The 144,179-nt window shown below is 38.7% G+C and overlaps 3 long non-coding RNA genes across 4 annotated transcripts; 1 reads left to right on the top strand and 2 right to left on the bottom strand.

The window, feature by feature from the left end:
• Positions 1 to 24,033: 24,033 nt before the first annotated feature.
• Positions 24,034 to 27,439, bottom strand: LOC106016873 (uncharacterized). The gene is made up of 3 exons (XR_001189893.5): positions 27,201 to 27,439; positions 25,279 to 25,320; positions 24,034 to 24,596 (listed from the first exon to the last, which is right to left on the bottom strand). It is a non-coding gene; the product is annotated as an uncharacterized lncRNA (long non-coding RNA).
• A 40,282-nt stretch (positions 27,440 to 67,721) lies between these two features.
• LOC110352593 (uncharacterized) lies at positions 67,722 to 128,391 on the bottom strand. Its single transcript, XR_011807424.1, has 7 exons — positions 128,207 to 128,391; positions 112,992 to 113,099; positions 97,588 to 97,725; positions 88,479 to 88,578; positions 84,498 to 84,577; positions 80,750 to 80,919; positions 67,722 to 72,580 (listed from the first exon to the last, which is right to left on the bottom strand). It is a non-coding gene; the product is annotated as an uncharacterized lncRNA (long non-coding RNA).
• Positions 97,090 to 103,696, top strand: LOC119716073 (uncharacterized). Of its 2 annotated transcripts, none has more exons than XR_011807425.1 (3): positions 97,090 to 97,249; positions 97,607 to 97,681; positions 98,171 to 103,696. It is a non-coding gene; the product is annotated as an uncharacterized lncRNA (long non-coding RNA). The 2 variants fall into 2 exon arrangements; XR_005263750.2 differs by having other exon boundaries at positions 97,103 to 97,249; positions 98,174 to 103,696.
• Positions 128,392 to 144,179: the final 15,788 nt, after the last annotated feature.

Here is a 144,179-nt window from a genome sequence, read left to right as displayed (position 1 = left end):
AGGCAAAGAGGAAGAAAAACCGGGGACTTTATTTCTATGTCTAAAATAGAAAAGTTTATTATAATTATAATTTTTAATTATATTTTTTACTTGCTATTTAGCAATTTATTTCCTCTCATTATATAATTTCAGTTACACCATTAAAACATATAGCATTTAAAATATTTTTCTAAAAACAAAAGAATATAAGATATGTAAAAATGTTACTACGTTCATGTATAGTGACAAAGCCACAAGAAGTAGATGTAATACTGCATGGACTAAATCAGAGAACACATAGGCTTTCTATTACAAAGCAGGTTGAACTGGAGACTTAAACCATTTACTTCAGAAGACTGAAGTAGTCTGTCCCCTGAGAACCTTAGATACTTCTTTTGCCTTATGTACTAAATCTTGTTTTATATTCTGCAGATGCCAATCTTCTCTCTATGTCTGTTTACTGATGTTCAGCCCTGCGGGCAGGCTCCTTCATATATATATATATATATATATATTTTTTTTTTTTAACTGAGGTTTGGGAATGATATTCTAAAGTTCAGAAGTGTTGCTGTAACCTTGGCCACATATATGTCTGAATTAACTGTTTCAGTGCTGTTTTTCTAAACATGGACTTGTGCTAAATATTTTTAACCCAGATAACAGACTGTCAGTTGTTTGAAGTGGGTAATGCCTAACAGGATGAGGATCAGTAACACAAGAAAGCCTATAAAGAATGTGTTAACTTCATTAAGTTAATAGGCAACAAAACAGCATTATAAAAGTACCTAGTATCCATAAAATCAGTGTACAGGTACATGGGAAAAATAGGTTTGTTATAATTAAATAATAAAAGTTTATGAAATCATCAATGCTTAAAACAAACAAACAAAAACCAAACACCACTATTGTGGTCTATCTACTGTTACAAAGCTGCTCCAGTGAAACTTAATACTAGATTATTAGTGGGATAATACCTTCTAATAGACATTCTTTCAGTTAATGTCAATCCAGGTTTGACCACCTGGGTTAGTCAAGGTCAAGTGAGAGCAGACACACTGCATGTTCCATATCTGGTGTGTTGATGAACAGCCATGCTAGAATGTCTGGAAGAACGTGCCTCAAGGTTTGGGGATTTGGATATGGTGAACAGCTCTCTGATTCATTCTCAGTAAGATGGGGGAGGGCTTGATCCTTTTGTCAGGAAGGGCTTCTGTGGGGATGGCAATAAAGACTTATGGCACTCACATGGCTTGATATATATTCTTACTAAAGTTCACAATCTATTCACTCAGGATGGTCTCACCTGCAGCTGCAGGTGGCCATACTCCTGGGGATGAAATCAGTACTAAGCCTGCTTTCCAGCCCACTCCACCTCACATGACTCCCCAGAAGACCAAAAGCTGATCCACAGCCAACCAGAAATAAAGTCTCTACATGAGAGCACTCGTGCCTTCTGAATTCTAGACTAAACAATCTGACACCCAATTGCAGTGTGTGAGTGACAGAGTCAGGAAAATAAACCCAAGGAAAAAAATAAGGTCTTTGCCTCAAGCACGGAGATCTGTTAGAGGGGAAGATTATTGTCTCGCATCTACTGCCAAAGACACAAGAGACTATCTTATCTTTTAAATATTGTTTAGCAATTTCCCTCCTTTCCCTAAAAATCTGTCTGCTGGTTAATTTCATAGATACCAACTGAAATGTGGAGTTGCCAGCTCTGTGTAACCCACCCCAAATCTAACAGCTGTACTTGTGCACATGCAGCATCGAGCCATCTGTGCAATGTAGCACAAAGCACTTACTTGACTCAGTAAAGGACAAGAGAGAAAGGCTTTAGCAATGCTAAGGCGCCTTTCTTTCTTAGGAGTGTTTTGGCCAGATTATGCCTCACTTCCTGGGGGGCGTGCAGAAACGGGTGGCTTGGAAGAGCCGCGAGGAAGTCTGGCTGAGCGAAATCGCATCCCTTCTGCGGGCTCGCGGTGTGTGCACACCACTGTTGGTGGAACAAATGGCAGCCATATGCTTCCTCCTGCGAGCTAGCTAGGCATATGTGACCACTGCCCTCCTTATCCCAATTCCTCTGTGTTACCACTCAAAAATCCAGCACCCCAGGAAGGACCGATCTTGTTGATGTGATCTTTGCCAGAACTCATACCTAGGAGCAAAGAAGACATGGCAAAAGCATATTCCCCCTCCTTCAGTGGCTGACTTCAATCTGGTTAATTTGTCTTTGTAAGAGGAATGGGGGGTGGGGGTTGGGTGTTGTTCTTTTTCTTCTTTCCCAGTGTCTGGATTAGAGTGGTTACAGAGAAGGATTCAGCAATCACTGGGTGACAGTCAGGTTTGATGGTTATGTTAACACTTTATTTTATTTTTTATTTTTGAAAGAATTGATGTAGGTCAAACACCTAACTCTCCCAAAACATGCTGATTTTACTTTGATATGCTCTTCCCTCACACAAGTCTTGACTTCCCTGCAGTTAGTTATTGGTGGTGGTGCTGGAGCATGAGAATGGAACCCAGGCCATAGGGTCACTAAATGGGCCTGAGTATGAGAGGTGGCAGTTTATATTCTGTACAGATTTTACTTTAAAGAATGGCATCGTCTTTTTCAAGTAACTTAGGCAAAGGTTATGAAACAATGCAAAAAAATATATTGTCCCAAATACTTGGTCTCAAGTCTTGCTTCTTCCAGGGTTTTGAATGATGTGTTGTTCAGGTTAGGAAAGAAGACTGGATCTGGATCCAGATATTTTTTGATTCCTCATAAAGACAGAAATCTCTTGTACAAATGAAATATGGGCTATTTTTTAAACTATCTTTAAAAAGAACTAATATCTTTGAGAAGAGGAATATAGATCTAATATATAAGAGCCTGTGGCTCCACCCTTGTAAATAAATATTGAAGAAATACAACATTTTCAACCACATGACAGTGGAAAGAAAGCTTGCCTGATTTGATCAAACTGTTTTAGGGAAACTGGCAATGTATTTGTTAGCTACATGGAAGAAGTAAATCAATAAACCATATTCCAAACTGCACCTGAGACACACACAGATGTTCACTCTCACTCTCTCAGCTGGTATTCTTGTTGGTACAGAAAAAGGTTGATGGGATTAACAGAAAAATAAGTCATCTTTGTTGGGTCATATTAAAACAAGTTCAAGTAGATTTTTATAAGTAAATAAAACCTGTGGGTTTATTCTTCTTTATTTTCTTCTCTCTCACTGAAACTTGTAGAGTGAAAAGAAATAAAAAATTGCAGATAATTGCAATATTTTGCATATTTTATTTATCTTTTTTAAGCAAATTAACTAAAAAAAAATTAGTAGTGGCGGTTCAGTTGCAAGGAATTCTTGGCTTTAGCTTTGCTTTTCAGTGGAGTTTGCCCTAAAAGGCAGTTACTGTTTGGGTTGTTCTGAAAGTCACAGTCAGTAAACCATAAAGACAGGTATAAATTCATCAGTGAAATGTATAAACAAACTCTGAAATCAGATGCTGTTTGGATGTTGAGAGATTATTTCAATGGGAAGAAGAGTTTAATTTCTTTAATAATTGAAATTATGAGACCTTGTGTTTGATTGGCAAGTGTGTAGGTGGATCTGATGATTTAAAAAAAAAAAAAAGTAGAAACCCCTCTTGAACAGAAAGCAAAAAGGTGGGAAGTGATACTTCAAAACATTTTGGCATTAGAGACAGTGAGAGAATACTCTGCTGATATGGATAACTGGCAATTCTTCTGTGAAATTATGGGGCTGATTAAAAGTAGTCTTCTCAAATTCTATGCAATGTACAAAGTCCTTGGAACACTTTACTAAACTTTCAAATATGTAAAACAGGTATATCTGTGTTTCTTTTACACTGTTCCCAGGGGACTATCCAAGAAAGGGGGTTATGTTGTTCTTCACACAGTATAAATGAATAAAAAAAATACATGTTCCAGAGTGAGCATTCTCTTGGTCTATCTAAATGAGCAGATACATAGGATGGAGGAAAAGAAAAGGAAAAATATGCAGATCTGAAGACTTGGCAAAAATGCCTGTTCGCTTGCTATGTAGATACTACCAGCTGCAAGTGTTTTTACAGTGTATTAAGCTGGGAGGCATAACAGCAGTTAGTATTAAGGAGAGAGATCTGGAGGTGGCTGGAGCAGGACATATGTGTGAATACAGCTGGAAATAAAGATGGCTAAGATATGCTGCAAATTAGTATCCCCCCCATTCAAGTGAATCTGAAGCAGAGGTTTCACTGGTATTAACTTGCAGCTTGGAGTAATCTCTTGTCACATTAACCTTTGAATCTTCCAAAAGGCAGAAGGTACTTGGAAGCCAAAGACTCTAGACCACCCTTTTACTCAAGGGTGTCTGGAAAAAAAAATATTTCCTTGCTGGATGCTTGCCCTTGGCATTCTGTCCACCTCTGTCTCAACTTGGTATCATTGAATAATCCTCAGCCTCTGTTCCAATTGATTTTATCCTACTTCAGCTGAACTTAACTCTGCTGCTGTGAGACTGAAATGATTCACCAAGTCTCTGCCAACTTCATCCCAGTGAGAAAGAAGTCTTTGGGACCCTGAAAAGAGAGGGGTCGGACCCACAGCAATCATAAAAACATTTCCTAAACAAGAGGAGAGGGCCAAAAGGAAAGAAAGGGAGCAAAATGCTTCTGGACACCTGGATAGAAGGTTTATTCAATGGGAAGCAAGGACAGATCATGGGGACAGCTGCCTCCTGCCCGGTGGGCACAGAATAACAAAGATCTGATGCTCCACTGCCTCCCATCCGTCTGTGCTGCCTGTCATCAAACCAACATTGGGCCTAAGAGGAAAACAGTAGCAGTGTGCTACTTTAAAAGGAGTGAGAAAAAAGTGTTTATAAACAGCAGCACTAGAGCAATTCCACAGGCTGACACTTAATTTTGAACTAGCCTCATGTGAAATGTGTCAATGTTTTCAGAGGCAGGTGTTTTGATTTAGGTTGATTCAATATCCAATGAAGTATTCTCTAAATAGAAAAATTGGAATGCTTTGGTAAAACTGAAAATTTATTTAAGAAAGCATTCTTTTGAATATCTACTTTATACCAGAAAATAATTTAGGCAAAAAAAAAGCTCCTTTATATATCTTAATCTATTTTGCTATATCTGTATATTATTTTGTTAGGTAAATAGCCAGGCCTTGGTAAGTCTTGTCTTTTTATAAACTTTAAAGATACATTTTAACGGTGAAAGTTTGAAACTAAAGATCAAATATCTGTTCAGTACATTGAATTTCATATTCATTATATGTAGAAACTAATATATTCCCAGAATTTCCTCTCTTCTTTTCTCATCCTTTGGTAAGCTTCTGAAAAGACTTTTATCTGGAACCATATCTTCATGTCATTCTTAGGAAGAATAAGTGCTATAGCAAATGGATTGATCTTGAGAGCAAAGTTAGAAGATTAGGAAAACAGATAATAGACTTAGCTGACCCCTCTCTCTGCCTCAAGGAGCCACTTTACAGACCATTGCAAACTCACTCATAATCTATAAAACACAGATATCCATCACTTTTACTAGGTTGTGTCTGTAGCAGTAGGGGGGATAAGATGGGGAGGTTACGTGTTTGGTTGCTGATTTCTTAGTATAAGCCTACAGTCATAACAGCAGTTAGAGGAGCTCTGTGGGGTAAAACATTCACACACATACAGACCCATGAGACCTTATTAAGCTTAATAGTTCAGAAATGCTATGAGCAGTTATATAGAAAATTAGAGCCAGGCATTATGCACAGATGAACAGGCTTTTCTCTATTCTCTCAACTTCTCTCAGGGATCTGTATGGGCGTTGGGAGGTTTCTTGAATCTCCCTGCAGTTAGGAGAAAAAAAAGAGGAAAGATGAACTAATTTAAAATATACCCCAAGGGAAAGTTCTTGGCCCTGGTGGGTTTAAAGGGAATTTTTACAAAACCTCTTGCATAGACTTCTTCATACATTTACTTGACACACTCTATTCCTTGGGGGATTCAGGTGGATTCATTTCTGCCAATCCTAGTGCATACATTTAATTGTACAGATTATATAAATGGTATATCCTGTAAACTGAGTTTACTCATCTGTGAAGATGACAAACCCTTAAAAAACAAAACAAAAACATACAAACAAACAACATCAACAACAAAAACATTAACTCGGTCAATACCAAAGCTATGAGCTGAGAGAAAGTGATGATCTTGACCAAAAGTATTTATTTTCACCGTTAGCTGTAGCGTGTACTGAATTTCCAGCTAGTAGGATGCATGATTGCATTCGTCACAGTCTGCAGTGTTTTGAACACAGTGCTTGCTTTAGAAACCATAGTTTGGAAGAGCATCGCATCCTCGATGTGTAGATGAAGAAGTTGTATTATTTTCTCTTAATAAGAAGTTATGTTAACTGAACTACAGACAGTTACACAGAAGTATAAGAAGATTGATGCCACACAAAAGCATTTAGGTAGTTGTCTGGGAATCAGATGAGGGCTTTGACAGAACCAAAGACTCAGGGGAATCTTAGACCTTTCATTTTTGGCAAGGCAGAATGCACTTGATGTTTTAAGACACTCAAATCCTAAGGCCTATTTTCCTAAGAATGGTTTTATGTTGTAATGATTTTAATTTTATAGACTAGCTGGAAAAGTGATTTCCCATTTTATGGCTTCTATTTGTCTTCTCAATCATACGTTTTGCAGATTAAGATAAAAACAGGTGACTGATATTTGTGTAGGCAGTGAATATTGCAAGATTCTTCTTTACACAAATAGATTAGTGACAAATCTTAGAAGCCCAGGCAACTTCTCTAGCATTTTTAATTCTCTGCCCAATAGGTTATGATAAATACTTTTGAAAAATGATGAACTCTGATGTGTTTCTTTAGATGTCATCTGAGTGTTTCAGATTTTGGAGTTCTTAGTGTCAGATACTAAAGAGAGTCCATAAAACTACATTTATGAAACATGTGAAGCATGTGAATTCTTTGCTGGATAAAGTCATTGCAGCTTTGACATATGGAAAGTGAGATTTCTAGTAAGTGCTGTTTGGAGTGATGATCCTATTAGCAAGTCCATCACTTTATAACAAGTAAGTTGCATGGCACGAAAAGTCACACTTCACAAAATCAGGCAATCTGCACTTGTTTGCTTTTAATCACTTTTGTGAGAAGCCTGCAATCTCTGCATTAACTGTGTAAATTAGGGAATGTCAGAGCAATGCTTGGATAGTGGGTTCTCAGGATGCACCAAAGTGCATCTTTTCTCTCAGTAAATAATAAATAAGTGCACTTGCATTGTTCTACAAGAGATAATGCTACACAATGTGATACTTTTTTGATAAAATTAGACTTTTTTTTTTTTTTTAAAGATAAATTTTAACTAAAGATGCTGTGGAGCTTTACCAATGACTTTAAGAATCCGAAATAAAGTCCTGGCCAAATTCCAATTAGGATAATATATTTGCTTCTTAGTTAAAGTTAACGTGTCTTTATAATTAGATTCACTGGGATACTCCAGTAAAATAAATTTGAGGTAGTGGAATTATACTAATTTATACCAATGAGGATCTGGCTCTATATTTTCTTCATTTCTTGCACTAGGATCTCACTTGGGAGGCTATTAATAAAGTGGCAACATCACAAGGGAAAGGAAACAGGGAGAGAGGAAATCAGATAAATTTTTAAAAATAAATCAGGGCTAGAAACAGTGTCAGGAATGAATTTCTAGGCAAGCAGTTACTGCATATGGTCACCACAGGACAAAGTTCCCAATTTTTCTTAGTAACACTTTCTGTATTCATTTTTTCCATTTATTTTTAGTAGCTGATATATTAAGCATCACTCAGACCAATGCTTTCCTATTATTTCTTTGTATTTTTGTGTCTATCCATCTGGATTGACCTCCTGACATCAAGTTGGAACTCTTTGGGGTGGAAAGTTCCTATGCTTGTGTGACAATGGTTGCACATGGAATCAGACTGGGTGTGAGCACAAACACAACCTTAACAAGATTCATTGGTGCTGGATGCAGAACCTGCTTCATCAGGCTTGTTTCACTGCCTGCCTGGAGAGCCTGATAACTGTGATACCACCATGGGCCTTCCAGATCATATTTCTGGAGCAGGACAGAAGTGGACAGCAAGACATAATTGTGTTCTTCCCTATTTAGGGCTGGCTCACTGCTGTGGTTCTGATCATGCCTATGTGTGCATGCACAAACAAACACAAATTAAAATTGAATTCTATGAATTCTTTGACAAGACATTTAGATACAGTGGAACACGATTTCAGTTATCCAGTACTTGCTTATTAAAAGGTCACAGACCCCCAGCCAAACTTCGTGAAGGTTCATGAAGAAGAACTCTGGACTTGTTTCTCAGCTGTTTACAAATGTAAGCAAGTCTTTTCAGGAGGATATTTCAATGTTCATGCACATAGATGAAAAATTATTTTTGTTTCAGTCTGTCAATGACAAAGTCCAAATAAATAAAGAACAACTCTTTATTAATAAAGAACAAAAAATTACAGTAAAATTTAATAAATAACCATTTCTGTGTTCCCAGGTCAGCATAACATTCACATGAGTTAATTTAAGTGTATTTACTATATGATCGATTTTCAGTCAAAATATAATCTAGAAAGGAAAAGCACTGTATGGATTTCATTTTCATTTGCTTTATATTTGTTATATTTCATGATATCAGATTAAAAAAAAACACTGTGCATGTGTGCTGGTAAACGTTATTACTTTTCAAAAGTGGAACTCTTTACAGGAATGTATTTATACACAAAGTTATTGTAGCACATCTAGCAAAGCTATGGACACAGTAGTAATGCTTTGAGGATGACTTCTTTGTTTTTGCTAGAAATAATTTTTGTGTGTTGTGATCTGACTATGGACATGATGTTAATGACTGCACACTTTCCATTCAGCAAGCAATATTGTTAGATTTAGCCTGATTTATAAAACAACAACACAACAACACTAGTTAGGGCACTGTATTTTACTTGCCAGATGGTTAACTCCCATGGGTTAATGAGTATACCCAAATTCTAGATGATTTAAGATGTCCTGCGGATATTTCCTTAGGTACGAGGATTGCTGGTTGTTAATTTACATGTGTACTGTATTTTTTCCCCTCTCTCTATTGATCTCATGAGAATTCTGAATTTCTTTTTGTCCATAAAATGCTAATAGGCCATATTTAACACCTCCCCCTTTTGTTGTTCTGACCATCAAAACATTGTTTTCAGATTTCAAACACTTCAGACTGAATTAGTTCATCTCAAAGGCTAAGAACTGAAAGCCTACATATGAACATGCACAACATATATGAATACATATATATACAAATCCAAACACTTCTTGGGTTGTACACGCTATTTTATAAGCCTACTTTGCAGTATTTTCTCCAGAAATCAACATTAGAAAATATGTGAGCATATTAACACAATTTAACATACATTAAAAATCTAATATATATATTAATCTGGAATAAATCTAGGCTTTGCTTTATGCCAAAACAAAAATTTTAGTTTGTATCACAGAAGGATGTTTGTATTCTCGATAGCTAAACACAATTGAATTGATTCCTTGTTAATAATGATAATTTCTCAAGATCTCCCAGGCACTTTTACCTGTGACTGTGGCTAGCTGGTGCACATTCGCTTTGGAAAAGAGAATGTTTAGATACAACATGAGAAGCACTCACCTACAGGAAAAACAAAACAAAACAAAAGATTAGTTGAAATTTCAGGGCAGTATGCCAGATGATCAATGAAAATGGAGAAAAATGAAATGGAGATAGGGCAAGTTGATATTTCAAGATAGCTGGCTATCAGCCTTCTCCTAATTTCTATCCCACCTCCATTAGGTTTCCAAAGTTAAAAGAGGGAAAATCATAGCAGGGCTGTTGCCAAAGGAAAAGAGAAAGCAGGAAATAAGGAACAGTTCTGTATAGAAACATAGGTGTTGATATTGTGAAATAGCTCATGGTTGTGTTCCTTTTGACAGCAGTTGTTAGCATGAAGTTTTGTGAAAGATACTCAAATAGAAAGCTCTTTTCTGATTCTCTTTTACCCTTTTAATGGACATACATCTTCCATTTTACCTGTATAGAGACTTAATGTTCAATTCTAAAATCCTATTATACTCTTCACATAAACAAAATTGTGAAGCAATGAGCTCCATAAGGTCAGTGCACATTGCATAAATCATATCTTCTTGTTTTAGATTATATATTTCATCCCTAAAACTTCGTTAGCTCTTTCTTCTTTTTTGATAAGACAATATTTTAATTTACTTTTCAACTCACTCTTCAAAGCGTTTTACACGTCCTTTGTAATCCAGTCATTTTCTGTGCCTAGCTTATATCCCTTTTTGTACATGTCTACTCAGAACCAGGCACTTGTTCAATGCTGGACAAGCTCAGGGCTCTGGTGCATGATGGAAGCTCTTAAGCACCAGGGCTATGCACGTTACTATTGTTTCTACTGCTCACAGCAGCAACAAACCAACCCAGCATTTACAACAGTCTCTCCACTATCCAAGAGATATTCACTGGCCACCTCTGGGTCCTTCCTATCACTTCTAGTAAGAATGGTAAGAATTCAAAATGATTTAATCTGAAGGAAAGACACTGAAAGTGAAAAGAAAAGGGTTCTACTTTGCTGCATCTAACTCTCTCTCTCCCAGGGCTGTATCCAACCTAAAAGCTTCCCTTGAGCCATTCATTTAAACATTTGGATTTTTTTTTTTACTTGAGTCACCACAGTTAATTTCAAATCCATCAATCCAGCATTGCCCTCTGACTTCAAAACACGCGCTAAACTGATAGCTGTAGCTCCATGCTGGAAAACTCAAAGCCAGGGTGTTGCAACAAGGCCTGATGACATGGATTAAGGCTGAAGTCTCTAAGTACAACCACACAGTTGTGAGACAATTTCTGTCCTGGTTTTAGCTGGGATAAAGTTAATTTTCTTCCTAGTAGCTGGTGTGGTGCTATGTTTTGGATTTAGGATAGTTTTATGGATTCCCATACATGAGCTGATTCATCAACTGGAGAGCCAAGGAATGATCAGCAAGTCTCACTCACCCTTTAATAGACCTTTATGGCCAGTGTGAAAGTCTAATAGGGAGTGGAAACCAACTGTGGACTATCGTGGCCTGAATGAAGTCACGCCACTGCCGAGCACTATAGTGCTGGACATGCTAGAACTTCAATATGAACTGGAGTCAAAGGCAGCCAAGTGGTACGCCACAATTTATATTGCTAATGCATTTTTCTCCACCCCTTTGGCAGCAGCATGCAGGCCACAGTTTGTTTTTACTTGGAAAGGTGTCCAATACACCTGGAATTGATTGCCCCAGGGGTGAAAACACAGTCCCATTTGCCTGGCCTAATCCAGACTGCACTGGAACATGGGGAAGCTCCTGAACACCTGCAGTACATCAATGACATCATTGTGTGGGGCAACACAGCAGAAATTTTTGAGCAAGAGAAGAAAGTAGTTCTAATCCTTCTGAAGCCTGTTTTGCCATAAAACTAAGTAAGGTTAAAAGACCTGCACAGGAGATCCAGTTTTTAGGAATAAAATGACAAGATGGACATTGTCAGATCCCAATGGATGTGATAATAAAATAGCAGTTATGGCTCCTCCAACTAGCAGAAAGGAAACATAAGCTTAGGTCATTTTTATTTATTTAGTTAGTGTTTTTTCTTTTATTTATTTATTTAATTATTTTTGAGAATGTACATGTATATTTCAAATTACAGCCTGATTGTAAGCTCTCTCTATCAAGTGACCTGGAAGAACAATTTCAAGTGGGGGCCCTGAGCAATGACAAGACTTTGAAAAAATTAAACAGGAAATAGTTTATGCAATAGCCCTTGGACCAGTCCAAGCAGGACAAGATGTAAAGATTGTGCTCTGCACCACATCTGGGGAGAATGGCCCCACCTGGAACTTCTGGCAGAAAGATCCCAGGGAAACTTGAGGTCAACCCCTAGGATTTTGGAGTCAGGGTTACAGAATATCCAAGGCCTGCTACACTCCAACCAAAAAAGAGATTGACAGTGTATGGAGGGGTTTGAGCTACTTCAGAAGTGGTTGGTACTGACACACAGCTCCTCCTGGCACACTGATTGCCAGTGCTGGGCTGGATGTTCAAAGGGAGGGTCCCCTCTATACATGTTGCAACTGATGCTGCATGAAGTAAATGTGTTGCACTGATCACAGTCACACAGGAATCTTGGAAGTGACCATAGACTGGCCAGAAAGCAAAGATTTTATAATATGGCCAGAGGAGGATGTGACACGTGCTGAAGAGGCCACTACAAAATAAACTACCAGGAAATGAGAAACAATATGCCCTGTTCACTTATGTGTCCTTTTGTATTGTGGGAAAACATCAGAGCTGGAAGGCTGCTGCATAGAGTCCTATACAACAAGTTGCAGAAACTGCTGAAGGAGGAGAATTGAGCCAATTTGCAGAAATGAAGACCATCCATTTGGTTTTAGATATTACTGAATGAGAAAAGTGGCCAGTGTTGTGTCTCTACACCGATTCACAGATGGTGGCAAATGTCCTGTTGGTTGGTTACAGCAATGGAAACAGAACTACCAGCAGCACAGAAGGAAACCCATCCCTCTGCCACTTTGTGGCAAGACATTGGTGCCTGGGTAGAGAACCTACTTGTAAAAGTATGCCACATAGATGCTCACGTACCCAAAAATTGGGTCACTGAAGAACAGTTTCAAAACAACCAGCAAGTGGGTCAGGCTGCTAAGATTGAAGGGGCTGAGGTGGATCTGGATTGACAACATAGTGGCGAATCATTTATAGCTCGATGGGCCCATGACACCTCAGGACATCAGGGAACAGTTTCAACATATAGATGGGCTTGTGGATCAAGGGGTGGACCTGACTGTGGACACTATTGCACAGGTTATCCATGAATATAAAACATATGCTGCAATCAAGCAAGCCAAGTAGTTAAAGCCTCTTTGGTACAGAGGATGATGGATGAAATGTAAATACGGGGAGGCTTGGCAGAGTGATAATATCTCAGTCCCTCAAACCTACAATGGCAAGAGTCCTGTATTTACAATGGTGGAAGCAACCAACAGATGGCTGGAAACATATCCCATGCCACTTCCTGGAACACTATCCTGAGCCTTGAACAGCAATACTAATGGTGACACGACACACCAGAAAGAGTTGAGTCAGATAAAAAGACTCATTTCCATAACAACCTCATAGACACCTCGGCCAAAGAGCACAGCATTGAGTGGGTCTTATACATCCTCCATCATGAACTAGCCTCTGGGAAAATTAAATGATACAATGGACTACTAAAGACTATGCTGAGAGCAATAGATGCTGGGGATACGCATTGGGATACACATTTACCAAAGGCCACCTGGTTAGTCAACACTAGGGGATCTGCCAACCGAGCTGTCCCTACCCATTCAAAACTCGTATGTACTGTAGAAGGGGATAAAGTCCATGTAGCGTACATAAAGAACATTTTGGGGAAGACAGTCTGGGTTATTCATAACTTGAGCCACTGGAAATCCATCCATGGGATTGCTTTTGCTCAAGGACCTGGGTGTACTTCTTGCGTAATGCAGAAGGATGTGAAATTCCAATACGTACCTCAAGGGGATTTGATTTGGGGTGAGAATAGGCAATAATTTTAATTGTATATTAACCGTTATGTAATATTGTATATCATCACTACTGTTATCACTATATTACATATCAATGGTATTATAGTAAAAGTCAACCAGATGATGAATGAATTTTGATGGAATCAAGCAAAGCACAGTGATGATAGAAACAGGCAAATACAGTGGTGAGGGGACCTGGATTGGCTTCAGGGTGCAATAACCCAACATCAAACAGCATCTCTTCCGCCCTGACAGACTGTTATGATGGATGAAACCCAAAGTCACGGACTAAATGAACTCAATGAACATTCTACAGGGATGGCCAATAGACCAAGGGAATGATATCTGTGCATATATATCAAAATGCAAGAAAGGTGGTGATTAATTAGGATGTAAGTATGGATCCTGAGCATGACATAGATAGTATGGAATAAAAGATGGATATTGTCCTGGTTTTGGCTTTGATAGAGTTAATTTTCTTCCTTTTCTTTCTTCCATACCAGTATCTGGTATGTTGCTGTCATTTTGTATTTAGGATGAGAATAATGCTGATAACACACTGATGTTCCAGTTGTTGTAGAGCAGTACTTACACAGAGTCAAGGACTTTTCAGCCTCTTGAGCTGCCCTGCCACAGAGATACTGGGCAGGGCAGTATCTCTGCCCTGGGGGGCACACAAGGAGCTGGGAGGGGACAGAAACAGGACAGCTGACACAAACTGGCCAAAGTAATATCCCATACCATGTGGCAGCATGCTGAACAATAAACATGGGGGGAACTGGGGGGACAGAATGTTTGCCAGTGCTCAGGCAGTGGCTGGGCATTGGTCAGTGGGTGGATGGTGAGCAATTGCACTGTGCATTGTTTGCTTTGTATATTCTTTGTATATTATTTTTATTTTCCCTTCCTTTTCTGTCCTGGCTTTATCTCAACTTACGAGTTTTTACCTTTTTTTTTTCTTTTTTTTTTTTTCCTCTCCTCTTGATTCTCTCCCCCATCTCACTGGGGTGAAGTGGGAGTGAGCAAGCAGCTGTGTGGTGCTTAGCTGCTTGCCAGGTTAAACCACAACATCAAAACAGAAATACAGAGCTACATGGATGCTGAAAATTCTGCTGTAGTGAAAGCCCAGTAATGACAAACACTACCAGTGCTACTTTCACTTTGTTTACAACCCTGTACTTTCTCTCTCTGATTTTTAAATACCCACAAATGCTGCTTACCCAGGTCTAATCCCAGAGAATAAATACTTTCATATTTGTGGTAGGAGGAAAATGTGTCCATCACACCACAGAGACAGAAAAAGACAGAGATGGTGAAGCCTGCATTGCGCTGTAGAGGGTGTCAGTGACAGGTCCAGCTCCTTAACTCACTGACCTCTGTTGACCAGAAAGGACATGAAAGTGTAAATTGGATATATAGCCTATTTTCTGCTTTGTAAGCTTTGGAATTTAGTTTCATAATAGCAAAATTATATTAAAAATCATCAGAAGTTTCTGCACAAAAACATATTATTCTATTCTCATGCAAAATATGGGATGATTATATTGTTGAGAAACCTATAGTGTGATGGGCAAAGTAGCAAAGCAGCAAACAAGAAAAGTATAGACTAAGTGAGCCAATATATGGGAAGAGCCACCAGCTGAATGCCCGTCTATGGAAATCTAATCAGCCAGGGATGAATGCAGCTCTGCCACCCAAACACTGCATTATAGGATGCCAGCTGCATCTGCTTCCCCCTAGTTATTCCTATTTTTGAGCATAAACCAAGCTCTTGGGGAGTAACTTCTAATAGCATACCCAAATAAGCAGTGCTGGGAGAAGTGTTATAAACCTTTAAATTGCCATTAGCTAATCAGAATCATTGTTCAGTGACCATTATCTTTTATTAAATGACCACTGAATCATAATGTTCATACTGATTTTCAATTAAAATGTAGAATAGTCACCATGACTCAATAGCACCCATTAGCAGTACCAGGACCACTGAAACAGCCATTACCAGGAAGAAATTCAGCACTTAAGAAAGTAAGTTAATTTCTTCATGTAGATGCTTATTTCTAGCTGGGGATATTTCAGAGCAGGTTTCCCAAAAGGAACTGGAATTTAGTCACAAAAAAAGGCATGCCACTCCTCTTCTACCTTTTGCAATGTCCCATCATTTTTTTTTTTTTTTTTTTTTTTTTTTTTTTGAGGGGGAGTACCAGAGAGCAGCAAAAAGCATTTACATGGAAGGGCAAAACTTATGCCTACATGCATGAATGCTGCTAGAGCCATGGGGAAATATGACGGCTCCCACTCTGAGGTGTGGGAAGAGCTTCTGGCACAGGAGCACTTTAGGAAATAAAATACTTATTGAAAAGTTGAGCCATGATATCTATATCAGGCACTATATCATGCTAGTGATGTGAAAATGCCTTTCAACTTCTGTCATTAAAAATGCAATGATACCAAATGTTCTGGAGTTGTTATGGTAAGACCAGGGAGATATTTTTGTAATTTACAATCAAAACTTGGGTGAGGCTTTATATAAGGGTAAATCATATACTATGTGTATATGAACTCCTGCAAAGTAGTCTCTTCTCACTTACTTAGTGTATTGGTAAAACTAAAATAATAAATGGCCAGGTAGCAATGAGTTAATTCTCCCAAAGGAAACAGAAGCATGTAGTTAAATACTACATCACAAATTACCATTTTTATGTCACCACCTCACCATGACTTTAGCACTAACCCATCTCCATCTTCACACTCTCATTAGGATATAATGCATATTCATGGTCCTGATTATATAGCCACTTTCTTGACTTGTTTTAATTGTGCATAAAGACATTGTGACAGGAGACCTGACCTTTTCAAGATCATTTTCTCTCCATTACTTTTCACAAAGCTATTAACTTGTCGCCTTCCATAAGATTGCAATAATTTATTTCCCATTAATAAAAAATTCCTGGTGCCATGCAAATTAAAATTTATTCAGCAAATAGAATTCTTTGGATTATTTTCTAATGGCTTTATATACTTCCAGCTTAGGAAGAAAAATAATATTAATGGATACAGGCTGAGTGGATAATTGCATACATAGGAGAAAAATGAATATACAACTGATGCTGTGGCTTCCTGCACACCAATTACCCAGAAGAGTTCCTTTAGTTCCTTTTTCAAGAAATATATTAAATAATTTATTTCAGGGGATATCATTATAATCTTGAAATTATTCTCACTGTATAAAGAGCTTGGCAACCTGATGCACAAACAACAAATGTTCATATTAGAAAACCCACACTAAGTAAAAATACTTATAAGTGTAAATGAAACTAAGAGAAGGAATAACTTTGAGACAAAGTTGCTACAATACTGCAGTGGAATTAGAGGAGGATTACATGGTGAAGTTATAAAAGTAGTTTTTATTTAACAGTACTGTTTCAACATGAATGAATTATGTTGAAATTGCAAAACATGTTAATGATGAAAAGGCTTAGGCTTTCTGAGAACTTTTTTGTTTTGAAGACTTGATAAAAATATTGATATAATACAAAAAGCAGAATATCATAATTCAACAGTATTTATCTGTTTTTTACAATTTGAAGTATGATAGGTCCTTAGACTTGTTTACATTAGTTCCTGTTGGGAAAAATAGCTCACATGCATTTAAAGCCATGTATTAATGAAATATAGTAACTACTGCACAAACAGATATTTCAGTGTTTAGAAGTTGGCACAAAAACTGCAAACCATGTAATAGCAGCTATTTCAAACCCTTGACCATCTAAATGGGAGTGGTGGTGATAAACCCCAGTGATATGTTGTTGGACCATTTCAAGGCTGTAGAAAAAGTCATTAAACTTTCTACTTCAAAGTCACAAAAATATGAGCTGAAAGAGGAACTCTTGGCTACCTGTTCCCTCTCCCTAACAATTCAAAGCTGTTCTCACTCCACCCTGGTGTGTCTGTGAACACTTGCTTGGAAGACATAAAAATTGAAAATAATGTTGAGCAGTTTGATCATGTGTAGGGGGAAAAAAAAAAAAAAGCCACTGTTTAATTCATCAACAAGATGAGCTATAATAGAGAAATACAGACAGAAACATGAACAACAGCTTGATTTCTGATGTATGATGCAAAAAAGCCTCAGTGGAAAAGCAACATGAGATAGACGATTTCATAGTTCTATTATTGCATTAGGTCTGGGAAGACTGTATTGTTTTTTATCTCAGTGTTTTAACTTTGGGGTGGGCATTCTGCAGTAGCTGATTGGCATTATAGGATATATATATATATATATATATATTAATTTTGCACTTACCTCTGTAAGTTCACAGTAAAGAATGTGATTAAACTATGCAATATTCCTTTAAAAATATGGAACAAGTCTTCATGTAGCTGCCTTTTAAATGCTGCCTTAAAAAAAAAATCAACTTAGAATTCATTACAGAAAAAAAAAAAGCAAAAACAAACCAAAAAAAAAAAAACCCACAAAAAAAACAGGTTTACGTTTGTATTTTATTTGTATTTTATTTTCCTCAATGCAAGGAAAAATCAGAAAACTTTCTGTGTTCTAGTCGACTCGTACTTATTCAACCCCCACTTTTGCTATATTTATCCTGTCTTAACAGACCTAAATGAGTTTGTTACCCCAAGTCCATGGTTTATCCTAAAGGGTAGGTGCGCTGACACACTTAAATTTCACAGTCAAACCTAACTTGGCTGTTTTATACACTGTCAAATCTCTTTTGGAAACTTCCATAGTGTAACATGAATGACCAACATTCAGTAATAGAAAAAACATTCAAATGTATTGCAGCTATTCCTTCACTCACACAAATTACTTTCACAAGTTCAGAGTGGTCATTACTGATCCCTGAATACTTACCAACAGTAATCACACTGATGTGCATAAGCGCTGCAGAAAATTAATTACAGTTTGTCTTTCATAGGCTTGATGCCTCACTGCTATTAATAGGGTACCAGTACTTTTTTCCTTAGAAAGCTTTGATTCCCATTGGCAAGAAAGAATGGTTTGAATTTGCAAATTGGTACAAGTTGAGTAATAGGGAAAGGTCATTTTTAGTGAAAAAGTTATCATAACCTTCGATGTTAATAGGTCTTGCTAATAAGGACCAGATTTGTATGGATGCTCAAGATGTCTGGAAAGATTTGGCATTTCCTTGTGCAATTGTCTGCATGTAGGTACAAGACTTATCATAGAATAGTTACATTAGGCACTTGAGAAGAAGTTGGAATAATTCAACTGCCAATTTAGGCTGCATATGTATTTGAAAAAATACCAATTTAGGACTCAGGAAGAAAAAGATGGCCACAACATAATGTTTCCTCTCATGAAAAAAATGTGTGAACATTAATGCTCACTTCTGCAGAAACTTTGAGGGATTCTCAAAAATAAAAATTGTTTTGGTGAAAAAAAAAAATCTGAAATGTTTACACAGATTTTTTTTTCCCATTTCACTTTTATAGGGAAAAGCTATTTTTCAAAAACACTTGTTAGAGGGCTTTATATCACCTTGTCACAGTCCACTGACCCATGCTGCCCTTTCTCTGAGTACCAGCAGTTGCAGCAGCAAAACACATTGGACCAAGTTTGTACATGGGACAAATTTGCTGCAATGTTGAAATAAACAGAGATATGCTGGAGATTAATTGGATCTGGTTTGCCTACCAACATTTTAATTTTCCAACGGTCATCAGTATGCTATATTTACTACAAAAATACAGCTCTTACTAAGTCATTGCATCAGATGCATTCCCCCACACTGATGCTCAATCACACTGTGAAGAAAATCTTTATATCCTGGCCTAGTTAAATGGTCTAAGCAATCATGATGTACCTATTTCACAAGGCAATGCAATGTAAAGATGGGGCTCTTGCTCCCCTTTAGTTGTGCAGATGGGTATATTTTGCATGCCTCCCACACATCTCCATCCAAATGCACAATATGGATGTTTTATCTTTCACAACAGGAACCTTCTGTTCACAGATATGTCAACATTCCTGAGAATGTTAGTGAATTTTTCAGGATGCCATGCTACCTGAATACCAGACGGTTCATCCTGAACACCAAGACAGTTCAGAGAGGAAATTAGGCTATCACAAAACAAAACAAAAAAACAAACACAACTAACACATACCATTATCAAATTCAAGAAACTATGGAAGCATTTTGTCCTTATTAACACAATAATGGGTTTTAGTATTTACTTTAAGCCAAGATTTACTCAAAACTTAATTTAACAGCAAATCATTTCCAGCAAATTTTACATCTATCTACATGGGGAGATATAGAATCTTTCACATAAAGCTGACCCTATTTTGTCATTCTGTAAGAAATTGTAGCTTATTTCTGCAAATGATCATATGCCGCATTTGTTACTGCGTTTCTGTTAATTTTTGGAGGAAAATACAAATGTCCTTTTTTTATTTTTTTAATATGACACTGACAGGAAGATGGACATAGCTGCAGATCTGATGTAGACAATGATCTTGTATAATGTTCTGATGATGCCATATTAAAGGATTGTCATTAAAATCAAGCATACTATCAAGTGGGAAAGCAGACTTATATTGCAATTATTTTCCTATTAGCTGCTGCCCATTGCTCCTGACAGGTATAAATTAGATCTCGCTAGGTTGCCTACAGATTAATGAGTTCCAAAATTGGCATTTAATTGTTTGGGAGTAAGAGGCAGAAAAGGAAGGTATCTGCAAAAAAATCTTTATCCACCTGTGATTAGAAGATATTCTCCTTTCTTTCTGCTTTTCCTTTCTCCCCTGGCATCGCTTGGGTGATAACTGACACTTCTATCAGAGGATTCCTTTCGACGCAGCAGAAACTTGCAGCTGAGGCAAGGCCAGAATTAATAATCTGCGTGAGCAAACACACAGCTGCTGTTTGTGGAGAGAGATTCTATTAACGAACAGTGAATTCTCATAATTAGCTGAGCGGTTTCTGCAGCTGCCTGCCTGACCCCAGACTACACAAATTGTGGGTGGTGTTCGGCCTCTAAATCAATCTTACCTAATTACTATAAGCATGTTCCTCCAGTCCTAATGACTGGGGGGTGTGTGTGTGGGGGGAATAGACATTTCCTTACCCATTCAAATGTTCCTCTTATTAGATTCTCTTTTGTGCCTAAATTCATATTTTTTCTATTAGCATTTCTAAGGGTATACAGGTGTGGTTACAAATCAGAAGCACAGAAGTATAATTCATGTCCTACAACCATGTGCCAGTGTGTGTCTGCTTTGCAAACAGTAGCAAAATGTGTGCTTGTTGGAAGCATCTGCCTTGCTTCAATTCACAAAACATAATTTAAAGCACACATGTCTGTCTGGATTCAAAGCCTTTTCTCTGCCCTCCTCCTCCTCCATCCCCTTCCCCCCCCCCCAAATTAATATGATACAAAATGGAAAATCATGAATGGTTGTGGCTTCATCTGGTCTGAAGCAGGGTTACGTACTACTATCTCACCACGTGATGCTAGAGAAGACAAGCGTATTTGTCACTGGGGAATTTAAAAAAAAAAAAAAAAAAGAAAAAAAGATGACTTCCACTGACAGCCATTGCTCAGCAAGGTGCTTTGTGTTCCTGAGCTGGGCTGGGGCATGGAGCCAAAGGGCTAGCCTGCACGGCAGTGGGAAACTTTGGACACCTCCACCTACAGCCATGCATCAGGGAACACAGCTGCTCTGCTCGGCTGCCCACAACACACCTCAGTGCTGAAGCTGACACTGGCATGGCATTTGGGTGCTAGCAGTGCTCTCCTGCATCATTTATGTCAGCTGTGAGGAATGCCAGCTGAACATGTTCCCCAATAAATTAGATATGTGGGTTATGATTAATTTGCCCTGAAAAAGCAGTCTGCAGAACTAACTCCCATCCCCATCCTTTGTCTGTCATTGTATCCTCATAAGCAAAGACTGCCTTTGTCAGTCATCTGCAGTCACTGGGCTTACAGCAGCTCCTTCATGGTGGGAAAAAAAAAATACTGCTGATGTCTGCAGCCCTTCCCTCCATGGGAATCCCAGGCCTTCAGCTTCTCCTTTGGTGGCATCTTAGGGATATAACTTGTCAGCTTCTTCCAGCAGAACCAGCAGTACCCAGAAGATCCATGCCCTAGGACAGATCCATGATTTTTTTTTTCTTACTTTGGCTGTAAATTTGATCTGGAGCAAATCATTAAGGACCTGTGAGCAAGCTAGCTGAGCCTGATTCTACATTAACCTAGACAGTACATTGATTTAGTCAGTGTAAATTCACATGTTTTCTATAGTTTTGAGATTTAATTAGTTTAGGAACAGTGTGTGCAGACAGGAAGTTTGAATGAAGTTTTATGAACAGGCAGAAATATTTACTCTAAGGAGCATTATGTAGAGGTCCCAATTTTGCAGATGCAGAATTATTCTCTTATCATTTTTTAAGAGGTAAACATCTCCCAAGATCCTTATATATTTAAGATGGCATTTTTGTTATGATTATACATATTAGGGTTTGGATTATTAACTATCAGATTTTCATCTGCTGGTCAGGTTACTATCAAGGACACAGCTCCAACAGTGGTATTAGACCAAAGCAGAAAGCAGCATTGCAAAAAACAGCAGTGTTGGGGGAAGGAAAAAAACAATTTGTAGGGCATCCATTATATATATATGTATAAACAAGTCAAATATATATGTATAAGCACAATACATTTTCCACATCACTACCACTTGTGATCATTAAATGTTTGTATGCCAACTGAGAAAATCTCAAATGCATTCATTATTTATATTATTTATAGATTACTGTATGAATTATTCTTCCTTATAAACTGTTATAAACTCTGAGAACATCCAACACTTGAATTTTGAGCTCCAGTTTTAATTTGTCACTTTCAGAAGTTAAGTTTGTTTGTTTGTTTGCTTGCTTGTTAATTGATTTATCTTGGAACTGAAAGACTTTCAAACTTTTCAGACTTGGAACTGACAGATTTTCAAATTTTAAATGTTAAGACTAAGGACATAACCTGAAGTTAATTTAATGGTGGAATGATTAGAAGCTGTGGTTTATAATTTCATTTTCACAAGTTTATGTCATGGCTAGTAAAGCTCCTGAATGTTTATACAAAGTGGAATCTGTGGCATCACAAGAACATCAGATCATTTTCACAGAAAGATGTGTATTCCTAGAAATATTTTCTAAGGAAAAAAAGAGTTAAAATAATTTCCTGTGGTACCTAATGTAAAGAATTAAATTATGTCTCACCATTTCTTCTCCAGCTAGAGAGCATGAATTGAATTTTATATGCAGAATCTTTTCAGAATATGTGTGAAAATAAATAAATATATAAATAAAATCAGCTACCTTTTATTCATCTAGTTAACTGCAACACTTCAGGTTCTTCATATTCATGATATAAAATTTCATTTCACTTATATTAACAACTAGTTCTTTAATACTACCTGTACCAGGTAACGCTGCATCAGAAAATCAAAATCAAATAACCCTAAGACTTAAGTTAACAGGTTAACAATACAAAAAACACACCATATACTGCCCACCAGCAGCCCAGTTGGATTCGGCCCTCTAGATCATCTTATTCCATATTATAAATAATACTTAATAAATAAGGTATTATAAATAATACTTTTAGTCTTAGAAGCACTATGCCACATACAAAATTTGGTTGTAACAGTTTATTGGGACGTTATGAGGTAGCTTCAGCAGGTAAGCAGTAAAAAGAGACGTAATGCCTGTCACTGCATGTTGTCTGCTGCATGTTAGTAATACACAATAGATGTCATTTCTGTCTGTTTTTCTTATTTTAACATATAGGCTTCTTTTAATAGTAACCATAAAATACTGCCTGAAATATACTCTGAAGATGCACATTTGTTGCAATCTACTGCATATACAGAATGCAGCCTCCACAATAAATCTTTTTAAAATAGAATGTGTTGGTCCAAATAGGCAAGCAAGAGCCCAGCTTCTTGCAGGGAACAGGACAATCTTTTCCCATTAAATTTGTGTATTAAAGATATTGCATTTCCTGTGTCAGTCAGGAGCAAGTCACGAGGCATTTAGATCCCTGTCTCATAACATCAGAAAAAGGAATAAAACGGTCTTTCAGAACCCCCAAGACAATTTGTTTTCATAGACAAGGTACTGCAGGGCACTCTCATCACAAAGCCCTGCAAGTAAATAAGGATTTGTGGCAGTAATAAGGAACTTGTTTTGTATCTTAGTCAATAGACATATTGAATGTACAATATACAGACAAAGTATAAATAAAAGAAAAAATAAACAAACAAAAACCACCACAAAGCAAAATCCAAAATAATAACATAAAAAAAAAAAAAAAAAAAAAAACAGAGGAAAAAAAAAAAAAAAAAGAAGAAGAGGTAGACAATTAAATTATCAGTCTAGAGATATAGCACCTGAAAATTTTTCTTCTCTGATGAATTTGGTGTTTCAACTAGAACAAAGGCAATGAGAGAAAAAAAGGCTAATCTTTTCACCACTTTACCCACATCAACCAATTTAATATATAACAGAGCATACCAGAACAAGCATAGGTTCTACCTATGCCAAGAGAGCTGCTTTTATGCCAGTTGCATAGAGTTTGGTCCAGACTCGCCTTAAATAATCAGAAATATTTCCATTTGTCTCAAGTAAGGCCTACATGCTCATAGGTGTCCAAAGTATTTATTCTTTTATCCTTTTAAAACTTTCCTATTCATTTTTATCAGTACAGTAATCCGAGAATGGCAGAAGAGTCTGTGAGCAGAATTCCTCTCCTCCAGTAGGGAAAGTAGAACAGCAAAAAACAAGTATCACCTCTCTTCTCAACAGTTGTTCTTCTGCCAGGGTCCAAAAGGAAATGTGTCTGTGGCTGAAGTCTGTACACAAAGCAGAGTGATGCATGCACGTTTGTGCCCCCATCCCTAGAAATAACAAAATAACAGTCCTAACTCACCAAACAACCCAGCCCACTCTGGATGCTGCATTTTTTTTTTCTGTTTTCTTTTTAAGAATGGGAAAGTATTTTCTTACTTTGGCTGAAGACCCAGCTGCGTAAGGAAAGAGGATATACCAAGCTGTTGCAGCTTAGCTGATGGCAGGAGCCCAGCACAGGTTCGTGCCAAAGGGTTTTTCTGTTTTTCAAGCCCTGTTGACAATGAACTGATGGAGGGATCTCTAGTAATCCCAAGAAAAGTAGCCCAGGGAGCGGAGAGGCAGCCTTTATAGCAAGGTTGTATGGGGAGACTGGGCTTTGTGAAAAGTTAGGGACAAGCTAGAAGGGATAAGAAAGATCAAGAAAGCAACAGGTTGCCAGCACAATGTGGGTTTGTTTTTTTATTGCCATAAATGAGGGAAATGGTTAAATATAAGCATACCCTCTTGTCCTAAGGCAAACCACTTTGATCCATGCACATATTTGTTACCTTGGGAACAATACTACACAAAACATGAAGATCCATAGATCCTTAGATCCATAACCCTCTACAACCTGGTAGAGATTACATTATTAGTCTCTTATTGTATCAGAACTTGTGCTTAAGTTTTCATCTGCTCTACACCAAGAGTGTAGAAATCCAATTAAACAATAGACCTCAGTAAAATCACCTGGCAGGACAGATTGGATCTCCTCTCTGAAGGACCTACAGTCTGAAAATATGAAAAAATAATTAATTTTTGAATGTTATAATAGTATTCTATCTACACATTATGACTTATTAGGTTAATCTCATCTTCCTAGGAGGCTGAGAGTGGTGGTCACAGTCCTAGGAGTTTTCTAGCAAGCAGACGAGGACTCAGATAGCAGCAGATGTGCATTTTGTGACCTGGACCCCACTACTCAACCAGAAGTATACTAGTGTGTGAAGTGGACTTTGTTTTATCAAAGGATGAATGCTTTTCAATCAGTATGTCTGAAAACCAAAGCCAAATCCCCTCATCATAATGTCTACACTTTGAGAATATATGTACATCATGGATGTTGTTTTAAACGGAATGGTATGAAAGATATGTTTATGGGGCTAAAAATACACACAACATGAGGTTTTGGAGCATTACTTCAACATTTTAGCTATCAAGCTATTTTACTCGTTAGTGGTATCATATTTTGTTCTAATGCATAATTGAAACAGCACAAAAATTACATATTTTTCCTAGATGTCTAATTATAAATGCTTACTATTTAAAGTGTGCAATTTTAGAAGTTTTAACCTCAAAGAATTTTTAAATAAATACTCAACCATATACATCCTATACTTTATCCATCCAGCTGCGGGTGGATAACAAAGTTCATTATTGTCACTCGAACAAATAGCAGAAGGAAAATTTAAGTATTAGAATTCCACATAGAGGGTTGGTCCTCCTCTTGAAAAAATGTTTTTTGGAACATACTAGATAGAGGAGAAATTCTCTAATGTTTTGATCACACTTTCCTCTTTGTTGGCCATAGAAACATGGATGAAGGGAGGCTTGACACCAAGCCCTGAAGTCTTGAATCAGCCTTGAGGTGTTCTGTTCTTTTTTGCTCCAAGCCTCCACTGTCCTGTTCTCCATGGAGAGGCAGATTCACCCCCTTCAAAAGCACACACCTGAGCCTCTAGCAGTCACACTAAGGGCATAGCAGGGCATATATCAAAACAGATACAGGTCCACACATCAATATCCATGCCAATGATTTTAACAGGTAATTGAAATGCAGACAATTTGAGCTACATGGTTTGCAGTACCTTCTTTAGGTACATTCATACTCCTAGTAACCTGCCCCTAAACCTCAAGTGTAACAAGGTCTTTTTTTTTTTTTTTTTCCCTATAGAATTATTCACATACAATTGTTTTGTTTGTCTCGGCCTTCAGATCCTTGTCCTTTACAAAGCTGAATGTGTGACACACAGAGAATAAGACTCAGACACACCAGCTGAGACATTAAGCAAGCACTGGCTGGAAGGGACCTCAGAGTTTGCCCAGCCACTCACTCAGTCCCAGGGCAGGAACAGGTTGACATAGTGCACCCCTGGCAGGTGTTTAACTAACCTGCCCCCAAAACTTCTGCTTACAGGGTGTAAATAGTGTGAAGCAGACATCCTGCTCCAGTGCTTCACTGGTTTTAGCACTTCAAAATCCTTCCTTATGTCTGGTCTGAATTTTTTATATTGCAGTTTGAATTCCTGTCCTAGCTACCTCTACCCTGTACTTGATTACTAGAATTTCCCTCAATATCCCCCAGCAAAATTAACTCCAAGCTTTTCAGCCTTTCCTCACATGTAATGTTTTTGAAGCTTTTATCATTTTCATCACTCTCTAATGTATGCTCTCCAGTTGGAGTAAAGTCCTCCACCAAGGTGCCCAAAAGCAGTCACACTGCTCCAGCAGAGACTTTACCAGTAGCAAAGAGGACAAAAAGATCACTCTAGCTGTCTCTCCATATATATACTCCTATTTATAAAACTCTGTAAGATGTAAGACGTTTGCTTTTTTTTTTTTCTTTTTTCTTTTCTTTTTTTTCCCCCAGTAGTTTAACACTATTGACTCACGTTCTGTTTATAAACCAGTGCCATCCCCAGAGCATTTCCCGCAGAGCTACTGCAAATCAGCTGTTCCTGACAAATCCACACCAACTCTTTCTTGTGCTTCTGTCTTCTCCCTGGTCTATAGTAACAGTTAATTTGATTATTTGTTCCAGCACTGTGTAAAAAATGAACTTGAGATCATTGTCTACACTTAACAACAGCACCAGCTACACCATTTCATTGTTGTTTGAACAATGTTCCCTCTTTCTAAAATAACAAGCGGAGCTCATGTTTTTCCACCCATTTTTTAAAGTATCCTAGGGTGAAACCCATCAGACAGCTGATCTGAAAGCATCTGATGAGTAGTCTCATCAACTCCAATGAGATGCATGTGCTCAAAGTTAAGCCTGTACTCAAGTGCTTTGCTGGACCAGGGCCAGGAAGCTCAGCATTCTACAGAACGAAGCTGCTTTTGGTTTTCATGGTTAGCCATGGTAATACAGGAAATACAGGACTACCCAAATAAGATATGTCCACATCTTATGTGGCTTTGGAAAAATGTAAGGACATAAAAGTTACAAAATAGTTCATCAAATTTCCCTAAGGGAAAATGTGGAACATTTTTCAGGTCATGGGGAATGATCAGATATTTTAAATTTTAAAAAAGAAAAAAAAGTCTTACATGATCTATCATCTCAGAATTACTAGTGATATAGCAGTCTTTTTGTGCATCTTCACAATACAAGAACCCTGTTAAAAATGCTAGAAAATAAGCTGTTATAACAGCACTTTTGTGAAGCAGCAAATCTGGTAATAAGTGAAAGGATTGTGGTTTTGAAAGGGCTGCTGAACTGTTTGTGGGAAGTCCTTGGATTTCTGGGCCACTTAATTCAAGACCCATATCTGCCACAAAGGTAACAGAATCCAAGTGTAAATTTTAATAATTGCAGCAGTGATTACTTTTAGTTCTTGGCAGTTCATTACTGACTGCACAATTCCAGAGGCTCTCGTTAAATGGTCCATGGAATGAATCAGGCATGGAATTAACCTATTTTGAGTTCCCTGAAGCTTATGTCCCATGAAGGAGTATTCACATACCTCTCTAGGGGCCAATCCTGAAAGCCCTTCCTCATACGAGTAATCCTTACCCACACTAAACTGCTGTTGACTTCAGTGCCAGTGCTTGTGCTAGCAAAGACTGCACTTATGAGTAATCATTTGCAGAAATGGGTGCATGGTTTTCATGTTCCATTTGACAAAAGCAAATTACTTACAGGCACAGTCCCAAGTCTACATGAAAAATTACACTTACTTGTTTAAAAAGAAGCAGTATTTCTGTTACATTCTTGCTTCCTTTCTAATTGCAAGCATATTTGGGCTCTGTCCTAACTAAAGTAAATGCCAGCAAGATTGGGTGTAGTGGTTGTGAATCATTATTAACTGCACAGTGCTGTTCAGATGCCAGCTGTTGATGATCCGTGGTCTGTCTGCTTGAATTCCCCAGGGAACCAACATCTGGGAAAGGGTAAAGCTAAACAGAGGGCTAATAACTATCAAGAATCTCTCTCTCCCTCTCTGCATCCCTTTTCAAATGTTTTACTTAAAGAAAATCTGAGAGAAAATTGATTTTTTTCCCCATACTGTTTCTTTTAGTCTAAAGCCTGGAAGGATGAAGAGAAAATCCTGCTGGGATCCAGCTCTGTTCCTTTTGGGCCAAAATAAGTGAAAGTCTCAGAAGGCGTTGCTATACTGTCACCTGGGGTGGTCTTAGGGTCATTCATGATGTAGCACGGCATGTCATCCACAGGGCTGCTCATGACATTGCTCACAGGCAACCGAATATGGATGCTGGAAGCTGCACAATGGACACACTCTTCAGTGCAAAGAGCCTTAAGTCTGTGCTGGTGTAACTGAAAGCAAAACAGCCTGAAATTCACTATCTAAATGGGCTCCTCTACGTTGCTATGAATAATCTGTGTGTGTTTTCTCAGTGCTCTTAATGCATGGCCTTTTGAAACTGATTTTAAAATGTAACTGAAAGACTCTACAATAATATTATCTCTCAAGAGAACAAAGCCAGGGCATTAAAGTTAAGCTGCTCAGTTCATTTTTCTTCTATATCTGTTTTGGTCAGCACCTGATTAGGACCTGAAAAAAATTCTCTGATTTTTCTTATATGAATAATATAACCAAATCTCCCTCTATTTCTGTCAAAGAATTAGGTTAGCTGAAGACAATGAAAGTTTTGATTCATTTAAAGAAAGCAAGAATGGGTCTAAATTAATCCTTTTACTGCAGCAAAATCTATTCACACAGTGTAACCTTTTTCTCTCAATCTCTCTCTTTTTTTTTTTTTTTTTTTTCCTCCTATGGTGCGCAGACAGGTGTAGAGTTAAAACAGAAATGAGGTGTCATGTGAGCTGTTGTTATCCCAAGCCACTTCACATGGTTTTTCAGAGGTAACTGGTCTGGGCCAGTGGTGTTACCACTTTATCTCAGTGGAAACATCATATAGAGCCAGACACTATAATGATTTTTTCTGCTCTGGAAAAGTATGACTCAAATGAGAGTGAAAAATTCTTTTTCATCATTTAAATTTAGATCTCCAAAAGAGAAAGGTCAAGGACTAATCTTTCAAATCCCTACTCCATGTCTAGTCCTTAGCCCTGAGTTTAAGAAGCCTTTACTAAAAACCTGCAAGCCCAGTTATTTCACTGGGCTGTCTGAGGTGACCTTGGATTTTGAAGAACATAGTGACAAAAATGCAAAGTTGGTGAAAACCTTGCCTTGCCAATATCAAGGTAAAGCCTTTGCCTGACTTTTGGGACTGACCTGCTAGCACTGAAGATGTGCTATCAGGTAACTAGCTGTAAACACAGTAGAGAGGCTGCCTCATGTCTTTGTGTTAAACTTTGTCACATATTTTTTTTTGAACATTTGATTTTTGTAAAGCTTCTAAGATGTTTCAGTCATTTGAGGACTTTCACAGAACATTAAATATGAAAAAGGTGGTGTCACAATAGCAGAACAGCAGGGATAGTGCAAGAGTTTGGCATGTTTCCCTAAATGCATCGAACTAGAGGGTAAGAACCTACTGTTCATACGTCCAGTTTATGCTTTTTGGCCAAGGCATCATTAAAAACCCTTTCAAATTTCCAAGGTTCATCCTGGTGATGGTTAATTTTTTTCTCCTTCAGATCCAAACTGAAAAGCTGTCCCATACTTCACTGTTTTTACTAGCTGGAATTTATGCATATGCTCCTTCTTCCATGGCCATGTATATAGTGTTCATGTCATAAATAACTAGAAAGCAGAAGCAAAATCAATATGTGGAAAGCTAAGGCTTAAAATGTGGGATAATATTTTAATGATCCCACATTGGGCAATAAAGGACTCTGGCACTGAAGAGGGGACAAGGTAACCAGAAATGTAACTCTTCCAAAAAAGCAAGGCAGTCAAAATGACACTGAAGAGGAAGACAATCAGAAACAGATTGGGATTCACAGAGAGGCAGCGATAGATCCGTCAAGTCCAGTCATGCATGCAGCCAACCCAGTAAACAACCTCTAGGTATCATTTTTGCTGGAGTGCAGCCACCAGCTGCTCTGAGCCGACAGCGACCCCACTGCGAGGCTCTGCTGCTGACCTCCTATGCTTTAATTCCTCCACATGCATATTTTAACATTATTACAAAAGGTTTCATTTACAATTCACAGGCTGAGCAACAATGAGTACATTTCGTGGAGGTCAGCCTCAACTGTTCCTCCTAGTGATGGAATTATAGTTTAAACAGCTGGAGCATGGTCCCAGGAGGGACACTGGGATATGGTTCCTTTACAGCAGAATAAATCCATCAGGCATATTTCATGTGTCCGATAACATTAATAGATATCAGGGCTTTTTAATATTTAATGAACTCACTTGGAGGTTGTTTACTAGGGAAGGAGCAATCAGAAAGGGTGATTACAGCCTTTTGATCTGTAATGACAACAACAAAACCCGAATCCAAGCCAATGGGGCCAGTCTCTCTCCCTCCCTTCTCCCCTCACCCTCCCACTACTTCTCTGAACCCTATCAGATGAACCTGCCTAGTGCACAACCTGCTTTGGCTTCAGAACGTGCAAGGGTGTTTTCAGTTTTGTGGTTCAAAAGTTAATCATTTCCATGTTTCCCACAATTTAATAGAGATGCCAGAATCTGTCAAATAGCTTTCAGTTTAGTGATGGAGAAAACAGGAAAGGAAAGACAACTTGTAGAGGCATAAAGCAAACAGTATACCACTAACAGGAGCCAGAATGAGCCTGGGTGTGCTAATGAATGTTATGTCCATTAGCACAGAGATATCACTGAATGTGGGCTTTGGCAGTGTCTCTCTTTACTAATGGCCTTTGGTCTTAATATTGCCATCATATGTTTCCTCTTTAATTTTGCTATAATACCCAGTTTATTAGATACTAGAGGACTTCAGCTGAATAGCAACTTGCTTTTCTTTCTTTCCTCTATTTCATTTCCTTATTTTTTAACATAATTACCAAATTTGGTTTGACTGATGAACTAGGAGGTATTGTTTATAGAGGAGATGTGTGTTGTCATCTGCCTCTTATTCAGAGGTTTCAAACACCCCTTTAGTTGCAGAAGAATTCTGCAAGCCTTTAGGATGAATTTCTCTGTTATCAGAACAAGAGTGAAGTAGCAAGCTTTTGCCAGTGAAAGATTTATAATACACTTCTCAGTGGGATAGTCCCAACCAGTGTGAACAGAAGCACGAGACAGAAAGGTTATGTTCCCACCGAGTACAAAACTGAGACCATGGCCCAGCTTTTCTGGCATCACTGGGATTTGGGGGAAGCACACAAGTTTACATAAGATTGAATCAAGGAATCATAGAATCATTATTGAGATCATTGCAAGGTCTACTCCAGCACCCAGGAATCAAACTGTGGTCTATGTTTACATGAATGTGAGTGTTCTTTGTTGTCCCACTGATATCACTGGCCATGGCCAAAGCAGATATAAAGATCTTCTCATACCTGTTGTGCTCAGGAGACGTATGGAAACAGCAAGAAACTCCATATGAGGCATCAGTGAGATCCCACCTGTCATGTGTCCATCTGAACACCTGAATTCAGCTTGGAAAAGTGCAGAGAAAGGGAAATATTTGGGTGAGGGAAACATTAAGCCTATTGTCTGAGAGGAAACAAATTTCTTCTACTTCATTGTAATCCAACAAATTAAAAGCTCTGGGGAACAGGACTGCTTTCTACACTCCTGGAGACAGGAGATGGGCAGGACATGAAAGACATGGTTTCAGCTGGAGGATGGTTTTGAAAGCTGAATAGGATCATAGAATCACATCATGGTCATTGAACAGCTTGTGTTGGAAAGGACTTTAAATCATACAGCTCCAACTCCCCTGCCTTGGGCAGGGATGCCACCCACAAGATCAGGTGGTGAGTCAATAGAGTGCCCAGAAATAATAATGTTTGGAAATTAAAAGTAGATTAGAGCTTAGAAATGGATAAAGAAGTGAGGATCTAGAATAAAGAGTAATAATAGTGCTTTCAGCTGGACATTGATACATTTACACCACTAATACAAGTGGTTATCATGTGATTGCCTGTAAAAGGGACTGGATATTGTAGTCTTAGAGAAGCTTTTTGATCTTATGCTCTTGGATGAATGCAGATTTCAGGGCTGTGTCAATTTTTCCTTCATCTTGTGCTCAAAATCTTTATTAATAACTATTTGTGAGTTGCGAGCAAATTAGCCCAGGATGGTAGATTTAATTCATAATTATAGTACTTCATTTGTCAGCATTTGTAAGAGACAAGCTGCACCTCTGTGTGGAAAACTTTTAGCAGATTACCCAAGGTTACCAGTTTAGAAGAAAGTGTTGCTGTGAAAATTGGTGAACTATGCAGAGAAACACACTGCATGTGAAAGTCATTAGGATTGTTCACTTATGGCTTTTTTTTTTTTTTTTTTCCCTCTTCTTCTTGTTACTGTTTGGTTTTCAGATTTTCTGTTCCTTAAAAAGTGGAGAAGTAAGCAGATGGTGGATTTCCTGAGAGTCAGGGCTGCTCCACTGATGAAGTGCTGTCATTCTTAGTGAGAAAATCACCACCAGCCTTCACCTTTTAAAAGAAATCATTTTCAGGTAGAAGCACATTTAAAATAATTTCAATCAAAGCACTAAACCAGAAGCAGATGTTCAGATATGATTTAGGAATATTTAACTGCTTTGGCAATGAATGAGCACAGATCGTTTTTAACAGACACTGGGTATCTCTCCACTGCCACCCTCTTTTCTTTATTGCCTATCAGTGGCAAGGGGTTAAACAAGAGGCTCAGCTGCAGCCCTGCTAAATGACTGGTATAAGGAACAGGTAAAAATAACTGCTTGGTAAAAGGAGTAATTTAGCTCTGCATCAGGTTCTGATGTTAAATACTGATAGTTGAGAGGTACATGCAAAGGATCTTCCCCAGAAATATTGTATAGAAAACTAACGACAAGAAGGAAAGCAAGCTGTTCCTTTTTCTTCTTCCTCCTTCTTCTTTTGATTTGTCAAAGCTTTTTAATTAATAAACTTTGGAAATACAAAAAATAAAAAATAAAAAAAAAATCCTGGAGGACAAAAGACCAGAGACCTCCCTTTGGAAACAGAATCTGCTCTGGAACAAAAATTGAAAGCAATAAAAGCTGAAACTAATTTCCAGATGGAATAAATTGGTTCCAGGGTTTCTTGAGATTTTGGCCAGCACATTGCACAGCTGAAACAGAGCCTCAACTTGCTAATTTTACCAAGGGAAAATGTCTCTACAGGGACACAGTCCCCTTGAGAGCCTGTGTGCTACTCGGGTGGTTCTGCTCTGCCTATCTGTTGCTCCCATCTCCAAAAGCACAATGCATATCTCACTGAGACTGTCACCATCACCCTCTCAGGGTGACAGACTGGCAAGCCTCAACTCCCTGCATCACTTCAGAGTCACCTAAACAGTCCCTGAGCCCTGTCAGCCTCCCAACCTGTGCGGCCGGGTGAATTTTATCTGATTAGAGCAGGGTGGGTCTGGTTTATTTATTGTTTAATTAAGTGTAATATCCTTGACAAGGTGCCTTATTGACAATGCAGCAAATTAAAGACCTTATTATGCGACAAACACTGTCATCACTCAAGCAAAACTTAGTTCAGAGGGGAATTTTGCTGAAGAAAGGACTGCAGTGTTTGAATGCACTGGTTATCGGAATAATCTCTGCAGTGTATGGAAAACTGTTCCAGGGTGGAATCATAGAATCATAGAATATCCCAGGTTGGAAGAGACCCACAAGGATCATCAAGTCCAACTCCTGGGTCCCCAAAGGACCACCCAAAAAATCTGACCATGTGTCTGAGAGTGTTGTCCAAATGCTTCTTGAACTCTGGCAGGCTCAGTGCCATGACCCCTGCCCTGGGTAGCCTGTCCCAGTGCCCAGCCACCCTCTTGGTGGAAAACCTCATCCTGATATCCAGCTTGAATCGCCTCTGGAAGATGGGATTCCTCTCCATTCTGTGCTTTTTTCTCCTCTGTTGTTAAGATTGCCAACACTGACTGTCTATTTGACGTAGACACCTGTCCAGGAAAAAAACAACACCTTTTTTCTCCCAAGTCCAGGTGGCCAGCCTTAGTGGCATAAGGATGCATCTGCATTTGAACCTATGATACATAAAGGGAGGTGGAAGGTTCTGGCCATCTACTTTGCAGAGAACACTTATTTTTAAGAGAAAAAACCCTCATTAAAGTAGAGCAATATTTCCCTGCAATAAAATTACAGATCTTACTCCTTTCCAAGAAAAGAAGGGAAAAAATCCCTTCTTAAAGCTTTTAAAAACAATAAAAACTGTTTGTTTAATAAGTGCTCTTTTGCATGCTTGCCAACAGCACAAACCGTATTATCCAGAACAGTCATCTGTTTGGGGTTTCCAATGTTAAATAAAACCTCAACCAAGCACAAATTTGAGAATAGGCTGAAAACACTCCACTCACTGGCAGCATCTCCCCCAAATAAAGGGCTGGTGCTCAAGGACAGTTTTTCATACAACTGGGGTGGCTTTTATCAAACCTCACTAGCACTCCCCTCCTACCTAATGCAAGTTCCATGATTTGTACTCGTGATATAGTGGAAATCAAGGGGTAACTTCTACCCATGATATTCACTATTACCATATTCTTAATTCTGAGCTTTTGGATGGCTACTGCAGGCAGATCTTAGAGAAGAGTTGTGTTCAGCAGAGAGACAGTGCAGGTTTCCTAATTCTTCATGTGCCCATAGCGACACAAGTGGGTTGGCAAAGGTTGGCCTTTGCTGCAGAAAGCCTAAAGAGGGACAGAGTATTTCTTGGGAATTTTGCATGTTGTTCTAGGTGTACTATAATTATGAATTAAGTCTACCATCCTGGGCTAATTTGCTCGCAACTCACAAATAGTTATTAATAAAGATTTTGAGACTGACTGCTCATGTGCATCATTAAAAGGAGTGTGACCAGCAGGTCAAGGGAGGTGATCCTCCCCCTCTACTCTGCCCTGGTCAGGCCTCACCAGGAGTACTGTGTCCAGTTCTGGGCTCTCCAGTACAAAGAAGACAGGGATCTCCTGGAAAGAGTCCAGCGGAGGGCCACAAAGATGATACGGGGCCTGGAGCATCTTCCCTATGAAGAAAGGCTGAGAGACCTGGGTCTGTTCAGTCTGGAGAAAAGAAGACTGAGAGGAGATCTCCTCAATGTGTGGGAGGTGTGGGAGACAGAGGGATTTGGCCAACCTCTTTTCAGTGGTTTGCAGGGACAGGACAAGGAGTAATGGTCACAAGATAGAGCACAGGAAGTTCCGCACCAACATGTGAAAGAATTTCTTCACAGTAAGGGTGACAGAGCACTGGAGCAGGCTGCCCAGGGAGGTTGTGGAGTCTCCTCTGGAGATATTTAAAACCAGTCTGGATGCCTACAGACAGAGCACTGGAGCAGGCTGCCCAGGGAGGTGGTGGAGTCTTCTCTGGAGATATTTAAAACCCTTCTGGATTCCTACCTGGGCAGCCTGCTCTAAGGAACCTGCTTTGGCAGGGGGGTTGGACCCAATGATATTTCAAGGTCCCTTCCAACCCCTTCAATTCTGTGATTCTGTGATCTCCCACTACTTGATCAAAACTCTTCTGTTTTGCTTATTTGTGAAACTCAGTTTACAAATACTTTTTTTAATATCTTTATCACTGAGCAGTGGAAGTTATTTTAATTCACTCCTTGATAGCAATGAAAACCAGAGGTGGTATTCTTTTTATCCTGATGGACTAGTCCCTCTTCCATTGTAGCCATATCACCATGGCAGAGCAGCCCTCCAAAGGTGCAGAGAGGCTCTCACTACGCAGCACCGATGTGCCTGCTCATGCATTATTTCTTGCTGTGGTTGGAGGAGGATTTCTGTCTCCTGAGACACTTGTGCCTCTTCTAGTCCTACCTGGTAAGCTCCACTGCGGAGCAGGTACTGGGGAGAAGCATACCAGTCAGCTGGGGGAAGCATTACATGCTTTCCTTGTCCTCCTCCACCACCTCCTCCTCCTCCTCTTCACATCTCAAGCAAGGCACTGAAGGAGGGATTCTGCCTCTGACAGCAGCTGACAACCCTGATCAATAGTTGTTGTTTAAAAAATATACTAATTAAATTATTAGAGCTTTCTTGTGACAGCATTGTCTCCTCAAACCAGACCCTACAGAATAAGAAGCTCTCTGCAAGTCCCTTCCCCATTTAAAATGCAGCAAGAAGGGAGGTCCGGATGTTTTGTATTCTCAGAGGACCAAATATCACGCCACTATGGGATTAGTGGTAAAAGCCATGAGGTTTATTCACCTACAAAAAAACATTTTTGTCCAAGCAGAATGGCACACATTAGGACAGTGCACATCCCTGGGAAGCAACAAGTTTGTTTATCTTGCTGAATACAGAATTATTTCCAATTTAAAGCATTTGTGTTAAAATGTTACCCACTGTGTATTTTGGTACTCTCTCCCATCAACCAAATTACACACTGATTTTTTTTTTTTTTTTTAGTGGGGAGGGCAAAGGTGATGTAATGATCCACAATTTTCCCTCAAACATGCTATCCATATTTTATTAACCAAGTAAATTATTTAAACATGTTCACTTACACACATGCCTCCTCTTGTACACATGCTGCACATTCCTGCCAGTGCTGCCTACCTAGATGTAATGAGATGCTCTTCTCTGGATCTTTTTGCCCAATCAGACTGTAATTAAGCCTATGAAGATGCAGGTAAATGTGCAAGATGCCTGTTTAATTAAAAAAGAAAATGAGGATTTAAGTATCAATTTGTGTTCTATTCAATTATCTGCAAGATTCGTAAAGTAACTTTACCTTTCAGTACCTTTTAATTCAAAAAAAAAAAAAAAAAAAAAAGCTAAAAATCAAACCCAACCTTCCTTAAATTCATATTTCCATATGGCATGGTTACTTCCACATGTAGGAGAAATGTTGCTGTATTACAGAAAATCCCATGAAAAACAAGATGATTGCATCAATTCATGCAGGGAAAAAAAAAAAAAAAAGCGCTGTCAGAACACAGCAGACTGAGTCAATGTATAGCTTGCATATGGAAACAATGACATGATTGTTTACTCACTGGTTTAATGATATTCACTTTCTCCTAATGGCAATGTTGAAAATGTGAATGCCAGATGTTGAGCCTACAGCGCAGAAGCAACAAAAACTGGAAGGTCTATAGAAAGAAATTTATCCTGACATCAAAATATTCTAACTCTGCAGCTTATTAATACTTTTTTTATTATTATTATTATTTTTAGTTTATATATATAAAAATCAGTTTCATGTCTGCAGTTTGAATTTCCATATTTTATAACAGTTCAGCAACAAATTTACATATTTCCTGGAATCTGCAGATATAAAAGCGGTAAAACACTCCAGGCATTATTAGATAGTAGATTATAACCCATTACTATTGTTTCAATTAGCAATGTAAAAGTGACCTGCAGTGTTCAGATGACCCACTAATGGATTTAAATGCTTTCAAATATTAATGCAGGTTTTCTAAAGATGAATCCCAAACCCATTATTCCTGGAATAACCGTGAGCTGAAAAGCTGGCAATGATTGTGCATTATGTGGAAAGGCTCATGGTTAATTAAATGAATACCTAGCATTACACTGTTCACTTTAGTGCTACAAAATTATTTCTCATTGATTTTTACATTCTGAGCCTGTGATTCAATTTACTTCTGCAATTTGTGTTGTTGTGTCAATAAAACAGAACTGCTTGAAGATGGGAACATTAGAGAGGGATACATACATTAAGACCCAATGAAAACCATGGTTTTCCTATTTTTTTCCTATTGAAACATCATTTGTAAGCATCACTTTGTTATGTATTATTAATACATTTTTTTGTTTGTTTCCATCTGCTCTTTCTTCATTTTTATACTCAGGAACTGGAATGTTAGTGATTGCTTAAGGGTGAGTAGCTAATTTTTCAGTAACAAGTTCTCCCACTATCAAGAACAAAAACACCATCAACACAAGTCTGTTATTTCATGTTAAATGGACTAGAAGGACTCAATTCATCAAAGCAATCATGCTGGAGAGTCAACGAGTTTTTAATTTGGCAAATACATGAAGCTGAATTTATAAGTTATAAAAAAGAAGAATTCTGAGAAGAGAATGAAGAATCAGAATCAGCACAGCTTGACTTTTAGGAATTCCCATTCACTCTGGTTTAAAATACCACCCAGAAGAAGGGGAAGAAATGCTTTCCATAGAGAAGTTCACTGAAGAAAGCTGTGAGGAAGTGCTCTGGTAGGTTGTAATGCTTAACTCATTTTTTTAAGATACGTCTACTGTCTAAAAAGGGACTTGTGAGCTACTTCTGCACATTTTCCACCTTTCAGTTGATAATGCTCTCAAGGATCTTGGGTCTTGGACACCTGTGAGTGTTTGCAGATCACATGCATTTTATAGTATCTAAAAATATTTTACATCATTCGCATTTATCCCCGTGTTCTGCTATGCACAACATGAATGAAGTAACATTTGCCTCACCTTTCTCCCAGGACTTTAAATAAATTTGATCCCCGGGGTAAGAAAGAATTAAGGAAACTAAGTATCGCTTGTTGGACTAAGCCTTCTGCAACCCCAGTCAGAGAGGAATCAGCCTCCACAATGGGCTTGAATAATAGCAAGATCTTAACAGAAATGCACTTGTGGTTCTCCTCCTGCTGCATTGTATCTAAATGAATAATCTCACAGCCATTATTATTTTCAAGGTAAGTTTTTGAAATGGGTGCGTGAATCTCAATTTCTGTACACTGAGGAAAATCACGAGTAATTCCGTTAGAGTCGGTGGGACTGTAATGATGTAAAATCAGTGTAGGTGACAAGATAGTCGGGCCCATACTGTTCATTGTGTGGCACAGTCCTGTAATCACTTACTTGCATGAGTAGTGCTGTCTTCAGGAAGTTCACTGAGTTCAATCGGATTACTTGCATGAGTAAGCGTCCCCTCATGTGTGTGCACCCTATTTTCATATGTTTAATGCCTCCAAGAGGGAAACTAACAATAAGCCAACGTTGTGAAGAAACATAAGATATAAAGCCCTTTAATAAACATGTAAAGATTGAATCAAATTAGAAATATTACAAATATAGAAAAAGCAAAGGATATTAATTTGTTTTTGCCTCAGGGCACTTCCTTTCAAAAGCCAGAAGGTGTGGCAGAAAATCCTATTCAAAGTTAGGATCATTATAATCTCAGATAATTAAATGACTAGGGAGCTGTTTTGTGTTCACCATCTAGGACAATGCATTCAGAACTAAAATGCACTTATGTGTAACCTCACTCAGAGCATTAGCCATTACTTGAACCTTGACCATGAGCACTCAGTGTGACAGTAACCAGTTTCACATCTAGACCCAGCTAAATGAGGATACATGCCAGTGATATGGAGTAGAGACTTACTCTTTCTGCTGGCAGAATAAACAAACAAACAAACAACACAACAAACAACAAAACACAGAAGCTTTGCAACTGGCTTAACTGGAAAAGGATCTGTCTCTTATTATTAAAGGTAAGCAGCCCTGAATGTAATTAAAGATTTCCTGCAAAGTGGGAACACTGTGTCAAGATTCTTAAGATAGAAGAATTTCACACTATGTTATTATCTGTAGGTAAATACTACTTGTGTATTTTATATTTTTAGTGGATAGAAATGTCATTTATTCATTAAAATGTGAAAAAAAAAAAAAAAAAAAAAAAAATCTCCTAGCCACTATGTTCCTGCAATTAACTAATTAATTAATTCTCATTTTACCACTCTCTGGAATGCTGTTTCCTTTTCTTTCCCATTTCACAGAAAAACTATAAATATGATTATTCACCCCTTGTTGTGTTGTCCATTATGCTATAAGGGGAACAAAACTATTTTTGGTTGTAGAGAGTAGCTGAGTAGCTTCCTGGCCCCCAACTGAGGAAAAACAGCTGTGTTGTAGTTGCACATCGCAGTAGTTGTAAGAAGGTTGTAGTGGGTGGGAGATTCTGTTTCAGGAACTTCCAGGGCACTGATACTATCCATCCCCTGTAATGAAACCATCACAGGTAGGGTCATGTAGGCAAGGCTCCTGTTAATATTAGTGGTTGTTTTCTGTCAGTGAGAAGTACAGGACTGGATATGACAAATCATAGTCAAATGATCTGACTATAACTGATGAAAGTACCAAAACCTGGTTCTGAGAAAGGATTTAAACACCTTAATTGGTGTCAAGATAAAGTTTAGGCAATATATGAACAAGTCAAAATTTCCCATCTCCCAGGCTGCTGAAGCAAATACCTTTATGAAGGTAGACATTCTAGTCAATGAGTTTGACAGTCATGGTCTGTTTTCTCTGGTCCCTATTTTTTCTCAGGACAGTTTTCAGTCTTTCTATTTAATGGTTTAGCTTCAACAAGATAGAAGCTTCTGCAGTAGGGGTAGAAATAGCAAAAAGAGGACTTCAAGTCTAGGTAACTGCTTCTCAGGCTGTTCCACTGAGCATCAAGGTGCTCTTCTACAGTCCTTCTTTGGCAGTCGTTTCTACAAGCATACCTGTGCCCTTGATTGCTTTCAAAGAATAGCTGGAACACCATTTTCCTCTGTGTGTGTGTGTGTGTGTGTGTGTCTGGTTCATGAGTAGGAGTCTTATTCAGGTATACAAAATGGTACTGAAACAAAGTACCTGACTCAAAATAAAATAAAATAAAATAAAATAAAATAAAATAAAATAAAATAAAATAAAATAAAATAAAATAAAATAAAATAATAAAATAAAATAAAATAAAATAAAATAAAATAATAAAATAAAATAAAATAAAATAAAATAAAATAATAAAATAAAATAAAATAAAATAAAATAAAATAAAATAAAATAAAAAAATTATTGGGTTTCAGACACGCCTTTTTCTTTATAGCATTTTCTCCTGGTTGAAATGTTACCCTCCTTATGTATGTATGCATCTAATACTCCAATTGAAGCCACTGTGTGGACACTTTAGGCCAGCACACAAGAGCTTTGGTTTTGGTATTTATTGGTTACCAGAGACCAGCAGAGATCATGCACATCCATTCTTCTCTAGCTGAGATGAGAAACAGGGAATGAAGAGGATCACTGTACTGGCTGTGCACATAGTGAGGGTGCCTTCCAAGCCATTTTAGTTGATGTTGCTGTTAGCAGAGAAGGGCATGAACACCAAACCCCTGTACAGGTTAAATCACCAGGTGAATCTGTAGTCCCAGCTCACACTTGGTGAAATGAAGTTCAAGATGTATAAATTTCATCTCAATCAAGTCTCCATCTCCAAATTTCCCCAAATTAGAAAGATTTGTATAATTGTAACAATTTAGTATTGACCAATTGATTTTCCTTTTGTTTTAGAAATAAAGACTGCATATGATTGTTGTTCGCATAACCCTATATTTCCTACTCATTGTTTTAAAAAGAAGACTTTGCCAAGGTAAGGCAATGGAATTCAGTTCTTTTTAGATAAGTGTGTGCTGCAAGTACAAATATTCAAGATTAAATTACGTGAACAGAAAAACAAATATCCCGTGTAAAAGCTATTCTGTAAAAGCTATACAGTCTAATTAGAAAGACAGAAACAGAAATTATTATAGCAATAAAGAATTAGAACACAATAAAGAATATAGATTTTACAAATTTATTGTGGACTACCAACACTGTGTATGGATTATACAGCTGTGAAGAAGTCATTTGGAGAAATGTTTAGTTACAAAAGAGTATCCATTAAAATTCTGTATTTGTAATAAAAAATAAAAAGGAGTCAATTGATTAGACAAAGGACATAGGCAGTACCTACAAATTAGGAAAGCCAGACATCAATTACACATGCAAGATTTATTGCTAAATATCCTTTATGAGAAATTTAACTGAATTTAGAAGAAATTAAAAAAATAAAATAAAAAATTAAGGCACAGGATAAAAGCTTTTTTATAATAAGAAAAAAAAAATCTGAAACTGCATTTTATGCAAAGCTTGAAGTGGATTCAGATCCTTTGTTATGGTTCACATATTTTCAGCTTCCCACGTTTAATCATAACAGCCTCCTTGTGGTTTAATTATGATCAGAGTTCTGAAGATGATTCAACCACTTGCACTGAGAATTTGACTTGCATTGATCAGAAAAAAATAAAAAATATCTCCAAGTCTTAATTAACCATTTAACTGAAAAACATTCCTTTCTTGAGACTCTGCCTTATGCTATGATAAACTAAAGATGTGTAAACTGTGAATCATAACCTAGGAAAAACATATAATAGTTGCTTACAGACTGTAAATAAGATTGCAATTTAGTATGTTGGTAAGAGTTTAACTCGTTTGGTACACAAGCTTTTGCATAAATTTCATACCAGCATTAACCAGACCTGGGGAAGAAGCAGTAGATAGCTACTGCATACCTCAGATGTGCAATGTAGACCTCAGTTGTGGATATTTTCTATAAGGAGGTAGTCCCTACAAAAATAAGTGTGGGACTTTCAGGAATGTTCAGTATGGCTATGTCACCAGATGAATGCAGTAGGTCCAGAGGGAGATGAAGGCTTAATACTTATGAAAATCCTACCTGCAATGCATGAAACTCCTTGACTATAGCACCAATGGAGTGCAAGCCTTCTAAGTATTCTGTTCTTATTTGCCTTCAGTAATTCAGCCTAAAACAAAGCAAGTCTTTTAGATATGGCAAATTTTGCACACAACTATTAGGACAGAGCCTTAGAGTGTTTACACCTTTTCTATCTTGGTGACTAATTTTAGTGGCTTGATAGAAGCAAGTTCAGGTAAATTGGGGGTATGGAAATCAAAATTATTTTGCTTTGTTTTGTTTCGCTTATATAATATCAAAGAGAAGGAGTCTAAATGACTGAATATATTTCTAACATCATCTCCTACATTGAAAAACCTTGCCAAATAAATAGCTCAAACTGTGAAGGTACACTGCTGTAAAACTCAGCTAACAACTCAACCACACAACTCCTCCATTTGACAAAATCACTTGATAACTTAATCCTTACATCAAGAGAAACTATGAGATAATAAGCCACACACCTGCTTACTCAAACGAGGAAATTCAGCAAATAAAATCACATATTTTACATAAATATTAAGAGAGCATGCATGTGTTTTTCATGAGTTGACCTAACTTCAGATTAAATTGAACTGTAGTTGGAGGTACAATACAGAAGTATGAAATTCAAAAATCTGTTCTTATTTATATAGTATGAGAATGAGGTTTTAAGCAGAGATTCTTACTTCTGTTAGTACCTAAAGCTTAACAATACTGAAAAGGAATTCCTGTGTATGCTGAGGTCTGTTCTGTGTTAATGTTTGATTTCTTCAATTTCAGTCTTATTAGAAACTGTCCAACAGGACTAATACAGAGCATTTTGTACTCAGAAGGAGCTGTTGGACATTATAACAGATTCCCACCTCAGTGGAACTCTCGAGGTGTCAAGTTGTAATGACTTAATCAAGTGCAGAGCTTAAAAACTTAAATAATCACGCCTTTGAAACAAATTTTAAAATATATATGATGGAAGGAAATGTAAAATTTGACACTATTTCCTGAAAATATATGTATATTTTTAATTTAGAATAAAAGCTGAAAAATTGTATGGAAATTGGTGTGCAGAAACCTTGTTTCAGATAAGATAAAACTGCTACAATGCTGAAATTTGTTGTTGATAAGGAAGCTCAACTGTATTACACTATGCTGTATTTTGCCTCCCTTTCACTCAGAAAGTGTATTCATTATAATAAATTCACACTTTACTATGTAAAATTCATTCATATAGCCAGAAGCTTATAAAAAGAATATAGACTAAAGAGCAAGTTGCATAATGAGATCTAATCTATGTAAAATAAGTCCCAGAAGAAATGTCCTTTTCTTTGATCATATCCCTTGAAACAAGATCCCCTGCTGGAAACCACAATAAAATGAGAGCTTGGGAAAACTTGCCTGGCAAGCAAGTTAGGTTTTTAAAAACAAAAGCTTGCCAAGCCCACTGACCTCATGATCCTAGGGAAAACGTAATTAAGGCTAATAAAATCTTTCAGACTCCCTGAGGCTTAATGGGAGAATAAGGATTTGGGGGAGCTCTCTGGGTGCTCCTAAGCCCTCCTCTCTGCCTCTGTGTAGATAAAACAGGTATGCTGCCAGGTAGAGCAGAAAAGTCAATGTCCATTCAAATGGAGAAAACCATACAGGGATGCCCCCTCAGTGCACTTAGACATACAGATATGGACACATGGACAACCAGGAGTCTTAGAAGCTTTTCTCAGGTCCTGGAGTGTTTTGGTGCTGGCTGGTGTTTCTGAATTACAGGGACAATCTCAGAGTCACTCTTCACTGCAAGCATGGTGGGTAAATCATTGCTACTGGGAGATATAATGCCAAATTAATTTTTTAAGTGTTTTGCTGTTCCATGATGTTATGAAGGTGTTATGCAAATGTAAAATCTCCTTATTGTGAACTGTGAACTTTGAAGGAAGCATGGTAGTGGCCACTGGTTTTCACTGCTGGCAAATAGCATACCATGTCTGGAAAGAAAATCTGTTTCTCCATCAGTAGTACTTTCTTACTATTGTGCTTTAGTCTGTAATACCATGAAACATTTTAAGACATAAAACAAGATACATAAATGGTAGCTTATCAGGGAAGCACTGACATCTTAATAAAGACATGAAATAATTAATACAGAAATGTATTATTTCCTTCCTGGCATGGCAACCAGCCTGAGAGTGCTGTTGTACACCTGAGCACCCATCAGTGGAACACCCACCAAGACAGCCACTGATTCTGGGTGCTCAGCAAGGCAGCAGGCTGAAGGTCCTTCATGTGCTGGTATTTTTCTCAGGGTCCACGGTGGAGTTGCTGGTGCTATGTCAGACTTGCCACCACTACAGGCCCTGAGGATGCCAGGGCTCAGTCAGGAAGAAGAAGTCAGGAAGAAGAAGAAGGTAGAAAGCTTTGAAAGGCACCTTGGCTTGTCTCTCAAAGCTTTCATGATTCTCTATTTGCCCTTTGTTTTGGTTTAATTTGAGGCAGGTGCTTGCAGGTTAGCAGCTGGTCACCCACAGAAACTGCTTGAGCTGTCAGGAGGGGATGTGCAGGGTCAAGAGTAACCCAGTGGCTCCACCACCCCAATCCTGCACCAGTACAGTTCCCTGGCCTTCCAAAGAGACCTGTGAGACCCTCACAATCACATAAGCCGTTTTTCCCCGTCTTTCTATTGTCCCCTTGTTGTGGAGGAGGAGCTTTGCTCCCTTGATAACCATAAAGGAGAGAGGGGAGGCCTTTACACTCCCTCTGCCCCCTGCACAATGGGCAACACTGTCTGGTCATTTATATGATGAAATGATGAAAACTAGTAATTGTTTCAGTATTGCTCTAATAGCTTTTTTCCCATTTGGCTTCATTTCATATATACATAAACCAGTTTACAAATATTATTATCAAGGCTGAGTTATGAAAAGCTTATCTAATGTACGACTTGCTTTAAAGACTGTTAGAAGAATGACTTCTGCATAATAAAACCTCAGGAATACACAAGTGATCTTAACAAATACAGTATGACTGCTGTGTGGTTTCCCGTTGCCTTTGTAGTTTCTAAGACACTATAACATTATTTAATTAGCTAAAATTTCCTCTCTCTTGAGGATGGAAACTCAATGAAATGTCAACAATGCTGTCAGTCTGCTCCAGGCTAAACTCATTACACAAAGGCTCGCGATAAAAATAGTCCAAGACAGATTATTTTGTTGCAAAACATAGGCCCACACAACTTATGCCTCAGAAACCAGATGTGAAAACCATGCAAGTGCTGCATTTTGGGGGTAAATGGGACTGTTAAGTTCCACCAAGCAATTATAGATGTTATGTACTTTCAATGTTTTATGTATGGCCAACAAAAAGGGGAAAAAAAAAAAAAAAAAAAAAAGATTATTAAATCCTGACAATGATTTCTCATGGGGTGTTTACTGAGGGACATTCTTACACCAGGACATTCTTACACCAGTCAAATGCTGATATGAATTCTATATCTTTACTTTTAAAATTCACCTTTTCCCATCCTTGTTCACTTTGAACAGATATTGTATTTTTTTTTTGCTTATTGTATAAGCAAAATTTGGAGAGGACCAAAGAAAAAGAATGTTTCACTTCCTCTGAATTATAACTGATATTTCAGAATACACGTGCTCATTACTAAGCATAATAAAATTTGGCATTTTCTATTGTCAGAGGGTTTATAAAGGCTAAATTTCTTGATTTATTTAAATAGACAGATAGGAAAGAGCAAACTACAAAAACAAGTGCTATATACTGAAGGCATGTGAATTACCTCCTTCCCAAGGATAATGCAAATTAGAAGTATGTAAAGCTTTGTCTGCACCTGGGATCTTTAATGAGGATAAAGAAAAATCAGACAGAGATTCTCCTGGGAAAAGAGAGGATCGTTATTTGAATAACCTGCAGTGAATTCTAATCAATGCAACGTGACTTTGAAAATGAATGTGGTCTTTCAACCCGCTGTACATGAGCCATAATATTAATCATAACTTCATGGTACAGTAAAGCCTATGACAAATGGTTATTCAGTGGACTAACGAAAAGAGCATTCATAGTGGGAGGAAGGTAGGGACCTTATATCCAGCAATTTTTGGTTTTGTTGTTGTTGTTTGCAAAAACATCTGTATAGATATAGCTACATGTATGTGCATATATGTGAATGTGGGTGTACGTGTGAATGCATATGCGCTGTATGTGTGTGCCCCTGGTTTAGAACATACGCAGAAAACACATTCACTTTCCTTCAGCGGTGACATGAACAAGCAGTGTCTTATCCTGTTATGCTTCAGAGAATATTATCTAGTGTTACACTATTTAACACAGAGCTTGGGATCATTTTTCTGAAACAAGGTTTTCTGGATGCACTAGTCATATATCTACCAGTGTTTGAAGCCTCTACTGTGCCTCAAAAAGGCTGGAGGTAATTTGTGTATTTTCTCCACTACTAAGCTTTGTTCTCGTTCCTATATTTGTAGGAAGAGTTTAACATAAAGCATGGTTCACTGGCTGCAAAGTAGAAACACAATGCTGATTTATTTACCTAGAGCATAAAACAGAACTTTTATATATTTTTTTTTAGTTTCAAGAATTAAAATCAATAAGCTTTTTGACATTCTCACTATTAGCATGTTTACATCAGTGAAACAAGCTGTGTCCAAAATCAGAATTTCAAAGAAGCACATCTAAAGGAAATCAGATATATTTCACAATGTATTTTAAGGGGTGAGTGAATATTTTAGCCAGAGGGTTATTTATGTAAGATACAAAGAAGTAAATATATCTTGTTTTGTTGATGTGATGTGGTGAGGATGTTGATATATAAGCAGTAAAATGTGACAAGCTCTGTCATAAAATGCTATGCACCAACATGTAACATGAAATATTTTTTCCCTCCTGAAACTATCCCCCACTTGCGGGAGGCATTTGTCATCCTTGCCCATGAGTGACAAATGCACATCCTGGAGGTCTGGCCAGGCATGGAGCTCCAGTGTGGCAACCCAGCCAACACCATGGAGGGGTCAGTGTTGTGCTGTGTGAAAATGGCAACAGAATTTGTACAATGCTGGTGTATCCACATTAATAGATTCACATATATACTAAAGTACAAGTGCTGCCTGCAGCAGCCCTCAGGCAAAAGCTCAAGAAGAGCACAAGGGCCTTAAAGGTTAAGCTCAAGTTCTGTCAGTCTTGGGTACAAAGCACACCACAGAGTTAAAGGCCTTCCACTTGCAATGTCTTGCCATCTGACCCTGGACACCCAAATTCATAGCAGGAACCTATCATGTAATCATCAGTCATCTAGGAGAAGAGAGGTTGTCTTACTTATTGCTAAAATAGGTAAGCAGGCGAAAAATAGCAGGCAATCAGGCCCAGCCAGCATGGGTTTATGGAAGGCAGGTCCTGCTTGACGAACCTGATCTCCTTCTACGACAAAGTGACGCGCTGGGTGGATGAGGGAAAGGCTGTAGATGTGGTCTACCTTGACTTCAGCAAGGCTTTTGACACCGTCTCCCACAGCATTCTCCTCAGGAAACTGGCTGCTCTTGGCTTGGACTGGCGCACGCTTCGTTGGGTTAGAAACTGGCTGGGTAGCCGGGCCCAAAGAGTTGTGGTAAATGGAGCCAAGTCCAGTTGGAGGCCAGTCACTAGTGGCGTCCCCCAGGGCTCGGTGCTGGGGCCAGTCCTCTTTAACATCTTCATCAATGATCTGGATGACGGCATTGAGTGCACCCTCAGTAAGTTTGCAGATGACACCAAGCTAGGTGCGTGTGTCGATCTGCTCGAGGGTAGGAAGGCTCTGCAGGAGGATCTGGATAGGCTGCACCGATGGGCTGAGGTCAACTGTATGAAGTTCAACAAGGCCAAGTGCCGGGTCCTGCACCTGGGGCGCAATAACCCCAAGCAGAGCTACAGGCTGGGAGATGAGTGGTTGGAGAGCTGCCAGGCAGAGAAGGACCTGGGAGTGATGGTGGATAGTCGGCTGAATATGAGCCAGCAGTGTGCTCAGGTGGCCAAGAAGGCCAACGGCATCCTGGCTTGTATCAGAAACAGTGTGACCAGCAGGGCTAGGGAGGTGATCGTCCCCCTGTACTCGGCTCTGGTGAGGCCGCACCTCGAGTACTGTGTTCAGTTTTGGGCCCCTCGCTACAAGAAGGACATCGAGGTGCTTGAGCGAGTCCAGAGAAGGGCGACGAAGCTGGTGAGGGGCCTGGAGAACAAGTCCTATGAGGAGCGGCTGAAGGAGCTGGGCTTGTTCAGCCTAGAGAAGAGGAGGCTCAGGGGTGACCTTATTGCTCTGTATAAGTACATTAAAGGAGGCTGTAGCGAGGTGGGGGTTGGCCTGTTCTCCCATGTGCCTGGTGACAGGACGAGGGGGAATGGGCTAAAGTTACGCCAGGGGAGTTTTAGGTTGGATGTTAGGAAGAATTTCTTTACTGAAAGGGTTGTTAGGCACTGGAACGGGCTGCCCAGGGAGGTGGTGGAGTCACCATCCCTGGAAGTCTTCAAAAGACGTTTAGATGTAGAGCTTAGGGATATGATTTAGTGGGGACTGTTAGTGTTAGGTTAGAGGTTGGACTCGATGATCTTGAGGTCTCTTCCAACCTAGAAATTCTGTGATTCTGTGATTCTGTAAAAAAATCAGTAGAGTAAGAGAAAAATACAATCAGGCCTACAAAATTAAGGGGAGAGTCCAGTGGATAACTTGCTGAATATGTGCTTGAAAGAGCAAACCAAAATACCTCCCTGTAAATGCTATGTAAATACCTAGCAGACTTGGCATCACAAAGGTTTTTTTTTTTTTTTTTTTTTTTTTTGGAATGCTATTTCTTTTGTTATATCATGTCAGAAAGAGAAAGAAAGAGCCACTAGGTAATTAAGGTCTGCTGGAGGGAGGTGGTGGTTGCAAAGAAGCCCAGTCTGAAAGTCCAGTCTGAGTAGCTTTTTTAGTTGAAGGGTAGGGTGTGATCTATCAGTGTATAAGTATGTCTTTGAGCTGGAGATTACTTAAAGGAGTGTTTAATTTAAGGAATAAAGATCTAAGAGGACACATTTTTTAACAGCATGAATAATTATCCTTTGAAATAAGGCATCAAGAAATGAGTTAAATTTTCTGCAACTCCAAATTTTGAAGAGAATATTGGATAGCATTCTAGAGGAGACGCCTCTGCTCCTTTGGAATGTATGGGGTTGATGTAAGAATTGTCTGCTGATATGTTGTGTTATACGTTAATGAAAGAAGTCAAATAAGAATATAAAAACTAGGCAGTGGTTTTTTAGAGCCATTTCTGCCTTTCCTCATTAATACTGGCCAGCGTGATGCACATTAAATTTTATCAGGTACCATGGTGGCCTCATAGCCAAACAGTTCCCTCATTGAATCAGAGTAGATCCATCGACCCTTAAATCTATGAATTATACTATAAAACAGTGGATTAAATAACAGTAATACCATCCACACCAGTATCATAATGATTTTATCTTTCTTTCAGTAAAGTAAGTGCCCTCTTTAACTAGTCTTAAGGACACATGATACAGAACATATCTTCCTTTGAAAAACACTTAAAGCTTTAAAAGGTTAACAAAAACTCAAGCTTTCTTGAAGAACTTGAAGACGAAGAATGACAGTAAGCCATTCACTATTTGCAAAAAGGCACCATCACCAGAATTTCCTAGTAGTTTATTGCAAATACCCTTGGTCTTACCTGTTTTTAACCTGAAGTCAAGCTATTATGGCTTACTGAGGTACCTAGGAAGACCTAGTTTCAGTGTTGTACTGTGATTTATTTTACAAGCGTCCCTCAGCTGAATTGCATTTTGTATCATAAACTTTAACTCTTGGTCCTCTGTTTCCTTTTTTTTTTTTTTTTTTTTTTTTTTAATAACCTTTGGAAATTATTCTTTTTCCATAAGAGAATGAATAGCTATATTTAGAGAATATGCAGCAGAAAGTCAGCAGACTGTCTTCTTATCTCTTGTCTTAAGACAGAGACTTAAGCCATCAAATGGTCTTTGCACAGCTTTCATGCCAGATGATCAGTTATTCAGAGGAATAAAACTTGGTAGCCTTGACTGTTGAAGGACAAGAAAGGGATTTAAGTCCCCAGGGAACATTCAGGATTTCTTCTGTGCTTTTCTGGAGGACAACAAGTTCGAGTTAGATTTCAGGAACAGTGAACTGGATATATCACTTTCTTTTGGGTAAACCACTGAAGGAAAAAAATACACCTGAAACAAGAGAAGAAAAGGGAAAATATACTTTGGATTTTTCCCTAATGTCCCCATAGCTACAAAATACATTGGTTTTATTGAAAAAGAAATCAAAATATTAGAATTTAACCATGGATATTAGGTATATATCTTTCTCTGATTTTTAAAACAAGGCAGATTTTCACAAAATTTGCAGTATTCCTGGCTCGTAGAATCATAGAATGGCATGGGTTGGAAGGGACATTAAAGACCATATAGTTCCACTGCCTCTCCATGGTTAGAGATGCTGCCCACTAGGTAGTGGGTATCCTCAGGTTGCCCAGGACCCCATCCAACCTGGTATTGAACACCTCCAGGGATGGGGCATCCATACCTTCTCTGGGCAACTTCACCACCAGCGCCTCACCACCTTCACAGTGAAGAATTTCTTTGTAACATCTCATCTAAATATCCCCTCTTTTAGTTTAAAACCATTCCTCTTTGTCCTATCACTATCTGCCTGTGTAAAAAGTCATACTCGATCTCTTCTATAAGCCCTCATTAATTGTTGGAAAGCTGCAATGAGGTCATCCCAGAGATGAGGTCATCAGAGGTCATCCTCAGATCCTTCTTCAGGGTGAACAGCCCCAGTTCTCTCAACCTTTCTTCATAGGAGAACTGCTCCAGCTCTCTCATCAACTTTGTAGCCCTCCTCTGGACCTGCTTTAAAAGGTCCACAACCTTCTTGTACTGTAAGCCCCAAACCTGAATGCAACACTCCAAGTGCTCCAACTCATAAGGGCAGAACAGAGCGGGATAATCACCTCCCTTGGACTGCTGGCCACTCCTCTGTTGATGCAGTCCAGGATGCAGTTGGTCTTCTGTCTGCAAGCATGCACTGCTGGCTCATGTAAAGTTTTCATCCACAAGAACCTCCAAGTCCTTCTCCACAGGGCTGCTCTCAGTGAGTTCTCCCAGTCTGGGTTCATGAAATTTTCCCAAACCAGGGGAAGGTGCAGCACCCTGTACTTGGCCTTACTGAGCCTAATTAGATTCATGCACGCCCACTTTTCTAGCTTGTCCAGATCCCTTTGGATGGCATCCCTTCCTTCTGTTTTATCAACCGCACCACTCAGCTTGGTGCCATCTGCAAACTTGCTGAGGGTACACTTGATCTCACTGTCTGTGTCATTGATAAAGGTATTAAACAGTACCAGTCCCAAGACAGACCCCTGAGGGACACCACACAAAATGAATGAATTTAGATAGTCTGTAATAATGACCTCATTTTCTTCACGCCTCTCTTGTCCTTCAGTGTGGGTGATCTACAGCTTGCCTTTTTCAAGTATGTCTTTGTTTGCAAGCCGGTCTGGATCACCTTTTCTTGAGATATTTTTTGCTTCCTAGATACCATTGTGTTTTACTTTCCCTAAGCTAGCCAGATCTGAAACTTGAATTCACAAGGACAAAAATTTCACCAGCTGGGGCCCCAAATAACTGATACATCTTCTTTTTCCCTATCTCAGCAAGGAGAGTTTTGATATAATAACCAGGAAGAATAGTGCCAGTAGAATGACTTAAAAATGATTACGCTAGACTGCTCATGCAGTCAGCTTCTATCTAAACCCATTTAATTGGAAGATGGTTCTAATTTTTGTTCTTGTTGTTTTTTTTTACTACACCTTTGGATATTTATGGTACCTATAAAAAGTCTGATCTTTGGTTATATATGTCTTCAAATTCAAACTTTTTAAGATCTAAATTTGTCATGTTTCTTGTGGCTCTTTTCACTCAAGACATTCCATAAAAGTTAATAGGGAATTGGATTTTAGACAGAAAAAAAATACTTGATACTTACAAGAAATTATAGGAAGAGCTATGTATCTCTATCAATAATAAACTCTTTAGATGTAATTTCCAGTCTGTGCTACTGGATTCATCTCCTATAAGTTGCAGTACTTGTTTTAAGAATTTTATTTTAAACCACTTTTGCAGCATATCATTTTAGGAATGATCTCAGGGAGGGCTTCCTGCAAGCCTGTTTGTGGCTGTCCTATATGTAGGTATCAGCACTGAATGGAAAATTATTAATTCTTAATTAATTAAGAGTGAAAAATTGAGCCTCAGTGAAATTGACTAGTTTGACTGCTGAATTTAATGGAGTCAGCATCATCCATGAGTTTCTTACCATTTGAAAATCATTGAAGACGTTGGAGTTACAGAAGGAGAAGAAAGACCAAAAGTAATTCCACCTAACAGAGGGATCAGAGAGGAAAGACTTCAGCTCTGTTCATCAGAAAGGGAGAAATATTTTAAACTGCTTCTTCCATAACAGTTTGAAATACTTAAAGGTTTTTCAAATGCCCTTGAACAGGTGTCTAGATTCACCAGTATTTACATGTATACTAGATAATGACCTCCCTTGATTCAGAAAATAAACGAACAAACACACAAACAATAAATAAATAAATCCCACCAACCAACACCTGAACAACTCCAGTGTGCAGAGCTGAACTAATGTCTTTTCTCCTGTCCCTTCCCTGTTCTAACTTTCCCTTTTCCTTAGACTCCTTTTAGACATTGCTCTTTCCTCTACTGCCACTGCAACAGACCTGCAGCTCTTGTTTCTGGCACTTAGACTCATACCAGAAAAACAGAATATCAGTACAGTAGTAACAGCAGCCAAGATCCTTAGCCCTGCTCTAGTTTTAGCCCTGCAGCTGTTTTTCCTGTATCTCTTTAACTTTGTCCATTTTACACTGCAATACATTTTACATATATATATGTTTATATGTTATATGTTCATATATGTTTATATGTTTATGTATATATATTATATATGTTTTATATATGTTTATATATGTTTATATATATTTACATATATATAGGAGTTCCAAAAATACATTATAAAAGTGGAAGAAAAGTGTGATACGTATTTCCTCTTTCTTCTTCACTATGGTCTACTATCACTTGAGTCAGAGAAGTAAAAATAGAAGCAATTATGGGGAAGGGTTGTCACATGGATGTAGACTGATATTCTATATCCTGGTAAAATGATAGCTCCAAGGGTGTCCCCAGTTTCTCCGTCTATTAAAAGAAAAGGCCTCTTGCAAACATTGTTCAGATAGTTTGATAATTGCCAGCATCAAATGGAAAGCATACTTCTGTTGAGAAAAGAGATGTTCCTGCAAATGGCAGAGAAAAATGCCAGGATCAGACCCAAAAGAGACAGTAATACAAAGGTTGTATGTCTGATTTCAGTCATATAGAAGGATTATTGATTTATCCAACGGTTACTGAAATGAAGATCTGGTTCATGGTTCAGGTGAGGATGGGAGGAAAGTGATTACTGCTTTATTACAGGCCTTCCCTGTAGATATGAGGTGTGGAAATAATCAGGGCTGATCTTACAGGGAGTGCAGCAGATGCACAGCATCTGGTCTCTGGTCTCCAAGGCTACATCTATACTAGTAAACTAAACAGGCTTAGGACATGTCTAAGCACTGCTCTGTGAGATCCATATTGTTTAACCCTTGCCACCATCTCTGGAGTTCGGCCATTGCCAAGCAGCTCTGCCTGGGGAAAGCATAGGTCAGCAGGTGCTTCCCAAAAGCAGTGAGGACAAGTTCATCCTGACCTAGGAGAGAAAAGGGTTAGCTGTGAGCAGTGTGAGCAGAATTGTGCAGAGCCTCGAGGCCAGGGGGTGTGCCACCATTTATCATATTTGTTTGTACAGACATACACTGAAACAGTCCCCAGATGAGTGGTTTCCTAACATGCTTAACTCCATCCACCGTATAAAATTTTCTAGGGAAATAAAATACATAACCAAAGTATTTTTTCCCAAAGAAAGAAAGCTTAAATAATATTTAAGTAAGTCACCATTTGTTCACTGGAACACAAGACAAGGTGCTGGGCCAGTATGAGTTCCCCTCTGAAAGTGGTATTGATCTTTTACTCTGATTTCAGTGAGCAGGATCTCACCACTGGCCTCCTGGAATTCAAAACTATGGCCTAATGAGTGGTTTAAGCTTTTTGTTGTTTTTTCAGAGAATTTTGTAGTGTTATATTTCACCATAGTCTCAAGTCATCTCCCATGTACAGCAGATTGGTAAGAGGGAAGTCCCTGGTGGCTTTCCTGGATTCTTTGGCTCTTCTTCTTTTTGGGGTTAATTTAATCAAGATTTTTAAAGGGATAATTGGGTTTTTACAACTTTTTTTTTACGTAGGCAAAAATTTAAACCTATTTCTACACTGAAGAAATTTGGAAGGTACCCAAGATTTCCTTTCAAATTAACATCATCAAATAATATTCTCGTGTATCTGAGATTTAACATTTCAGATTCTTTCCTCTGCACCTTTTATTGTTCCTATTTACAGTGCACCTGAAACACATTGTGTAATTGGCAGAGAGCCCAGATTTTCCATTTAAGAACAGTTTGATGATTTCACTTTTTCTTTCTCTCTCTCTCTTTTTTTTTTTTTTGAAAACAGCAGGTGCTCTACATTGTAAACAATGCCAGTCGCCATAATATTATTAGCTTTTGCATTTTTATTACATTTTTGCCTCCCTCCATATTTTAAACTTCATTGCGAGGCATTTTTGGCACCAACTCAGAAAGCTTCTTATTTCATAAGGAAGATGGATACCAGTGAACACAGTGCTTTGTTGTCATTTATAATTAGAAAGCGTAAGATTTACTTAATCATTAAACCACCCAATATTTGCAGGTTTGTTTCTCATTTTCTGTGTGATACATCCACATCTGTCCCATGCAGTACATTAGTTCTCTTTTCTGTAATATGCATTTTTCAAATATTTAACCCTTCTCTTTTCATGGTTTCAAAATAATATTTTATAATATTGCTTTTCCCCTCCCTATCACCTTGCCTAAGATCCTGCAAACTGCATTTCAGATTTTTCACAGTTTGATGGGTCAATAGCCAGAAGTGACATAGCCCAGTGGTTCTGCAATTACTCTTATTGTGTACTGAGAGTTTATATTCCACTGGTTATTAAAAATGTGTGCAAACAAATGGAGTTGAAGAAAAACAAATCAAAAATTCATTTAAAAAGAAATCATGAAAAAAAAATCAACACAAGAAGGAGCAGATGAATACTCTAAAAATCCAAATAACACAAGGCAAGTATTGTCTTTATGTGCAGGTTTTTTTTGTGTGTGTGTGTGTGCGCGTTTTAATGTGTGTTTACATAATTTCTAGATAGAGGAGATATCATTTGTAAAAGAAAAAAAAAAAGAAAAAGATTCAGACTAATGTCATGTGCAATAAATATTTATTGTTAGAATTATTTGTGGTTTCAATGAGGTCTTCATTAGCAAACAAAGGAAAAAAAATCAAGCTATTTTCATGTTTATACAGCAAGGATGTCTTTTGCTAAACTGCATTTTGAGCTACATTTTTTTCCAGATCAATTCAATAAGTGAAAGCCCAACAGAGAACAGATGCAATATAAGAGCAATAAAGGGAAGTAAAAAAAATTAAAAATCCTTTGTTCTCCCTGCAGTACATCCGTAAATCTATTAGTGTTATTTTCCTTTCTTCTCTTTTTTGCATCCCAAGCCAGATCTCAAGTTCTCTGAAGCAATCCTTAATCAAGCTCCCCAAAGGCCTACGACTGCATGCAGCAATTTCTCCCCTGCTCTCAGCACAGATGTTTCGAGCACATTCCATTACACCTACATGCCATTACAGCTAATGGCTTATTCTGATGAAGAAAGCTGCTTTCTGCTCAGTGCAGCAAAGGGGAAAATAGCCTCCTGTACAGTTCGTACACTGCAACAATGAAATGTGGGGGCAGGTGGTACAACAGAACTCTCTAATGTTAATTACATACTGTATTACCCCCAAATTTGGCTGGTCATTAATTATGCTAATTTACCTTCCTGAAAATTAGCACCGTTCATGTGAACATTTGAGCAGTTTTTAGCAAAATGAACTATGGCACAGTGGTTTTGTAAACTTAAACCTTCTGAAGCACCCAAATACGGGATTGCAGTGGCTGCAAGATATGGCATGGAAGGGAAACCAGGCTAGCTTAAGGAACCCCACCAGGAACGGTGGCCCTGTCACATTCCTCCTGGGTGACCTTGAACAGGTTTCACTTTGCTGCTCCATGCCTCAGTTTCCATCTGCGGAAAATTACATCAATCTCACAAAGGCCAAATCTCCTCATGTTTGAAGAGCAGCACATGATTTCTGAGCACCTAAACAACTACGACTCTTTCTGCTGTGGGACATTGTGCTTCAGATTACTGGAAAAGCTGGAAATGTCAGATAAATGATCAAATTGTTTTGCAAAGAATATTTATGTTTTGCAAAGAATATGTTTCTGTCTTTACAGAAAAAAAAAAATAATAAAAATTGCCAGTCAAAATCTTCCTTTGGAATAAATTAAAAAGTTAAAGATTTCTGTGCTTTGTAGTGAACCTTAAAAGATTCCACAAGCAGCAAGTGAGGATGATGTGCAAAATACAAAGCCAGAGAGCAAATAGCTCTTCTAACTCCTTAAACCTGCCCAGGCAACTCTGCAATGATTTTTTTTTTTTTGTGTGTGTATATATTTAGATTACATTAGGTCTCTGCAAAGAGTGATGTAGTAGTTTCAAGCGTGCCTATAGGTATACATTGATTTTTTTATTTTTATTTAACTGTTCATAAAAAATTAATCTCTGTCTTCTTCCAACAAAAACTAAGATTTTTCCATATTGATTATAGGCCTAACAAAGTAAGGTATCAGATTTAGATTCAATTTGTTTTCCTATGAATTAAATACATTAAATCACATTTTACTTCTGTTGAAATTGATTGAGTTTCAGAGTTAAACAAAATATCTTCTCTATGTTGTGAACTGTCTCCATTTCTTCCTCAAGGCTGCTGTTTTCTTCTATCCATCTCCAAGAAGCCATCATCATATTAACATAGATGACAATCTGGCAAGGAGGTGCTGATCAAAGATAAATTTCACACTCGCACTTCGCATTTTCTAATTACACCATCTGTGTCAGACTCTTTCGTGGCAGTTCTGCCCAATCTGTCAAATGCTGCATGCCTATGGGAATGCAGAGGAGCTGAGAAAATCGCCTCCATTTCCCCCACCAGCCGATCCATCACCCCAATCGGAGCTGGGTGGATATATTAGTCTAATTGGTACTGGAATGAAGGTTCCAGACTGCATATAAGATGAGGTGTTTGGGGGATGCAAGACATGAGATTTACAATTTGAATCATATTACAAGGCTTGCCCCAGCTTGTTTCATAGCAAGCTGAGAGCAAGCCATGCATGCAATATCAGCATGTGGAGGGATAAAAAAAGGAAGAAAGAAATGAGGAATATTTAAAAACAAATCATGAATGAGAAGGTGTCTCCTTTCATTACTCTTGGCTTCTTCTAGACATGCTAAATGAAAATGATTACCAATAAGTGCAGATGAAAAGAATTCATCCTTGTATTGGAACATAAGCAAAATAAACATAAAGCATTATGTACCCTGACCTACCAGAGATGGTAGATGTATTCTAATCAAGTCTTGATCCATTAAATCCAGCAGCCCTATCAAAATTGGGTTGGATCCTTTCACACTAAAAGTGTATTGCCTCCTATCCATGATGCATGAGATTAAGTCGCAGAAGGTGAGAAGCTACAGCTTTTCTAGCAAGGCTGACATTTAAAATTATCTACTTTATGGGTCAACTTTTTCAGGGAAATTCATCTCAGCTTTGTACCTGTGCATAAAAAAATTGCAGACTGCTATTTCTGGGTGCAATCAAATCTGGAGTATCTCTGTGTCCCTACACAATCACATTTAAAAGTTAAAGAGATTTGCACTTCTGGGTGTGTGAAGAATGGTGTGCCTATTTACTTTTTATTTTTTTATTTTTTATTTACTATTTATTGTCTGCAAGCCCAAAAGGCAGTGCTAAAAAACTGGCGTGACAGAAGGAAAATGATTGTGCATTATTTCTGGCTAAATGTGGAAATTGTGAGCCATTTCTGAGAGACACGTTATTTCATGATATCTTAGTACATTTGCACACACATTATTGATTTAAAGCTTCACACTTTTATTCCAGACAAGAAACACACCATAGAGATATGCTTAAATTCATCTCATACATCTGTGAGAGGTTCTGGGTTTAAACTCAGGCACCCATCCTTTTTGGGTATTGCCCTCAGCCTAAAACTCTTTCACCCAAAGGTTCTTTAACATTAGCATATTTAATGAGACAGCATATTAAGTGAGACAGATAAAAACCATTTACAAATGGATTAAGTAACTCTATTTTCAAATCTGTATTTCTGAAAAACATAAGAAGCCAGGCTCAAGCAGATTATTTTGAGTTACAAACTTTGGCTTATTTAGTACAGAGCCAAAGCCATCACTGACTCAAGAATGTTGTTGGTCTGCAACATCCACAAAGTAAAGCTACCTGAGCACAATACTTTTAACACCCTTTTCTGCATTCAGAGTGAGCAAGGGAAAGAGCTGTTCAAATATTCATAAAGGACAGAAGACAAATATTTGGCAACTCCCAACATTTCAGTGCTAAATCATTTAGTAAACACAGGCTAACAGCATTAACACAAGATCAGACAAAACTGCCCAGCACCACTCAGGGCTAGGTCAGCTGAAAGTAACCTTAATGCTGTAAATCAGGCTTTTACTGCCACATATTTGACTGAACTTGTGTCTTTACTTGAACTTTTGAATTTTTCCCTTTCAAAGAAACATATAAGACAGCCTCAAGGTGGAATATGCCAGAATGACTCCACTTCAGAGGCACAATCAATGAACAGCAATTATCTCAGATATATTTGAGCTTTTTATAGACAAAGACCTTTGTCTGGGTGGGTGCTGCGCAACATAATGTGTCTGTATAGGCTACTTCTCTTTCCCCTGTGCATTTTAATTACACTGGCAATTTTTTTTCCTCCCCAAATAGCTATGAACAGAATTTCAATTACACTTATTCATGAGTGTGCAATGCTCATCCCTGCTTCTGTGAGCCTTGCATACAGGCTTTGAGGAGGAGGCTGGGAGCTGCTGGAAGGCAGGCTGATGTGTGTGCTGGGGATGGTGCAGGGACCCGCTGCTGCTCGAGGGTTAAGAGGGGGCTGCAGCCTCCCCAGGCACATTTGGCAAGAGATTTGGAATGGCTGAGGTGCACAACTGCCTGACGATGTGGTAGATACTGCAGGGACACCTCCATGCAGGTCTGTGTGGGGCTGAGTCCAGGCTGCAGAGCAGGGTGGGTTTCCCTGGGTGCCCACCCCAGGGACGTGTGTGCCAGCACTGGTGGGAGAGTAACTGCTGTGCTGAGCAGCAGATGTTCTCTGCAAGTCCTTCAGGTCATTCAGTGCACAAGTGACCACCTAATTAGCATTAGCAGAGGACCACCATATAGCAGGAGAAAAAAAAATAAATGTTTACCCAAATGTATAATGGCCAGAATTCAACCCCTCTCTCCCTGCATTGCAGTAGCCTCTTTGTATTCCCTAGAGGTCCCTGCACAACATTTATATTCCCATGTCTTCCCCCATGGCTGAAGACACCTATTCCACATGCTGTTTCCCACCCTCATCAGCCAGGGCACAGGCATGTGGCTTCAGAGCCAATGGCCAAAGCAGGACATACAAGCTGGGTTCGTCCTGTTTGTCCCTTTGTGCAGGGCTCCCACTCAAGTCTTGCTCCTTCTCCACCCACCAAGCTTCAGAAAATATTTGTGGGCTTCTTGCCTTTGAGACAGACATTCCTGTCTTGGGTTACGCTTGGCCAAGGAGTCCAAAAGTTATCAGCGGTGGGCAGGTGGGTGGCAGCAATGTGGTTGCGAAATGGTGGGGAAAGGGAGCCTACAGATAGAGAAAAATCAGAAAATCCTCTTTCTGGAGAACTGTGCAACAGTATTGATAAGGTAAGAGTATGTCAGAAAAATTGGTAAGAGTACAACCAGCATAAACAGCACCAGTTAAACACCGCAGGGTGAAGCTGCGCCAGTGTGCATACATAAAGAGCAACTGTTTGTGAAGTGGGAGAAGCTGTAACCGTCTCTCATATGAGATGTCTCTCTGCAGCCAAGGACATATTGACATGCCTGGAAAATCCCCCTTTTTTCTGCAAGGAAGCCCAGGCACAAACTGTCTGCAGTGGGAACGCCAATGAACCTTCAGGCAAGTCTTTCAAAACTAAACAAACATGAAAGAAGAGATTTGCTTGGCTGCTCTTTGTGCCGTTGAAAAACCTCTACCTGTTTGCTTGAAACACAGTATGGAGGGAAGGCCCTGGTGTCATCAGCGCACTGATACCCCATCCCTGACACCCTTCCGCAAAGCCACATGATGGTTGTATATGGAAAGTATCTTGGTTTCCTGAAAATACATGATGTTCTTCTCCAGAGAAAGGAAAGCAGATTTATTCCTTCTGTGAACTCGGAACAATCTGCTCATGCAAGTGACAGAAAAAGCCCTTTCTGCTTTTTTTCTGTTGCTAACCGCCATGCAGAACTAGTTTGGGTGGAAAAGGATGGGCTGGGGCTTCAGCCCTTCATGTGTTGAGTACAGGATCTCTACCAGTCCCAACCTGTCCCACCTGCTTGAACCCAGGGATGTCCACAGGTGTCAGTAAGGACCTCCTCTGGAAACAGAGGGAGTGTGCAGATTTCACTGAGGCAAGTGAGCTTGAGAAACCTTTGGTATAGGTGATGATGATGGGTGAGAAGGAACAAGGATTTGCAATTAGAGAAATTGTTCTTCCTTTGTAAACCAAGTAAGTATGGTATGAAAATCACTGCAGTGCAACAGACTTCAATCTGTGCTGTGCAGCTCTTGTCTTGAAGGCTCCTTTCAGAGCAGAGCTGTGCTTTCAGTGGAGACAGACAGTTTTTTAGAGCTCGTATGGCTGCAGCCAGTAAGTGTATGTATCATTGTGGTTGAATAAATAAATATCCACTAAAGAAACCTGGTTCAGAAGAGTAAAATAATTAAGAAACATGAAAAACATTACTGACCATATTCAATTAACAGCTGAAGTATTGTTAGAAAGATGGATCAATCTGGAATGATCTGACTAAAAGCAACAGTTTAGATAACTTGTCTGATAATGGCATGTGCATATCCCATAAATGCCCAGCAATCCCATATCATTAAGCCTTCAAGGACGAGTGTGATTGATGGCAATGTACCTGCAGGAAGCAGCTCGGATGGAAAAAGTCCAGTGTGTGCCAGTAAAGTAATTACCTGGGATGGTGGCTATACCATGTGGTCAGATCAGACTGGGGCAGATGCTGCTCTGGGCCCCCGTTCTGAAAAGCAGCCCTGTGCACCAGCAACTGAGACAGCTCTTCGCTTGCTGCTCTGCACATATTCCGCTGAGTCTCCAAGGTCAATGTCTCTGCCCCTTTTCAGTATACCTGCACTATCTTTACATGGCAAAGGAATACCGTGTCCATCTACAGTGACTTTATGCTTTGTAAATCGCAGCGCAGACTTTTCCAAATACAAGCAAATGCAAGATGCACCAGAAATCGAAATCCAAATTGATGCCATCTCCCATATGCAGACACACACAAGTTGTTTAACAGTTAACATTCACCAGCAATGAATCTATCCTTATTTATTTATTTTTTTAATCTCTGTCTCCTGTTACCATTCAGCACAAGAACTAAAAATAAGTATGTCACAATCATGCAACCCAATCCAAGTAATCAAGCACTCCTATTTCAGTAATGCTCTTTATGTATAAATATTTCAAGAATAAAGATTATTTTTGAGCTCTCGAGTGCTGAAATATAATATTTACACTTACAAAAGTAATACTTGGGACAAGAATTCAGTGAATCATCCTCCTCAGCTTCTCAACAAATGGAGGCTGTAGTTTCTTTGCCATCATTAGAGGAACTTGGTATAGGGGGGTAAGTGTGTAGAAATATGAAAGACTGACAAATCTATTTTGTGTTGGCTGTGTCCCATTCCAAAGCACAAAGCTGTGTAACCCTCACCAGCAATCAGCTTAGTTTAGTTTCCAGTGAAATATGTAAATGCAGAGAAACAAAGTAAAAGACTCATACTGAACCTCTGGAAGATCATATTTTTTCTTTTCCATCTTGCATCTGTCCTGACTTAGCAGAGTTCTCGATCAGTCCTAAGGGTAGGTCAAAATTATACCCCAAGTCTGAAAAAGGGTTTGGAAATCCAGTAAGGATCATCTCTCTAGAAGCTCACAGTACCACTGAGACTGGTTCAGGAAGAGACAAAGAAAGAAGACATTTTTTATTGCCTTAAAATGAAGGGAAAGGCCTTGCTCTTCAAAGCAGTTTACTTATTTCTTATCTGATCATCTTTGTCTATTCAAACATGATGATTTTGTTGAAGTCAGTGATAAATGTCCCCTCCCCCTGGTTTCCGTGGGAGTGGGAACTGTCCCAAGAAAGATGTTAATGCACTTGTACTTTGTGAGCTGCCTGTGTATCTTTTAAACAAGTTCTGATGGAGAGCAAAATCTGACCACATTCATGATGATGATTTTGTGTTTTGGATGGAAAGGAAAGGAAAGGAAAGGAAAGGAAAGGAAAGGAAAGGAAAGGAAAGGAAAGGAAAGGAAAGGAAAGGAAAGGAAAGGAAAGGAAAGGAAAGGAAAGGAAAGGAAAGGAAAGGAAAGGAAAGGAAAGGAAAGGAAAGGAAAGGAAAGGAAAGGAAAGGAAAGGAAAGGAAAGGAAAGGAAAGGAAAGGAAAGGAAAGGAAAGGAAGAGAAGAGAAGAGAAGAGAAGAGAAGAGAAGAGAAGAGAAGAGAAGAGAAGAGAAGAGAAGAGAAGAGAAGAGAAGAGAAGAGAAGAGAAGAGAAGAGAAGAGAAGAGAAGAGAAGAGAAGAGAAGAGAAGAGAAGAGAAGAGAAGAGAAGAGAAGAGAAGAGAAGAGAAGAGAAGAGAAGAGAAGAGAAGAGAAGAGAAGAGAAGAGAAGAGAAGAGAAGAGAAGAGAAGAGAAGAGAAGAGAAGAGAAGAGAAGAGAAGAGAAGAGAAGAGAAGAGAAGAGAAGAGAAGAGAAGAGAAGAGAAGAGAAGAGAAGAGAAGAGAAGAGAAGAGAAGAGAAGAGAAGAGAAGAGAAGAGAAGAGAAGAGAAGAGAAGAGAAGAGAAGAGAAGAGAAGAGAAGAGAAGAGAAGAGAAGAGAAAAGAAGAGAAGAGAAAAGGAAAAGAAAAGAAAAGAAAAGAAAAGAAAAGAAAAGAAAAGAAAAGAAAAGAAAAGAAAAGAAAAGAAAAGAAAAGAAAAGAAAAGAAAAGAAAAGAAAAGAAAAGAAAAGAAAAGAAAAGAAAAGAAAAGAAAAGAAAAGAGAATGAGATTTAGGACAGATTGAGCAAACACTTTAATAACCAATTATTATTATTTTTTATAGCATATGGAATATTGTGGTATGAATATTTTTCTTCGTAAGATTATTTTGCAGAGAGAGAAACGTTAATTTATTTCTTAGTTAGGTTCTTACATTTATGCCAAACCTAAAAACTAACAAAACAATTCTGAACTCACTTAAGCAAGCAAGATTAGACAATCATGAGAATTATCTCTTAAACTATTGGATATTCACTTGTATAGGAAGCCATTCACAATTTCCTTTCCACGACACTTACAGGTCTCAAATGACATCGAGCTGCTGCCACTCAAGGGTGATTAGAAAAGTTAAAACATGATCCCTGACCTCGCTGGTCCATGTGGTGCCTACATGTGGCTTTTTGGCCAGAAGTCTGGATTTTCACAAATAGCTTAATGAAGAGAGATAGGGACATTTACCACTTCATAGGAAGGACTTGCATAGTGAGAGACAATGTCAAAAGAGCCAGATGTCACGTGCAGGGTTAATTGTCAATGTGAAAGAGATGTTGAGTGGGGCATAATATTTAGCATTGGATTTACAAAATGCAAGGTCAGTTCAATGCCCCAAAATAATTCAACAACATTACATGCAGTAAGGAAGTATAGATGAAGTTCTCTCTCCACTAAAAGCTATAGCAAAATGCCCATTGTGTTTATGGGGAAGGACATATCCCAGTATCCAAATCCACAGATGTCTTATGTAAGACCCTACAATATTAATAGAAGGTCTGATTTTCATCACACTGTGGATACTGATCACTTCAGGAAAAGATTGATCGTTGTCTGCGTGAACATAAAATAGTTAAGTTTACACTAGTTAAAGTGATTTTCATAGATGTTTAGGGGGTTATCTTGAGTTAGCTAGAGAAGTGCCTAGCAATATGCATAGCAGTAGCTATTTAGTTGAAATAGCAAAAGTGACTGAGTGTATTGCAACTGGATTTTGAGGGAAAAATGTTGCAGAAAATTTTCAACTCTCTGTTTAAATCTCTTTTTGTATATCAGCATTTGTTACCCTGCTTTCTCTTCACCTTTCCTTTTTAATGGAAAACAGATATGGAAAGGAAAAGGCAGAATGTAATATTCTGAAAGGTACAGAACATATATGAATTTACAGTGTTTTACTTTTCCTATTATTATTATTATTATTATTATTTACTATCTATATTTCTCAGATTCCTCTTAACTTGCTTGCCTTTTTGTAAAAAAAAAAATAAAATTAAAAAATGCTACTGTTATTTACTGTTCCACCAGAGATAAAACACCATTGTTTTTAACCACAAAACCCATAACTTAACAATGTACAGAAATTTAAAATTATCTACTTTATGGGTCAACTTTTTCAGGGAAATTCATCTCAGCTTTGTACCTGTGCATAAAAAAATCGCAGACTGCTATTTCTGGGTGCAATCAAATCTGGAGTATCTCTGTGTCTCTACACAATCACATTTAAAAGTTAAAGAGATTTGCACTTCTGGGTGTGTGAAGAATGGTGTGCCTATTTACTTTTTATTTTTTATTTTTTATTTACTATTTATTGTCTGTAATAACTACTATTTACTATTTATTAAGTTATGTAACCCATAACTTAACAGTGTACAGAAAAAGGCTGAAGTTCAATGTGAATTTCTATATGTGGCTTTTTACATTTTAAGGCAAAACAACTGCTCAGAAATTCTGGAAACATCTTTTTCTGTGTCTGAAGGGCAACTGTACAGCTACTTTTGATAGTCCACTAGTAACATTTTCGATGCTACCATTTGGTTCTTCCCTCCTGGGAGTTGTTTATATTTTCCATATTGCAGATCCTTAATCCTTCAAGCCAAGGATTCAAGATATTATTGAATTAAAAGTATCACAGTTTTTCATAATGAAAAAGAACATGCAAAGTAGTTGTAATATTAGAAGGAGAGGAACCATCTGTTTAAAGTCTTGACACTGATAACACAGGGACAAACAAATTCAGGGAAACAGTTCACATGAGCAGTTACTTACATGCTTAAAAGTTTTGGGGAAGGGCCTGTAGAACGTGACTGGATTTCACTGCTTTAAAATCAGCAGAAATCATAAAATATTCCAGCAGTGATGTCAAGACAATGACCATAACACTGAACATGTTTGCCATGTTATTCTCATTATTTTTTATTGTGACAGATTTTATTAAGGCTATTTATTGTTAACACATGGGTTTGTGGGTTATTAATATTGCATATCGATATATATGATTCCTGCGTTATTGTCCAACATAACCAAAATTTCAGTGGAAAGACAGGCTTGGAATTTTAAATATGGAATTCCAGATGTCTTCTCAGTAGACCTTTACTATACAAAGTTGCATTATGCATTTACAGTTTACTACCTGGAGAGAAAAGAATTAATATAGGAGTCGCACATGTCCAGCTTCTATGTCAAGCTCAGCTGAGGAAATCAGTTCATACCACAGCTGGTCCAAAATCTATCACACTTTTACATTTTTGGCAGGATGTCACCTAAGGCACTGTAAACGGTGTATGTGTGCTATATAATTATATTGTCCATGGATTTATGCACCTGTGTTGCATATTTCATTACATTTTCTTGGCCTGCTTATTAGGACTACATTTTACATGCCTAATAATATGATTCAAATTCTACCAAATATGAAACACTGATTTTCAAGCAGAGCTAAATGAAGCTTAAGTAATTTAACATGAACCAATGGAAGACAAAAGAATTACTTCAGTCATAACAAGGTCACGAGGTTCCTCTTGCTGCTCTTCCACCCACATTTCCTTTCTCTTTGCTCGTAAAAAAATTCAAGCTGGAGAGATGCAATTTTAATCCATTTATTTACTGACAGTACAGCGTAAAGCTTTTTCTTTTTTTCTTTTTTTCTTTTTTTTTTTTTCTTGGAAAGAAAGCGTTAATGGGACATTTACAGGAAATCACAATAAGCTTGGAATCTTTTACAGAATCAAATCAGAGTTCATACAACAAATATCATGTGTATTTTGTTGTTTCTAAACATCAATTGGCCGTATAAAAAGTGTAATAGAAAAATTAAAAATTTGTGATTACAATGACACAGAGCGCGTGCCAACAACTCTGTGGATGGCTTTTTATCTCATTCCCTTAGTGAAAACAGTTAACTAGGCACTGGTGAGATATTCTGTAACTGCGCAACAAAAAGCTGGCACAACTGCCAAGTGTGGCATGCCAGATGTGTGAATACATTCTGGAGAGCAGTATCAGCAGCTCCAACAGAAAGCCATAGCCATTAATCTAGAGACCTCTGGGAGTTCAGGATAGTGCTGTAAAACCTAGACCCTGCCAAGACTGCATCAGATAAAGCCATCAATGCATTGTAAAAAAGACACAAAACCTATTTCATGGGCTGCACTGATCAAGCAATTACAATCATTGACTACATTAAGCAAAGAAACAGCGGGGTGCCCTATAAAATTGACTGCCAACTTGAATAATCAATAGACTCCATGTAGAGTAAATTAAATAACTGAAAAACTATTTGGAAAAGCTGAAGTTAAAAAGCCAATCTGTAATCCCTCATCCATGGAAAAACAATCCTGCATCCAAAAAGATTTTTAGCTTGCTTTCAGTCTTGTCACTGGGAAATACAGTAACAGTAAACTAAGACGTTCTTTAACTACCTCATTCACTAGTTAATAATTGTTCATTTAACCCGGGCATTCATAATCAATGCATGCATTAGTATCATACTTCCCAATCTGCCAGGCTTCAAACACAGGCCTAAATTGCAGGGCTAATATTCAGAACGAGAGAAGTTAGAAAAATTGTATGTACTCTGGGAGACTTTAAATGATACAGAATGCTTTCCCTAATACAAAGCATATTCAATTTGGCCTGACTCTCCTGGTTATTTCCAACATAAACCATTTAGAGCAATAGCCGTAATTTTGCAATTGATAGTAGAATGGGTTGGAAGTGTTACAACAGAGCAGGTTCTTTTTTCAACAAAAGATTGCTGATTCATCAGAAAAAGTGATGGAATCACAGTGGCATTGACTGAATTGTTTTCTTTAGTCCTATAAAGAAGGGTGGTTGAAGAACAAAATTGTATCCTCTCTGGCCCTGCAAACACATATAGGTGGAGATAATGTGTTGTCCCACCATCCCCCATTCCCCATAGCTGTATATTAAGGCAGCTGAACTCAAGTTTTGAGCAAGGACCACCGCCCTGAATTTTCTCTCTTCTGGACTTCAGATACTTTTCCAAGAAACATTAACAGTTATTAAATTTTGAATGTAAAGAAGCCTAAATTTTTCCTTTTATTTTTTTCCATTTTTTTTCAGGGTATGCTTAAATGGCTGTATAACAGGAGAGAGATACAATGGTGCTTTGGAGCAGCTTATGTATGTCAGCTGTCCACCTGCAAATTGCTGGAGCTGGGCGTGAGGACCTGTATTTTATTGATTGCATTTTACTATGCCAATGGGGCTCATCCAGGCAAGACAGTAAATATTTATTTCAAGACTGATACCTTCTTCATAGCTTTAGGACATCTAGAAGAATATTGCAAAAGCATATCCAAGTTATTGTGTCCTAACAGGTACCGTTCATGTTGTTAGCACTTCCAGGGCACATATGCCATAGTTCTTTGCTTGCAGTAAGATGAGCCAAGTATTGGCACTGGAACACTATCAGTGTTTAAGACTGCTCATTAGTTTGTGCCTCATTACTGAGTGGTGTACCAACCTCAGCAAAAGCACAACTTCAGGTTTTACCTCCAGTCCCAGCTGACCTAAGTACCATTTCTTTTGGTCACAGACTTATGCCTGTCCCATAAATCTGGTTCACCACTTGGTAGGAAATGCACTGCAGTGAAGACATACATGTAACCCCAAAAGATCACTCCTTTTTTCAAGAAGGCAGGAACACTTGTAAAAACCTCAGTTAGTAGCAAATATTCTGATTTTATAACCAAGAGAAAATGAGTTCTTTTTAATCCCTGTGGTAAAAATAATAAGAAATGCCCCCTTTGAACAAATTATACTTTCTAATGTCTATATAAATTTTCTGTTTTCATTCTCTCATTCTGAATGAAAAGTTCCCTTTTTTGCAGTGAAAATATATTCTTACTTGGAAAAAAAAAAAAAAAAAAGGCCTTCTGTTTTCATTCTACCAAACTAGGAAATACCAAAGGCAGAGCTGCAACATATTTTGCTTTTCAGAGAATCTGGAGAAATGTGATTTAGCAGTTTTTCCAGTGGTGCAAATATTTTTTACTCACCTCACACTAACATGATTTTTTTGTGTGTGGATAAATTAACACGTAAGCAAGGGTGTTAGGCTCTGTACCTATGGTAATAGCATGAGTTGGGTTATTCACTGACAAATGTTTTCTTATTTTTTTTAGCTGAAACATAATGTAGAATTTTGGATTCATTCAGTCTGGTCTGTGGATTAAAGGAAAACAGATGAAGAACTGAAATTAACTCCTCACTATACGCAACTTTTCCATTGGGTTGAAATAATACTTCTAGAACATATTGAGTATATCCAGAATATATCTTGGAGCCATCATCATTACTAAAAAGTTTTTATAATTTAAGGCATCTGGGAAATATTTAGGACATTAATTCACTGTATTGGTATTTTTGGAGTTTAATGCAACCACTTTTCTTTCTTGGTACCTTTAAGTAAGTTGTAAATAAACAACCTGGAATATCAGGATTCTCTTTCTCATCTGTTAAAAAAAAAAAAAAAAAAAGAGGACAAAATCTCTGAAAACACGTGCCTGATAACCCAGCTCACCATAACTGCACATGAAAGAAAGAGAAATATGATGAACTAAAAAGGATTATGTGTCACAATAAAATTTTCCAACTTGTCTGCTGATTAGATGGTAATGTTGCCCATAAAAGCGAGGGGTGGTTGGGGGGGAAGCACTGCAGAGAACCTGATAAAACATCCTACTGAAACCTATTGTATTTACTACTTATTAGATTCTGAACTCAAATAGATCTTGATTGTTGAGAGCTTGGGTATTTAAAAGCCTTAAGATCATCAATTACATTACTCATAATTTCCACATCTGCCTGCTCCCCAGCAATTCAGAAAGAGAGAGATGGCTGTTATAAGAGTCTTTCTGCAACTTGATTACTATGAGTCTCTGTTACAATGTGCACTTGAAATGTCTTTAAGGATTTGAACTCAACTGTAATTTGCAGCTTTATGGAACTCCTACGTGGATCGCTTTTTGGTGATAGTGAAAATCAAATGAGTGGAGATGGTCCAAATTACCTGGAAGAAAAGCAGGTCCTTATCCACTCAAAGGAATCCCTACAAGCCTGCCAAAAGCACTATAAATGCACTCTTCTTTCCTGAGTCATCTGGAAAGTGAATATGTATTTCAAATTAAGCAGAAACCCTGATTAGCTCTGTTGTTATGAAGCTAAACAGCAAGATAACTATGTTTGCAGAAGACATTTTCAGGCTGCAGAGAATGTCTCTTCCCTATTGTGTAACTCTTCAAAATGAATATTTTTTTTAACAAAGCCTTTTTTTTTATAGCACTGACACGCTGATCTTATTTCCCATTAAAGTCAAAGGAGAGCAAGCCATTATCTATTATGGGAGTTGGATCACATTAATGGAGTGCACTTTTCTTATTCACAAACATCCATGCTCATGCCGCTTAAAGACAGTGCAAGGTGCTATTTTACTGAGATCAGCCTGACTCTAGGAACAGAAATATGGTTTTCAGTAACTATCCTGGCTGCTCCTTCAGTATTGCTTGAGTGCTACCCTTATTTGAACTCATTCTTGGAAAGGGTAGGATTTCAAAGGAAATGGAGACACCTTAGCAAGTTGCAATATAGGATGGAGGCCTGTATGTATTGCTCCACTGAAATCAGTGGAAGTATGTATAAGGTAGTAAGTACGTGAGTAAACACAAGTAAATTCAAGTACTAGACCTCAGTATTAATGTATGTACCATGTGCTTTGCTGCAGAAAGAGGCTGACTTATGCTAAATGGGTGAATCCAAGAAAGCATTGTCATAATGCGTAGGCACTCTTAGAGACTGTAGAAAAAAAACAATTAAAACAAGAGTATTACTTTTTTGAAGTCCATAGACCTTTAGTTTACACAATTTGTTAGTCATTTCACTTTAACAGATTAAGGAAATTATACACATTATTAGCATCTAATGCAATAGAGAAGAGTCTTGTTTTAATGTCTCCCTCCCTGTATCTGCCCCTCCTTAAATGGAAACCTGAGAAATTCCATACAAAAGGCCAAATGTCAAAATTAAGCCTACAGATATCAGGATACAGGCAACATGGAAGGTGAGTAAGGTTTCCCAAAGAATAAATGGTGCAGGAAAGCATAGGTACAATAAAGGAAGTTATAAAATCACAAGGAAGTCATGTAAAGGTGATGGAAGAGGCCACGGGAGGAGGAAGATGAAATGGTAATTAATTATGCTGAAGTAATAGAAGAAGATATGTTCAGGAAGAATAATGGTTTCTAAGAAATATAATCACCATTGTTGATAAATGCAAGCATTAATGGTGCGGCAAATAGAAGGATAACCATCAGATTCCATTTGAAATTATTGCTTGAAAGCCTACTTTGCAAAATCCTGTAAAGTCGCATGTTGATGACATGAATACATGTTCTGACTTATGACTGTTTCATCCAAGACACCTGAAGGAGTAAAACAGGGAGATGTCAATTCCATCCAAGTCATAGGACTTATGCTTTCACCTCACTGCACTAGACACATTTATGATTTACACTGGTGAATATGAAAGGAGAGGGATGCTTTCTTCCTGGAGAAGTGTGACAGCTCAAATAGAATTCAGCATTGCTCATCCTACATCAGAGAAAGTTTTTGTGGGTGGTCACTTTTTCTGAAAGTCATCCTTTTCAATCCAAATAACTGTAACCAGGATATGTCTTGCTTTTAATAATGTGGGATTTAATTTTATTTCCTTATATTTCTATAGTATAACGTAGCCTTCCTTCCCCCTCCACTTTCATATGGTAGAAAAAAACAGCCATAAAAATTTTCTTTCATTTTCATGATTGCTCTTGTTTTTTGGTCATCTACTTGGGTGTGGTGAGTATAATGTGATTTCTGCCTCTTAATGATTCCAAGTTGTTCTGTATACATAAGGGGATAAACCAGCTACCATTAAAAATACCACTGCAACCACTCAGATTTTCTTAGGCAAAGTATAGCTAATGATAAATGCATTCTACTGAATACACCACTGCTACATCACTTTTATGGACTTTTCTGAGTGCTATTTATAAATAACTGTATTTATATTCTGCCTTTTCATTTGCACACCTCTTGCTACAGATTTAGATACCAGTTTCCTGGAGGGTTTAAAAATGTGGAAAAATGGGTTTCCCCTCTGACAGAAATTTTGGGAAAATGGAAGATATCAGCAGTACTGAACTTTTCACTGAAGCTAAATAATATTTTCTGATGTAACTTAGCATGTAGAAACATGATTAAGTGCACTTACAAAGAAAGTATGGAATGAATAAGAGTACACTGACAAGAATGCTTCGGATTAGAGATGTAGCTGTTCTATACACTAATGGGGTTAACCATGTATTTTATCTGCATCAGAAAATGGGTGAAGTTTTAAAACAATGAAAATTGAAAGAATGAGTATTTTCCTCTTACAAACAAAAACTGAAACAGATATCAGCAGACCTTTAGGAAGGGACCTATCTTACTTCATCTTACTCACTCCTAAATGTTAAGACACTAATTTAGTTTAATTGTCTAGAGTGTCTTTGTCCTTAATAGACAGAAAAAAAAAAAAAAAAAAAAAAAGACAATCAGAAGCTAGATCACCTTATACCCCAACCCATCTCATATGAATGGCATGAATCACCCTCCAGAGGTCCTTTTTCTTTCCATCAACTGCAGCAAATTACCTGGACTGCACACCTAATTTTCCAGAGCCATAATATAGATACATATCTCTCCACTCTGAAGGGTCTTCCATGTTTTATTCTAGAGAAATAACTTTGAAATAAGCATGGTCATCCCTATATATAGTGGATATAATATAGCTTAGTTTAGTTAAAACAGAAGGACCTCAATAAATAAGGCCCATAATGTACAAATCTATGCATAAGTAAACAACTTAATAGCTCACTGCTGTTCTAAAGATACCTAATCTGAAATACTTGTGGGATAATGTTTTGAAGAATCAAAATACAGTAATGATTATATCATTTTATACTTACTTTAAGGTTTATCTCTAAGATAAACCACACTCTAAGACAAAGTGTCATATTAAAATATACTTTTAATTTCCGGATGTTCACAGAAGGTGTATTAAAACTTGGGCTTGTGTGTGTATGTGTGTGTGTATGTGTGATCTTTTTGTCCTCCTAAAATTTATGGGAGGTTGGTTTTCTAATCTTTTTCATGAGCTCACATCCTTCCTAGCTTCTTTATTACTTACCCCAAATGTTAATAGTTCTGTCTATTTTTACATGTTTTATATCACATTTTCCTTGTGATTTCTTATCAAGAAGGACAAAAATTTCCCAGTTAGTATACATATTATAAATCCTTTTGGATTGCAGAGACGGCAAGCTGAACATGAGCCAGCAGTGTGCCCTGACAGCCCAAAAGGCCAACTGTACCCTGGAGTGCCTCAGGCCCAGCACCTTACCTCAAGTACTGTGTGCAGTTTTTGGTGCCACAATATCAGAAGGACATAAAACTAGTAGAGAGAGGGCTAATAGGTTGGCCCAACGGAGAGCAACAAAGATAGTGAACGGTCTAGAGGTTGAGATGTGTGATCAGTGTGGTCCCTTGGTTTGCTCAGCCCAGAGCAGAGCAGGCTGATGGCAGGCCTCATGATGGCCTACAGCTTCCTCACAAGGGGAGCGGAGGGGCAGGCACTGAGCTCTGCTCTCTGGGGACAGCGACAGGACCCAAGGGAATGGCATGGAGCTGGGACAGGGGAGGGTCAGGCTGGGTGTTAAGGAAAGGTTCTGCACCCAGAGGGTGGTCGGGCACTGGGACAGGTGCCCCAGGAAGTGGTCATGGCACTGTCTGACGGAGTTCAAGAAGCATTTAGACAACACGCCCAGACATATGGTCTGTTTTTTTTGGGGGTGGTTCTGTGTGGAGCCAGGAGTTGGACTTGATGATCCTAGTAGGTCCTTTTCAACTCAGGATATTCTATGATATTTTGTGACTTTATAAATAGGTAAATCATAGAATCAAAAAATGGTTTAAATTAAGGGATACTTTAAGGGATAATCTAATCCCAACACTACTGTCATTAGCAGGGACACCTCCCACCAGACCAGGTTGCTCAAAGCCCCATCCAGCCTGGCCTTGAGCACCTCCAAGGATGGGACATCCACAGCTTCTCGGGGCAGCCTGTGCCTGTTCCTTACCGGCCTCAGAGTAAAGAACATCCTCCCAATATCCGATCTATATCTACTCTTTTTTAGTTTAAAACCATTCACCACTGTCCTATCACTACACTCCCTGATAAAGAGTCCTTCCACACCTTTCTTGTAGGCCCCCCTTTTAGGTACTAGAAGGCCGCTATAATGTCTCCTCAGAGCCTTCTCTTCTCCAGACTGAGCAAACCCAACACCCTCAGCCTGTCTTTGTAGGCGAGGTGTTCTAGCCCTTTGATCAGCTTTGTGGCCATCTTCTGGACTCATTCTAGTAGGTCCATGTCCTTCTTGTGCTGGGGGCCCCAGAGCTGAATGCAGTGCTCCAGGTGAGGTCTCACGAGAGCAAAGCAGAGTTGGACAATCACCTCCCTTGCCTGGCTGACCACACTTCTTTTGATGCAGTTGGCTTTCTGGGCTGCAAGTGCACATTGCCAGCTCACATCAACCAGCCTTCCCAGGTTCTTCTCCTCAGGGCTGTTCTCAAGCCATTCTCCACCCAGTCTGTACTTGTGCTTTGGATTGCCCTGGCCCAGGTGCAGGACCTTTCACTTGGTCTTGTTGAACATCATAAGGTTAGCACAGGCCCACCTCCCAAGACTGCCCAGTTCCCTCTGGATGGCATCCCCTCCCTCCAGTGTGCTGACTGTATTGTGCAACTTGGTGTCAGAGGCAGACTTGCTGAGGGTGCACTCAATTTCACTGCCCATGTTACCAACAAAGATGTCAAACAGTGCCAGTCCCAATACCAATCCCTGAGGAACACCGTTTATTACTGAACTCCATCCGCTTAGACATTGAGTCATTGACCGCAACTCTTTGAGTTCAGCCAGCAAGCCAATCCAACGTTATATGGACTATAGAATAACAGATCATGTACTGTAAAGACAGGAGTTACACTCAGGAGTTACACCTTCCCTGGTGCAAGAAGAAAGCCCATGGAGAACTGTGCTTCACTCTGAACAAGTGAACAGCTGGGGTGGGACAATGTCAATCTGCACCAAACCTTTCCACTGAGCTTTAGCAAGAACCCCAGCCTTGATCCTGCCTAACCGATCACTGGAAAAGCTTGGCTTTGTATAAGGTTGCACATGCAGGATATGATTAAGGTGCAGAAGTGGGGTCAGTTAGGGGTGACTGAGCTGAGCACTTCATTTTTAGCCTACATGTACCCGTTTCCACTGCTCTCTCATTTTGGGGTGGCAAGATCAACTCACCATCATGCATTCAGTTTTGTGATTACTAGTTATATCCATACCTTGGTTTTGTATTGCTCGGATTGGAGTGACATTTGACCTTGGCTGTTAGGAAAAACACTGCTAGCAATAACTTAGGACCTTATTTTGCAAATTTTCTACTCGAATGAGGACTAATTCTACAGGTTCTTTTACAGGCTTGGTTCTTTATGATACGGCAATGTAAAAAATCCACTCATCTCCAGAGTTTGTTTCCCAGAGGCCTGAAAAACTACATCTTGGAATTCATCTTTACTCATTGACATGCTGCATTATCTAAGCAATAGCCTCAAATGCATGTCTTGGAGGTGGTAGCCAAAATACAATTGGTAGACCAAGAGTATCCTGCGGAGCAGAGCAAATTTGGGTGGCAAGGGCAACACCTACCATAGGGAAGTTATATTTTCTTAAACCTCAGGAAAAACTTACATAGCTCCTTATAATTCAGTCTTTGTAGCCTGTTTTATGCATTCCTAAATGCACCAGGCCCGGTCTCTGTTTGCTCACACAGATCTCCCATTTTTGAAACTAGGCCTGTAAGGTATGAATAAGCTGGAACTGGCTTGTTTTCATTTGCAGTTCCAGGTTTCATACCAGAGCTTCAGGGGATTAGCAAGGTGCCAGGCTATATGGATAACAAATTCTTGCATTATTGGTTTCATTTTCCAGTTTTAAGACAGGAGATTTCTTTTTCCTTCCCTTCCCTTCCCTTCCCTTCCCTTCCCTTCCCTTCCCTTCCCTTCCCTTCCCTTCCCTTCCCTTCCCTTCCCTTCCCTTCCCTTCCCTTCCCTTCCCTTCCCTTCCCTTCCCTTCCCTTCCCTTCCCTTCCCTTCCCTTCCCTTCCCTTCCCTTCCCTTCCCTTCCCTTCCCTTCCCTTCCCTTCCCTTCCCTTCCCTTCCCTTCCCTTCCCTTCCCTTCCCTTCCCTCTCCCTCTCCCTCTCCCTCTCCCTCTCCCCTTCTCTTCCTCTTCTCTTTTCTCCTTTCCACTGATGGAAATCCAGTTCGCTTTGCTGAAAACAAGGTTCAGCCTAATGTAAGGAGAGTATGATTTTGAGAAACAATTTTTCTTTAAACACAGCATAATTCATATGAACGTCTTCCACCTCCTATGATAGCATTTCTGTCATTCAATTTCCTGCTTTTCCTTCATCGCTTTGTTGTACTTGGTGTAACAATAAGCAGCTGAATATATCTGTCTTTGGATGGATTCATCTCTTCAGGCTGTTTACAGATGAGACTTTTTTTCTCCCGTCCAAAGCTTCTATTCTACACTTACTTTTTAGGGTCATCCTGTAGCCATTTGACAGAGGCTGGTAAGGAGTTTCTCTGGGATGGTGTATTGTCCTCATTCTACACAATGTGGCAAGTCCAAGCATTTTAAACTACTTGCCAATTTTACATGTCTGAAGTTAAGAGTGATGACTAAGTCACCTTTAAGTGACAGAACTGATCCTAAGCCACTGATTCAACCCAACATAGCATTTTTTTTTTCCTCAGTAAAGAAGCAGAATTCAGCCTGGCATTACGATTAGCTACTCTTCTATTCAATGTCTCCTTTTCCCTAAGCATACAAAGTTGTTTTCATGTGATATGGAGAGAAAAGTTTAATAAATCACACAAAAGCACTGTTTTCTACTTCATATTTTTCAAATAAACTCTGCAGAAAACCTGGGTAAACAAGGCTTTTTTTTCTTTCTTTCTTTTTTTTTTTTTTTTTTTTTTTTTTTTCCCTGAATCAGGTCTTGTTTATAAGAAAATGAAATGTTCCCCCCAGATTACTGATGAATAATAAATCGCGTTACTTGCTCTAGGTGTATGACCTTGCAACATTCATTTCTGTTAGCTGTTTATGTCTTATTTTATTCTGGTTTGTTACTTGCCTGTGGAGAGGCTTTTCTTACATTTTATATATTTTGAAAGAAACGGTGTTTGTGTGCACACTTAATAAAAAATTGCTGTCATTCTACCCAATATACAGCAAGATTTTACTAAGACAAAATAGGTCAGAATCTCATTTCTTGATATGGCAATTAACATCTAGATTAGCATGTTGCATTTTTAACCTTCAGAATTTTCTTCATACAAAAGTAAATCTTAAGTTTTGTCATACCTTATAATTGCTCTGACAAAAACATTCACAGTGACATGAGTGGTGGCTTTGGCTACCAAGACAGATTTTCATAATAATGAGTTTTTTCCTGTAGGGGGCTGTGAACTGCTAATTAGCATCTATGACCCAATATTCTCAGCAAATAAGAGTAATAGCAGTAATTTCTAGCTTTATGCAGGGTGCAAGTCTAATATTACCAGCACTTCTGTTTCATTTGTAATTAACTGCAAGCAATTATTATAGAGTCAAGGAAGTATATCCTAATGCTCGTAGGTAATAAAAAAAATTGAAATGATGTTTGTAAAACTCATATGTTTCATGCTGGGTGCACTGATTTCTTTTAGAGAACTGTGATTATGTGCCTATCAATTAAAAATTCTTCTTGAATGTTTCTTTACATTGATATGCTTTTGAATGTTGATGTATAAGTAGCTCATCCTCAGTTTCTCTTCCTTTTTAAAAATGCTATCCTTGAAATTTCAATTAATATTTTGACTGCAAGACCATGATGAATACTTAATCTGGCTACTCAACCTCAACATAAGATTTAGACGGTACTGAAAGAAATTGTTTACGCTTGATTTTATGAGGTCTGTAGCTTCGACCTATTAGAACTGTGACCCACAAGGCTGGTGACAGTGTTTGCGTAGCATCACTGACTTTCCTAAACAAAGATTAAACCTGATGTTTTTTTTAGTCAGTAAAATAAGGATTTCATCAAATTAACTTAATTTTCACTGATTTTATTTTATTTTATTTTATTTTATTTTATTTTATTTTATTTTATTTTATTTTATTTTATTTTATTTTATTTTATTTTATTTTATTTTATTATTTTTATTTATTTATTTATTTATTTATTTTTCATTGGGAACAGTTATGAAATAGCAGCTAAAGGTGGTAATTTCATAGTCACTGGAATGGTACTGTGCCTTGTCTTTGCTTTGAATATAGGCCTGGGCTGTTTACTCAGAAATCTGATTTTGCTTGAATGTCAGGCTTTGTATGAAGGTGGATTTTTTTCCCTAGTTTTGACAAAGCTTCAGATGTTGTCTCATCTTCTACATTTGCAAAATGCACTTATCTTTTAGGATCTATGATGTTTAAACAATTTTAAACATATGTGGACATAGAATTTTCCTGGACCATAAAAACCATAGTGCTGATTCTAAGGGGCTTGGCATGGCTTCGGCTATGATTCAGTTCAATGAAGTTTGTTCAACATTTCTTAGGACTGTCATTCAAGAGATCTGGAAGGCAATGAGTTGATATCTTTACAGAAGTCACGGACTGTGAAAAAAGTTATAGGCTTAATAAACAGCTTTTCATCACACATATAATGTCATAATGACTCATTTGTGCAGCTGGTTGAAAATAAAGCTGAAGGAGGTGAATGGAAAAAAAATATTTTTTGCTTCATGTTAGTTGTTTCTTTTTTTCAAGTCTCTATCTATCCCACTAACCACTGTTGGTATTGCACATAGCAATACCTCTTAATTAATCCATCCAAATGCACTTATCTGAACATAAATGAGAAATTGTCCAAAGTTCATCCTGCCAGCCATCACTAGGATCTCTAACAGACTCTGTTTCTTTTAATCATTGAATCAGTTTAGACCAGATTCATCAAACAGACTAATTTATTTGGTCAACATGTCAGTCTGAAAATATGATAAAATATATTGATTGCATAACAACCCATGCTGACATCCATCTATCCAGAAGCCTAGCTCCAAGACCAGTTTCACAGCTTCCTGTAATATACATTTAAACAACTCCTTGTACTTTGTATCACAGATTTTCTTATTGGTTATTGTCTTCGGTCATGTGCCTATTATTTATTTCTAATTGAGTAATTAATTTGGCCATACTCATAAAATTAGCAAAAGTTTGCCATTGTTGTTTTTACCTGGTACTACTATATTTTGACTTTTCAAGCCATGCACCTTTATCATACAGTAACAGACATTTATTTTTGAAATCACCAGCTGAGAAACAGAGCAGTTATGGATTACATGCAACTGATGCAACTGGTTAAAGCAACTACACCTACCCAGGCAGAATTTTGGTTGATGCACTTACCTTTAAAGATACATCCTACATTATCTCATCACCAGTCTGCATAATGTTATCAGCACTCTTAGAAAACATTTCCAATGGTCTATATCTGCAGAATAGGCAGTATCCTTCTTGCAGAAATGGTCTGGGATTAGAGAAATTAAGAGAGATCAGGTCTAGTCCAGTATTATAACCTGTGAATGAGAGGTTCACCTTAGAATATAGCATCTGTAACTAGAATATAGCATTATGTAACTATAATTTACTTGAATATCTTTGTTTTGTTGCCATACATTTGAAAATGCTATCACAAAGTTCAATGTTTAGCAAGTTTCATGGGAACGGTTTCTTGTCCCTAATGTACTTAATATTTTTATTTATGACCTGGAAACAAATATTAACTCTATTAACTCTTCAGTGCTGAAACTGCTAGGCTGCCAAATGATTGGGAAAATAAGTAAGCAGTCAAGAACACCCTTGACATTGCATGATATTTGGCTTCAAATATCACAGTATGAAATCAGTCTAGGTGTCAACATGCAATGCTGTTGCAAGAAAGAAAAGGAATTTGTGGATCTGTAAGAGAATGGTTAAATTATTTCAGCATATATTTTCATTTAAATCTAAGCAAATTTAAATATGACCTGCCAAGTACAAAAAAAAAAAAAAAAAAAAAAAAAAAAGGCTGGGCAGAGAATAGATTGAGTGCAGCCCTAAAGAGAAGAACCTGGGAAGGTTGATTTCAAGAAGGAAATCTTAATGACACAGGAGCGGTCTGTCCCCACGTGCCCAAAGACAAGCTGGCATGGAAGACCGGCCTGGTTGAACAGAGGATTGTGGCTTGAGCTTAGGAGAAAAACGAGGGTTTGTAATCTTTGGAAAAGAGGGTGGGTCACTCAGGAGGAACATAAGGATGTTGCAAGGCTGTGCAGCGACAAAATTAGAAAGGCCAAAGCTCATCTGGAGCTCAATCTGGCTACTGCCACTAAAGACAACAAAAAATATTTTTACAAATACATTAATGCAAAACGGAAGACTAAGGAGAATCTCCAGCCTTTACTGGATGTGGGGGGGGAAACTTAGTTACAAAAGATGAGGAAAAGGCGGAGGTGCTTAATGTCTTCTTTGCCTCAGTCTTTAGCAGCAAAACCAGTTGCTTTCTGGATACCCAGGACCCTGAGCTGGTGTAAGGGGATGGGGAGCAGGATGTGGCCCTCACTATCCATGAGGAAATGCTTGGCGACCTGCTACAGCACTTGGATATGCACAAGTCGATGGGGCCAGATGGGATCCACCCGAGGATACTGAGAGAACTGGCAGAGGAGCTGGCCAAGCCACTTTACATCATTTATGAACAGCCCTGGCTATAGGGGGAAGTCCCTGTCGACTGGCGGCTAGCAAATGTGACGCCCATCTACAAGAAGGTCAGGAGGGTAGACCCGGGGAACTATAGGCCTGTCAGTTTGACCTCAGTGCTAAACTCATGGAACAAATTATCTTGAGTGTTATCACATGGCACTTACAGGGCAACCAGGTGATCAGGCCCAGTCAGCATGGGTTTATGAAAGGCAGGTCCTGCTTGATGAACCTGATCTCCTTCAATGGCTAAAAACAAAGTGTTCAGCTCAGTCACCCCTAACTGACCCCACTTCTGCACCTTAATCATATCCTGCATGTGTAACCTTATACAAAGCCAAGCTTTTCCAGTAATCGGTTAGGCAGGATCAAGGCTGGGGTTCTTGCTAAAGCTCAGTGGAAAGGTTTGGTGCAGATTGACATTGTCCCACCCCAGCTGTTCTTGCAGACATAGAGTGAAGCACAGTTCTCCATGGGCTCTCTTCTTGCACCAGGGAAGGTGTAACTCCTGAGTGTAACTCCTGTCTTTACAGTACATGATCTGTTATTCTATAGTCCATATAACGTTGGATTGGCTTGCTGGCTGAACTCAAAGTGTACAAGTCACTACCACCATTTTATCCATCCCGTAGCTAAAATCAAATTACATTAGTATGCAGGAGAACATTTTTCATCTAATGAAAGCAATATGGTTTTAATACAGTGGATTCTATAGCTGATTTATCTCCCCCAGATTTCTTTCAGATTCATCAATATTAGAATTCTTAACCCAAGTTAATTGATTTTCATGTAACTTATGTTACATGAAAACAAATCTATGAAGGTACTTCATAGGTGCTTCACAAATGCTTGTTCCTCCAAGGATTTGTTTTATAGTTCCATTTGATTGTAACAGAACTTGTCTGTGTTCTCAGATACATAGAATGGGTCACAGTTAAGGCTATATGGATTTTTGGAGCTAAAGAACTTTAGAAGTCAACCAAAGAGAGGGCAATAAGGACATTGTTTCTATGAATTTGAGTACATAATTATGAAAGCCTTGAAAACTTCCTAAGACAAAACATCTTTAACAAATCAAAGGAGAGTTTTCTGCCTCTTTTAAAGGAACTTAATGCTAAAAAATCAAGTTGTGTCTACCCTGGAGGACAGTGTATTAACTGCAGAACTAGTCAAATAGTTACATCCTGAGAGAATAAAGAAATCTGAGCAACTCAGAAAACAGATTATTTTAGCTATATTCTCTGGATTCTTTACTTTTCTTAACACCCATTTAACTCCAGTAACAAATGAGCACTGATGAGAAATGATGTCTTTGTTAAAGATTCAATACCCCTTGAGAGCTCCAAATAAGCATCTGAAATTCCCCAAGAAAGTTCTTCCACAAACAAAAGGTTAATTACATTTTAGTGGGTATCTCTGGGTGAAGGCTATTTTTCTGCCATGCAATTACAATAAGAGTAAATTGAAGGGTTTCAGGATTTCAGGGGTTTGACTGATGTGTTCATTAATTCACCTTTTCAAACTGAGGAGGAATCAAGTTTTAAATATTTTATTAATCATTTGCATTTTTCTTGAGGTCATTTTTCTATTGTTCCTTTGTTTGATTGATTGGTACCTGGTGGCTGGATCAAGATACCAAAGTCCTTTTTTTTTGGTCCTGATTTTTTAAAGAAAATAAGTTTGTGTATTCAAAGAGTTGGGATGGATTTTTTCTTGCATGTAACTCTTGAAATGTTTGGCTGCTTTCAACCAAATTGGACAGAATTGTGAAGGTTTTGCATAAGTTCTGTTCCAACAGCTTCTGAGAAATTAGGTGGCCAGGTAGGAAAGGGAAACACTGTTAATACTGTTTATACCCAAATGCAGGAAAGGCTGCATTAAATTTTTTTTTTTCCTTTTTTTTTCCTTTTTTTTTTTTTTCTTCACACTGAGATTTCACACTGAGTTCACACAGAAAACACAGACAAGGTGTTACCAAAATCACCTCCTGATTAGATACCAGAGACTGCTTTGAGGGATGCAAATCTGTAGGAAACCAAACTGTTATCTGTGATGCACACACGCCTGTTTGTTTTTTCTGGGGGGAGAGGGGCAGGGGAAGGATGACCCAAAAGAAAAGGAAAACAATACATGGACAATGGGATTACAGTTCATATGCTCATCAGCTGACAGATCTCAAGCTCTAAAATAAAAGTTACTTTCCCTCAGGTAAAAACTATGCAACACCCACATTAGACTTCCCACCTAGCAACTTGGTGCTGAATAACGGAACATCAGCTGGCGCTTGCACATTATGTGAAGTTGCTACATGAGGACGCGTACATGGGTGAAGTTCCCACTTAGATCTGGCATAAAGCCAACCACCATCACATCTGTCACAGCTGTGGGTTTAGTCTGTGGTCAGGGTCTCACTTACCATTTCCTGATGACAGTCTTCAGGTTAGCATATCATTAAGGTGATCTGGCAGTTCTCCCTCCAATTTCATCTGCTGATTGCTTTGACAAAGTAAACAAAAAGAATTAGTTCGTTCTCCAGGTAAGGTTGATATATCCATACATGAGTTTGCTCCTGCTGCCTGTGTCTACAGAGAAGAGCAAGTCTGACTCATTAAACCACTGAAAAGCCAGTCAAAACACAGGTCCTCTCCAACTATTCCTTTTTCCCCCTAAGAATTACCTACATGTCTAGAAACATAAGGATGCTTGTGAGCAAGTAGCTGCAGAAGAGTCACATAGGAGAGGTGACTGCCCAGGAATACTTCAGGTGATCAGTTTGAGCCAAGGAACCAAAGAAATAAGTGATGGTATTCAAGAACAGAAGAGCAGCATCAATACTTTCAGAAATCAGAGTCTAATGTTCTGGGAATTGTACTAACATACAGTAAGAGTAATATTAAAAATCATTCATCTTCTTTAAAGTGCAAGAAGCAATATTTAGGTAACAATCATGAGATCCTTCCATTCTGCACCAATTTGCTGACTTCCCTGATTGGGTGGCCTGGGAATGTCTGGCATTAGTCTGGAGAATCTTCAAGCCTAGACGTGGAAACCTACATCTGAGGGGATCCCAGAGGGGACTCTTCTGAAATCACTTCACTCAGGATACATTTGCTCCAATTTTCTAAGCAAGTGGCTTGGAGGAGGTCCCAGGCTTGTGCCAGTCCCCAAACAGCTTACTAAGTCTCAGGAGGAGGAGATGCCAGTAAAAATTATGTCTGTTTTCCAGACCATGGGCTCTGATTGAGGGAAATGTTTAAATGTGTGCTTTCAGTAATAGAGAAAACTAGCATATAGCAACATGCTGCCCTGTGTGGCAGGAACACAGTCCAACTGGGCTGGATTCTATGAGGGATGAGATGTTTTTCCTAGGTAGTGCTTCCTTTTGTTCACTAAAAGCCGAGAGTTGAAGGGAGGGAAAAGGGAGAGAGGAGTTACTGGCTCTCCCTTTGAAGATGTTAAAAGATCATGTTTTGATGTTGCATTTTGAAATAAGAGGATTCCCTTTGACACTGTAAAATGTGCCGTAAAAATGACACTACTATTTATTGCAAAGCATTAACAAAGACTTTATGTCTATTATTTAACAAATGAAAATGTTAGCTATCTACCGCTCTCTTGGCGGAGTTATGTGGAAATTGAAATCTATGACTGTCCTTTACCAACTTAAGTCCACATGGTTCACTTTCATAAGGATCGTGGAAAAAAAGAAAGGCACCAGTGTAAAATACTTTATCAGATGCTGACCTTCTGGCATGAAGTCAGAACCATCTTGTGGGAAAATGAATAATTCTTAGCTCTCAGTCTCATTTTTCCTGATGCTGTTCATAGACTTGTTCTACCTCCCTGCTCTTGCTAAGCTTTTATTTCATGCAGGACTTGCAAAGGATATCAGGCGTCCATTACATTTATTCCCTTATGTTTTTACAGATACATATATAAATATACATACATAAACCCCCAAGTCTAATAATTAGTTCTCCTTATGGCAGCATGAGCACTTGTTCCAACTCAGTCTGCTGAAATCATTAAAAAAGTCTCTCTGCCAAGTGAAGCCATGTTTAGTCAAAAACTTTTCCTAATATATCTAAAACAAAACATACACAAGAAGTACATAAGCCTGAACAAAGCCTCCAACTGCTAAAAGACAAGAAAGACAAGAACCATCCAGAAGAAACCAAGTCTTGGATTCTATTTTATCAGGATGTATAATTTTTCTCCTTGGTGTACAAAAGTCTCATCAGAGACTCCAATCAGATTTATAGGTTTCCCACAACTGTATAAGCAAGTAAGTAGCACTAAAGCAGACTTTGTCTAGCTCAGGACAGAAATTACATTGCAACTGTAAAGGCATAGGAGATTAGTACAAAGTCATTATCAGACACATATTACAAATTCAATATGTGTTGCACATAAAATATGCATGATTTCTCCTTACTGTATATCATGTATCAAAAATATAATGTGTTTCTGAGGCAAGAATGAATTTAAAATGAAATATTTTATTGAGAAAAAAAAAAAAACGCACACCACAACCACTTCTGATATAGGTAAGTGGAATTTAAAATTGAAAATATTTGACAACCATCCATTAAAGCACACTTTGAAATATTCTTAGAATCCAGATTTCCTGCCAGGGAAGTGAAGTAAAGTTAAATATCCAAAGCAGGAAGCTTGCCTGGTAGACACTATTTACCACTAGAAATTTTTATGACATGAAAAGATGATAGTTTGCAAGGTAAACACTCACAGCCTCAAGTCTGTAGCAGTACAGACAGCATGCAAAATGCAAAAGTACACTATTTATTTGCTTGGAAGAGCAAAGAGCATGTCCATTAAAAATAAGATGATAGGAAGTGAAAAGGGCATAGTCTTGGAAAAGTTTGGTCAATATTTTGTGATTGTGTTTTGTTTGTTTGTTTCTTTGTTTTTACTAAAATGAAACTTTCTGGAGGGTTTACCTGTTTTTCTGGTTCTTATTCTAACAGGAATTGCAAGGGTCTGAAAGGGGGCAGAGCAGTTATTCCAGGCACATGTGGGACAGATGGCATATGCCCACCTTGTGCTACATCGCCAGGCAGCATTGGGGCAGAAACCTCAGCTGCTCTATTTTATCCCAAGAGTTGTGTTGGCACTTGATATAAACAGATTCAAGTGCTGCAAAGGGAGAGCTATGAACTTGTAAGGTTGGAACATAAATCTAAGCCAGTTCCTCTTACAGAGGAGTTGCCATAGGAAAATACCCAAAAGGCAAGAGCGAATATGGACTAAAAGTTGCTTCCTGTAAGAGAGCTAGGCAATACTTCTCTATATTAGAGGAAAATTGTTCAAAAAAAAAAAAAAAGAGAAACAAACTAAAAGTGCAAAACCACCACCAACAAAACCAACCAACCAACCAAACAAGAAAAGCCTTGAAAGTAGTCAGAGAAAACAGAGAAAAGTAGAAATGGGAATAATTGAAGTGACCACAAGCAAACTGTAGAAAATAAGAATTAAAAATAGAATAGGCCATACAGGCAGCAGTGTCCTGTTCTGGGCGCCCCAGTATAAGAGGGACATGGAGCTACTGGAGAGGGTCCAGCAGAGGGCTATGAAGATGCTGAAAGAACTGAGGCCTTCCTATGAAGAAAGGCTGAGGACTGAGACAATTCAACCTGGAGAAGAGGAGGCTCAAGAGGATCTCATCACTGTCTGCAAATCCCTGAAGGGAGGGTGCAGGGAGGACGGAGCCAGGCTGTGTGCAGTGGTGCCCAGTGCAAGGACAGGAGGCCCTGGGCACAACCTGGCCCCCAGGAGGCTCCCCCTGAGCACCAGGAGCCCTTCTGTGCTGTGCAGGTGACGGAGCCCTGGCACAGGCTGCCCAGAGGCTGTGGGGTCTCCTCCTTGGAGCCCTTCAGCAGCCGCCTGGACGTGGTGCTGGGCACCCTGCTCTGGGTGTCCCTGCTTGGGCACGGGTGGCACCAGCTGGCTCCAGAGGGCCCTGCCAGCCTCAGACACTCTGGAACTCTGTGATTCTGTGTACAGGACATTTTCTTATATCTGTCCCTACCAGTCCTACACTTGTGCCCTCACAGCCCACAGCACACATATATTTGCGGGCTTACCTGTGATTCTGGGTGTCATTTCCAACCCCCCTCCTCCCCGGCTGGTGCTATTATAGACACATAAGCATGCATCACTTGTTTACCTCTTCCTGGAGTGAACTGATGGAGCCACAACTCCAGAGCACATTGTCCTTCCTGGGGTTGGGAAAGGCTTTAAGTATCACATCTTGTGAAATACATCACTCTGTCAAGACTTGTGTCTGCCTACATAGGGAAGAGTGCTGCCTAAGTGCAGAGGAAGTTAATTATGCACAGAATAATTAATAGCAATTTACTTAGCACATCTATATACTTACTTGCAGAAATAGGAAACACACTTGAAGTGCTCTTGTTAGTTTGAGAGAAAGCCCGCTTTAACCAGTGCTCTTCCACCCACGGGCTGGCAATGCAGGGAAGCTGTGATCAGTGGAATTTGGTCAAATTAAAAAAAAAAAAAAAAAAAAAAAAAAAAGGTGGTCACTGGGCAGTATGCACCTTAATTGATTTGTAGGTTTGGATTTACAAGTCAGTTGTGTTTTATTAACAAATACATAGGCTTATGCTGTGTGATTGCTCACCCTGATAATGGACTGGGTGCTGGAGAGCACTCGCCCTGCACCATTTTTCTTACCATCTTCAGTCTAAAAGTTAACAGTTCATGTCTCTGAATACTTGTTAACAACCAACTCTCCAAACATGCATTCAGGAAACCTTGGCAGATTGCAGTTGTTCACGGCCTTTGCAGGAATTATCAAAACTGTCAGTATGACTGTTATTAACATAACAATATCAGAAAGGATCCGAGTTACAGCAGTGATGTGAGGCCTGGCCAGAGCATGCTCCCAGTTGTATAGCTCTTACAAGGAGCAGCAATCCTATTATTTTGTCACAGAGGTTGGAACATGTAACTGAAAAAAGCCGAGATACCAATCTCAGTAAATATTTTCCATAAGAACAGGCTTCCCCCCCCTTTCTCTGGAAATACGTATAAGGTGAGAAGTGAATGTACTCTCATTTACAGTGTTGTCTGAGTAATTTTCTTTGCAGATCCACCTTAAATCTTTTTTTTTTTTTTTTTTTTTTTTATTCCCTTAAAGCTGCACATCCCAGCTGGCATGTCCCAATCCTATAAACGTCTCAATATAATACACCATCATTGTCTGATGTATGGGCTTCCATTTGGTGCACCATGTCCAAAGAACATTTCTTTATGCTCGAATGACTCATCTATGAGGAGATTAATCTCTCTGGGGGAGAAATTGGTGTCTCTCCTGTGGAAGCAAGTTGCTATGCACACATTAGCTGCAGATCTCACTTGTGCTCTTAATATTCAGGGTACAGCTTCTATCTGCCGTAAAAATCCTTTTGTCCTTTCCTAAGTTAATGCCATTCTTCAGCTTGCAAAGCAAAAGAGAAAATTTAAAGCTAATCTTTAAAATAATACAGTGAGGTAGCACACTCAATGATACCATGCATTTTTAACTTGTAAGCCTCTTTGCCATTCTTTCTGGGTGTCAGGTAGTCTTTCTTACCCTTTTCTTCAGCCTGCATCTCTTTGCAAGAAGATACAAAAGGCTGGCTTCACTAAGTGAAGAGAGCATCAGTGTTGATTTAGATCATTTCTGATTCTCAAAGAGGCGAGGGTTAAGCCTATACCATTTTGATTGCTGGCAAAGCAATATTTAACAGGAAACTTCTGTGTTCAAGATAAATGAAAGCGCAACAAGCATGTATCACTCGATATACATTATCACTTTCTTGTTGGCTAGGAAATAAAACTTCTGTTCCAAATGTTTTCAGCAACATAAAAAACTTCTTGAGAGCTTTCTTACTCCTTCTGTATGCTTGCAACCCCCCATCACATCCAGTGAGCACTGGTAGAAAGTAATAAGGACAAGTAATATTATAGCTAAACTTGCAGATAGATTAATTCACACTGCAAAGTGCAATTTAAAAGATCAAGCAGAGTGTTGCCTGCAAAAGGAGGCCTTATCTAAGGAATTACCTTTAAAGTCACATATTTAGCTTTATGCAGCTTTGTCTTTTATTGAAACCTGTCAAAAACCTGGGGCTGTCAGAGCAACTGCCAGTAAGCAATCTAGAGCTATTAATTAGTACATCCTTGTTTTCTCCACAACAAACATTTTAATTTGTCCTCTAAACAGTGTTCATGATATTAGCCCTTTGCTCCTGCTTTATTTTTGTCTGTGTGATATACATTACACATGAGAGAGTCCTACGTCCATATGTCCACAAATTGCAGTGGACATATGGCAGCATACAGAAAAGAGGTCTTTTACATTTTGCATACAGAAGCCCTTGCAACTATTATCATGGAGACATTACAGCATCCCTTTATGTCATGTTGCTATTTAGTCAAGTTTGTGTCATGTATTTGAACCTTCTCAGCTGGCTTGATTTCTTTTAATTGTAGGCATCGGGTTAGTCTGTTTGTAACAAGCAATGTGTGGAAATTGCCCTAGTAATAATTTCTGCAGCAAACATCATTTAGTTGATCAAGAAGAAATGTTTGTTATAATTGCAGTAGAGAACAATAAAATGTTGTATTTTTAGACATGTATTGAATGTTATTTGTCAATAGTTCTCTACCTGATGAAAACATATATAGGCAGAGAATTGCCAAAGACAACAGAGAAAACAGGCCACAAGAAGTATTTACGTTTCATTTTCTCAAGTGATGTCATCTCATGAAAAATCTATCTATCTTTAAAATCAGTTAAAATAGCAGCTTGGTTTGAGATATCCAGCTTTTTCAATACAAACCATTGGAATTTCATGTAAACAAGGAATATTTTAGGAAGGGATGGACAAAGATTCTGATTTTAAGACATTCAGGTAAAATTAAATCTCAAGGAATAAGTAAACTGTTCCTTCCCAGACAGCCCAAAGTAGCCAGCGCTATTTTTCATATCACTAATAGACACTGATGGGCCATGCTCAGAAGTGATATTTGTATGGGTGTGGAAGCCAGTGGATGTAGATTCACATGGGTAGTGCTGATAGGGAACTTCCTACCCACCCACTATTGTCTTATTCTCAACATTTTCCATGATTTTTATTTTTTCTTTTTTAAATAAATAATTTTGTTCTCAAAATATTCTGAGTGATAAATGAGAAAGCCAGAAGATTATAACTGCATAGGACACATTTTGCACTAAGATATGCTGTAAGGGCAGGATTCAGCTCAGCTCACTCTAGCTGCCTAAAGATATCGGACATGGATTCTTGTTCATGGAGTGTGCTTTTTTAGGCGACTTCAGAGTTCTCACCCATTTTAAGAAGCGAATTGCTGCTGGAGGTGTTTATCTCTCCCCAAAGTCTATAGAAATAATGTAAATAATGAGCCAGATTAATTACCTACACAGCTAACACTGTCATCTTACATTGCAGATGTCAGGCAAGAGGAACCACACTTTCAAGATAAAGTTTCTGTTTCAGCTCTTCTGCTGTTTCTGGTGGCAAAGCAGGGCAAAGGAGGAGAAACATCACTGCACACCTATTACTCCTGCGCCAAGCTGGCGTGGGAGGAAAGACCTGAGAGCCTTAATAGTGCCCAAGCCCTGTGCAGACAGACAGACTGACGACAGCTCTGTGCCTCCCACATTGTGGGTACCTACTTGTAGAAGGTATAACCAATCTGGTTTCCTAAGGTTAAGCAATAAAGGTTCTGAATATCAAGGTTAAGTAATAAACACAAAGCAAAGGGAAAGTATTCCCTCAATTCTTGAATAAAACATTCCAAGAAAGTGCAGTGCTAATGGATTTGAAAAAATAAGCACTATGTAGCAACATCTCCTCAAGCGCAAGTACCGTCGCGCACACTTATTGGTTTAAATTTTATGCAGCTTCACCCCATGCATTTCAGATGAGAGTGATAATGTACCTCTCGGATCTTTTTCCTTCCTTGCTGTAGGTACAAGGGGCTGCTCTTTCCCTTGTGCTTATTAAAGCATTGCCTTCCAAGCAAATGAGAAGGACAGTTGCCAGCTATTATAAGCATGGATTAAAACTACTTTTCATGTGCCCAGTTACAATAGTTACCTGGCAACAAGTATTCCTGTTCCTTTCTTCTCCCCAAACCTGTACTGTATGCAAACAAACAAGAAAAAAAATACAACCCCAACAACAACAACAAAAAATACCAAAAGCAACAACAAAAACAATAAAACAACCCAACACATGAGTACTGAATTAATTCCCAAACTGAATGTAAAACCCCTAACAAGGTGAATTTCTTGGCTGGGATTGGGGGTGTTGCTCCATCAACTCCAGCCAGTTCCACAAGGACCACACTGCTTCCAAAGGCTTTCCATTGCTTCTCCCCAGCTATAGGTCTATGGTATGGCAATAAAAAGCATGACAGCAAGAAGGCAGGATAAGTGATCAGGAATGAATCTGAGGTCCTGTTAGCTTTAGAGAACCAGGTCAATGTTTGCAGTCCTCACCAGACTGATCCCAGCGTGTAGCTGCCTGTTCTCACCCTTCTGCCTAATTCATTAGGCTTTAACCTGGTGGACTGTGAATTTATAGGATGGTTATAGCAGAAAAGTGCACGGGCTCACTTGTGCAATCCAAATGATATGCAGACTCTCCAGTGGATTGGTATCTTACATGACAGCATACCTAAATGAGGACCTAGAGCAGGTCTTGTGATTTCACTGGTCAATCTTTATGCTTTAATCAAGAGAAAGAAGTTTTTTGTTTGTTTGTTTGTTTAAACCTGGTAAGACTTTAGCTTCCTGTTTTTAAGATCTGAGAAATACCATGATGTAAAACAGCCACAGCCTTCCCATATTTGCTTACAACTACAAAGAGGACTCTAAGGCTGAGGACAGAATGGGAGTCCAATGTACCTACATTTAAAAAGTAACACAAACCAATAAAAAAAATAAATAAATAAATAGAGAAAATCAATCCTGTTGCAGACTGAGCACAACATACATGCCAGAAGGTTCCTTAAAGCTTTGGGAGTGTGGGACAGAACAGGCTCTTATCTGCTGTCACATAATAAAAGTGTGTTTGTGCGCAGTTGTACAGACATACAAATATAAACAGCAACAAGCATCACACCCTTATGTCCAAGCTTATTCCTCTTCTCACACAAGCCCAGAGATCCCATTTCTAGTCCCAAATGTCTTCGTTTTGTAGCAATTTCACTTGGACAGATGAGGAGGCAGGTAGCCAAAGGAACCTCAGTGGGAAGGAAGGTTAAAGACTTGCCCATCACAAGTTGCCTGCACATCAGAAGGTAAACCCCCCTTCTCTGCTGACATGTGTTTAGATGATTCTTCATGAACTCCAGTTTGGTCCAGTGAATGCTTTTCTTACCTAGTCTATACCTGTAGCCTACCACTTCTTAAATCAATTCATTGTTAAAATTGCAGTTTTCATTCAATTTTCTCTCCACTACACATCTGCAAAACAGTCCTTCTCTTGGGAATTGTAGGAATTCCAGTTTCCATAGAGTTTTGTATCTCCCTTTTTCCTTCATTGCATTACCTCTGTCCTTTTATATTATTTTCTATGTTGTCAATCTGTCTTTTGCATCCTTTGGACAGTCTCTTTGCTCCCCTCTTTCTTTCCCACTGCCCGGAGTCCCTATAAGCTTTTTTTTTTTCCTGCTGTCTTTCTCACACCTTCAGCATCCTTCCTCCTCCACAGCTGAATCCATCTTTTGTTGCCTAGTGTTTGCTTTTCTAGCCACTCTTCTCAGTGAGTTTCTGTTTCCTACTGCCATCCACAGCTCGTGGACAGGCACTGATGGGATGCATGGACATCATACACCTATAGGCATTTCTGGGATGACATGGACAACCCCATTGCATACAGCAAACCACAGAAGGCTGGCAATAAATCTCAGCAACATCACTGACATCCTCAACCTGACCCCTAAGGTGACGCTTCCCTATACCAAGTTGTGGAGCCCAAACACCTCCAGCATGGTGAGTAGGCAATGCAAGGGTGCGTGGGGAGGAAAGGCATCCTACCTCACTGCTGCACTATAATCAGAGGGCAACGACCTCACAGCTGCGAACTATAACCTTTTAGAAAGTGTTTAATGCAGTATTTATGGCAGCCATTATTTTTACAGTGTTTCCACTTTGAGAAGGAAAGCAGAGCAAAATGTTTACAACAGCTTAGCAAAATGAACCCCACAGGTGAGGTGAGGCACGGTGCTAACCTGGGCCGGCCTGGACCACCTGGCAGCCCATGACCTGCCACCAATGGGAATCAAAGTGGGGTGGTGGAAATGGGCCCTCCCGTGGGAAGGAAAAAGTTTCTTCCCCTGCTTCAGTTTTTGTTTGTTTCTTTAAGGAACAGACTGTTTCAGAAAAATAAACACACAGAAGGGCTCAGGGCAAAGATACATTTTGTATACAGCTTTAATGAAAACATGTTTTTCTTGTTAACACCTTGTTATATCCTAAAATCACAATACAGAAAAAACTGTGAATAAGGCTGTGTGCATAGACATCTCAGATTTTTAATGAAATTCACCAACCAGCAGAGCTTCCCCCACATGCCTGCCGCTACCACAGCACCCACAGCTCTCAGCTTGCATGAACCTGGCTGATGCTACCTGCGTGCTCGCCCTACCCACGGCAAACGCTGCTCCAGAGCAGGTTTGTGGCACTCAGCTGTCCTCACCAGGTTGAAAAGAGCACGACAGTGAGATGTAGCTGTCAAAACTGCACGGCGGGAATGTTATTTTTCATTAGTGACCGCTCCTGCAGTCTAACAGTGTGCTTTTGTACAAGTCAGAAGCATCAGTCTGTAGGCTGGCTAAATACGAGAATCTCTCAGCATCTCATAGTTTGGGATGGGTTTTTGCTTCTCCACATTATGATTAATCCATTGGCAAGCCAACACCATCAGAAGCTTTTATCCAAGCAACTTCACAAAGCCCTTTAGGACTCAACGTAGTGTGCTCCATCCAGGAAATGATATTTTTGCTTCAAAAGAATTCAGCAGCCTCTCTCCAAAAAAAAAAAAAAAAAAAATCATAATTTAATTCCCTGCTGAAACACATTGGCCAACACTGTCGGGTTGCAGGTACTCAGGATTCACAAGACAGTTGCTGCCATGCCGAGCTTGAGAGGAAATGCCATTTGAAAAAAAAAAAAAAAGAAAAAAAAAAAAAAACGTGACACTCTTCTCTGATAATGACCCTGCAGCGTCTCCGTTTGCTGGTAACGATGCAGAGCCACATGTCCCTGCCCACCATGAAAGAGCGACAGCCATCACAGGAGGGCTCTGGGGACAATGCTGACGCTGGCGAGCAGGCGCTGGCTGTTCCACAGGTAATGAAACCCTGCTCGTAACGAGGAGATGAGGAAAGATGGTACTGGAAATTGCTGGCGTTTGAACTCTGAAACTCAGTGGGAGGGAAAAGAGAAGCAGTTTTTGTGAAAGACCTTGTTCTCGGGAGTTTCAGAGAAAAATCTGTGCTTTGGGGCACCTGAATGCTCACTCAGATCAACTCTTGAAGAAGAAGCTTGAATTCTCTCATATATTTAGTGGCAAGAGGGGGCCTTAAAACAGGATTTAGACCCACTTTATACCACATTATTAATATCGAGAAGCCATAAAAGACCTTTAGTGTTATTGCAAATCAGACTTCAAATCCCAGCAGAGTACAAAAACTGAGGCTGAACTAGAATATCAAACCCAGACTTTGGAAAAGTTCAGAAACGAATCTCCCTTTAAAACTCTTACTCGGTTTAGAAAATAGATCAGTCATTCAATATGTGAGCTTCAATTCCCTTCAGCTTTGGGGAAATTCTCCCATTGATCTGGACTCCTCACACAACTTAACTTCTGCATAATAATTACTGTCCTTGGAACATCACTGCTTTGCTGTTTGTAAGGACAAAAGAAAACTACCACAGATTTGATAGGAATCAAATATTTTGTTTCTCGAAAGGCTGTGGGTCTTTCAAACCTGAGAGAGGGGTGCCTTTGGCACAGACGGGTAGGTGCGATATACCCACTCACTCCCACTACTTCATTACAGATAGGGTAGCATTATTTTTAGCACAGCAGGTGTAGAAAGGGGTGGTTTTGAAAGAAAGAAAACAAAAATAATGAATTATTTATGCAAGTTAAATCAAAATATGCTCCATATAAATGTTTAATCAGGTTTTCACCAACTTCTCTCCATATGCTCTGCCTTGCTCAACAGCAGATTTCTAATGGAATCACTAAATATATTTTAATAGCTCTGTACATAGTATTATACAACTCAACTCCTGCCTATAGAGTTTTTCATTCAGAGGAGCCACAGTAAGATATGCAATAAACTTGCTCTGAGTTGGCAGTTAAAGAAAAGCTTCAGTAAAAACTACTTTGGGATTTTCCTCCTACAGCCTATTCACCACAGGAAAACGTTACGGGGGATGACACAGATGCAGCATACGTAAGTGCAATCATTGCAGCAATGCACATTGGGGCAGATGAAGGCATTTGTCACATTCGAGCAATACAAGTTGCATTTGCTTGAGAACTTGCTGGTACAGCTAAGAGAGAGGTTGCCCTGGTTCTTGCATTAGAAGTCCTGAAGGCACCAAAGCCTCCACTGCTCTGTATCCATCTTTCAAAGGCATTCACATGAAATCAAAGCCAGTTTGTAGCTTATTACACCTGGCTTGCTCAGTTACCAGCTTTTACCCTGCAGGCCATGTTTTAAGAGCTCCTGAGAACTAAAAGCCAATGTCCTGGGTGGGCTGTCAGTCACCACCAGAGACAGCAGCTCCCCAACTAAACTGAAATACCTACAGAGCTCTTCTTCCTTTTCCAGAGTACCAAAAGGCTGAAATGCAAGCTCTCCCCCCCGCCCCCCAACCCTCCACCCCCTTCCAGAACATAAGCAATTCAATACCCCAGCTTTCCCCCAGCACTAGCCACTCTGTTTCTCGTCTTCCTTTCTATACAAAGCAGCTGGTCCCTGCAGATTAACAGGGCCCAGCTGCATCTGGTCTCCAGCCACTTAACCCCTTCTGAGCTGTTTCCTCGCCCTTGCAGAAGAAAACAGGATTGTCTGCTTTCCAGAAGCCTCCTGGGGCTTGAAGTAAGAGCATCCCTACTAGCAAAGATAGTGTGGGTTTTAAATCAGGGAGAAAAAAGCTTGCTACACTCTGAAAAGATTTTTATTTCATGTAATAAGCCCCATGCTTTACAGAGTTTAAAAGCAAGGGCATGAGAGAATTAAGCAGACTTGGAAACAGTAATGTCATACCCCAGTGTACTAAGGATTTATGGATGTTATTTTATAACTTGTTGAGTTTGATGTGGAATGATCTCTGCTCTGTAACTACAGTAATTATTTCGTAAAGTACTCTATTGTTATGCTGTCACCCATTAAGCATGCTGCGTAGTGGTTAAAAAGTATTTAGACAGATTGCACACCTGTATGAAATTCTTCCAGACTTTCCAGAGGGGATGGGAGTCTGCATTCACAAGGGTTTCTTCTTACAGCTTGTGGAATCCTCAGAAACATGAGGTCAGTACTGTGTAGGTATTCGTGATGGTTGCAGGATTTAGTAGCTGTTAGAGAAAGTCACAAAAACTAAACATTAGTAGTTTGTGTATGAAAATGTCAATTTATGAATTTAGCTATATTTGCAATAAAAATATCTTTGCAAATTTTACATTGGCTATTTAAAAAAAAACACCTGTAATCTTATGAATGACATTTGAAATTAGGAGTAAAGATATTAAGGTAGGGTGTGAGAGGGCTTCTTTCTTTTGAAATTTAGTAATTAAGTTTTAATTTTTTTTAATTATTTATTTAACATATCTCTAATATACCAAAGGAAGTGCAGAATAATTATGTCTAGATTAGGAAAATGACAAAGGGAAACTGGAGTTGGAAGGATAAAAATACATTAATTTATACATTTTCTAGGATTGTAAATGCAATAGCCAGTTTTCTCCAAATTTTTCAGGTTGATTTCAATTAATGTTTTGATTAAAGTTTTCTTGGTCACAGTAGCTTTCAGCTCCTGTTCCCACCAAAGAATTTCCTCTTTGGAAGGCTGCTATACCCTTTCCTGGCAATTCTGGTGTGAGACAGCAATCTGCATAATATCAGTTGTATTGCCTTCCAAGTGAGCCATCTAAAGGACACTCAGGACTCACGTAACTGCAACCAGAGCTGTTCTCCAGCTCCCCGAACAGGCACCCAGACAAGCCTGGACGCCGCCAGTCATCATTCCAGACATGATGTAGTTTGGTTTTTGCTGTGATGGAAAGAAACACTTCTCACTGCGTCTGTGTCTCCTCCTTCCAATGACTGGAGGAACTAAGGCCATCCAAAAGCACGAAGCAAGATCTTGCGGCTTAGCCCAGCCATTAAGGCTTTTTGAAATCTCGGTAGGTGCAGAGAAATAGCCCACTGCTCTAGCCCACCTCGAGTGCATCCGGTCTCCGGTGGACTTTCCTGTCTTTGACCAAATCTTAGCAGCTTAACTGTGGGACCCCAGCAGGTCAGCCTGTATCCTCTGGACCAGAAAGTTTCTTCTAACCTCATTTGAGCCAGTATTTTTTCCACATGAGAGTAATGAAATTCATTTCTTTATGATGTGATTCTGACCCCAGGAAGCCCCAGAGCTACAGGAGACAGAGACAGCTGTTAGTCTAGCAGAAACTGCCAGGTTTGTGAAGACCTTGTGATGGACTCAGAACATCAGCAGAAGCAGAGGGCCCAGGGGAAAGACCAGACCTTAGCTGAAGTCAGCCTGAAAGGAGAACAAAGAGAAACAAGGAGAAAGAAGAGTTAAAGAGAAGAGAAAACAGCTAAAAGTCTAACTCTGAGCCAAGGAGATCAGCTGGAGAGTTGCTTGTTTGCACAGGGTGATAGCTGAGCTGGATTAGGGCTGGACTGAATCAAACGTGAGGCAGGAGATTATGGAAGGATCCAGTTAAGTTGGGAGGGGAAGAGGCTGAATATAGGGATGTGTCAAGTGACAGAACATAAACTTTAGAAACTAAGACAAGCATTCGTAGAATTCCAGTATTAATTGTCATATTGACTCCTTTTCTTTCTGTGGTGCTTATAACTGCATTAGCAGATTAACGTATGATATTGCCTGAGTGCAGAGTATGGATTTTTTGCATAAAGCAGGATGGAATCAGATTTGGGGGGGGCAGGAGTGGCATCAGAAATTCCAGTCCAAGTAATCTACTTTTATTCCTGATCACTAAAAAAGATGATAATAATAATAATAATAATAATTCTAGAGTCAGTGCAATATCTACCCACTGATGCCCTGCAACACAATAGATGTCACTCCCAGTGCAGCCTAGGGTGAAGCTGCCTGCTGCTTCCTCTCTAGGCTCATCACCTCCCAGTCCTTATTCATTTTCCATCCTGTAATATTCAGATCAAAGCATTCTTGCCATACTGGCATTTTTCAATGCATAAAGCTTTTTTTTTTTTTTTTTTTTTTTTTTTCTTTTCTTCCTTTTTTTTTTAAAAAAAAAAAAAAAAAAGGTTAATAGTTGAAGGTCGCCCTCCCTGGTCTCTCACCACCTCGCCTGCTCAGGACAAGCGCTCGCTGCAGCTGGCACGGGGCCGGCAGCAGATGCACAGGGCTGGGTGCTGCCATTGGGGTGCACCTGTTGGCTTGCCACCATCTGCTAGCCAAAAACGGGACAAAGCCCCACCCCATGCCGGCCAGCTGAAGAGGGCTTAATCTCCTCCCCATGGGTTTTGAGCCGGTGGCCGTGGCACACGCCATACAAAGGCGTGGACCTGCACCTAATCTCCAATCCTTGCAGGGGGCTGCTTCTCATGCTGACAAGAAAGGGCTCTTTAAATAAATCCAGAGAGCTATTACCTGACAAGAAAGCCTCTTATAAACTGCCTTTTAAAAATTATTATTTAAAAAGAGAGAAAGGTATTAGGTTAACATGGATACTAATATTAAGTAAATTAAGCCGCGGCAGTATTTTTTTTTGGAGGCTGCTGCTGCTCCTTGCTAAAGGGGTGACTTGTAAGCTGAATAGCTCAAATGCTTGCTTTGGAAACCGTAGGCTTGGTTTAGTGCATGCCATGGCTGTGCCCTATAATTACCTAACCAGTCCCTGTGAATCTGAGCTGCCAAGGCATCACTGCTATACAAAAAAAATCATGCTTTGGGAAGCTGGTCACCCAGGTAGGTTAAAATTATCAAGTTTCCTGCATTAAAAAAAAAAAAAAATAATGTTTAAGCAGGATTTATACAAAAAGTAAAGGGAGTTTCAGAAACTGCCTATTCAAATTTCAAAGCTAGCCTGCGTGAAATACTGCAGACACTAGGACATGACCGACACTGTTTTAGTGTTTAACCTGTAAAGAGTTTTCTAACATTCAGCTTAACAATAGGGAATAGGATGGATGCAAAGAAAACCTGCTACCACTGAACCTTGTGCTGAGCCCTTGTTTTGAAATACACCCAGTTTTGTCCAAGTGCAGGAGCAACAGACTCGACAACTCAGCTGCTGTCTTTTTTATCAGGCGTGAATGCAAGATCCCTCTGTTTCTGAGACCTTGAGCACAGATACTTCATTACATCAGCATCCTGCACTGTTTGCATTTTTCATCTACCTGTGCATTTAAGCCAGATAGGTACACCAGGAGCTCTCATAGACAGAGGTTTGTCTTTGCTATCAGTCATTGTTCTACAGTGACACTCCAATCTTAATTTATTTTCTGTCGTATGCATCAAGTACATTAAAAAGAATAACAGCAAATAAAATTATAACAACAATCTTTTAAGAGCTGCTCGCCACCCCCAAGCACTGCAGCTAGGGTAAATAATTTTAGTAGGAAATATTTTTTCCAAGGAAAATACTGGAAGTTTCATTATTTGAAATATTTTAATTTAGACTTGATAAAGCAATGGTGAATATACAGCGGGGTAATGATCTTACATCCAGAGGGATTACGACTTTTCTATCTCTAAATTTGCAGAAGCTATCTGAAGGCAAACATTGACTAGGAATGTATTAAATTACCGTGAGCAATCCAAATTTTTTAAGAAAGTTAAATATTAAAATATATAAATAAATTACAAGTTTTCCCTTTAAAATATGCACGAGGTAATTCAGAGCAAATGTTAGAACAAGTCCGTCTGCTAAATTAGTCACAAGGTACTAGTGGCTACTTTTCCATTTACGCTAATGATGAGAAATGTAAAAGGCCGGCTTCATAATTCAGTGTTCATTTCAAGAGGTTCCAAGAACACTTATGCTAGATGGGTCTGTCTAGCTAATCAGCCAGTTTCTTCTCTCCTTTTAAGATCGAAACACAATTATAGAACCTGTACTTCCAATCTTTGCATTTTTCCCCCCTGCACTAAAATGTATTTCAATGTAAGGAATGCTGGAGGATGATAGAGTTGAATTAACACCCTTAAACTAAGCATATTGCATTCTCTTAAATCAATGGTTTCACTTCTGCCCTCAAGCAATATGTGATTTGTAAATCTGAGACATGCTACCTTTAGGCAGTAGGCACTCTCTTTAAAAACACGAAAGTAGGCAACATATGGTGGCACTATGCAATATGAAATTGTTCTAAAGATACAAGTTTTCAGCCTCAGTGGTACAAGCCCAATTTTAAATAAAACATAGTATCATATGGTTCCTGCTTAAACACTGCAGTAAAAAAACCTGGCTATATGGTCATCCTCTAAACAACAGAGGGAACAGTTTACATGAGTACGCTTGGAAACCCACTGTCTATAAACAGGCAGTCACCCACTACCTTTCAGTAGATGTAAATACTGAAATATATCAACTTATGTATTTGCGGACCCTTGTAACTTATGGATTTGTCTATTTTTATTTGTATTTATTTTTATTTTTGGTTTAATCACACAAACACAACTGTGGGTATTTTTTGTTGTCAACGCATATGTGTATCTCATAAACTACGCATTCTATGTTCACATTTTTCTACTGCTGAGACCAGCTGGGTCACATTAGTCATGTCAAAGCATGTCAAGGACTATAACATGTAATTCAGTCCAATGTTACGGTGAAGGTGAATCTTTTCCATTATCCATGCAGAGAGGGGATACTGGTATTTTAGCTCTGGGACATGACTTTTTCCTTAAGTCTGCTCTTATCCTCAAATGCAAAAATGAATTCCCAAAGCATAACATAACATTTTAGCCTTTGGTGACAAGGATAGTAAGGAACTCCAAGGAGGAAAATATGTTTTACTATTAATCATCAATGATCTGATATGGTAGTTTAACAATTGATTTGTGAAGGCGTAAAACTGGACTTGGTAAAGAGAAATTACTATTATACTGGTATGTGCACAGGCAGAGCCCAACCTCTATTCCTCTTTTTGTTGTTACAAACCCTGTACAATTTAATTCTGTCTGTAATTTAACCTTGCATGTGCTGCACTTCACTATTCCAGTTTAGAAAACAAACAGGACTCTTCCTTATAAATTATTTTATTTTACATTAAGGATAAAGAGTGTTATGTGGAGACTTCATATACTTCTGTTTTTGCTCTGTAGTCATTATGTATTTTCCCTCCCCCAAATGGACTTCAAAAAGAGGAGTCTGAATGTTCTGCCCAACGACGACTCTAATCAGTCATTAATTTTAAAGGCCTCTTGCCTTTATCAGGTTGTCTCTTAGGCTCAGACTGACTCCTACAGTAGTTTAATATAGTGGTCTTTGGTAGCTGAGGCAGCTGGAATTTATGTTGGTAAGAATGCGATGAAAGAGTCATTGGGGTCTGGACTTCTATAAAGGAATTTTTGAAATTATATGCAGCACAATTGATGGTGCCAAATTAATCTGTTGTCTTTAGCCATAGACAAAGGAAAGGAGAGTAGTGCTAAGTTCCTTTGGGAGCGATGCAATTGGATTAATCAAGAGTGCTTGGTGGATGCATCAGCTTATTTCTGTGGCAACAGTATTCTTTACAGACAAATGACCTCTAGGCTAGTCCTTTGAAACTCGATAGTTAAAGGTGTTGAGACATCTAATTCTCATTGACTTCGATGAGTTTAGACACATCCCTTTAAAATTCTGACTCTTGTCCATGCAATGATAAAAGGGTTAGGGCATGGCTCGCTCTTTTACAGTCCCCATTCTCAGGGACTGAACAATGAAAAATCATAGATAAGAACAATGAAGATGAGATAGAAATGTTTGTCTTTGGGAGGTGATGTGGGTGTGTGTCTGTTTCTCCTGATGAGAAAATGAAAAATTTCTGAATATTCTTCTGTGACCTCAAGACAGTAGAATATCACTGCATGTTTGTGTGCCTCTCCTGCAGCAAGAAGGGCCTCCTCAGGGCAGGCCAACAAAACAGTGCCCTCAGCTTGTTTAGATCATAGTGCCACTTATGATAATTAGCTAGGACAATTACTCCGGTTTTGTAATTGGTAACTGCCCTCAAAGTACAATAAATATATTGGTTTTATTTAGACTTCCTTTCTTGGTCACTGTCTACATTCAAATCATTTTCAGACATGTCTTGATAGGTACTGGAACCCCTTTCTTTGTAGATTCCCAGTCAAGCATCAACCACAAAATTATCCTTTCTGTGATAGGCTTATACCTGTGTCTCTCCCTTGTGCATCTTCCTTATTTTCAAAATTTCTGCAAGATTTATTTAAATTAGCTTTATAGTTACTAACCTTATTAAAAGCATTCTTACCTAAGTTTTGCTGTTGTTGTTTGTTTGTTTTTTTGTTTTTTAAATCTGCTTCTTCTGCCTAATTTTGCATCTCACTTGTGTATGTATGTTGTGTAATCACTGTCTGTGACTTCTAACTGGAATTTTGGGAAGTCATCTGGGCTCCTCCTCTTGCACAGCTAGGTACAGCTGTGCTGAAGTGTAATGAGCTGCGAGCTCTTGCAAGAGATATTGATCTTACTCCATATTTTATTTTACTTGTTATGACACTAATGACACAGGGTTGTTTGCCTGACAAACAGAAGAATGAGATTACACATGTGGACTACGGTCAAAGTAATGCCAGGTAAATATTTTGTCACTGCTACTAATAATGACAATTACAGCATCCCCTTCATTTCAGCAGAAATAAACACATGTAAGTCATTATGAAAGAAACACTGCAACTTGAAAAACTCAAAACCAAGAGAAAATTAGACCTCATGTTACAGAAGAATCAGAATAAAACAACATGCTATTCCTTTTCTCCAAGGTTTTGTTTCAACATTATCATGCTTCTGCTTATGGCTTATATTAAAAAGTTTTATAGTTTGACAAACAGACAAATAAAAGATAATTAAAGGAACAGCTCTATGATCCTTTCTGAAGCTGGATAGTTTCTTAGTCTACTCCTACATCTCCTGGTTTTTTTTTTTGTTTTGTTTTGTTTTGTTCTGTTTTTCTGTTCACTTAATGTCTTTTCATAACCTCTAGTATCATAACGATGCTCAAGGATAAAAGAGATTCAAGTTTCAGTATTACATTATGGGGCCCTTTTTGCAGGAGTTAAGATCCAAAGGGAGTCTTTGCTAATTCATAAAGCTTGGACTGTAACTAGATTCATTTCTCAATTAATTAGTGATTCACCCCACACAGCCAATCTAGTATTTAGGTACATATCTTTGGAAAAGTGCCCAAAGGTGGCATACAGTTGCCATGGTTACACCCACAAATATATCAAGTCTACCTGGAAATGACCAACTGTGTTTAGCTGGTCACCTGCACATGCAAACCTTGTGACCTGTAGATACAAAACATTATAACATCATACAAAAACTACACTCACTGTGAATAAAAACAGATGCACAGAAGGTTGCAAAAATCCTGGTTCATTTTAATGCTGTCAGTGGACGTTGTGACAGCCTTTCTTCCTGCTCTTGCCCCTTTCTGCTCACAGCCATGGAAACCAACTAAAACTATATGGCTATTGGACTGTGCTATCAAGATAAGAGAGATGTTTGATGAGATTCTTGAAACTTCAGAGGAAGTTGAACTGTACTTACATTTTCACAACAGGATCAGGTAATGTTTCTGGTATTTCTTGCCAGCAGCTAATAATCAGGTGAAACATGACAATTTTGATTAAATTTATCAGAGCTCTGGGACTGTCCAAATGGGAAAATCAAGCAAATGTAAAATGATTTTAATATAGCAGTAGATACATATAAAATTTGTACATACTTTTATGCAGAACTGGTTTTGACAGAAATACTTTTCAGTACAGAAAATTTACCCATTATTGTAAAGATCTGCCCAAAACCTCAAAGGTGAACATGTCTCCGTGTGGAGAATGCACAGAAAAGAACAGGGGGCAGATTTAGCAAGTCTCCTTCTTTCCGTGCTTAAAACACACAGGACTGCACATGTGAGCTTTATTTCAGACCTCTCATAAATACAGAGCAGAGGAAATGTTCTCATGAACCCCTGCAAAGAGAAGCCATCAAACTTCACCTCAGACTTGTAAAACAGTATCATATGCTTCAGGTACGATGATGTATTCCTACCTGCAAATGTCCTTATGCTGTCTGGATTTCATAAATCAGAGCACGGAACATAGAAAACTGAGATAGAAGAAGCCTGATAAACTGTCCAGTTTACCTCATTTCCACTGTCACATGCTTTCCGCTGTTTTGTCAGTCATGGTTCCAAATGGGCCAAGTGAAAAGGCTTCTCTAATAACCTTGCAATTTTATTCCATTGTTTAATGCACCTCATGGTCTGGGAATTTCCTCTTCTTATACAGCTTGAAGTTTCTCTGCCTTAATTTCATCCAATCATTTCTTGCCCTATCCCCTCTGTACAGGCATAAATACTTAATCTTTCACCTGAGGTTTGGCTCATTTTAACAGGAGTCAAAAGGAACCGAATATTGAATATTTGTATGCATAACAAGAGGATCTAGAATCATTATAGCTAAAGACAATGTGGATTTTGGAAAGGAGATAAAACCTTTTTGAGAATTTGATCAGACTTTTACTATCAGAAATTAGAAAGGGACCTTCTTGAGTGTAGGTTGTGTGTTGTCTGACCACTACGAAGTTCTTCAGCTCACACTGTTCCCAGCACCTGATAGAGGCCATACTCCAGGATAGCGTACTTGTAGCATTCTGCAAATTTGGGTTATGCAGGGACTGCAAAGTGCTCCTGTCAGATAATCCCCACATTCCTATGACAGAGAAATGGGTATTTCTCAACAATGGAAAACATAGATCCTAAACGTTTGTCAGCGTCACCAGTAACTCTCAATTTTTGTGTCTGGATTCATGGGGAAAGAAAAGGAAGGAAAAGCTTTTAAAGACCATTTTATCTTTATTCAATCGTATTTCCCACATAGACACATGAAAGTTTGCTATTTTTCATACCTGTTCCTAAAGGTCTGCACTAACATCATAACTTTGGTCTAGTGTCAGGTGAAGTTAGAAGTTTCATATCCACTTGCTTGCTACTCTGAGCACTAGAAACCTGTGGTGTCTCACCACAGTTGAAATTCTTCCCCACTCTCCACAGTCCCTAATAATATCCTGGACATGTACCTTCATCTATATTCATGAGAGTGCAGATGCAGCCAAATTAGTGGCAGCAAAGCACATTTTACACTGTAGAAAATACAATCTGTCTTCTTTTTGATTTTTTTTTATATAAAAAAGTTTTATTTAAAAAAAAAATAAATCAGACAGTAAGATTTAAATTCAGCACCACCCGTTGCAAGAGTCTGTTTAAAAATGCACAGCTGGCTTGATGATGAGTGACAAATCAAAAGTCAGAGTGAAACTTCCCAATCATCTGAGCCCTTGCCACCCGATTAGCAGAAGAAAAACAGGGCAGATGGAGGGAGACGCAGCAGTTCGGAGGGAACAGATGGCCACTACGAACTTGATATATGAAATTAATAACACTTTCTCAAATACAATTAGTAGCAGGAATACATTACCTGAATTTTCATAACTGTGAGCAAGCTGACATTAAATGAGGTTTTTCAGATTAACAGTCAATATAGCATTGATATTTGGAGAGAAATAAAAAATTATATGGAATGTAATAAGGACCTTTCTGCTTTTTGTGCTATAACTGATTATGAGTGCCCAGCTGTACAAAGTCTGCATGATTCTATAGTTTGAAACTCCCTAGATATGTGCTTTTATGATTAACTCATTTATTTCTTAAACCAAAGACAGGCGCCATGAGGTTTCACACAGATTCTGACTGTGTCGTGAGAATCTGCATTATGGTGAAGGTTTATTCTGTCCTTACAGCCAAGGGCTTATATAAATCTGGAATATATTTTTCAGAAATGATGACTGGTTTTGGAAATCTAAACTGAGATGTCTTAATATGTCCTGACTTCCCATGTTTCAACACCTTGTGAAAATCAGGACCATTTAATTTGTTTTTAATTGGGCATCTAAAATAATTAGCCTGCTTTGAGATTCCTGCTTTTACAGATATTCTGTACAGAAGGGACAGGATTCAGAACAAGAACAAGAAAAAATATGTAATACATTTCAAAGGCCAGATCATGGCTTCAGAAGAAACAGCATTGCTACAAGACACATAAGCCTGCTCAATGGATTGCACTGACGTACTCCACCTATGTGGGTGGATGACAAGGATCTTGCCTGGTTGCTTACAAGCCCTGGCATACCTAGAAGGACAATTTAGTAGGCGATTCTTTAATCACATCTACTGCTCCTTTTCCATAAGCCAGTGGTGGCAGAATCAGCTGAGAGGTCTTTTCCTTAGCTATAAGAAAATGTCACAAAGGCAATTAATAAAAACAAATACTGACACCCTCCTAAGGCAACAGAAATAAAAATGATTGTCTTCAAACTAAAATTGGCTTTTCCAGAGTGTATGAATGCATGTGCAAACACACACCAATGAGAGCATTTTCTTTTTCTTCAAGACAAATTTTCTACTGCAATGTAACAACTGCCACTGAAGAACATCACATTTGGGATTGATCCTGTGGTCTATAAAAGGGACATTCCAGAAAAAAAATAAATAATGGAATTGGAAGCACAAGTGTTACTGTAGAAACGTTTTCCTGAAATGGTCTGAAATAAACAATGTCATTTTTACTCTACAGGGATTAAATATTTTGTTCTGTGTTGAACTCTCTTGAAAGGCCTAGGGGATGTTTTTAATCCTTTGCTACCTGATACCTGAGATGATAAAGAAATGTAACTAAGTTTCTTCTTATCAGTGTCACACAATAGTCACTTTTTTCTCCTTTTCCTTTCTGTTTTGTTATTTTCTTTATTGTCATTTCCACAGCCATAGCCAACAGATGCAAATGTAATTTGTTTATGAATCACAGCACATATTTATGTGAATATACCATATGAATATGCTTGCAGTATGATTTCAGCTGGGTGAATACTGCAAAAGATGATTTGCAAACACTGCTATGAATAAAGGGCATGATACAAAGCTTGTTGTGATCCATGGGATGTCTCCTGTTGGCTTCCAGGAGTTTTAGCTAAAGTTTCAAGTCAAGACTTTCTATTCAGAGGAATTTTTGCTTGCTGGTTGTCTTTTGTTCATGATTATTTATCCAGTCAGAGCTTTGTTCATGTAAATTCTGTGGAGAAGCTTCTACTTGGGGTAATGCACATTCCTGCACAAATACATGTATTTTTTCTATGACTACATATGGTCATATGCAAGTGTTATCAACACAAAAATCTATGAGTAATCGTTATTAATAACGGATACAGCAATGATCTACGTAGAGTTCAGGAGTCGTACACACATATGTTTTAGCTAGTTCTTCAAAGAAACCTTTTTCTGTCCCAAAGAGAGCTGTCAGTCCAAGATTAGGAGGCGGCAGAGCTGTATCTGTTTAGCAAACAGGTAGAGCTTGGCCTCATGCTCCCTGAAGTCAACAACACATTTCCCACTGAATTCAATAAAGACAGGATCAAGTCTGTTCTCAGCACTGTAACTTACAAAAAAAAAATAAATGTTGAAAATAGAAATGAACTTGGGCTTTAGGTTTCAGAGTTTTTAAGTATTTCCTTATTCCTTTAAAATTCAGTTCTGCAAGGTGTCTTTTCAATGGACGCTAAACTCACAGGACCTTATAGAATTGGGCCACTGCCAAAGGGCATAGCTGTTTATCGGTCTTGTATTCATGGACAATGTCTATTGTCTCTACTCAGATAAAGCAGGATTTGGCCATTTTCCACATCAGACCCACAACACTATGATTAACATCATACTCTAATAAACAGTAATGAGGAAAAGTGTTCCAACAACAGAATAAAAATCTCTTTTAGTGCAAATGTTAAAGTATCTCTTTTTGGATTCTCACTGCCAACATTTAAGTTGCAGAATTTGGTAATGTTTATTCTTCAACTCTAGAAACTCTTTACAACTGCCTTCAGTCTTGTCTTTTTCACTTCCTTGCATGGCAGAAAATATCTGCAGATGACGATACAAACTGGCACCAAGCAAAATCTTTGTATGTATTTAAACTTTTGCTGTTCGCTTGACTCAGTGACCCAGCGGTATGGTCCAGAATTGCATTAACCAGTTCCAGGCAGTGGAGACAAAAATTCCTTTCATTCATCAGCAGATAAGGAGTTTTGACAACTCTCCCTTGTGAGCAAGAAGGGGGAAAAAAAAAAAAAAAAAAAAAAAAAAAAGGCAAGAAGAGATTACAATGTAATAATGCAAAAAGCACAGTCAAGGAGCCAAAGAAAGACTGAAGGAAGCTGTAGGGCTGCCTGGGCAGACAGGGAGACTGCTATCAGAATTGAACAAGAGAAAATCCAGATCCCCCTTCCACTCCTCTACCTGTTTCTTCTCAATGTCACTATCAGTGCACACACTGATATAAAACAGGTCCAGCAAGTATTCCAGTAACTCCTCAAGACCACCAGGGCAAAAACAAAAACATTCAGGGCTTGACACTTAACCAAGGCAACATGCCAAGCTTATCACATGTGAAAAAGCCTTGTAGAGGAAAATAATCATCTTCATGTTCACAGGGCCTGGGTGTTAACTCTCCAAAGAGTCTCCTGTATTTTCCACTCTTGACGGTTGCAGCTGAGGGGGTTCTTGCAGAGAAATTCAGACATCTGAATGGATTTCTATTAACTACAGAGCATGGGAAGGAGCCAGACATTTCTCTTTCGCATCACAGTACTGATTAGAGACAGGGCGCTTTCTTGTTACCACAGAGGCTTGTGTGGTGAGCTGGCCTAAAGAATGGCTGACTTTCTACATAATCCAGAAATCACACACGGAGCTGAGCAGAGACCAGTTCCACTTTCTCACAACCTTCAGAGTTTCAAAAATAAATAAATAATTATATATATATATTTATATATATATATATATTTTTTTCTTGCACTGGAACATGGTGAGGAAAAAAGAAAACTTTTCAAATATGTTCTGCAAACAGCTTGTGTCAACAAGTTGTAGTGACCCCAGACCAGAAATAAGCCCCCCTGCACAGCTGCCAGTATTTGCTTCATGTCTTTCTCTGCCTCTGCAGCCTTATGCCTGGAGCCTCCGGGTTCAATGCCAACACGTTTGGTAACAACACCTCACTCAAAATGTTCTTTTTGGCTCTAACCCAGCCTTTCTGGGAGGAGGTGGAGGGCTGTTTTTTCACCAGCCAGGAACAACGAAGATCCAAATTCAAGTTCCTGTTCTGCCTGATTTGGGGTATGTAAGTTGAGACACCGTTCTTGTGTGTAGGACAACCTCTAGGTTGCCCTCTATCCAAATCTCCCAGAGCAGCGGCACAAACAATTTCTGTTGTAATTTCTGTTACTCTGCTCTGGTTACTACTAATCGTGAAGGAACAAATCTTGTTGCCAAGAATTTTGTAGGAGTAAATCAGGACAAACTTTGAGTTTCGCACCTGATATTATCTGCAGGTACCATACAGTTCATTTGCACCTGAAGATGCATGATCATGTGGGAAGCTGAAGTCCTCACATCCTCTGCTCTTATCACAAGTGGTAGACATTAATCAATGTTAATTACAGATATCATACGCGCACACACACACACACACCCGTTTCAGAAAATATTGCTGAATTTAATTGAATGCTTCCAAACATATCAAATTTGAGGTTTCTTTTCTTCCATTGAACACTGCATTATTTCTCTTCATTAGATTCCTGCTCCTGTATCTTAAGTTCCTCTCCAACTTATCACAAAATTCCCTTTTTATTTACTTTCATTTGAGTGAGGACTTGATTCTCTGATATACTTCACAGTTCAGTGAAGTCAATAATAGATGCTCAACTCCACAGAGTATGAGAAGTGCAGGGATTTTGAAGTTTGTGATAATTAGGAACAAACCTAGAAATATTGTTCCAAGCCATAAGTTTTTGCATCCGTATTAATGCATTTTAGCTGGGCAAGTGAAAGAGATAAAGGCAAACATGTTTGTATACTCAACTCCTTTATGAGGAAAAGTGGAAGCTGCAGGTGTTATTTCTACCTGATATTGGAGGGACATTGAAATATTCGTTTCATCAGCATCTAAAACCAGTAGATTTCAGAGTATAAACTTTAACTTCTCACTGCAATCAAATGGAATGAAACTGAGAACTGCAAATAAAAGTAATACAGATTCATACTCTGCCCCTGCTGAAAATATAAACTTCTTCAAAGTCATTCTTGGTATTGACAATTAAAAATAAACTATAAGAAAAAAATCTCACATGCTTTTAGAGGATGATTATGAGCAATTGGAATACCAACAAGTATCTGAGGATAAGTATCCAGTAGAATTACCATTGAAGAAACAGGGCTTGTACACAAGATCTCCCTTACATTGGTAACATATGTTTATGAAAAGTTAACTCTTCCTGCTGGTAAAAACAGTATTAGTGATCAAACACTTACTGAAGAAATAGAGAGAAATAGCTTTATGTTTTAGATATACCTAATGTTATGGGTCTGCAATGGTATACAAATAATTACCACAGTCCTTACAGGTAAGTCAACAAACTGAATGAAACTGATGGTTCTGCAACTGAGAAACAGTAGACAATAACTCTTTGTCTGCTTGTTATGTATGAAATCTTGGCTTAGTAAAGAAAGGTTTTTCATTGTCTTTCAGAAAGAATAATCAGGCTGACAACATCACACAGAACTTCCTAACTCTTTTCAGCCAGTTAAAATGTTGCCTTCTGACTGGAGTCCTTTTTTGCCTAATTGCTCTGTCTGGAGTTCCCATGGATGGTGAGCTACCCACTCATGGAATACCCCTTTGCCTGAAGCCTGTCTGAGGATCACTCTTCTGACCTTACGCTGTCTCTCCTTCCCTCTCTGCAGAACTTGCTTTCCTGTGTTCCAGTTTCCTGGCCCATCTGCTGCCCTCCCACACGTGGCAGAGGGCAACAGATGGGTGATAATCATGCGGAAAAAGGCAAATGGAGGCCATGCGGAGGGGAAATGCAGCTCTGTGGCATCGTGCCCTGGCAACACAAAGCCACCACTAGTCATCCACTGCACACACACCGCGAATCAGTCAGTGACAAGTAAGGCGTGTGGCTGGTTGGAGTAGGAACAGGCTGTGACACTGCCAATGCTGGGTGGCTGGTTTCCACTGGCAAACATTGTCACTTATGGTACAGCACCACTTAGGAGTAACCAAAGAGAACCTTGTCCACCTCTTCAAGAAAGACTCGTCCTCCAATTTAGTATGAGGGAAGAGATGTTTCATGGTGTTTTCTTCAGTGCTCCTTTAGGACACAGACGCAGAGCTAAAGGGTGGGGTGTCCTGCAATGTTGGGTGAAGTGAAATGCATATAGCAACAACCAATTTCTGCACACCTTTGAATCTTATAGGCTTGACATAGTATGTACAGCTCACCTGCTTCTGATGACAACTTGCTAGGACATGTAAACTGGCTGGTGACAGAAGAGGTGGATTTGGTGGTGTCTGTCAGTCACAGGATGACTATGAACTACCCAGACAACACTGAAGAAAAACAGGAGGAAAAAAATATATAAATAAATAAACAGGAAAAAAAAGGAAAAAAAAAGCCCAAAGTAGTATAAGTATGTTATCATGTTTTCAGAAAGGGAAGTAGCAATGTAACTGCACATCTGAGAAAGATCTCTGGTAAGTTGGTGCATGGCTTCCTTAAGAAAGTAAGAACAGTACAGAGTAGGACTGCTCATATGATTCACATGAGGCTTGCAACACCAGGGCCTTAGATTTGATAGTCTGAAAGTTTCTTTCCAGTGAAACATAACTTACATCTCTAGGAAATACAGGCAAAATCAACTGTATTTTTTTTAGTGAAGAGCAACTTTCCCAATAAATGAAGGCTAGCAAAGCCATATCTCCATCAATCAAACAGTATTAAACCTTTTAAAATGTTTAAGTTCCTTATGCCTATGCAACTTTAGACTAAACTCAGGAATACTAACAGGTGACTCTTAATATTGCATACCAATTTCTTTAACGCGTGTATTTTTCCTAATTTTTAACTTTGAAATGGTATGTAATACATATGGTTTGGTAAACAGCAAGTGGGAATACAATATGCAGACAAGGTAAATATGCTGTGCAGTTGTGCATGCTGTATTACTGTCTGAACAGACAAATGGACAGAGAAGTTAAGATCTGTTCCCTTCCAGCCATGTAACAGGGCTGGTTGTTCAGATAGGAAATAACATCTGGAAAACTGTAAATAAAGCCTCCGACTGTTAGGATAGTGCAAACAACCTCCAAAACTCTTCTTGTATTTAAACACTATTTGTACTATTATTGTTCACCAGAACTTCTTCCATATTTCTACCATATGCATACATATACACTGTATTCAAAGGGCTCATTTTTTCCATTGCTTCTTCGCTCATGCTTTGTCATACTTATCTACCAGTTATCACTCTTTTAACATCAGGATCTGAGCAGTGCGGAAGATATTTCAATATGATTTCAGGACTATGACTTAAAAATTGCGCTTTCCAAGGCCTTGGATCTATGGCACATAACTAATATTATAGTTTCCAAATAGGTCCTGCTCTGAGTGTGATGCTCTGAAGCAAACTTCTGAAACAAAAATTATATCAAATTACCTAAAGGAAGGAAAATATACATAGATCCTAATGACAATTGATTACATGATTTGTTATGACATAATTATCAGCTAGCAAGAAAGATCTGCTTGTATCATAAGTCCATTTCATATTAATTAATGCCAATAAAATTTTACTACTGCCATACATGGAATCAAAACAAGGACGAGCAGTAAAAATGTAGAATGTTTGCAGTGGTTTGACAAGGTAAAACCAAATTTATTTTTGCTATCTAGTTTCCTTGCCAGTCATTTCTTGTCTAAATAGTAAATCCTTTGCATTTGAGTTTATTTTCCAAGAATAACAGGTTCAGATGTTTAGTTTGGCTGAAACTAAATTAGAAATGTTGGCCACCTATATGAAGAAAAATAAGACATTCTTGCAGATGGAAGATCAGAGCTACATTGTGGATTTCTGAAAAAAATATGTTTTTGGGTGCAGAGAATAAAGTAGGCAAAATACTAACACCAAAAAAATAACCTTTTGTGGACATTTTTGAGTTCAGATTAGATGAAAACGAATAAAAAATATAAACATTCTCATCTCTAGTTTCAAAATAAATAGTGGATATATCATATCTTGAATGCTGTAGAAATGTATAGGGCACTATTGATTAGCCCAAAAAGAGTGGTATTGCACTAGCAAAGAGGTAGATGAGATTTTTTATATGCTCTTGAAGATGAGCATCCTATAAAACTAGAAATTCACAGTGTGTATACGGTAGTTTTTATATACAAAATGGTCTTTCAGCAAATGAATTATGATGTGTCAAAATGACTCATAGGGACTTTGCCACAGAGCAGAGTATTTGAGAAACTTTCTGCTGCAAAGTAAATATTTGTGTTTTGTTGATTAACAGGAACATGGCCAGTCTCTGACATTGCAAATCTAATGGTGATATCAGGGTTAATGAGTGAAAGCAGTCTTACCTTTCTCTCTCCTTTTCTTGCTCTGTCATACATGCACAAAACCACGCTGAGTGTGTACAAAAGACCTCATATGCATAGAGGACTTAAGAAACTCACTCCAGTAGAAGAAGTATAGCATCACCAGGCAGAGTAAAGAGCACCTTGAGAACTGCATCGTCTTATCACAGTCAAAAGTTGTGTACGATAATTAAAAAAATAATAACAATAATAATAATTAAAAAAAAAAAAAAAGTGGAAGAGACATGGGGGCTTCTCAGGCTCTGTAAACCACATATGAGAGCAGAGCAAGGACCTTGGTTTGGAATATGACCTTAGCATCTCTGCTTACAGAAAGATTTTGCTATAAATCTTGCAAGGTCAAGCTTCCATGGGAAGTGCCTGGGTTGTTTTTGTCTCAGCCATGCTGAAAATATAATATACAATGATGTTTGTGCTTGTTCATTTTATTTGCCTTCTCCTGGTGGGTCATGCCATGTATGTATGGCAGAAGGAACGGAAGGATGAAGGAGAAATGGGAGAACCACTCAGGCTTGCCCATCCAGCAGATTCAGTGATCCTGCAAAATGCATCCACAAAGATAGTTGCCAGCCCCCAGAGTGACCAGGCATCCTCAGATATACTTGCAGATATACTCCATGTGGAAACAGCCAGGCCAGACAGGGCTCCTGAAATGGTCCTTTCCCATAATGGCAGCTGTCAGATTTATCACCTTGGGCTGTACTTATTCTGCTGCAAAAGGGACTCAGTCCCATAGAGGATCTTTCCCAGGTCCTTGAACACTTAAGATGCAAACAAGCATTGGAAGCTGAGAATGCCTTTAGTGGCTCCACAGCTTTGGGAGCATTCTGTTTTGCAAGAAATTCCCCAGGGAGGTCATTTCCAGCTCTGATTTCTCTGATCCCTTAATGCTGTCCAAGTTCATTAAAACACCTGAAGAAAACAATGTACTTCCAGAGGCAATATAAAAAGGAGTCTGCCTGCTTGAGCCAGTGAGAAAATAGAGCAGGTGTGTGCTTACAAAAGCAAAAAGAAATCTTACAAAAGACAAAACAAATTACAAATAAATAAATGCTTAGAGAAAAAACAGCACACCTCTCTTCTGAGGCACCAGAATAGAACACAACCCTCACAGCATGATTCAGCCTGGTGGACATTACTCAAGGTGCTTCCAATTCTTGTTTCCTCTCTTTTCCTCCTCCTGCTGCCCCTCCCCACACTTTTCCCTCAGAACTGTTCTTTACTTTAACTCCCAGAAAAAAATAAATAAATGTTTATTTCAGGGCAGGGAAATTTCATTTGCAAACTCAATCAGTTTTATATCCAGGAAAAACAGATAATAATGATTGTACAGCCAACAGACACCATTGACTTACTGCAATTAATCCATTCTAATAATATTGATCTCTTCCCAGATAAAAGCAAAGGTTGGATAATTATACTTTTTTCCACTCATACAATTACATTTTATTTGTAAGTGTATTGAAGTTTAGTTTGCAAAAGCTTTAGAGGCAGACCTCCATGCCTTACTTATCCACTTTCTCAGATGACTTTAGAAAAACTGTCCATGTGATGAGATTAAGTTGCCTTGTATGTAATTTCATGCAGAGAATTCCAAGAATTCTCTGTGTATTTGATATGCCTAAACTCCAAAAACCTCATCTTTGATGGCAGAGCAGACTTCAGGGCTTTCTACATTGGCATGGCACAAACTTGAAGAAGGGTCAAGATGCTCCTGTCACAAGAAAGCTATTTCAAAGGAGCTGAACCAGGATGGAGACCAGAGAGTTGATCTGCTTGGTCCTTTCTGCAGCTGAGATCACAGCAAGGGCAGCTGATGACTCCGTGAGGAGCCAAAACCGGATGCACCCAACTCTTCTTTCCCTGGCAGCAGCAGCAAACCCAACTGAGAACTTGGCTATGAGACAGTTAAAAATAAATTGCTCTCCTGAGTATCAGTGTCATCAGTATTCTTCTCAATCTATAATGTCAGGAAAGCCCGCAGACACAGACCAAATCTGAAGGTCTAAGTTTTGAATTCTGAATGAAATGCTATATGCAAAACCACATATAAAGTAAAATGAAAAAGAAAAAAAAATACTAGTCACACTCTCCTGTAAACAGTGCCTGGAAAACAAAATGTACAGTCTTTATTATGATATACTGATCTCCATTTGTCTGGAGATATCACATTTACTCCTACTCATGATGGTTTACATGCTCTTAGAAACATCTATATTTAGTTTTCTCCTAGAAAAGATATGGCACTTAAAAATAAAGGAAGTGAAAGAGCACAAACAGCCTAACTGGATTACTGGAATGGGATATTATTTTAGTAGGAACACTACCAAGCAAAGGCTTTCATATAAAATATGAACTTAAATCCTCTGAAAGTAGCTTCAAAAACTGGGCTCTGAATTTGTTTCAGTGATTTTGCTTCTGTGTCAGACCCATAAAGATTTTCCAGACTCATTTCAGATGTGAATGAAATCTCCTAGGAACATGGTTAATAAAACCTGATGGTACTTTTATGATTCTCTTAGCTGATGGGAAAAACCTCATTTCTGTTGAATCTTAGCCCTTACTCAACCCTGAACCCAAATTCAAATTCTAAGCAAGTCAAATCCAACACTTTTTGGTGCTTTGATCATTGCTGCACAAAAGAGACAGAAAAGGGAGGATTTCTTTACTGTGAGGGTGGTGAGGCACTGGCACAGGTTGCCCAGAGAAGCTATGGATGCCCCATCCCTGGAGGTGTTCAAGACCAGGCTGGATGGGGCTTTGGGCAACCTGGTCTGGTGGGAGGTGTCCCTGCCTATGGCAGGGGCTTGGAACTAGATAGTCTTTAAAGTATCTTCCAACCCAAATCTATAATTCTGTGAAACTGCCTGGGAAATTCTACTGGTGAACAGAGAGGAAAACTATGCAAAATCATGCAAGCCTCTCAAAGCCCTGTCATTCACAGCTTTAACTGCTGCTGAAGTGTTTCTAAGAGTATAGGTTTGGTGCTTTTGAGAAGCACTCATATACATCCTCACCACAGCATGGATGATTTTTACAAAGGACTCCTAGCTCTATTAGTAGGAAAAGTCAACATCACCTCCCTTAAACACACACACACACAAAAAGGAGTATAATCCACAGCTTTCTTTCCAAGAACAGAAGACAGCATTCATGCGTGTGCACCAGGAACTGTTTCTAATCACCTAAATAAGGAGCTTCTCTGCCTTTCAAGATACAAGCCTGGAGCTGATGGTGTACAGAGTACTTCAGGATTTTTTTCCTTTTTCCTTCCAGTCCATTCCTCTTTTAAACTTACAAAATAATAATAATAAAAAAATAATAATTATCCCAGGAGAATGTTATGCCTGTGTAATTTTTTCCACTGTATCGATAATGACTGTATTTCACATGCCCCTTCTAATTACATAATGCCTGAGATTAAAATTCAACAGCCTCTCTCAAAGAGAAAGTACTTTAATATCTGGAGTGCTGCTCCTGTAAATTGGCATCTGAAAGACAGGCTAAAAAAGGGGCATAAATACTAACGTTCCCATCCTTCCTAACTGACTGCAATGCCAATGAGCTGCACCGACTCTTTACACAGACCTCCCACATTCTTGATAGGATGTTTTCTAGCAGAGTGATCCACAAATATTATCATTCAATGACAATACAGTTTCATCAAGGTACGTCTCAATCCACAGGATACAAGCCCCACACAACAGACGGAAAATTTGGCGCAGTGATGCGCACACTGCGTGTGTTACTTACTGGTTATTGCAGTGGTCATACCGAGTCCCGTATGGCGTTATATTAACGAATGGCATGCAAGCACCTTCTGTTGAAACATCTGCGACAGGGAAATTTCAGGCATTTTTCCAGACATTTTTTGTGCTCTGGACCAAATTTTCATTAGGGCTATAAAAGCTGGCAGGCAGCATTGTTGTGTATGATTTTTTAATAAACTGGGACATGCCTTTGTTAGAGGAGTGAAGAAAAGGGCTCTTTAGAGACTTCTTCCTATTACAAAAAGTTCAGAAAACATATGACAGCTCACCAAACAGTGTCTCCTAACTTTTTTTTTCCTGTCTCCTCCAAGTGTAAGATTTCCTGCTTCTTTAGATGTATACAGAGATTTACAGGTTTTGAAATGAAACCAAAAATGTATTTTTTTTTTTATCTCTCAGATTAAATGATTCCAACAGTGGCATTACTCGAGAACGTGTTCAAAGAGAGAGCACGCAGCTAACATAGACTTTTAGCATCTTTTTGATGCCTGCTGCCAAGAATCTCACAAAGGATTTTCACTTGCTTAATAGACAAGGACCCCCCCCCCCCCAAAAAAAAAAAGGGGGGGGGATGGGGAGAAAAGAAAGCAAATGGGCATGATCTTGTATACAATGCAAAGCTCATGCATAGCATTATTCCTTTTTGTTTCAGAAACACCACATCACCAGCTCACTGCTCTTCACTTCCCCACAAAACAACAGTCACCAGACACAAATCGAAGTTCCATTTTGCAATTCTCCCTGCCACACTACGAACACTAATGCAGAACAAACATGCTTGACAGTAAATATGTACATTATCATTATGTAAATAGCTATGTTATCATTATAGCAAAATGATGATGTTCTTTGCTAAGTCTATATTCCCTTTCCAAGAATATTATGCAGTTCGAAGTATAATTTCGATTATGCCACTGGGGCTAGAAAAACACTTCAGTTCAACAATAATTAGTATACTGTATATAACAAAATGTTTACTATGGATAAAGATGATGTGCAATCCTAAATCGTTCTAGACAAACAAATGCATTTTTGCATGGTAGGGTTTAGCCTCAGCAACAGAAGCACTTTCAGATTAATATCCATTCTCACATCCAAGCTGAGCACCATATTATAACATTTTACACCAACAACACCACAAGCTGTAATAATGACATTTTAAATTGTATGAGGTGAAAGATCTACTGTTAGGATGAAGGAGATTTCATTTCTGAACCTTAAATGAACTAGAAATGACTGTATGTCACAGGCTGTTTGGCAATGTTACAGCATTTACACAAAGTCCATTGCTCATGCATAGATAGGTACATCAGCATTGCAAAACAGAATTCCTTAGGTTTTTAGTAACTCAAAAATTTATGGTAGTCAAAGAGCAAGGCAAGGCCAACTCCTGACTTAATAAGCTCTAAGAATACTAAGTGTATGTCTATCTACATCATGCAATTACCTGTGAACTCTAGATATGCATGTCCATAAGACAGAGATAAAAAGTGCTGACTTCTTACAGAAATTAAATAAATAAATTCTGGCATGAGTAAAATTGGATGAAAGTGTTAATTTCTTCACAGCTTCTTTTGAGGTAAGTTAATGTAAATACTTGTCTCTCTTTTCCTCTGTAAAAGTGGATTAATTCTTCAGAAGTTTGTAAATGGGTTCAAAATGTCTTCAGTTTCTTCTTTCATTTTCCTTTGAATGCTGCTTTGAACTGAAAAATTAACTTTCCAAAAAGGCAGATATGCCAATTAGAATGAAAAACAAAACAAAAGGAAACAAAATGAATTTATAAACTATAAAATACAAAATGGCCAGATTCTCACTGTTCTGCTGCTCATTTCTATTACAGGTTCATGTACCACATTTGAAATGTGAAAATCTTGTGTGAAAATATTCATACCAGTCTCAGTTCCCACTGTGCATCAGCTCCCTTTAGATAGTCTTTTCCTGTGGAAGCTCACATTGAAAGAATGAAAATAAAGAAGCTGGACATATCTTTGAGCACTCTCACAGAAATTGTGCATGGCTAGTCCTCTTTTGCCACATCAGTTGTTAGATATTTATTTTACATCTTCACCCAGTCAGGTCCTGCCCATGTAACCAAGCCACTTGGGGGGAAGCAGCAGCAGCAGGGAAAAGCTGCCCATATCCTTTTGATTAATGTTTTCATTTCAAACTGATCAAATCTCAGAAAAATACTAATTTCTTACCAAACCTCTTCCCACTTCTGGCCTCCACAGCATACAGGGTTGTGAAATAGGACCGTGGGTTATACAGAAGAAATATTTCCCTTTCTTTTAAACATGAGGCTCAATAGCACCACCAGATTCCTCTCATTCTTCTCCTGTGAGAATCAGTGAGTAATTATTCCCAATTTACATTCTGTGTAGCATTCATGACTTCATGTACCTCTCTCATAGTTTAGCAAGTTTTCTCTCTTAAACTGAGAACTCTTAGGCTGTTTAGTGTCTTTGAAGCCAGTCCATACCTACGGATGTCTTTGTTACCCTTACCTAGGGTACCTTTCCTAGTTCTACTATACCTTCTGCACACAGTATTCAAGACATAAAGTAACCACCGATAATGTAAACATATGATAATGCAATGATGTTTTCAGTTATTTTCCAGTACCTTGCAGGAGCACTCCAACAGAGAACTTGGATAGTTTCATAGAGCTAGTTACAGATTGAACCACACAAGTAATTGACTGTAAGAGTTGCTTGACAAGTGGAAATACGTGGTAAAAAAAAAAAAAAAAAGAAAAATTTCATTTCAACTGGAAACAAACAAAACAAAAATTGTTAATTTATACAAAGCAAATAAACTAGAAAGAGAAAGAGAAAGAGGAAGAGGAAGAGGAAGAGGAAGAGGAAGAGGAAGAGGAAGAGGAAGAGAAAGAGAAAGAGAAAGAAACAAAAACAAAAACAAAAACAAAAAAAAAAACAAAAAATAAAATTTTGTTATTTCTAGACAAGAGGTGAAATTTTTTATTTTTATTTTATTCTAAGGACTGCAACAATTTTTAAGGAATCTTAGGGAAGGGTTACCCCAAAGATCTCACTTTTTGAAATCTAAGGCAAAATAGGTGGCTGTTGTGAATTGCAAAAAGAAAGAACAATTAAAGCAACTGGATACAAGCAGGAGTCTAGACCAAGGTTTTTCTCTTGAGTTTATGCACCTCTATCTGTATAATTGTTATTCGTATTGCTTTGAGGTAGTTGACTAGAACTTGTAGACCTGGTAGACCTGCACTGACATTAAGCTTTTGCTAGTAAAACCAGTACTGTGCCACTGGCACAATGATGTGCTCTTTGATCTCAGTCCCTTTCCTATACCCTAAACATGTAAAGGTAATACTTGGGCACCAGCAAAAAACATCAAAAACTTTGTCATCCTTTCTTGTTGCCACATCTTTCCAATTCAAAGAATGGACCGTTACCACGGTGGACCCTAAGAAAACTAAACTGGATGCAAGTAAGGGATCAGTTACAGATTGCCACTGTAGGGTGAGCTGTACCTGTCTTAGCTTGCAGTGTCTCATCTCTCTCACATGCAGGGTGCAACTGCCATAACAGCTTACCACTGAAGATTCATATATACACACACATATATGACTCTCTAATGTAACAAAGGCATAATGTAACCCAAGACAAAGCTGAACATGGTACAAGCCAAAAGTTTCTATGGTGAGAATGTCTAATCCTTGAAAAACATGTTCATGGAATAAGAGGGCACTGTAACCATTTCAAGTCTTTAAACATTATGGAGTAGATGCTACTGTTTCTCCAGCTGATAACATTTCCTCAACTGTATGTCTGGCAAAGGCCTCTCTCTCCTCTGTTGAGTTCTCAGGTACTTCCACAAGTCATTTAAGGAAAGATTTTAGGGATTGGGAAGACTTTGCTCGTGAAGAACCAGACACATTCTAGTAGGGAGGAGGAACATGGGGAGGGAGGGCTTTCTTTCTGATCTTAATGGACCTTACATCACCACTGGCTTCCTGCCCTGGATCTAAAAGGAGCTGCAGTAAAACCAACTTTCCAAAAGTTGGTTAGGCATCAAAGAAGAGGTGTGTTGTGGTGGGGCTGTGCTTTGTACAAGGTCAGATGTCTGGGTTGCAATACACTATTAACTATTTGAAAGAATAACACGGAAAACATTGGAGTGTGCGGAATGGGATCTCTTGATATCTGTATTTTGCATGTCACTTTCTGAAAAGAAGAAAATATGCATTCCTCTTCCACTGAAGCATATTGATTGCAGCCCTGCAGATTGATTTTGGTCCATGCCATGAGGTTAATGCTCGGCTTGATCTGCACTGACATGAAAATACCATCTGTGTAACCCCAGCTTGCCTTGCTGGGAGAAGAGAAGATACAGGGCTCAGCAGCTGGTCTCAGCTACTCTGGGAAAAGTGTTTGTCTCCAGACCAAGTCTGGATCCAGCCATATCTGGCAAAAGTATCGTAAGTATATCACATGCATACTCCAGAGAAATCTTAGGAAGCTTAATGGAAGATCAGTTCGTATGTTGAGGCTGTTACATGAAAAGCATCAGGAAAAGCATAAACTGTTCTTATTTTGAAATCGCGCAGGGAAATTAGTATACAGTATAATAATGTCACAGGACTGTCATGAGTTGATCAAATATCTCTAAATGAAGATATATAATTCACATGATCTTTTCTTTCTCTTTGGTCAATATCTAATTAATGCATTTGTCCCTAAAAGAGCTGACTGCCTTTCTGGTTATTAGGACACAATATTGAATCTTCCCATAAGCATGCAAGTAAAATGTTTTGTGTGTTACACCAAGGAAAGACTATACTGAATTCTCTTAACTTCTGACAGCATGAAAATAAGCTGGAAACAGTGCTTGTCCCAACAGAAACAACCTTCCTATATTGGATCCTTTCCTGATATGCCAACATAAACATTTTTTCCTTAAAGATGAGCATATATTCTGGCTGTTTATCTGAAAATTTGAACTCAGTAAATTGATGCAAAGTTTGTAACATAATTAAATGAAAAAAAAAAAAAAGGATTAAAAAAAAAAAAAGGGAATCCGTGTGTTGGATTGCTCTCTCAGTTCTGCACTCCTTTACTCCTTGGAGGGGAATAAAGGCAGTTACAAACTCGCTCCCTGCTGAAATCAACATGTGACTTTGCTCTCCTGTGTTCAAGCAAAATCCACACTCCCTAAATCCCTAAATTGCACGGTGACTTTCTTGAAGTTTAAGAGCAAGAGTGGAGCCATGGGAGATCGCTTGCATGAAAGCATCCCTTCAGTTTCTCAGAGCACCCGCTCCACACTGCGTGCCCTGCACTGGCCCCGCAGCACACGTTTCAAAGCGCCGGCTGGCTCTGCCCGCGCTGCCAAAGCACATGTGGCTGCGTGGAGATCCCGAGGTGACACGGTCAGTTTGATGAAGTATACAAAAGCTTTTGGCACTGCATATCTGCAATATCATGGACAGTCAAGGAGGCGCCTGTTATAAAAATACACAGTGAAACACAACTGGAGGACTGCTCTTTCTCAAAGGCTAACGTAATGCATTCCTTCTGTTTAGGCTCATTTTCCAGCCTTTCACATTCTTTGTGAACAAGAGTTATAAAACAAGCCTGATGCAGGCCAATTATTTTTACTTTGAAGGCCATTAATCAAGATTGACTAAGAAAATGAAGACAGCTAAGCAAAATTTCATATGTGACTAGAGTGAGATTAAAATAAAACCAGATGGGGATGGACAGAGACGTTAAGCTGCTTTCTCTCCCCCTTCCCTCCCCTTTTTTTCTTTTTTTGACTCATGTAATAAATGTCTTTTACAAATTACAGCACTCTTATTTTCTTACAGTAAATCAAATTGGGTCATAATGTACAAGTGGTCTCATTGCTGAAATGTCAAAAATAGAACCCGCCTTGTTCTTCCAAAGTAATTCCTCAAATCTAAACCAGCAGTGTGGCCTGACAGTCTATAAACCATCTACCTGGATGCAGATCTCTTTTAAGGTAACTGTCTGTTGCTGATAGATGCATTTTGCAAGCTCCCAGCATGAGCCATACGGTGAGATCTGTAGCATGTAGTCATTTTCAGGAATCTGAATTTGCAGGACTTACGTAAGGGTACTTCTAACAAATTTCAGGGAATTTCTGGAGCCAGAATTTTTTCTAAACATCAAATAACTTTAAGTCAAAGACAAGTAGACCTATAAAACCCTGCAAAAGTTTAAATAATTTTTGCAGACCCCAGTTTTCATTGGTTAAATGAAAAACACCATGAAAACTGTAGAGATTACTTTTGAGTTTTCAGGACACTCCAAGAAAAAGAAGAATCAGAAAGATGGGTAAATACACAGAAGGATATTCCCACATCAGGCAGGTTTTTTGAAAATGTAGCTATTGCAAAATCTTTTACTTAAGATGAAATGGTCATGTATATATTAATATCTTTTTACAAGAAAAAAAAAAAAAGCCTATTAGGAAAAATGATGAGAAAATGGTCCCAAATATGCTTAGACTAGATAATTCAAAATGACTTTTCTTTTCTAGTCAGATTTTGAAGAAATATATTCTAGTAGTTAACCTCACTCATATTGTTTCAGACATTTCTAGAAGCATATTTTATTAAACTCTACTATATCACTACCAAGAAAATAAATAAATAAAAAATAAAAATAAAAAATAAAAATAAATATAAATAAAAATAAAAGAAAATAAAAAGGGATAGACCATCAGAATTTTATTAGAAGCCCTGAGACCTAACTTTGCAAAGAAGTTAGCTGGTACAGTGAAAAACAAGAGCTATTTCCCCAGGTTTCACTGTGTTTGAAATGTTAATTGGGTCTGAGGACTGGCTATATCCCTATGAGAACATTTTATTTTAAGGAAGGGAAGTCCATGAACATATAGACTGGAATTCTGTAAACTCTCTGAATGAATGTTTCAGTTCCCTAGTTTTTTTCTGCATCACCTCCCATTCATTTGAACCCATAGTTTTCTTCCACACGCTCCTTATAATGTTGTAGAAATAGGCCTAGAAGGCATCTTTAGGCCACCCTCTCCACCAAGACAGGATCAGCTGTTCCTCCATTATTCTTGACAGATGTTTGTCCAACTTGTTTATCAAACCTTGTACGGCAGTCTGTATAGATTTCCTAGCCAACCCATTCTGCTTCTAGCACAGAAAACATTTCCTAGTGTGTACCCTTAATCTCTTTTCCTGAAAATTAGGCTCCCTACTTCTTTTGGACATTGGCAACAGTTTATTACTTTCCTTTTCACAGCTACCTTTGAGCACTTATCATACATTTACCCAGTTTGCCTCTATCTAGACTAAACAACCCCACTGCCTTCAGTCTTCCTTTACAGGTCATGTTTTCCAGACCCTCAGTTGCTCTTGCTCCTCTTCTTGGATTCTTTCCAAGTAATTCATATCTTTCTTGAAATGAAGTGCCCCAAACTGGACACAGTGCTTCAGCAGTGCTCTGGTGTGAGACCAGAAGAACTAGTTCATGTTTCTTACATATGCCAGCACTGTTTATACATCCCAGGATGATGTTTGGGTTTTTGGCAACAGCCTGACCTTTCTGATTCATGTTCATTTTGTGTTTGCTTTGGCCCCCAGCTCATTCTCTGAAGAATGGCTGCTTTTCCATACACCCCCCCGTCATGCAGCCCACATCTCCTCACCAAGTTATGCCATTCTTGCTTTAGGCCATTTCTCCATTTTGTGACGATCATCCTGAATTCTGATCCTTCATAAACTTCACAGGCACACTTGGCTTAGTATCATCTTTGTATCAAGTATTCTACCATCTAGGGACTTTAATTAGACTAATTAATATCACTGGCCCCAAACGTAGCTTGGAGAGTACATCCTCTCAGTCAGATACTGATCTGGCATTAACTCTCATCATGGTACAATTTCCCAAGCAGTTATATATCAGTAACGTATCCCTCATTTATTTTTGTTGAATATTGTGCAAGACAGTGTCAAAAACCCTACTGAAGTCAAGGTGTAGGACACCTACTTCTTTGTTCTATTCAGAAGGCAAATTAACCCTAATTTATTTATTTCTGTAGTGGGCTACTTGGCATGTTTTGTGCTCTTTCACACAGTTATTTATTGTTCTTATATCTTGCAGATGCTCACAGGAGTCTGTTGGATGTTTGTATTTTTTCTGAAGAGGAAGTGAATTTGCCTTTTTAAAAATTCCATAAATCCACCTTTCTTGTTTTATTTTTAAAGGTGGGGGTGATTTACCAAACAACATTTGTAGGAGTAGCAGAATATTCTGAAATGAAGCTAATTTGCTCCTTATGGCCTTGAAGACTGTATCCCCTTTAAATAATATATGTTTATCTTTATTTATTAAATTAAGATCCTATTCTTACCTCCTCAGATCTCTTGTCACAGTTTATTTGTTTATCAGTTTCCTCACAGTACTTGTTCCACTCCAGCCTGTTTTCTCTGTCCATTCTCTCTCGCTATTGCTTTTCAGACTCAGTTAAGTGGAATCTGGTTCAGTAATGTTCAAGTGCAATTTAATGTTTTGAAATGAAGGCATTTGAGGTGCTTTAGTATAAAGGTTAATTCACCCAATTCCTGCTTCTCTCATTCAAATAACTTTATGAACAGTAGATCACACAGTGATCTCTGAGGGAAAAAGTGCTTAGGAGCACAAAGACGCTGTGCACTCTGCCTTGTCTTTTCCCTGATCAAAGAGGTTTGAGCACTGCTGATAGCAGCTTTCAAGAGATATTACTGGTGGGGAAATTCAGTGCCCATCTTCCTGGATGCTTGTTTATCTCACATTCCCTTTCCTTAATTTAGCTAAACATATACCTAGGTAAATCTTCCATTGCTTATTGCCCTTAGTAATGCCTTTACTCACCTCATTTTCCATGCTTTACTCAGAGAGGAATGAAAATACAGATGTGTTGTTATTAGAGTGTATAGAGATAGGTGAGGCAAAAACTAGAGACCTTTTCTGATCTTTACAAAGCCATGTTGTTTTGTGAGGACAGTGGCTTTTTAACTTTAGATTAGTCTCTGCCCTGAAAAAAGAAATCAAGCAATAAAATAGCATTTTAAAATAAGAAGCTAAGCTACTGGTTAAACTTTCCTATTTGAAGGCACTTTCCTCCTTATGCTTTAGAGGTTGTGACTCAGAACCTTTTATACAGGGTTTCCTGAGAAGCTGAGACTTCCATGAAACAGCAACAGTGCAAGATATCTGAACCCAGGTACAATGGGAAAACACAGCCTGACAGGGCTCTGCTTGGCTCACCTGTTGACATAAGCGGAAGTCGGTTCTCCAGCTATGACAGTCGCCCACCTCTTTCTGAATCCATCCTTTCAGCTCCCTCACCCATTCTTTCAGCACTCTCTGATGCTGTCAGCCACAAACTACCTTTATAAACAAAGCCGCAAATACAACCTCCTGATGAAGGAAGGTGTTTATCTATTTTTGTAAATAACAGCTGTGTGGAAGTGGTAGAATGTTCATTTCCCAGAATTTCTATGTATTACCATGGAAAGCTGCAAGTATTCTTAATAAATAAATAAATAAATAAATAAATAAATAAATAAATAAATTAACCTAGTGTATTTGGTATTTTGGTCCGTTAAGGACTCTGTTTGAATTTGATGGAAAACCATTTGATCATTTCTGTGGAAATCTGTGACAAGTTCTGTGGGACTGGCCCACCAACAGAAGAGAGCAATAACTCCTTGAACACTGCTTTGATATCCCCTTAGCACTTCGGTGATATCAAAGTGAGACAAAATTCATCCTCCAGATGAGCTCCCTCCCAGATACCTCAGGATGTGATTATTAGATACCTCTTCAAAACCAGAGGAAGATTAATCCATTTTCTTATTCTTCTCCTTCATTAAAAGTTCAACATCTCTCCCCACTGCTGCACCTGACCCTTAGCTTATCAGATCATCACACAGAAGGTGAGCAGCCAAGTTGTACTAAACTCCTTGGTGGTCTGAGTCTTTCCAGGTGCCCTCCAGAACTCAACCTGCTCTCTAGACAGCAACACCTGCTTGTGAACTCTGCATGCTGCTCTGCTTCCCTGCTCAGGTGTTTCCTTTGTCACACGTACCAGTAATGATCTGCAGATGGGCTGAGCTGCTGGCTAGTGTGGTGCTTCGAGGTGTGCCTCAGAGACGAAAGACCATCCAGATGGAATTTAACCTGCAGCATTGCACAGACTGTCCATTTAAAATCATCATCCCCGAGCACAGACTGCAAAAGCCTTTTCCACAGTGTGTGGTAGGAGACCCTGCCACTTCAACACAGTGGCAAACAGCTAAATAAAATCAAATAAAATAAATCTGTGTTCATTAATACTCACTGATGACTCATTTCAGAATGCTCAGAGCCTCTTGAGCCTGCTCTTGCATGGTTGTGGCTAAAGAGATTCTCCTGCCTACTCACCAGATGCATTTTACAGCCTAAGCAGTGCAGTTTGCTGAGGTGTTTCAGCCAATGTTAATGAAGTGGAATTTATGGCAAAGGTTGAAAGATGGAATAACAAAACAGGTAATTTGCTCTAAGAAGTATGGGGTTTGTGGTCTGTTTCCATTCCCCAAGGTGAGGGGAGGGAAGGAAACCTAACAAGTAATGCATAAAAGTCCCAAGACTTGAGTTTGGTTCAAAGAGCTGCTTTGAACTTCTTGTGCAACTTTGGGCAAGCCACTTTCAGTTATCTAGGCCTCCATTTCTTACTGAGTGGCTGTAGATTAAGATCAGACATGGTGGCAATGAGCTGTGTAGAAAATCTTGACATGCAAAAACACCTCAAGAGGAAGCTGTGAAGTTATTTGCTAGCAGTTTGGAAGTAGACAGAACATAAGTCTGCATTTCTTTTGAAGTGTTTGCACCACATTGTTGTAGGAGTTCTCCAAAGGCCTTCTGCTGGGTATAGGGGACAGTTGTTTAAGACACTTGGGATGTCAGGAAATCTTTCAAACCACAACATGGGTTGCTGCTGGCTGCTGTATACAGGCTAAAATGCCAAGACACATTTTCAACAACATCCAGCTAGGTCTACTTGACTAGAAGTTTGGCTCCAAATGTGTCCTGCTCTGCTTTCCACTCACCATCAACTGGCAGTGTTCATCCTCTCTGGGAAAGTCCTGGGCTTACCCATGTAAAGGGCTTCATTGCCTGTGGTCTCATCAGAATAGCTATGCCTTAGCCCAAGCTTTCAGGGTTTTTTGCCAGCAGAGAAAGTAAGCTGAGATGTGGGGGGCACATCTAATAGTTAGGCAGACCTACCATCAGCTTCCAGTCAGGAGTCTGGTCAGCAGTATTTCCAGCACATGCAATATGACTACACCAGAGTGTTCTGGTATCATCACTTTTTTTTTTTTTTTCTTTTCCTCCCCCCCCCCAGTATATTTAAACAATAAATATTGTATTTAATCCTGTTTAAGGTTACTTCAAATCTTCAACTACCGTCAGGGAGTAGCTGCACTCCTGAGGCACAATTCAGTAGCCACCCTTACAGAGTTAAGATCTCTATTTGCTCCATAGTGAAACTAACTGAAGAATTGCTTCTGAAGCCCTTCTGTTTCCTAAGTATTGCTTTGATTCCTTGCCTACATCATCTTTTAGCTTAAACAAATGTTTGCTGGCCTTATCTTCTTGCTTCTTCCTGAAGATGTTCCACCAGTATGTACTGACACACTCATTTATGATTATGACAATTATATTTACCAGATGTCAATTAAAAGATTCATTTGTCTCACTGGTGTGTGGATTTATAATGAAAAGCTTCTTGGGAAAAAAAATAAATAAAAAAATCATATAATAGAATGGCTTGGGTTGGAAGGGCCCTTAAAGTCCATCCAGTTCCAGCCCCTTGCCCTAGGCAGGGACACCTCCCACCAGCCCAGGCTGCCCAGGGCCTCATCCAGCCTGGCCTTGAACACCTCCAGGGATGAGGCACCCACAGCTTCTCTGGGCAACCTGTGTTAGTGCCTTACCACCCTCTGAGTGAAGAATGTCCTCTTAACTTCTAATCTGAATCTTCCCTCTTTTATTTTAAAACCATTCCTCCTTGTCCTGTTTTTATCTGACTGAGCAAAGAATTGCTCTCCATCTTTTTCATAACCCCCCTATAAATATTGAAAAGCTGCCATAAGTTTACTCCGGAGCCTTCTCTTCTTTAGGCTGAACAGTCCCAGCTCTCTCAGGCTTTCTTTGCTCAAGAGGTGTTCCAGCCCCTTGATCATCTTCATGGCCCTCCCCTGGGCCTGCACTAACAGCCCCACATCCTTCTTGTGCTGGGGGCCCCAGACCTGGACGCAGCACTCCAGGTGGGGCCTCACCTGGGTAGAACCGAGGGGCACAACCACCTCCCTTGCCCTGCTGGCCACTCCTCTGCTGATGCAGCCCAGGATGCAGTTGGCTGCAAGCATGCCCTGCTGGCTCATGTTGAACTTTTCATCCACCAGAACCCCTAAGTCTTTCTCTGTAGAGCTGCTCTGGATGAGTTTTTCTCCCAGTCTGTACTCATATCTGTGATTTCCCCAACCCAGGTGCAGCACCTTGCACTTGGCCTTGTTGAACTTCATTAGGTTCACATGGGCCCACTTTGCAAGCTTGTCCAGGTCCTTTTGGATGGCATCCCTTCCTTCCATTGCATCAACTGAAACACTCATCTTGGTGTCATCTGTTAACTTGCTGAGGGTGCACTCAATCCCACTGTCTCTGTCATTGATAAAGATATTAAGTAATAATATTTAATATTATTATTTTTTTCTCTAATTACTATTCATTTGGAATGAATTTTGAGGGAATTAATTCCTTCTTCTTCTGGGTGGATGAATTCTTATAACAAAAGAGAAAAAAGGAGTTTTATCTCTTGTGGACAGGTAACAGTTCACTTTAATATAGACGATAACAAGGATTATGGAATTTTAGAAATATTTTCTTTCTTCCCCTCAGCTTCCCTCCTCTTGCCTGTGGCATCATTCCTAGAATATCTAGGCTGTGTGTAGATCTGAAGCTTAATTATCTGTCCTCACAGTCCCACAAGGTTATATATGCATATGCAGTCCTACTTAGGAAGAGTATGGTCAGATCCTTACCTGGATCCTTACCTGTAATATCTCTCGTGCCAGGAAAATATTACCTTTTTATTGAATGATCTCTCCCTGGTATGTCCAAGTTCTTCTTTTAGTTACACATACATGTTTTCCTCACACATAACTAAACTACAAAAAAGAGTTCTTTGAAAGCCAAATACCTGCTAGGAAAAAAAAAGGCAGTGTTCCAAGTCTGATACAGCACATGGCTAGTGTGAATGCAGTTTGTCCACCAGTGTAGTTGAGGCATGCTAACTTCTCTAACTAAAAGCAAAGAAGAGAGCAATGAATGAGTGTTAATATCTGATGGCCTGCAGCTTCTCAGCCTGAATGATGAAGTGAAATGTTGCTTATAACTCTATCAACTGAGAACAACCTTCAGCACAGATCTGGAGTAAGGTGTGAACTCATGCCGCTGGTCTAGAGTACAGTGTTTAAGGCATTCACTAACACCCCACCCACACCGTGACAATATAAATGAATACTACCAGTCTGAGAAAACAGCGCTATTAAATTAAGTCTACTTCATGAGCATCACCACCACAACAGAATTTTTGCTCTCTCGGACTGTTTCTGAGTAAAAAAAATTAACCTCTGAGATTAAACTGAGAAAGTGAACTGTATATGGATATATCAAAAGAACAGGGAAAAGAACTGGACAAGCATCTGGAAAAAATCAAGTTCACCCCTGCTTAGATTCTTCCAAAACAAGATTCTTAAAGGTTTTATTGGACACCTGAGAAATGTCTCACAGTCAGGTTTTTCACCTGGTGGAAAATGCTGGAGGTGCCAGTTGCAGAACAGCCATCAAATCTATCACACCTACTTATTTTCTTGTTCTGTAGGCAAGTGGTGGACTGATGTTTCTGGAGGCCTCCCCTGTTTGCAAGAAGTTTCATCCTGTTCTCTGTTTTGTGGCCCCATATTTTCATCAGGATTTCCTCTCTACAGTACTGAGAGTAGCTAAGTCCTCTGTGTGATGCCAGTTATGAACCACCTGAATACCTGAGCAGAGCAACCACACAGTTCTTAACCCACCACCCTGTGCTTCAGGGCGACTTCAGATACTGAGGAAGTTATAGATCTCCAGTAACCTATACACTGACTGCCTATGAATTTCTGGGTGGAGATGTACTTGCCAGAATTATAAAGTATTGTGCCTGAGAAACTACTGTGACACTTCTTGAAGCTATTTCTTCATTTGTATCAGATCTGCAGAGCCTGATGTGCTGGCCTTACTTTATGAAGTTGCTCCTCACCCAGAAGTTTCTACTTTCGGTGGGAAAATCAGTGCAAGAGTCTTCATCGGACTTAGTTCAACATCAGCCTCAATTCATTTCCCTTTACCATATGTTGTTCTGATCAAAAACATCTTCATAAATACCAGATCCTGGCTCACAGATTTATTCTGCTCATTTTGTAACAGTGCCTGTTGGGCATCACGGTGTTTTTGTTTTACAGTTCAACTGAGACACTTGAAAGCGGACATACAGAACAATTTTCAAGCAAGCATTCTGGCTTGGCAGCCTCTATTCCCATTGAAGCAAAAGTGAGTTTTACAGATTTCACTGAAGACAAAGCTACACCAGGAACAAATACATCCAAGCTGTCCAACCTCTCTCCAAGCTGTCTTGTCTTGTAGGTGAATGCTCTTCCTTTTAAAGAATATGCTGAAAGGGACTAAACAAATATGTAGAGAGATTATCTACTGTGACATCTGTGACATCTAAGATGAATGAATTGTAGGTACTTAAATTGAAATTCAAGAAAGCATTGAATGAGTCAGACCAATTAATTCAAGGTCTGCTGGACCAGTTAGCCTATGACCCCTTAAACACTCAAAGAGAGGTAGACACAACATTTAAGTTAAATACTTATAATGGCAGTCTTACTACTTCTATTGATTCTAGAGGGAACCAAGATCTGTTAGTCTAGGAAAGAAATCTAAATCGATTGTTGTCCTTTAGAGTAGACACACTGATGTACACAGTTCAAAAAGCCCCCTTCATTACTTTAAAAAGTATGTGGGGCAAGTTCTTCCCTCTTTTATACCCTTGGCAGACACAGGGGGTTCCATAAGATTTTGCAGCAATAATAGAAAACTAAATAAAATATTACATCATAAAGACCACATCTATATGTGGTCTATTTCCTTTCACCTTCTCCCACTTTCATCTTATCCCTCTATTCTGCTTTGAGATGCTTTAAATATATGCATATGAAAATTGTCTGGGGGTTGTTCTGTTTATCCAATTAATTTTATCATTGCAAATTAAAATATAACAAACAAAAAAAACAAATAGAAATCTGTATTGTACAAGGAAATTACTCTCTTTTTCCTATACATTTCCATATATATAAATAGACATATGTTTGTAGTTGGATATTTTTTCTCCTGGAGAGCATGTCCTAAATACAAATTAGTACAACAAACCCAAGCAGATCCACAGGCTATCATTTCAGGCAAAATGTTTGCCTTATACATATTCTATGACACACCAAAGTGTTCCTGTATAACAGCTAAGTAAAATATTTATCAATAAAATATTTAACTGTATTTATGTAGAGGATCTGAACAGCACTAAGACTACTTTTCTGTTGCTTGGATGGATGTCCAATTCTGGAGAAGACAGTAATGGAGATTTTGCTGAGCAGCATTCTAATAGACTAGGGATGCAAGCTTCATCATGTTACATCTTCTCCCAAGGATATATAGCTTCAAAGCTACTGAACAATTGAGGATTCCAGGACACCCTGTGCTGACCATGGTCTATATCCCCCTTTCTCCTCCCCTTTGTGACAGGACATCTGTCTACGTCTTCCTTGCTCAGTTGCCTGCACTATCATATCTTCTCATTGTGCTTGGTGGTACTTAAGTGTCCTCTTTCCCTCGTGTGCCCCCAGCTCTCCCCAGTATTATTACTGATAATTTTTCTGAGAGGTAAGCCATTCTGGATGTAAACGCATTGTACAGGGAAGATGGTATAGATATGATATAGATTACAGTAGAACAAGCTAAGCTGAGTGCAGGATGTTGCAGCTGATGGCAGTTAAAAAATCATTAATAAGCCATGTCTCTTTCAACTACATCCCTTCTGTGATCCATTCCAGCCCCATATTCCTCTGACATCAGATGAATTAGACAGGTTTTATGATTTAGCTTTGCTTTTCCAACTTTTTTTTTTTTAATCCAATTCCATGACACAGATTTCGTTTCTTTCTGCCAGTCCCTTCTCCATTATTCAACATTAGTTAGAGAGACTTGTTAACTTAAATGGGTGCAGAATAGGATATTTAAAGATTGACGTATAGAGATGTTGCTCATAAAAGCATTCACAAGGCCTTGACAAAACCATGCAACCTGTTTTCTCCTGACAGTTTAAATATTTTCCAATTTAGCCAATGACTAGACTTATCCACTATTTTATTCATGAAAACAGTGTCAAAATGAGAAATAAGGGCATTCTGCTTCCTCCCCTAATTTGAAATATCATCTTGAATTGGAAATGAAACAGTTTTAAAAAAAAATACATGCCTCAAAACATAATTTTTTTGTGCCGAGACATTTAATCCTCCCCCCCCACCTTCAAACTGTGATTTTTTAGACAAGTGAATTTTTTTTCCAAATGCCCTCAACTCCCATGAAATAGTTCCAAGGCATCCTCTCCAGTTATGTCAATCAGTTTCAGGCAGTCTGTAAAGAGACATGACATTTCATAACAATGACATACCAGCCTGAGAAATGATAGGTGGGAAATAAGCAGTTTTCTCAAAATAATTTCATTCATCTACACAAACTCACCTTATATATAAAATGTTGTCTTTCTTCAACTTAACCTGGTTAAATGCAGAAAATATTAAAAAAAAAAAAAGAATGAATTAAAAAATGAAGTGCTTGCTACCTGGGAAAAGATTCAGGTTTCACAAGTAATGAGTGGGAAGAAAAAAATGTCTGATTTCTCTGCTGCTCATGGGTATTTTGATTGAATTTAACACATCTCAAGCTGCCAAAAGCCAATGCTACTCATATGAAGCAGCACTGCTTCTCCAATTAAAAAGTGGAAGCGCAGCTGCTTCCAGGCAAGTGGAAAGGAAAGTTGGCTTGAGTGGCAGCAAAAGAAGAGGAAAAAAAATAAATAGATGTGTTAATTTCTTCATATGATTTTTTTTTAATTATTATTTGGTTGTTGTTGTTTTTTGTTTTTGTTTTTTTAAACAGTGGCTTCTGTGGTCAAGAGAAACAGTCAGGACGACACAGGTGGAATGACTGTTATCATGCGTTACGAAAGGAAATATGGAGACATGAACTCCTTCCCTGTCCCGACATTATTTTCTTTTAATGGTTTTACCAGCTTGCAGGCTTACTCTTGTTCCCTCTCTCTCTTCCTCTCCTGCTAGAAAAAAATGTGTATATTGGACCCTTTGAATTCACTTCTTGAGAGTGAAAAGACTAACAGAAATTTCTTTTTGAGATACCGCAGGAATAAGACGCGTATATATGGTACATATTCTTCCACGGTGTCTAATCAATAGGAATATTTAAAAAGAGCAGACTCCAGTCCAGATGGAGTACTGGTGTCTTCTTATCCTCACTATTGAACTGACATGCAGTCTAGATCGACCACTAGCTGATCTGTCAAAGTTGAGCTGCAATTTGTACACACCAAGAGCTGTGAAAAGCAATAAAAACATCTTCATTGCATGTTAGCACACAGACATGCCTAACATCCCAAAACAACCGCATGCAAATTTTATTGTTCTGACATTAATTATCCTGCCAATAAAAGAATACAAAAAGTAATCAGCTATCACAGCTCTGTTCCATTCTTCTTCAGACTGCTGGATTTATGTGCCATAAATAAATAAATAATGTGGCTTAAAAGGGGAGTCTGCAAACAATTAAAAAATGGATCCAGACAAAACATTCAAACACTCTCAGATTCTAGGATATATTAGAATTTGGAGCAGTTGTTCTGAACTTTCCCAAATACCCATAAATCATTATTAGGTCAAATACTTGATCAAAGCACATCATTTGACAGTATTTGGAATCCAGATATAAGTTTAAACTGTGCAGTTGAAGAGCTGAGACATCCTCACGTTTACAGTGAGTTACCAAATCACCACATGCTAGCTAAGCTAATTTCTATGTGTGCTTTCATTTTCCACCAAATGTGAGATAGTTTGAGATCCCCTCCCTCTGAAAGGGAAGGGGTTTAAAATAATCCCTATAATCTTGCACTTTCTGTGGCCTAAGAGCATGTACATGGATAATTGATCCCTTTCCACTCACTTGTATGTACTTGTGCTGTGGTAACCACTCTATTCTACAAGTCTGATTTTTAAGCAATGTATACAGATAAGGAAAGAAATCAAAGAACAAGATCTATACCAGATAATTTCTGTGGTGCCTACATAGGCTCTAGGTCTAGAAAATCTGGCAATATATGCCCTTCCCCAAAATGAGCTGTCAAGCAGACAGAACTTTCAAAGCCGCCTAAAGCACACAGGAACTTACACTGCATTTTAAAAATGTGATGTTAGCGTGCAAGAGGCAGGGCTTTCCTAAGACAATTTGGCATCTAACATCATAGCTAGATGTCAAGTAGGATTTTCAGAAATGCCCAAATCCCACTGAAATCAATGGAACTGTAGTCAGTCACACTGAAATCAATACCCAGTCAATACTCAAATGTTACTTCACAGTGGCAAGCAGCCTTTCTGATGGTTAAATGCACTAGAGATGAGACCTGAGCCAAGTTCCTTACGCCAGTGACTGTTACATAAAATAATACAGACTTTCACTGCTATCATCTGTCTTTTAGATGTACTTGGAATATTCATGTATGAACTAGGAAGAAATAAAGTATCTGACAGCTTAGTGCTAGGCACATGGATAAAATAAATCATATTACTGCCATGTCAAAATTAAAAATTATTAACTTTAATACCCACACCAAAGAACAACACAGCTTTCTTATCTGGGGGAATAAAATGGGAATTCTAGCTACGTGGCTGCTTTGCTGCAAGAAAAATTAACAGCAAAAGACTTCTGTGTGAGGCCTTTTAAGGTCAAAAGAATGAAAACGTTATTACATCTGTTCTCTTTTGTTAATTAGATACACATTAACAATAAAATACATTTATTAAAAACAACAGCAAACACACACAAAAACAAACAAACAAACAAAAAAAAAAAAAAACAAAATTAGCAGTATTTCTGGTTTCATTACTTCAATTCAATTTCTGTCATGAAAAACATGAAAAAAGCAAAAATGGGATAGTATTAGCTGAACAAACTTATTGATAAGTAATGTATTCACCATAAAAAAAAATTATAAGGGACTAAGGGACTGTTGTTATTTGTGAATGTAACTCTCATTCTAAAAAAAAAAAAAAAAAAAAAAAAAAAGTGTTAAAAAAGATGAATTGAAACTTTAGAAAACAACTATTCTCAGGGTTTGGCTATTATTTTGAAATAACTATTCAAAAAACAACTGTTCATCTCCCTTCACATTAAAACAAACAAACAAACAGAAAAGTAAAGTATTTCCAATTTTCCAATTAAAAAACAAACAACCACAACAAACAACAAACCTTTCTTCTAGCAAAAACAGTAACAATTTAATTCCCTAGCCTCTCCTTCTCTAAATTCATGTCAAATCAGAAAGAATGTTGCCAACATTATTTTATGAGTAATAGGTTTTACTGATATAATCATTCTTATTTGCCAAAATGCTTAAGGTTTTCTTTGGCTTGATCTATACTGAAGGTCTGTCAACCAAGATCTCAGTTTTAATATCAAATCAAAACCCAAAGCACTAAAAAACAACCACACTATTTCTTATCCCTTGTTAATAATGTATATAGAGGGACAAAGCCAACAGTCATTCTTCCAAAATACTCAGACATTACGAAAAACGTTATTCACAGATTTAAAGGTTTCACTCCTAAGGTATCCCATAGAAATGCTGCCCTGACACTGTTTTATCTGAAGCAAGCCCTTAAAAGTAATTTTTTTGAAGCTACCTTTGTGGAGCGATGCCCAAAATTTTGAACAGTAGTTCACTTTATGACAGTCACTTTCAGTTAAAGGATTTCTACCAGCTAGAAAGCTCACTTTAACAGGTATGTAATGTATCTCCTGGGTTGTCAACAGAGCTTGCTATCCTGACAACCATCTAAATACAAACCTAGCTGAAGACCCGTTCTCCTTAGGAAATAAAAAGATTTCCTGGTGAAGCTCTATTAGCAATCCTTCTGGTGCAGAAGCAATGCATATTGACAAGTACGCCTCATGCATCCCTTGGATGAAAGAAATTATGCTGGCAAAAGAATTTGATGTTTCAACTAAGAGTATGTTAGGGAATCTGTCCGTGTAGAAGTACCATAAAAAATAAATTACACAGCCAGCTCACACTACTGTATTAACAAAAGTTGTTAAGAGCACATCTGGCTTAAACAGAGCAGAGGATAATTTGAGGAGGGGCAGGAGAAGTTCTCTGAGATAACTTCAGGTGAAACAAAGCAGACGTCAAGAGCTGTGAGCCTGTGCTAGGCAGAGCTGCATGTTTTTCCTCTCTGATGCCAGGAGCACTGAGACTTACAGGCTTCGTGTAACTTCATTAACGTTGGGATTGTGATCTGACCTTGCTTGCCAATCTGAAAGCAGGCTCAGACCCTCACTGTTCGTCATTACAGGCAAGGTGTTGCCAGATTTAAATAGGTACCCTCAAAGGAAAAGAAGATCAGTACATCAAAGCACTATCTCTAGTTTATTTAATGTGGACTGACCAAATGGCAGGCCTTTTTCATGTTTTAGACTAGAACTGTAAGCAATTATATCTGTATCATTGTAACTGATACCACCAAGCCCGTATGCTTACCAGGACCTCTTTCATCCTGTTTACTTTATATAGCATTATCACCCCGAGGAGCTCACATTGCTTTAACAGTTTTCTAATGTTTTATAGACATATTTGGTCTCTAAAGATGAAACAGGGTACAGAAAATTAATACTCCATCCCATCTAGATATGGACATCTCAGGGCAGAGCTGCCTTTATCTGCTGCCTTACTTAGTGCTACTGTGAATTACATGTTTTTTCACAGCTTAAGAAAATATTTGTATCAAAGCAACACAAAAGAAAAGCAGCATAAATATAGCATATTTCCAAAGTCCTGCTAAGCCAGAACTAAGGATGATACACTAAAACAGAGCTAAAGAAAGCAGAACTAAAGATAAAGAGTTCTACTTAGGTGCAAATCACTTGTCAGTGCTAGGCCCTGCTGTAAGGCAAAGCTGCTTATTGCTCTTCTCTCCAAGTTAGTCTCTCCAAAACTGAGTTTAGTGGTTACCTGATGATTTTCTTTCTCTTTTGCCTACCTCCTCAGTAGGATCTTTGGTTTCAGGATATAAATCCTGGAGGCTGAAGGTCTATCAGGAGAAGGCAGTGCAAACAGAGTCACCCTAAGGCTTCTCTATTTGTGATGTGGAACACCCATGACCCCAGGACCTCTCAGGAACAAGAAGGTCAGTATTATTTCGCTTTCTGGCACACTGTGTTCAGTCCCATATGAGGAGCAGAACGGAGATTTGTGCTTGTTCAAAAGCAGCAAACAAGCATTTTGCATGCTCATTTCACAGCTGTTTCCTACACTCTAAGATCCTGCAACATAAACTGGAAGGAAAGGGAGAGCCTATCCACTACTTTGAACATACAGGCCTCTCTCTGTGTATGACACTCCTGATCAGCAGATTCCCTAAGACTCAAGTGAACACAATGTTTTTTTCAGCTCATCAGCTAAGATATTATTTTGAGTTTGGGCCTCTCTTTTAAGGTTAGTTTGAAAATCAAGACTGGTATTCTTGCTCTTGGGTTTGGGTGGCCGCATGTTACTCAGAAAGAGAGGATTGTTATAATCATGGCCAACAGATTTCCAGGTGTTTGTCAATACTATACATATGGTTTTACAACTTCAAAACAGCAATAGTGATACCTCAATTTTTTTACTTTACTCTTTCCCTATTTCTGTTATATGAACAATGGAAACCCTCTTCTAATTGTCTCATTGAGTTAAAGTCAGCTCTGTGGGGCTGTGGGGTAGCTGCAGGCTCCATTAGCTAGGTTAAATACTTAGCTCATAGTGCAGTATCTTCCTCTGCCACAGACAGCTCTCATGCCAACAGGCATCAAGGCTGAGCAAGCTTATAGTAGGAAAAAGGTAGTCTATCTGAACAATGTGAGAGCTGGAGGATCCAAACATACATAATCTAGAAATGAGAAAAGGTAAACCTCAAGGTTTTGTAAGGGAATGTGTTGAGCTGCATAAAAGCACCTTCTATGGTATAGTTTGAAAAGTTTGCCAGTCTTTGAAAAAAGCATTAGTATTTTTAAAAGGAAGGAAAAAAGGAGGGATTTTTAAATTTATTTTAACGGCAACAAGTGTGCTGTATAGAAATGATAGTGCCTGACATTCAACATTTAAAATGTTTTCTCAGTAGATTTCTAGTAGATTACTAGATAGTTTGTAGTAAATGATGCATCTCCCAAAGACTGATTGTCAAGGACTGCAATTTTTCCTCAGGAATTAATAACCATGCAACTCATAACACAAGCCAGCACCTCTGCAGCACAGCTTAGCCCTCTGATTTCTCTAGACAGGCGAAACTAATCTGGCCACACACCTTTACAGGAGAAAATTCCTCTCAGACATCATTTCTAATGTGATTGTAGGTAGGGTTACACCAACTTATACTGTTCCATAAGGCAATGGAAATGGTGTGAGAAAAGAGAAAATTTCCAACAATGAACAAAAGGATTAGGATTTTATGGCTCCAAAGCCTGTATTATGCTATTAAGCTGTTGTACATTATCATTAACAGGTAAACAGTGAAAGTTCAGAACTTTCTTTTCCTGTGACCTCAGGCAACTAAGGAAAAATAAATGACAATGTTGATACTCATATCAAAAATAGAACAGAAGGTAGTGGATTTTTCAGGAGCCTAACAAAGTCACAGCACAAGTGTGTCTACCTCAAAACACAGTTTCTTAGGGCTTGACATTATGCACAAAAACCTGCGTGTTTATTATGAAGACTAGCTCAGTGCACGGACAGCAAGGCAGCATGTGGCTCTTTTACTCTTACGCTATATTTTATCTTAGTCATATCAATTTTAATTTCAGTCAAATTAATGGAGAATTTAGGGTAAAATTACACTTCACCACTTAAACTAATGGCAGACCAGAGATGAATGGTCATTTCCTGCTTTCCCTCTCCTTCCGTCCTGCCCTTTTCCTTGCCCCAGCTCTGAAGGTCAGCCCTGTGGTGGGCCAGGCTAGATCACTGGCCTGAAGACAGCTAAGGTGGCAAAGTTTTGATAATTTTCCTGCTGGCTTCAGAAGTTGATCCAGCTCAATGAAAGACCTGACGAGCACCAGAGCCAGCTGAAAAGAAGGATGAGGGACTGGTTGGCCAAGAGGGGAGCAGGCAAGAAAGAGCATGACCTCCCTCTGCGCAGAGTTAAATCACCCCAGCTTCACCCTTAGAGAAAGGAATTAAGGGAAAGGGCAGAGTAAGCAGGTCAGCAGCAAGGTTTTAAAGGTGGTGGTGGGGACATGCTGACTGGGTTACGATGACCTCTTGTTATTCACCCCGACTCTTGTAGTTAGATGCAGAAAGAGAGTGCAGCAGCCTCAGAGGGAGCTGGAAGGAGGAGAGGGGGGAGAGAGGAGGGAGCAGGAGGGGCTGCTCTTGCAACACTGATTCTGGACAATTTCTCATATCCTTTGATAGGGGAAATAGCCTCTCTGGGGAAATACAGAGCTTTTGATATTTGATGAAAGATCTTATGAATATTTTGATATTTCACCCTACCAGTGACTCCTATGGGCAGGAAATGTCTTATGGGAAGCAGAATAAAGCAACTTTTAGAGCAATCGTCATCATATTTCAAGCACTGCTAGCTAACAGGATTCTCAAGTTACTAAAAACTTTCTTCTGGCTAATATAGAGCCTATTAGTGAAGTATTATATTATTTGTCAAGAATGCTTTATAACACTGTCCATGCCTACCTACATGAACTAGAAAACTATGGTCAGCAGTTTGCTAATGAGATTCATATTTAGATACTGTTCTGCTGCTCACAACCTGGACAATTAATTTAAAATAATAATAATAATAAAGCCTTATGAATAAAGATACAAACAAACAACCATCCAGAAACTGAGCTCAGTGTAGGTGAGGTGGCAAGATGGCTCGTACTGTCACTTCTGGTAACAACACTGTGTAGAAACTCTTACAATAGTCCCCTCTGAGCCATCTCCATTCCCCATCTACCTCTCTTTTGTGTTCATCTTTTTTTCTGCACATGGTGTTCAGAATAGTAACACAGTGTATAGCAAATGGTGGAAATATAAATATTTGTTCTTCAGTCCAGCCATCTCCTACTCTGAGCTTGTATACTATTATTAAACAAGACCCTCCTCTATCTGTACTGCTGTTTGAGGCAATGTAACCACACAGAGATTCCTGTTTGTTTGTTTTTTTTTTTTTTTTTTTTTTTAATTTGTGTGTGTTTGTGTGTGTGTGTATTCCTTCTCACCTTGCTTAAGCTTAACAAGCAGCACGTAACAATTCTCAAAGTGGCTCATCTCGTGCTATTACAACTTCTAAAACAAAATGTGCAGCACAGAAAAAACACAGGCTTATAAAACCTGTATAACATTTTCAAAATGTTTTTCAGATTTCTAGGAGGAATAAGCAAGACTAAAACCATTTCTTAGGCACCATCACTCAGCATAGTGGCACCCGATTTTAATTGTTTTGTTAGCTAGAAAAAATGATTCAGTCTGGTCTGAAAAGAGTAAGACATAGAAGATGATGTGGGAAACCCAGGCTCAGCCCATGCTTTTCATAAAGGACTGTATTTCACCCTTAAGGACTGTGTTATTGGAGGACCTTTTTATGGGTGACCAGTGAAGTTTCTCCATTTCAGAACACATTTAACTGAAGAAAAGAGAATGAAGATACCTCTTTGCCATACTGATTACAGCACTCCATTGCAAGGACAACTGTGGTCCAGTCCCCGCTCTAATTAATGTTTAAAAATGCAATAGATATTAAGTAATTATTAATGTATTATCATATGGTATAAT

The sequence above is a fragment of the Anas platyrhynchos genome, chromosome 2 (assembly GCF_047663525.1).
Source record: "Anas platyrhynchos isolate ZD024472 breed Pekin duck chromosome 2, IASCAAS_PekinDuck_T2T, whole genome shotgun sequence".
Taxonomy (NCBI): domain Eukaryota; kingdom Metazoa; phylum Chordata; class Aves; order Anseriformes; family Anatidae; genus Anas; species Anas platyrhynchos.
The sequence above is the reverse complement of the archived record's forward strand: the minus strand, read 5'-3'. Positions and strand labels throughout refer to the sequence as shown.